The following is a 144,179-nucleotide window of genomic DNA, read 5'->3' as shown; positions in this document are numbered from 1 at the left end:
GGATTGAATCTATCAGATTGTTCTTTTTATAAAAATAAAAAAGTATGCACTTGAGAATTATGCTTCTTTTTATGAATTAACTTTGCTTCAAGAAGTCTATATTTATATTACTTGTACTACAAACCAGTCACAGTGAGGCGTTGTTGCTGGTGTGCATATCAGCTGTAGGATGGTGGTTTTGCTGATTGAGAGATGGTCATTGACCGGTTCCCAACATATACAGAGTTTAAGATTAGCATGTGTTTTAACTTACATTTTAACTTGCTGAATGACACTTTTTTTTTGTAGCCTGTTAAACCTACAAGTTGCTTAAATAATTTTACATGAGCAGGGTGAAATGTGTAATCTTGTTTCTTCACAGCGCACTTGAAAATCTCTGTAGTTCCCAATTACAGCAAAAGACCGCAAAGGTCTATTATATAATATAAAAGCAGCTTTTAGTTTTCTTCTTTTTTTTCTTTCCCAGTCCCTGAAAGGTTTCCAATATAGTACAGAAAATTACTCACATTCTTTATATAATTTCAATAAATTAAATCATTTTAATGTGTAAAAAATAGTAAGTCTCAAGACATTTCTGAGGGCTGCAAACAGTAATATTAGATTCCACCATATAATTATATTGTTCACTTTTCAAGTTAGTCATGTGAAACGTTCTCAAGAGGCTTACTTGCATATCAACAACTTTACCTTACTGCTTATTGATAAAAATACATTTGGTATCCTGAAAATGAATTAAGGTAACACATTCCTGTATTGATTACTGTAGTGGGTCTATATATTTCTCTGCTCAATAGACCAAAATATTACATAACATATCAAGGCCTCTCTATAACCCTACTGTAAAGTACCTCCTTGAACACATGCCAGTTAGAATTCCATTATATATTGGTCTAAACTAACATGGACAACTAATAATTAATGCAAAATGGTGTCTAAATGTGGGGACCTTGTTGCTCACCTCGTAAAACACTACTGTTGGTTTTCGGGTTTAATCAAATCCTTATTTTAATATTGCTGTCAATACAACTGTGAAGAAGATCCCTCAGATCTTACTTCTATACAGGACTGGGTCTAGTCTAGCCTATGTTACATATGACAGGCAATTTGAATGAAAGAACAGCTCTGGAACTTGGCTGAAAGCACTTTAACCCTTTAAGGACCGGGATGATGTTAACACGATCATACTGAAGTGGGTTTCTAGGACCGCGATCATGTAAATACGGTAAAAAAGCACTTTGGTTTTTAGACTTACAGGGCCACCGTACTTTGCAGTAGAGGCTTGAAACACACATCATTGGATAAGGGAGTGTGACAGGGTAGCCGGGTGGTGACGTCAAGCCAGAACGCAGGAAGAAACCCAGTCAAGGTACTGAGGTGAAAGGACGCGGCGTGCGCCTTTAATTTTCACACAAAAATAAAATAAAAGGTTTGAACAAAAACCACTGACAAAACAAAAGTTTTAACAAAACAAAATCACAAGTACAAAATAATATGACAGGCTGGGCAATAGGCTTCACTGATCCTATAAGGCTTATATGCAGATGGCAACCTTCTGTATGAGATTGTTTAATTACTCCTAGCAGAGGACGAGCTACCGATTAAAAAGTTAAGGCAATGGTAAAAAAAAATAATAATCATCATCATTTTAAAAAAATACTGCATTTTTAATAAAAACTGAATATAAAAATATAATTGGTTAATAAACAAAACCATCAGCAGCAGTTACCATAACCACCATGTTCCATTTACTATACAACCACGTATATTGCAGAAATTCCCCAAAGATTTTTTTTTCTTTAAATCATGTATTAATCTCCCAAGGGTTCGAGAGATTCTGTCTGTATTAGGAAAGCTCATGAGCATTGCTTACAGACTTTACTGAGAGAATGAAATTGGAGCTGACAGTGCCCATTTCTGGATCAGTGAAAGTGTCTGGACAATCGGCACACAATCAGCTGTGTCAGGTCTTTCCTTCCCCTATGAGACAACCACTTCAATGAGGAGGCTGACCTTTTTGGTGTCCAATCAGAAATCCATCTATAGATTTAGAATGAGTACATACTAGTTCACCTTGACTAGCAAAGAAAGCCATCACATTTTGGTATGACAGAGCTCTCAAGTGCTTTAAATCACCCAATGCTGGCCTAAGAACTGTTAATTCCAATGATTAATTCCCCCCCCCCCCCCCCCACACACACACACACACACACACACACACACACTGGATGTAGTATTTACCTGAGCATAGGTTAGGCTCAGCCAACAATAGCAAATGTCTGAGTTCAGTGAATAAAGGTCTGTTTCAACAGTCATTCAAAAGCCATACCTGAATTAAATAGCTGGGGGGGGGGTAATAGGCATAGCACAAATTCCATTCCATTACCAATTGAAGCACGTTAAAAGAATTAACTGCATAATAACATGATCATAAGATAATATTGTCAATGGGTTGTTTTGAAAAAGGCTTTGTTTTACTCAGGGACAAAGACTGTCACACTATGTACCATATATTATGCCTCAGGGGACATCTAAGTGACTGTAATAAAAATTAGAAAAACTTTCTTTTTTTTTTCTTTATTAGATTTTTTTTCTTTTTTTTTATTATTATTCTGCTGAAATATGTCAATCTTTTGAAGTTGCTCCTGACATACAGAACATTTCAAATGATTGTTCTACATAAAATGTGGTGTGTAGCTGTGATAAATAGAGAAAGAATCGAGGCTGTAAATCTCCCTCCCAATCATACAGGGCACTGTGTAAGGTTTGTAGTACACTTCCCCATAGATGGGTCAACTCGACAGTGGGCGGAAACAGGAAGTGGGCCATCTTGGAGGAAGAGCATAGCTCTGTGTACTCAAAACAATTCCTATTTGATAAGCTGCGGGCAGGCAGTGATTGGTTACACCGGGGTGCCGGGCTGATTGCAAGGAGGAGTTGGACAGTAGAAAGGGGATGCAGCTACATGAGTATAGTCCCTTTCGCTGAATGTCTAAACTAAGCAGCCGGAGTCTGCGTTTGTTGTTTTTTGTTTATTGCAGTACAGAGGAGTATGGAGGAGAGAGGAGCTGCAAGCCACTGAGCCAGCCTTCCAACACTCACTGTTCCATTGCACAGTACAGCACAGCAAACTACCTGCCATCCACAGAACCACACCAGAGCAGTTTTGTGAATGGAGGAATTGTGGCTATTGGAGTGTCTTTCTTGTTTAAATTGTTTTTGTTTGGGTCTGAAACCCACTGTGTTTTTGCTTCTCCTATACCATTGCTGGTATAGGGGCGACCTGCTTTGTTTTTTAAACATATTATTTTTTTCTGTACATTTAATAAGTTTAATCTGCTGAAAAGAAATGGAAGAAAACCAATATCCCTGCTGCCTTGGATCTCTATTGTTCACTCCTCTCTTCCTTCTCTTCTACACTCACCTCTTCCACTTTATCATTCAGACTTCTACTAACAATCCCCGTAAACTTTTCTCTACCTTCTGCCTTCCTTAGCCCTCCCCATCTCCACCTTTCTCTATCTCGGCTGATGACTTTGACTCCTTCTTCTCCTCCAAAATCACAGACATCTACAAACTCTTCACTACCTCGCCTCCTTCCCCACCCACCCCTGCCCTCTGCTCACTCATTCCCCATCACCCTGCTATTCTACCCTCTGCCTCCTCCTCTCCCCTCTTGGACTCCGATCTTTGCTCCCTGCTCCAGAGCCATAAACCAACCATGTGTGCTCTCAACCCCCTACTCACTGACCTCTTCCACGCCTATGCACCTGCTCTACTCCCTTTTATTTTCTCTCTTCTTAACACCTCTCTGCTCTCTGGCTGCTTCCTATCTGTCTTCAAAGAAGCCTGCATCACTCCCATCTTAAAACAACCCACCCTGGATCCCTCATCCCACCAGAACTACCGTCCTGTCTTCCTTCTCCCACTCTTCTCGAAATCCTTTGAGCCAGCTATACATTGCCACCTCTCTGCTCTCCTGTCAACACATTCTGTGCTCAACCCCCTCCAATCTGGTTTTTGCCCCGCAGACTACACTGAAACTGCTCTTGTCTCTGTCATTAACTCCCTGCTCCATGCCCGTACCGCCTCCCTCTCCTCTGTGCTAATTCTCCTCGACTTCTCTGCAGCCTTTGACACAGTCAACCATCTTATGCTCTTGTCCCCTCATCTCCTCCCATGGCTTCTCGTATCATCTCTATGCTGATGATGCTCAGATCTTCCTCTACTTTCCCCCCTCTGACCCCGACGTTTCCTTCCATATCTCTACTTGCTCTCGGCAATCTCCTCCTGGATGTCATTGTATCATCTCAACCTCTAGAAATCAGATCTCCTTTTCTTCCCCCTCTTTCTCCCAAACTGCTGATCTCTCTATCTCTATTTGTTTTGAATCCACAACCCTTTCTCCCTCCTCATCCATTAAGATCCTCGGTGACACCTTCGACCCCTGCCACTCTAATCATATCTCTGCTTCCTCAGCAACATAGAATTTGCCCCTTCCTCACCGACTACTCCACAAGCTCCTAGTTCAGGCCCTGACTACTGCAACTCCTTCCTGGCCGGCCTCCCTGCCTCTGCCATCCGTCCATGTCAGCTTATCCAAAACTCTGCTGCTTGCTTTGTCTTTTCCCTGCCTCGTTTCTCCCATGCTACACCGCTCTCTGCACTGGTTCTCTATAGATGTATATTTCCTGTCTGAAATTCAAAGAGAAAGCATGTTGTTAATTGCACCTCTAGTAATTTTAATCTATTTACTCTTTAACGATCTTCAATATATAAGTACACTGACAACCCAAGTGCGGCAACTGCTGGGTATAGGTATTTTCAGCAGCTGTGATTTAGGCTAAATATGCTTGCATTTTGGCAACGCAAAGCCAGTAAACCATTTCTACAAATGTGAGGGATTGTATTGCGTTATCTTTAAACTGCCATGAGTTTGCTAAGGGATGTCTTTACATTCTTCAAAGGGTTAAATAATAACTTTTTTTTTTTCAGTTTGCCAAGATGTATAAGACATGTTTTGCTGATGTATAGTAATGCACCTTGCAATGTTTATCATGATATGAGCTCCAGAAAATGTACATTTCTGTTTGTTACCATGCAATTTCAGTTTGTATGTGTTATCTACCTTCCGGCTTCCCACAGACACCCCAGATCTTTTTTTGTTTATTTCATTACAGTGTGGCCAGATTATTTTTATATATGTAATGGTAAGCTCTACAGTTAATGTTAGTCCTGATATTCGTTGTGTCATGTTGTACAGAGGGGGGTCCATTACCCTTTTCCAGACAGAATAAGGTATGTCAAATTCCAGCTTAAGGGACTCAGAATATAATAATTGTTAATCATTGATTTTCTAAATTAATAAAAACAGAAATATTATATTATATTTAAGTGATAATGTGTGTGGCACTTTAATTTATAGTTAAGCTAGTTTTTGAAAGAAGATTTACATTCATGTTACAAAACTGAAAGCATTAATTCCTTTTTTATAAATGGTATGTGAGATTATTCTAGGTTCAAAAGAGCTCTGTGTGCAGGCCTTCATTCAGACTTGCAGACATGCTGGCGTGAATGACCTTGGTATTGATAACAACCTGGATGTAAGCATTTATTAACCTTGAGTGGTGAAATAACATATGGTGTGTTTCTTTCAAAACTACACTTGTGAGACTAGAAGTGAAAGCATATATTGTTTTTATTGTTGTTGTCAAAAAGAATGTATTGCCATTATTTTTAAAAGCAGCCTCCAGTTTGTCTTAGTAACTTAGCATTAATACTGTAGATGCATTATTTGTGAATGATTTTTGAATAAGAAGTACACTTGACCCTAAACATACATCTTTGTGAATTCTAATATCTGCTAACACAAGACACAAACTGCAATAAAACAAGATTGAAGTAGACAAAAGACAGACATTGGAAATCCAGCCCTGTGTGGTTTCCTTGGCTACATATTGAGCCAAGCTCAGATTCTAAGAGAATAGACTTTCTGCGAGTCGCAGGTAGGAGGACATAAGACAAACTTTAATGCTCCATAAATCACGACATGACTACATTTTTTAAAGTGTTTCATCATCTTTAAAAATGACTATAATTACTATAAAAACCTGCAAGAAAAGAATGAAGTTTTTTTATTGTTTTGCTTGGCATTTGGTTTAGATATGAATGTAGGATTAAAAATGGTACATTCTAAGCTTTATGAACCTCAGTCGAACTAGGTACCAGCTGACTCTCCAGTCAATTAAAACAGTTATTCATAGAGCAGAAAGTTGGCACAAGTCACCACTTCAAAATATCCTACTTGCCAATGTAACAGACTTTGATTTTTTTTTTTCTGTTATTATAAGCCTTACAAAATTCACATTTATTTTAATCAGATTTTTACTGAGCATTTCTGAAATTCAAAGCCAATATAAATATATTCTTTTTGCAGCCATTAATATTCTCCAATATATTAAATCCTTTATTTGCAGTCTAAATGTTAAAAAACAAACAAAAAAAGTAGTTCAGAACAAACCACCACAACCTTGAAATTTGAAACAGAGTATCTATTGATCATGTGACATGACAGCTGCACAACAATTAACTCAAATCTACTTGCTTTTTAAGTTTCTTCTAATCTTTCACACAGCCTGTTCAAAGCAGAAGACTCATAATAAGATTGGAGGGGTTTGGGAACCTTAAATGCTATATAAGTTTTGCAGCATAATGAGTGAGTCCAAAATATTCAGTAAAGTTTCTTGATGGATAATTCATGTTTTAGGTTTTTTTTTTTTTAAACTAATTTGCAGGATAAAGCACCCTTTATATGAGACATCTAATTTACAAGTGTGTCCTGGAGGTTGAGAAAGCACACAAGTGGCCAATATAGCAGAGACAACAGAAACAGCACAACAGTTTCAGCCTAGTGAACACAGGCACGTTGGAAATTAAGTGCTTCCGACCCAACCGTGGTTTATAACATCACTATACTATTTGCATATGTTTAATAAAAAAAACATTTTAATTTTATAGGAATATAATATGTCAGCAAGTTTAAACCATGTTTCATTGATCAGTTAAACGGATCATATACTGTATTGTAACACTCTGAGGTGGGAACATGTTAGACCCAGGTTAAAACAAATATGCAAATATGCAAAAATGCATAATGAATGACACTCAAGGGACATTTTGCATGTTTTCACTGAAGTCAACGCAGCCATTTATCCTCCAAAAATGTTGTCTTAAAAGGTTACCGGTACACATACTATCCTATGGCTCTTACTTTTACAATACTTACTAGTTGAAAAAAAAAACATTTTACCCAGTTCTTATTTTGCTCGGAAAGACTTATTTTCTTTGTCTGTCATAAGACCAAGACTCGTCATAACATTTTCACAACTAATTGTAATTAGGGGAAGGGGCCTGGAGGTGGGTTACTTTCTAACGATGGCATCCTCCTGGCTTGACATGTGTCAAAAACTTCTATGGACGTTGGATAAAGAACTGAAAACTGGGCATTGCGGTACTGAAGTGATTCAAACTGATGCTAGCATGCAAGGTGACTTAGGGTTACACATATTACGCTTCAATAAGAGAATACTACTTGTATCAAGAAAGACGAATGTGTACCCTGGTTTGCTCCAGATTCCCCATTAGTCTTACCTTGGCTATATTCTTTCAGAGATATTTTTTCAATCGCAGCAAAGATTAATAGATCTTGTTTTGCAATAACAGCCTGGATGTCTGCTGGGACTGTAGTGAGTGAACTGATATTATGTAACAATATATACCTGCAATTTATTTTAGTAAGCTTCAAGTGTAACTGCTTAAGATTTACGAAATTTGTAAACAGAAAATTTGAATTTAAATGATAAACTTTATCGACATTTTGTAAATCTTTGTTCTGATGATGAAAACTTATGAATCAGTTAGATATTATTTAGAATTTGATTCTAAACTGTTGATGCAGCCACATGTTCATTGGCATAGTGTGCAATGTGCCACTCTTTGTCTGTTGCCAATTTTAGTATCATCACATACTCCTGAAGCAGTTGATAAGGCGATTTAAAGCCAACCAGTTGACAGGACAGTTTTCAGCCAGTTTTTGTTACCAACAAAATTAAGTCAAAGCTCTTTTAATTGCTCTGATGGTGTCAGTCTTTCCCAATTAATTATATGAAAAGTGTACTCTGACTAAGAACAGATGGTTGGTTACAAAAGTAAACAGATAGGACTCAGTCATTATTCATACAAAAATCACAGAACATGTAATTTCTTCCAGGACTTCAATCATAATGCGTTATTGTGGTTTTTCCTGTTCTTTTGTACATAATTATGGTTTATTTAACTCTGTAAAATGCATTCAAAGAAAAATATAATCAGAAATGTGTTTGTTTACTATATTGGGAAATATCATGTGACTACAGAGACATGGTGTAGTCTTCAAGGGATGCAAACAGAAATTCAGATTTACATCTGAATCCATACTTAAGGTATTTCAATGAAAAGGAAATTCAATTAAGCACACTGTCTAAAGCCATGTAAGATTTAATAAACCGTGAACTGTCCAGACCACCTAATTGAATGTCCACAACCCTGTTGATGCAATACAAATCCAGCTGAGTTAAGCTTCTTTTCATTTGTACTCTGCTATTTAAATGTTAATCAAACGTTAAATCACAAAAAACTCTTCTGAAACCCCAAAGCACTCAACTTCAAACATTTTATGGTAACTAAAAGTATATCACTTATTTAAAAAAAAAAAAAGATTACATTTTTATAATTTGACCTATTTATTACTAAACCAGAAGAGTTATTGTAGTAGAAACATAATAATTGTATCTATAATGAAATACATGTGTGCCCCAGATTTACAGGCTAGTGGCTTGTGATTACAGTTCTGATATAATGAATGTCTTAGCTGCTTATAAATAAATTATTATGTCATGAACCTTGGGTCATACACAGATTAATTAAAATGGGTGCTAAAATATGTTTGTGAGTGTGAGGTATGCAAAGAGAAGCTGAATTGTGGGCCCTTTTAAAAATAAAGCAAATAAAACCACCAGGCCGATACAATGCAACTCATGGAAGCTCTTGGTTTCTCCAGCTGGTAAAGCTTTAATACCACAATTAAAGGAATTTTTATAATACCAGTGATTCAATTAAACTTAAGTGTGTTTATTAGTATTAATAAATAGTAGTATTATAACTGTTTTTAAGGCAGTGTGTGCGATAACTTTAAAGTGACAGGTTTGTTTTTTCTTCTCTTGGAACCTGACAACCAAAAAACATCTTCATGTAAGCTCTCATTATCACATTTGTTTTCAAAACCACTTTTTGTTACAGGTAACAGTTAGATTTTTAACAAGCCCTCTTTAGATGTGGAGTGATAGTTTTCTTGTTGTGTGTGCACACTTTACAATGTGTATGTATGTAATGAAATGTAAAAACATTTAGAATCGTCTTACAACATAAGGATGGGCAGGAACAGCCCATCTACCTGGGCACTGGAACTTAACTAGTATTAACTCCTTCTGTATCTTTGCATAAGAATAATGGGACTTTCTAATACTGAACAAAAATAACAATGTTTGGGTTATGTATTATAGTAATGTTGATAAATGTCAGGGGAAATAGTCCCAGTTGGAAAATAGCTACGGCCAATCTGACCTTTACATTCAACTGTAAAAACCACAGGGATGTATTAAAATGTTCCAATATGATTTACTATCAAATACATACGAAGTAAACATCAACTCATGACTCATTCCACACTCATGTCAACCACATTGCATGAAACCATGCACTGAAGTTGCATCTTGACGATGTGTGGTTGCCTTTTTTTAACTGCAAAATTCCACCTCTAGCTATCATCACGTGATTATCACATAGTTTATAATATTTGTGTGCCAAGTGTTTTGTAATTGTCTGCTGTATGATGTACTTGCGTCATTGAATGTTTAATTAAAAAGTCAAGCCCTTGAGGCAAAAAATAAGACTAATAATACTGCGACTATGAATACTACGACTGACAATAATAGTAATAGTAATAAATAAATGTTATTTATACATAAATTAATAGCACACTGATATGTTTGTAACTATTTCCTGATAGACTTTATCTGACAGATCTAAAATAATATTTAAATCATATTTGGCATGCATTGAATTGCATTAACTGGTGCTAGGTTCAGTAGCTATACTGGCAATTAAACTGAAATTAATGATTGTTAACCAATGCATCTGGTGCTCTGACCCCAGTAAAGCAGTATATACAGTGCTGCTGCCAGGAACATCTGAAAGGCGAGGATAAACCAAAGGGGAGCCAAAGGCTCCAGTTGCAGACTCCCTTTGGTATTTTTTTTTTCTTTCATAAAATGAATGTTAACCATATGAATAAAACTGCAGTTGAACGAGAGTAAAACATGTTTTGTTTTTTTTCAGTATTAACTGCGTTGTGCACGTTGACTGCTATTTAAGGCTGGTATCCTGGAGTTAGCTTGGTGACTCATTTTCACACCCAAAGTAATCTGGTTTAATTGACAAGAACAAGTTTGGCTGGCTCATGAGTTTATTTAAAGAATTATAAAAAAAAGACAAGACCTTATACTAGCTATAACCAGAGGGTGCACCTGGTGTACCATACATGGATAAAACCGTCTCCCTTGCTACTCTACAACCAAGGACTGTCTTGGATTTTATTCACAAAGAAGACTAATTCTAAGCCATTCTTGTCCAACTGGATAATTTTTACCTATAAAACCACCACATGAGTAAAAACACGGAAGTACACATTTACTTAGAGGCTCCATATTTTGTGTTGGTTTGGAAAGAAATGGTTATTAGTGGAAAATGGCATACATATTGAACCCTCCCTTCACTCCTTGGCCAAGGTCTGCAGGTATTTATCATCCTGGAGATGGTATAATACATAATGTCACAGCCATTATGGGTTTTGGGGCCTGTTTATGGTATCTAAAAATATAAAGAGACTGGCAATGAAAACATATATGTGCCAGATCATGGCACAGATACGTTGACATTGCCATTCTAATAGGAGGGTGAATGGGTTACAGAAGGGATTACAAAGCTCCTAATATGCACTGGAGAATAAGAAACATGTTTGAGTTTTAGTCAAATAAGGGATGTTTTTTCACTGAGTCTTCTGTGAATAAAATCCAAGCAGGCCCCAATTAGTAGCAAGTATGTAAGCTCTTTGGAGGCCAACCTTAACAGAGCTGCAATAGTTCAGAGTGTCTGGATTTCACAGTTGCTTTATACCAAAGGATATTTTTCTGTTTATAACATCTTTGAGCCGTTAGCTTTAACATAGTTCTCAGGGATGAATTTTGATAAACAAACTTAAAGACCTAGTGAACTTTGTGGTGTTCTTCATGTGGGGGCTTAGATCTCAAAGTCTTTTAAGGTACAAGGCACCAAAAATAAAATATTTTACAGGTAACCCTTTGCATTAAATGTCTTAAACTATATTAGAATGATACAGTAATATTGTTACACTGTGTATTGTTCTGTTTGTTGCATTCAAGCAAAATGCTTTATTAGATATTTAAAACAAATGTTGATAGTTGCCATGGAACAGCATATGTAGTTGTATTGTAAATACTGTAAATAGTAATTTGTATGAGAAAGAGTTGCTGTTGCCTCCACACACAAGTAATTTATATGAGCAAGAAAGCAAAAAAAAAAAGTAATGCTTCTGTGTTAGTTCATTCAAGTTTCAAAGATTATTTGAGTATGGAAGAAAGTAGAAGAAATACCCAAATTAGACCCTAGGAGTCCAAACTGGCTGGTAGTCTAAAGCACTGGAGTTTGCTCTTTGGTGTTGAAGCTCTCAAAAGAGATCCTGCCAAGAAACAATCTGTCAGGAAAATATCCTGAACTAAATTAATACACTTTGGTGCTTTCTAAACCAGTGCCTCTGAATCTATAAGAAACGTTGAACATTATCTACATTGAAATACCAATATTCTACATTAAACACAATTAAATGCCTACAGTGTAGAGTGGATTATTGAAACAAATTTAATTTCATAATATAGAAATAATACTCAGCACTACTTGCTAGAAAATTGACTGCCTTTTTATGATTTAGCCATCACAGTCAGTTAACTGGCTAATTTTTACTGGCTGTGTCACGCCATTGCCTAATTATTTATAAAACAGACTATGACTGTTTGAATCAAACAGGGCACTTCTTAACATGAATTAAGAACATAAGAAATGTTGATAATTCTGCCAGGTTGTCATCTTGGCTGGAGACCCAACACTGAGGCATTGTATTGGCCCTGTTGATCCCACAGGTTTGAGAGGTAGAATTGACAGGAATTGCATCACCTCATCATGTTACTCACCTGGTGGACTTGAGCAGACACCTGCAGTGCTAGCCTTTGTCCCGCAAGGGATGGTAGCTCTCCAACATCTGCTGTGGAGCTCCTGGGTGTAAAAAGGCAATTAGTGGTGAGATCAGATGACACCCACCGATCTGTTGTGAAAAAAACATAATTGGACATCTAAATTGGGGAGAAAATAGTTGGACATTGGTAGCAAGAGGCAACTTGATCAAAAGAGAGTCCGTGCCTACACATCATTAGCATTATTGAATGGAATCCATAACTTTTTTACATTTACTTAAATGGTTTTTTTATTGAAACTTTACAGGCAAGTTAAACTTTCTAAATGATCTCTTTGTTAAAATCTATTGGCGGTAGCACTTCATGCCTCACTCTTAGCCATTGTAAAACAAGGTTTACTGGGAAACATAGGATAGAACGCCTAGGACGAGGAGAAACATTCCATCTACAGTATATAAACTTCCAAGTCTTTACTGACATGACTTATTTTGTTTTTCTTTTAATTTCTCAAGAGAAATAAAAAAAAGGTGGCTGACGAGGAGTAAAAAGATTTCTATTTGCATGTTTTTTGCTTGAAACTGGGCATGCCTTTAAAAGCATTTGTGTCTCTTTTGAAGGACATGTTTGATAAGAAAAGTCACTCTGAAATATTAGAAGAGGGGTTCTTAATAAAACTATTAAAAGGAAATGATTTTTGTTGTTTTTGCATCATATTATCTTTTTTTATTTATTTCTTTAGAATTCAGCTGTAGCTCCAAACAAAGCAGCTTGTCTTTTGATATCAATTCTGAACATATAACGGTTATAAAATCAGATTTGATCATAAAATCATATTTCTTACAACTTTTGATATCTGCATCTCTTCAAATAGAAGATCGAATCAAATCAGCAGCTATTCTGTCCTGTGACTTTACTTTTGTATGAAGATAACATTTATTATTCTACAGTTAATAAAAACTCCCAAAGTCAACATCTCATCCTTGTATTGCAGCATGCCACCCTCTGTAGTGAAGGTTTGATATAGAATTGGTCACTGACCCCACAGAGGTAGGCCAGACCGGAAGAAATGTCACCTTGGGATGTGTTTGGTACAGCTTGGGTGCGAGTATATGTGGCAGAGTGGCTGAGTGGAAACAGATACAGGAGTGATGCAGTGCGGTAATGAACAAACAGAGCCTTGTAAACCGGTTTAGAAAGTGAGTTTTATTCTGTATCCAGGTCTGGTGACCAGTAACAATAATCCCCAAAAATGCACAGCAATGCAAGATGATTATACACAGACAAACAAACAAACAAAAAACACTCACAATACTATTTTCACTGTTTACGGTCCTTCTCAGTTTACTGCACAAAACCGAGTGCGAAGAAACAGATCACGATTCTCTGTCCCCTTTTATGCTGTCACACATGACCCCTTGGTAAACAATTGCAACCGCTTCTTTAATCTGCGGCTGCCACGTCATTTCCCTTCCGGGTCAATGCATTATTGCAACGGAGTCTCGCCCCCTTCCTTTCTGGCCAACTTCCCTTGAACCCTGGGAAAGAACTGTCAGACCAGCCTGTCCAAGGAATTCTGTTCTTACTGCTTAGTGCCCTCACAGGTCAGGAGGGAGATTTACAACCAAGAATCATTGTATTTCTGTCACAGTCCACTTTGGGTGTTTTTGGGTTCATTTGGGGGACAGGGTATAGGCTACAAACAGTGTAAGGTAGGAGTAAGTGTTTGGAGTTAAGGGCTGTGTTTTGATAGTTTGGAGTGTAGACAAGGCAATAGCAATACGTTTTATTAAGTAATCACATGGTCCTGATCCATCTTTCCCTGGTTGATCTTTTTTGGAGTTTGAACAACCAAGCTACTTATTTTGTAGTCTAACTCTCTTGTTCAGTGCCTTAAAGAGTGACAACTAAGACTTCTAAACCAATTATCTTACCTCTTATTAGCTTTTGATGAATACTGATTTGTTTGAAAGCCCAAGGTTAAGTTAAAAACCTGGCGCAAAAGACAAAACCACACATCTATATATATCTGCAATAAAAATGGCACCCAGTAAGACCAATAGAGAAATTGGTGAAACGAATTTCAATATTGAATAACACAACTCAGAATGATTGTAAACATCTGCAAAAGGGTAATGAGGGATTATGTAAGCCTACTTTAATTCTCCTACATATATTGAACACCTCATTTTAGTCAAATAAGCTGCAGAATAATAGTCTGTTCAGCAATTAAGAAACAGACTATTAAAATGAATTCTTATTTGTTATGTAAAATAAAAGCTAATTAAATCATAGTTAAAAAATGTACTGAGGGTCATATATTTTATTTAAAAAAATGATTTAGTCTCTGCCTCAGATATAAATTAACAAAACAGCAGGTCAAACCAATTCATCCTATCTAAAACAAGATATTAATCCCCATAGTCAGTGAAGACAATTTGGAAAAGATTTTTCTTACAAGAGCACCCAGCATTGGAATAACCTTCCAAGCACTTTTACAGATAAGTTAACCTGCTCTGTTCCCTTTGGACCAATTCTAGAACAAGAAAATGCCATATCTCAAGAGTCTATATTCTCTATTGGCATGTATTTTATGAATAACAAAATAAATGGTCTTAAATTTATTTATATTTTTTTTCATGTATTGGGATATAAAATATATTCTCAGTCATCAAAAGCGAAATTATTTTGTTCATATTTCTCTCTCTCTCTCTCTCTCTCTCTCTCTCTCTCTCTCTCTCTCTCTCTCTCTCTCTCTCTCTCTCTCTCTGTCTGACCATTCTTCAACAGGTAAATGTACAGCTATTGTAAATTGATGCTTGTCATCTATGCATGGAAATATAATGAGCACCAGCATACCCTCTTTATACGCCATGCCTGGTCCAGAGGCCATTATCTTTTTTGGCTGAACATTATTTGATACATCTTTACCCTGTCCAAGTTAAATACATGTTAAAAATAAGGAAGAAAAAAAGCTACAAAATATAGTGTTGTGTTCAGAATTAAAACAGAAAATGTGTTAGCTTTCCTTTTTTCTGGGAGGGCTACTGTGCAGCAAAACCAGACCTGTACTGCTACATTTCTGACGTGAGCCCTGGTAACAACAGTTATTAATTTAGAAGAATAGCCAGCACACTGCTGTGCATTGCATATTATTATAGATAGAAACGGCTCAAAAAACTTACTTTTATGTGACTGCCTTGAAAAGAATGCATCTATCAATGCATTTATCAGGCAGATAGAAATGTATATGACTTTGTAGATTATTCTTGGTAAGGAAAAATAGATAATACAATGTGTTTACATTTCTTTAATCACTGTTCTGTTATTATTGTTAATTCTGTTTTGTATTTCCAGGGACATAGTCTAATTAGAATGTGATTAAAAAAAAAAAAAAAAAGTATTACTGCAGATGAAATAACAAGGAGACGATTAAATCTTTCAGCAAGGAAAATTATTGATACCAATTAGTAACCTTATTGCTACAAGAGGTTTCATTTATCATTTGGTGTTTAAAGTTGAATGTTTATAGGTATTAAATAAGTAAAAACACATTTGTATAACACCAAAAAATGAACCGAATAGGATTTCAGCACAGATACTGCTGAACTAAGAGATAATGCATTGAATCTGTTTAGGACTAAATCAAGCCACAGGTGGTCTAGTCTAGGAGGTGGATGCGATAAACTGTGACACAGAACTCACAAAAGCTAGCTATTGTTCTAATGTGTGAAAATAATTGAAAGTGTATTCACTTAGCGATGGTAAGAGCATGGTTTTGAGCAGGAATGATTAAAGGTTGGAAAACATTAAGTCTGTATTGTTTTTTCAAGGGGAAAGCAACAGAAAAACTGTGAAATGAGCTGGATACAAAATTATTGGATTATTCTCTGATTTAATTTCACATTTAATTGTTATATACACACACACACACACACACACACACACACAATATATTACAAATTATACAGTCAAATTGATATAGATTTAAATGTACATATAGTTGTTTTGTTGCTACTGAATTCTCCATTTTAAAACAGTCAGTATATCTGATGTAAGATATTCACCCTAAAAGAAAAATCCTTACGATATACCTTTACAATAGGATTGTGTATTTTTTCTTCTGTATGACTAATGCAGTACAGTAATCCATAAAACATTCAAATGTGATTGCTATAAATGATTATATACACCAGAATTTTAAGTTGTTTAATTTTTGTTTGTTTGTTTGTTTGTTTTTTGGTAAGGGCAGCTATATGTTAATGAAAACTAAGTTTGCAAATGTCGTAAATGTCAACTATGATATGTTACAACATTAGTTCATTAAGAACAAAATTCCTCTGAATGAAAACATTTTTTTGTTTTTGGTCATAGGCCAAATTAGAAATCTCATTTAATTAAGTTGAAATCCCTGGTTACAACCTACTTACCAAAGTAGACTATTTTAAGATAAGGATCTGCCACAGGGCCCACCTCAAACTGCGTTATCCGCAAAATGGGATATCCACTATACGTTCAATTAGGTGGGCTTTAATAAAACAAATATTGCGTGCCACACAAGCTTGCATTGATTATCAACGTTATGGTCCTAGGCAGATACAGATTGATAAACTATTTTGATGTACAGTATAAGACTGATTTGTGTATTGTTTTGTAGTTAGGTACATGGTGAGTGAAATCCTGCCTTTAAAAAGCAACACGGACCAATTATCTTTCATTGGAATATATTGTCAGATGATATACATTACTGGAGCAGATGAATGCTGGAGACCAAGAAGTATAACTTGCTTTCACATACTTTTTATTGTCTTTAACTTGCAGGGTTTATATATTTCGTCTTTTAAAAAAAAAGTTTCAGCTGTATTCCCGCAGAAAATGTCACACTTACTTGTAACGTGAGATTTCATACGCAGGTTCATAATTGTTAACCTACAACAGCAGTTCAAAGTTCAGTCCTAGCTCATCTGAAGCCCTTAGATGTTATTTTTTTTTCTGTAAAATTTCTCGAATTGGATTTATTTTTCATATCATAATGCTAAGGTATTGAATGTTGTCCTCTGATAGAAATATTATATTGACTTTTTTTTCTTCACATTTTAACCTTTATTATATAAAAAATGAACTGAAAAGCTTTAGTGCTAGATCATTAAATTATACTACATGCTCATTATAATGCTTCCTGGCTTCAAAAGATAAAATCTTAGTGAAATCACCTCCATTATAAGATGTTAAAATGCTTGCCACTCACAGGCCATGTTATAATGATACTGTAGGTTGCGCTCTATAACTACTTAAATACATTTTTCTTGATACACACTAAAGTACATATTTACCTTAAAACCAAATCTTTACTTATATTCCTGTTCATTTTGTTTTGCATTTATCTAAATCCCATTCAGCCTTTAAGTGCTAGTAATTAAATTCACTGACCACCTTACGCACTAAAGGCTGATTGTATGCAGGAAAACTCGTCTGACATTATTAAATATTAAAATGTAAGTCTTGTAACAAACCTTGTCTGATTTGTTTTCTAATTAAACTACCTATATGTCTAAATTAAATACAGTGCGAAACAAGTGGTCCCCAGGAGTACAAGAAGCCTCATCAAATTAAAGCTCTATATCCATGAGGTGGCCTCATTTAGTTTATTTATTAAATAATAATATCCAGTAATTAAGGCTTTATCAGGTTGCCCTTTGTTATTTTCCGCTTATAAGCCTCCAAATTAAAAAATATTAGATTAATTGTTAGATTTTGTACCACACCACCTCCCACAAAAAGAAAAGAAAACAAAGGATACAACTTCAGCTACCTCAGAAATATATATGGTGTATTCATTGTCTTTTTAACATTACTATATGATTCATTCATACACTGGTCACAGGCTACGTCAAAGTACCAAACCCCTATAAGCATGACATAACTGTTAGATGTTGCTGCTCCCTAGATGTTGGTGAGATGTTTGGACACAGCAGTACTTCAGGTAATTCAAATATGAACACTTCTCTTTTTACCCATAAAGAATGCAAGAACAATCTGGCCAAGTTGCTTCTGCCTCACTATAAAAATTAAGGGGGACAGACCAAGTCACTGAGGGAACAAGAATCAAGACCAAAAGACTCCTATCTGAACATTGTTTACCTTCTACCTGCTCTATCTATCAGGCAAGCCTAATTTATAAATCTGCTTTAATAAAAACATTAAACTCATTCTTTGTATACCGTTTCTGGTTCCAACTGCATCATTATTGTTCAAGTAGCTGATGGAAGTTTCTATAGGAAAAAGCAGAAAGACACTGCAATGTGTGTATACATTATGCAGCTTTGTCATACTGTAAAATCATGGCTTCTAAGCCTTGTAATTTATGTTTGGATTGAGGCTGGTCAGGAAGTGATCCCATTAAATTGGGATTAGTATACAAATGCAAACAGGGACACTTCTAAACACTTCTAAAGCACCATGAAAACACATCTTAAACAGTACACACAAGAACGACAGAAAATAAGAATCTTTCAAATTCTGTCTTAATTGAGATCAAGCCTGATGTCACCAATAAGCGTGGCCTCCTTTTGTCTAATATGTCCTAGTTTCAAAAAGGGGGTCAAAATGTTTTTTTTTTTTTTTAAATCTAAAATATACTTAACAGTGAAATACCTTTTAGAATGAGATGAAAAAAAAAAAATTAAATGTATAAACAATTCATGAATTATTCAGGTGGTTGTTATTTCTCATGTAGTCGACTGCAAAGCATGTTCCCAGCCTGGAGTTCTCCCTCTCATATTCTGTACATTTAATTTATCATAATGTTGATGGATAGCATTATAAACTAAAATAATTTAATATCAAAAGGAAAATAAATTGCTCCTATATTTCTTACCCCGGGATCACAATAAAATAACCTCTGGAGTTGTACAATTCTGCCATTGAAATATTAAATACATAAATCACAGAGAATACATTTTTCAACTAAAAGTTATTGTTTTTGCAGATTAACAATATCATTAGGTACCACATGTGTAACCTTAGAAAAATATCTTTATTGAGTTTTAAAAATCCTTTTGACAGATCATATTTAAAACACAATATTAGCTTCATTCACCATGGGCTTTGTGTCTCCCACCTCTGTTATGTTATTCTACCTGAAGGGTTTTGTAGACTTGTGGGTTAGCCTTCACACTCTTAATGCTGTTAAAGCTAGCTAGCCTATTCTTCATGTGTTTTCCTGCAGTTTACAATAACTTTATATTTAGGTTGTTAATTTATCTGGTGGAAAGGTGCTTGACCAATGTATACTTATATTACTGTATCAGAGGAATTAAATTTGTTTTATAGATTTTATTTTCATTTTATATAGGGTACTGGATTAGTGGTACTTGCATATGTAATTCAGCATAGTAGAACAAAATACAGCCGTATGAGTGAATATTTCTCAATATCAATTTCAAGGTTTGGTAAACTTGAAATAACTTCAGTCGTGATAGTATTGTACATTAAAGTAAACTATGGATAGAGATATTAAAACTGCAATTAGATGAAGTATGATATCGCTCTTCCTCTGAGAATAGTAAGTATATACCCATCCTTTGAATAAAGTTTTCCAATCAGCAGCGGTAATGTCTATATTAAACTGTTCTTGTTTTTATATATCTGCCATACATATTTTGTGAAAAACCTTCGCCGAACTTTGAAAATGAGTGGCATTAAATGGCTGGCATTGAACAACAGTAGGGTTATTAAACAATAATTCTGCACAGAAGAACATTGAGTAAACTGTACTCTATGGAGTGAAGATTAGATTTTAAAGCAAGACATGTATGGAGAACATATTAGTCTCATAAATGATTTGCGATTACGAGATGTCTTTAGCAGCCTACTGGGAAAAATACATTTGAAGTCAGCTTCAATTTTACAGTTTGACATTTTGGCAACAGTGAGCTATTCATTTCTCCAGCTACACTACAGACTTTTGTCATTCCACAAAACCAACAGTTGCTTCCTGTAAGTATAATGCTCAGTCATTTTAGGTAGTTTGGAACACACGTCAAGAGGTATTATTGTGAATAACAATGTATTACCTCCAAGGATATTCTCTCTGTTTTCTTTCTGAGAGTCAGTTTGGTTTGTAATGTATTGCTAAGTTTACAAAGACTCTTTAATATGCCCTTAAGCAATACAATGGAAGTTTAGATATACTTTTAAAGTTAGATTTGTTATTTAGCACGACCTTCTAGTACACTGACCGTTACTCTTATTATTGAATTGCACTGCTGTTATATGAAACAACCTTATAATGTAGGTGCAATAGATTAAATTCTAGATACACAAATAATTGCATACTAGCATTAACGGCTTGTATACATTTGCAAACAATAGCTTAATTATTTTATTTTTTTTTATCAATAATTCATCTTTAAAAAAAAAAAACCTATAGCATCTATAAATATTTGCACAAAGATGCACAAGTATTGTGAGTCCAAAAGAAAGGATGCTTGGCCTTTGATAGAAGTTTAGGCTTTGGACTTACTTGACTTAACAGCTTGTGCTTATAACAATGTTGTTCACTGCGGTTTTATTTTCTTGGAAATATTTTACTTGCAGTCGCACAGCAGGTAAAAATACTAAACAAAATGAAGTACATTTAAATGTAGAAGACATTCAAAATATACATCATTTAAAATATTTTTATCGAAGGGCTGTGTATGCTTCTTGAAAGGTTGTGGGTCTTATCATAAGTAAGGCTTTTAAATAACCCACTTCGTGTTTTAATAAAGCTCTCATTATCTGTTCTTGTTGAGATCATTATAATTCATTGCGACACAAATTCTGCCATTACATTATTATAAATATTCATACTGCATTTTAAACACAATTAGATGTATTCACTTTTATGGCAAACAAACCTGATGCTGGAACCGAAACAGAATGAGAGCTCAATTGCTAGTTCTATCGACTGATAATATTTGTATTTCATTTTAGAATATGCATTGCAAATCAGTTAATCTTAAATCTAATAAATACCTATGAATCTTAGCCATAGCAGATACAAGTCTACTTTATGAATAGTAATGAGGCAATTACCAGTGTTAGCTATTAGTCCCATATTGATGACTTTAATGTGGAAAATGAATCACTGCTTTATATATTCATATTGCAGTACATTACATAGCACACAGCAGACGACAAGGCTCCAAAGTATACGCCATTGAAAGTTCTTCTACTGCATGCTCCATGCAGCAGGCACGATAATGTCATGATCCAGGATACCTGGTAAAAATCTGGAGCAGAAGGTTGTAATTACAGGCAACTTGCACAGTCAGTACCTGAATATAAATGGTTTCTTATCTACAAAGGAATGGCTGTGGCCAACACTGATTTCTTCAAATCCAAAATAAATGATTCTGGATGACATTTTCAAACACTCTGTGTTTTGTTTCAGTATCCAGTGTAAGGGACTGAGGGGTAGATGCACTAAAGTGTTGTGCCTGCCGCAGTTGTCACAAACCAGTTGCAAATGAGTCAGAAGTCTAGGGTGAAATGTACTAAAGAAGTGCAATGCAGTTTTTCTTTGTGGTTCAACCATAGATGAATATGCAATTATGTCTTCAGCAAAAATGAGGGACTGTAGAATGAGAAGATAAAGGGTATTTCGTACCCGCATTACCCTCTTTTGATTTAAATAAAGACCAAATTAAGCACAGGTACAGGCTCGGCAGCCACATAATTCTTGAGCTGCTGTCTGAATTAAAAGATGACCTGGAGCCAGTCAACCAGAGAAGCCAGGCTATCCCTCAGTGGTCAAACTATTGTCCAGCCTGCATTATCTTGCCTCTGGGTCCTTTCAGGGGACTGTGGCAGCTGTTGCTGGCATTTCCCAGTCCGCTTCTTCTCGTGCGTTGCCAGTTGTGCTCAATGCATTTTTGAGACGAATACCCAAATACCTATTTTTCCCTAAAAGCAGCGTGTACTTGCAAGGCTTGAAAATATATTTCTGTGACATTTCTGGTTTCCCAAATGTGTTGGGAGCAATAGACTGCACACGTGCTGCTAACTCCTCCAGCTCATTCTGCACATCTGTATAAGAATAGGAAACACACCTATTCTATTAACGTGCAGGTGGTTTGTAATTGTGCAAAATTTAACACTGCACCACTGACTAAATAAAATAAAAACAGAGAGTACACATTTGGCTTATAGGCTACTCATGGTAATACGAATTAGTGGTATAATGTAAAATGTGTTGCTGGTCCTTTGAAATTTGTATTAACGAGAATTGACTGTCCTCCTGTAAATCAATGAGGCACCATAACCTATTTTGTGTTAATTGTCTAGGCTAATAATAATAATAATAATAATAATAATAATAATAACCTACTAAAATCATTTAGTTTCAATTTAAAATAATATTCTATTCGTATTATACACCAATGTGGGCAATGAGGCAGCATGGGTTATTTTGTGTTAAACCACATTTAGAGACAAAGGCATTTGATACAGGACTGTAGCTCTTTTAAGGAGACTGATATATTCTCCGCCTATCACTTCCCCACAAATCCCTCTCCCCAGCTCAAAACCGGAACCTAAATGGTTGGAGCACACCTATACTCACATCATACTGACCTTTTATATCAACCCCTGGGTGATGAGCTGGTTTTCCAGTTGGCCTCCGCTGCAGACGAAGGTTAGTTGTGGCAATCTCAGGTAGAAAAAAAAAACTGTTGACCAACATCTGTCAGCATCTTCCAGTTTCTAGCAGCTTCCAGTTGTCCTGGGTGAGGCTTGGTTTTAACACCTTTTCTTGGTGGTTGCACTGGACGGAGGATATTGTCTTTTGTGTGTAATGCTTTGATGGAACTGGTGGCAACTTATTGGTCAGCTCTTTTAAGGAGACTGATATATTCTCTGCCTATCAATTCCCACTATATATATATATATATATATATATATATATATGTGTGTGTGTGTGTGTGTTTTTGACTAAATTTGAAGATTTAGTACTGTAAGTGACATGCACTAAACACTGTGTTAAAGTAAGTTTTCATTCAAAATCTTAACAGAGGTAGAAATTCCGATGTTTATGGCTATGAAATAACATTTATTGGTTTAAATTAAAGATGTGTATATACATAACAGACGTATGCTATATATATAGATATAATATATATTATATATAATATATATATATATAATATATATATATAATACTATATATATATTACACATTGTCTGTTCTATCTAAGATTAGAAACCCTTAGACTTTACTGCATTATCAATACCTAAAATGTACACTATGCAATCTAACATACACACATTGCCAATACAACTGGATACTGTTAGCCATGGATGCCTACAGTATTTAGAAGGCTCTGTCACACTACAGGTACATTGAAGGTAACCTATTGGAGTTCAGCTACATTCTCTTAGGAATCATCAGAGCAGGTTTATTGGTATTTTGTGCAGTGGTCCATGGTCTGAAAAACTCTGGAAAGAGGCTGAGAGTTTGAAAAATTGACATTTAGTCAATGCCACTATACAGAGTGCAAGCAACATCTGTAAGTGAGATGCTAAACTTAACAGGGACATCAGCATCTTCTGTTTGGCATTGTTAGAGCTGCAGACATGTTAGAGGGAATGTGTTGCAACAGTTATTTTTTTATGCATATTTAATAATAAACATAATATTTGTCTTTGTATATTTAGAAACTGTCTTTTTTTCAGTAGAACTAAAGTTAATTTAAACAAAGCTGAGCGCTAAACTACCTCTTGATAGGTGTGAATGGTACTTAAAAAGCATTTTAGCTTGTTTGGGAATTAGTTAAGTGAAGTCAAATACATGCAACTATTTTTACCCAACGTTGTGATTTGCGGAAAACATATTTTTGGAATTTCAGAATTGTAAGTGAACTTGCATAATTATTAATAACTCCACCTCCAGATTTGAGGGGAAATGATGGGAAAAACCCCTAACTGCCTTTGCAAATCTTTACATACACAGTGGATTGTAGAAGTATTCACCCCCGACCAATAATGTCACATTTTGTTGAATTACAAATAATGTATGCACAGTTTTTCAAACAGTTTTTTTTAATTCAAAGCTATAGTGGTTAAACTGAACACTGTTATATGAGGAGGACGTTAAATGTCAGCAAAACTTGCAAAGAAAATTTACAAAATAAAATTTACTGGTTGCATAATTATTCAGCCCCTTAAGTCAGTACTTGGTAGAATCACTTTTTGCAGCAATTACTGCTATGAGTTTTTTTGAATAGGTCTTTATTAGCTTTGCACAGTAGGATGGTGACATTTTTGCCCATTCTTCATGGGAAAATTGCTCCAGTTCTGGTAAGTTTGTTGGGGATCATCGATGGACTGCAATCTTCATGTCTCGCAATAAATTTTCGATTGGATTCAAGTCAGGACTTTGCCTGGGCCATTCAAGAACATTAATTCTATTCTTGTTCAACCACTCCAATGTGGCTTTGGCTTTGTGCTTCGGGTCATTGAAATATGAATTTCCTCCTGGGTTTCACAGTCTTGGCTGACTCAAACAGGTTTTCATCAAGGATTCACCTGTACTTTGCGTCATCTATTCTCCCCTCTAGCCCGTCAAGCTTCCCAGTCCCTCCTGAAGAGAAGTATCCCCATAACATGATGCTGCCACAACCATGATTGACAGTTGGGCTTGCGCCAGACGTAACACTTGGAATTTAGACCGAAAAGTTACATTTTTCTCTCGTCTGATCACAAAACCTTTTTCCATGTGTCTGCAGTATCATCTACATGCTTTTTAGCAAACTCCCTAAATGCTTTAAGATGAGGCTTGTTGAGTAATGCCTTCTTTCTTGCAACCTGTCCATACAGGCCAGCTTTGTGAAGGGACCGGCTTATTGTGGATGTGTGAACATTGACCCATCTTAGACACAGAGCCAGTTTCCTGCTTGCCCAGCTGCTCAGTTTGGGAGGGTGACCTGATCTGGGTAGTGTCTGGGTGGTATGATGCATCTTCCACTTCTTAATGATGGAATTCACTGTGCTGAGACGGATATCATCGCCTTTGAAATTTTATTGTACCCTTCTCCTGCTCTGTGCCTCTCTACCACTTTATCCATAACTTGTTTCGAAAGCTCCTTGGTCTTCATAGTTGCTTTGTTGGATCACTATGTGAGTTGCAGCTTGAAAGTCTTTATGTACCTGAGGGAAATTATCTACAAGGTAAACCACATTGAGTACACACAGTCTGAAACCATTTCACTAATTTTGTGACAATACCCACTGACACAACCTTTAACGACATTTCTGGAATGTTGTAATTTACATATGTCATTTCTATAAGGTTGTGTGCAGGCAGCTTTTTCATGATTGCATTGTAAGTATTTGCAGATGTTGGTGATTTTATATTATGTAATATACACGGAATCTCAATTAGTCGCTGGTCTCCAATAGGCACCGGGGCTACTGGCAAATATTCTAAATAATATATATATATATATATCTTGGTGGTTGGCAGGGATATGGTTAATTTCTGTCCCAACCAGATCAATGTGTGTTGGTGTTGCTGTGTTTGCCCAGCTACAGGTATAATTAATTATTGGTTCTAATTTGTTTGATTTAATTAGTGTCACCTGCCTGGAATCAGCAAGCAGGTATATAAATGGTAACGAAATGTCAGTGAGAAGGAAAGATGCTGTCAGTGTGGAGAGACCAGTGTGGTTTAAAAATAAAAAGGTGGTAAACGGCTTCACCGTTCAATGATAGTTAGAACTGTAAGTAAACAGCTTAGTACTCCATGTGGGAGTTAGGGTTTTGTTTTGATTTCTTTTATTTCTGTAAGATTAATAAAAATGGCATGACAGTGCTAAAACAAACTTCAATTTCTGTATCCAGGTCTGCTTAAAAGGGGCTACGAACATTCAAATCAAGTGACATTTTTCACAATATACATCTGAAAAGCACAGACTTTAAACATTGAAAGTCACAATTCTGTAATATTTTAACTATATGGCTTGATTTACTAAGCTATTCCTCAAGTGCATATAGTTTACTTTACATTTTTATAACTGTTATAAAAAAAAACTATTTTAATGTGTCAAGACAGCCCTGTGTTTTAGATAGGTTTTACCTAAATATGTGTTGTTTATTTAAAAAATGTAATCTTTGCACTGGAGCAAAATCTTATATCTGACTGTGGCAATGTTGCCCAGCCCGTGTGTATTTCTGTGTTGTATGTTGCGTGTAGTATATTAATGTTGGTGTATTGTAGTTGGTACACGCGATATAATATGGATTATGCGCACAAGTGTTTAAAATATATATTGGTATTTAGGCACAAGGATTTTACAGCACTTCACGTGCAGGTAAAATGTAATAATATGTAAGCACAGGAAATTGCACTAGATTAATTCACGTGCAGGTGTACCGAGACTCCAAATGAATGATTGATTAGCAATATGTTTTCACTCACTAGGGGTTGTGTGTTCGGTGAGTGGAGAACGGGTGTGGAGAAGGAGAAAATAAAAAGTAAATTAAATTCAAGCTTTGCTATTTCGTGCTGGAAGGACCAGCATGATACTTGTGTGTTTGGTCGGACTCGCCATGTTTGTTTGTCTGTTCGTCCGCTGTTTGTTTAGTGTTAATCCGTTTTGTTTGTCTATTTATTTTGGCCTCAAGTGCCGTGTCCTGTGTTTTTGTTTCATTTTTAATTTGTGTCACTCAATAAACGCACTGAGCGCCACAGCGTCTCAGTTTCAATCTCAGTACTGCTTTTCTCTTTGTACTCCTTTCGGGCCTGACGTCATCCTGCCGCCAGTCTGTTCACACTGACTAGCTATGGCCAAAAGTTTTGCATCACTTTATAGAAATAACACATTTTATTTAATAAAGTCAAATAAAACCTGCTGAATAATGTTACATTAACATATTGAATCACATACCTCTTTGTAATTTTCCATATACTTCCATAAAAACTGACAAAAATTTAAAAATGTGACATTTAAAAACATTTATGAAATACAATACTACTATTATGGCATCCGGTAGACTTGCAGTATTGTTTTGTATTTTTTTTGATTACATGATGATATATATAATGTTAGAAGGTCTAAGTGATGCAAACCTTTGGGCATAGCTGTAGGTGTGACTCTACAAACTCTTTCAGGTTTGACACAATTCCATGTCAGAATTATCTGAATAGCAGGATAACGCTAGGTTACTTTTCGTAATCCTGGTTCCTTGAAAGAGAAGACGACCATCAACATTACATGGGATATGCCTGCCTATTGGTAGGTATTTTCTGAGCTCTCTATACCAGAGCTGCCGAGAGGCCCCTTCCTGGGAGGACATCCTCGGTCCCGCCTACCGAGTAGAGTCTGTGGTCTAAAGCTAAACATATAAACTTGTTAGCGACTGCCGTCTTACAAGGCCTAAGTGATTTAAAATGTTATTACTGAATTATATTGCTGTGTTGTTTTCCTTTCTATTGTTTTGTGCCTGTAAGAGGCTGCTATTTTCCAAGTTTCATTGAAAGTGATATGCAGGTCTCAGTGGGTTAATTTTCTTGTAAAGTAATGCATGGATGTTTTGGTAACTTTCAGTGCAGATATTGCAGTTGCTCCACTGGATCTTCGGCTTGGTTTTTCTTGCATGGGAACACCAGCTCTGCTATGGCAAGTGTGGCTTATAGGGCAGAACATAGACACTGAGATGTGATTCACAGTAGACTCAATCTGTCTTTTGCTAATATCTTCAAATTACCCTCGCTAAATTGAAGAGAAATATGGTTTATTGATGAAATGCAATATATTATACACATCGGAGATGCTGTTTTAAGCATACAGTATTTGCCCATTTTTTCTCAAATTGTCTTTTTTGATGTTGTCATGTAATGTGTTTCATACTTATCTTGCATGGGAACCTTTCATTAAAACTTGTGGACCATTGTTTATGACTGAACCAATGGCATAAAGCTAGGTATGCTCTTAAGCATGGTTGCTTAAGTGTTTTCCAGAATGGGAGACTGTCTAACCCGAGTAAACTTTGTTCACACATTCAACACATAAACATCAAAAGACACCTGTTAAAATGATGACCACCTTTAGTTTATTTATTTATAGTTGCTCAGACACGTGTATATACAAACACAGACCTTTAGATTGGATTTCTTTTTTTTTTTTTCTTTTACGCATATATTGTAAAGCAGGTCAAAACGGCACTCGTAAATAAGTGCAAAGTAACTGCTAAAGCAGGGTCGTACGAGCACAAGACCACACTGAGCCGGACTTCCATATCCAGATGCACATAAAATGAGTGGCTTCAATAAGGCTGTCAAGAGTAAGCATGGAAAGCAGATTTCGCAGACTCATGGGTAACTTCCAACATGCCAGTATCTATTAAACTGTACAGACAATGGCAGCAAGCCTATTGTATACTGATTTGTTTCACATTAGAGAAACTTGCAGACTAAGACATGGGAAAACCTCAGTGTTGCCAAAGAGAATCGATGTGCCCATTCACCGCTCAAGGAAAATAAAAACACACAAGAGGGCATGAATGGAAACAGTGGACAACTAAAGCTATGTGGTGAGAATAAAAGGACCAGTGGGTTAATTTCCGAGCTTCTGAAATCTGATAATTCGTTTTTTGTTACACAGAGAGGTTATGTACAGGTGTTTTCGTTTCTGAACAGGTACAATACAGCCTTCCCTTTTTGTTTCATTAAGATGCTGACACATAAAAGAGAAAAAAATCCACATTCAACAAAGTTTACAAAAACTATACCAACAAACTTATTTTTCTTTTTTCTGAATCAAGTCCATGCGCATGCCACACATGATACTGGCAAGATCCTTTGGGAGAAACTGTCCATGGAAAGAGATAGTAAAATACCTTTAAGCTTAAGGACCAACATGCTGAATAACAAGGCTTCAACGTTAGACCCATTAACATTTAAGACAAAACATTGATCCACTTCTTCTGATCTTCATGATTCCTTGAATAGGCATCGGAAATGCACTTCACAGGTGAGCCCACTTGTGCCTGTGTTTACAATGTGCACTTTAGTACACAGAGGACTACAGGATCGATGCCTCAGATCTTGTTTAGCATCTTGATCACACAACAGGTTTGTGTACTCCACATTACCCAGAGGTTCTACTATGATTCATTTTATAAAATACATAAGAATCAAATTAATACTTTAATATCAAACACTATTTACAACAGCGTTTTGCTAATAATACAGAATTTTAACAATGAAATGTCTTTTTTTATCTTTTGCCCTTCAGAAAGGTACAAAAAAAACCAAAACAATGTACTAATAAGCTAACACGAGATTTTATATTATTGACTACTTCTCAGGATACACGGTATCCACTTAACATACTGATCCTTATTTCCCTGTTTCTGGTTTGTGAAAAATATTGGCTGCCAGGAGTGTTGTGCCTTCAGTACAAAGGCCCCCAAAGCATAGAAAATGAAAATCCCATAATGTCAGCTCAGCGTGGTAAACGAACTTGCTGTGTGTGTTACTATCTATATTGAAGTCTACAGATAGTCACCCTTGGCAGTAAGCTCTCTTGTAGTAGGAAGGCATTGTTGTTACATTAATAGACTGACATTGTAGGTACTAGATAAAAGAAAACAGACATAATCAACACCTCTGGTAGCTCCAAAGAGGTTTCCACTCATCTAGTATTAGTTTTTTGTTTTTAATTGTCCAACTTGGAAAAGTGGATAACTGCATGTGTTTTTCTAGGATTTTACCAATAGATTGACCTGTTTTGACATATTTGAAAGATTCACATTGCTTACTGTATTATTATGTTTTCCACTTTGTAAGTTTTCTAACCTTCTCTCAATATAAATTCTTAATGTGGAAATAAAAAAAAAATGTATATCTCCCTAGTTTTAGGCCCAAATAACCAGCCCTTTAAAAAGGATATGTGTAGGTTACACAGATACTGTAGGTAGACACACACCAATCTCCACGCCTTTTTTTTCTGTAATAAAATAACTTATTTTTAGTTAGGGAAACTTTTGTAACTCCTCGACACCTTGATGACTAAAACAATTTCAATTTTACTTGCTCAATTCTCAACTACCTGTTGGCAACTAGACATATTCAGTTATCTGGTACAGGCATCATTGTAGACACTCCAGTTTAATCTATTTTAAATAACTGCGTAGCACATAAACTGCAATTATTTTATTTATTATTTTGCTTTTAGTAACAAAATCTGGAATTAACCCTGAAGCAAACTGTATAAAAAGTATGCTTGTATGTATGGTAATGGATTTGAAAATGCAAGTAAACAACAATTGGAATGTTGCAGCTTAAGGACCAACATGCTGAATATATAATTATTAAATAACTCCCCCCAAAAATATTCTAGTCTAGCTCTTAATTGGCCATATAATCATGTATTCTATATAAATCAGAGAGAGAGAGAGAGAGAGAGAGAGAGAGAGAGAGAGAGAGAAAAATATTGGTCCAAAGCTTGACTTTTTAACCGATTTAATTTCCCTATGTAATGCTTATTTTTTTCCTCTTGTTTTACCTTTTAGTCCTGAGCTATCAATTTGTAATCTCTCTCTTTATCAAACGTTTCACAAACAACTTTTTTGAATATGCTCCATCCCTCTAACAGAACCCACATTTTCAGCACACTTTTCAGAAGACATTTCCTCCCGGAGGAAATAGACTTGTATCTATTGTTAATATCACCCCTCCAGCCCTACAGTGATACGATGCCTTGCGTGATCATCTTCTGGTATTGAGTGAAACGGTATAAATATTGCATGGGGGATTAAAACCCTTTTGGGCACCTGTTCAATTTTCTTCCACCTCACTGACTGCATCTGCTGCTAATCTTTTTCATCCCAGTTCAGTCAACAGAGAGAGCCAACATGGTCTGTGTATGTGTGTGTATGTGTGTGTGTGTGTGTGTGTGTGTGTGGGGTGGGGGGGGGGGGGGGGTCTTACAAAAATTAATGCACAGGAAAATAAGAATCACTAAGTGTCAAACAGGTTTTGGCATCTTAGTTTACAGTTTGGGGGGGATTGGCTCTCCTTCTTGAATTTCAATTTCAATTCTTTATTTCAGACTGAAAGAGACAATTTTAATATCTGCAAAAGTGTCCCTTGAAAAGGTCACCTCGACAGGTCAGGCGGTTAAGGGGGAATCTCAGTGTATCCTGGACCCGGCTTTTTTCCATGGGCATGAAGAGCTATAATGCCAACAGCGTTGCCAGGAAAAAAAGTACACATGCCAATAGTAGGTGTGGTATCCTTGGCGTATCTGCTGCGCTGTTGTCTCTGCGGGATGGCTCAGCTGACTCATGTACGGTGTCATCTGTTTTGACAGAAAATATACATATTACACAGGAGTCGAGGGGTTAAAAAGCATTTTGTTGTTAAAATAGATCAAAAGCCTGCAGTAAGTAATACAGCAATCTAATTAGGCTAAACTAGATAATTTTGCGCAATACCTCATTTTCAACTTCACTGCGTGACATATGTGAGTTGTATTACTACGCAGGCTTGCAAAGATGAAAATATTAAACTCCAGGATATATTTCTTTAACAGTCAACACAAACAGTATCAATGCTTCTGTTCTCTTTGGCCCTTTTATTTTTAGCGAGGTGAAAAATAATTGAATGCAAGGTGAATACCTAAAGCCACTGTTAACGTGTGTGATTTGACCTATTGATTGATTTCTGTTTTGTACTGAAGCAGCTCCTGATTTGTCATATTAGCAATAACTGTGAAGCACTTGCAGAACACATGGCTCTCTGTGCCATGCACTCAGTAAAACAGACAAGTGTGAAAATACAAAGAGACACATAAATAAGCTCCAAAGACAGAGCAACCAGTTAATTAACCAGGGAGGAGCAGGCATGCAGGCATGCATGCATGCAACAGGGTTTTGCAAAGTCAACGGTACGTATTTTAACAGCTTGACATTTCTCACCCTTGCACTACAGTACTGAATCATGCCAATTTACTGAGCCTGCCAGGCTTTGAAAAGCAGTACCTAATTTTGAGTACACTAGTGCTACAATAAGGCAATACTTCATTGTGGATACTGAGATTGTCTTTGTATCTCAGTGTGTAATTATGGTACAAGTGGTAGTGGAATAGTTATTATTGTCAGGTTCCTTTATATACTTATAGAAGATTTGTAGAACTTGAAGACATGCTTTTTAAAATCTTTCACTAAGCATTACTTCACAATGGTCCTGTCCTTGAGCTGTATCTAACACACTATTCAGTATATTTACCAGAAATAAAATAAACAAAGGAAAACATAACCGAACACCTACCGGTCAAGCATTTGCAATAAGGATGAAATGCAAATAGGACAACTTAATAAAAGATGATTTATTCGGTAGCCTATTGTCAGGCTTTTATAAGGGTTCAGAGGAAACAATGGGTGGTATAAAAACATGTTCTGTCTCCTTTACTGTCTATTGGCAAGCAAAGTCTTAAAATGACACCATGGGGCATTCAAGCACAATCAGTTTGAACACTGTGTTAGTTACATGCAGCGATTGGGCTGTATTGGAAACGGGTTCAGCTTAATTGCAGTTTTTTTTTTCTTTTCTCTTTTTTTTAAATGAAAGGAAAAAACAAACATATTACTATTGCTAGTATCCTAACAGTTCACGAATTTCTAGGCAAATTGATTAGATTGTCATGCTTTTTTGCTTTCTTCTTCTGGTGTTCCAATACTGATATGAATGCACTGCTGGCAGTACACTGTGAAAGAGCATGACACACAGCTATCATTACCATCCCCTTACAGCAGTGCAAGCAAAGCGTTCTAACATGCAACGCATGCCAAGAAGGGAAAGAGCAGCCCTGAAGAACTAGAGGGAGCGAGGGAGAGAGACAGACAAGGGAAACATTTGTTAAAAAAGATTTTCTAAGCATACTAACCTGCTGGTTCTAATGAATTTTCTACTTTGTCGTTAACATCGAAAACACGATCATGAACACCTATAGTTTTCACACAGCTGTCTATAACAAAAATAGAGATAATAGCCAAATATGTTAGTGACACTTGTGATCCCCCCACCCCAACTGTTTAAAGCTAATGACACTACATTGAGTGCCACATTCTTCACATATGAAACAACAAGTTAGCAACCAGTATATTTTCACAGTGAAAAAGCGTTCATGAAGAATGATAAGAAAAATATGAAAGCCACAACATGTTTTATACAGAACAGATACCGCCCAGGATTTAACAGTAAAGATGAAATAACTCAATAAATCAAGAAATAAATAAAGTTTTACTGCTATGTGCCAAACTGCACAATCATGCATGCTCTAAAGCCACCCTCCCAAGCTTTACATAAAACAACTTACTTGTTGGTCGCACAAAAACTTTCAGTTTCAGGCAAGTTCTCCTTCCATTCTCTGCAATTGTAGATGCTGTAAAACAGGGAAAATAATTAAAATATTAGAAAACGGATTGAAGATCTCCTTTAACCCGTTCGGTCAATACGAGGGCCTTAATCTCTGGTACAGGACCTTGAATGTTATCTTTCAAACTATGTTTAATCACTGTTGCAAATCAATCCGCTGGAAAATATGTTGTATATCAATGTAGACTAAAGCCTTTTTCGCACTGGCATGCTCTACCTGGGTTGGATCCTACCCGGGTAAGGACCCGGTGTCATGTGGGTCGGCTACACGACTTCACACTGGGTGACAGATGCAGGTAAACCATATGCATATTAATGCCCCGGAAGCAGCTTCTTACGGGCGCTTCCATCCAAGCTTCTCTGGATTGAACCGTTGGCCCAAATGTTGATTAGAGCAAATGTTTCAACATCCCTGCTGCAATCTGGCTCACGGTGTGTCTCAAGCAACACAAATATGACTAAACAGAATAAACAAAAACATTTCTTACGGAAGTGAAACCTTCAAGCAGGCGTGGCTGTTTGTTAGTTCGTCAGCTTACGAATGGCAGTAATGCATTTTGTCAGGCTCAACCCAGGTCAAAGCGTGTCAACCCACATCCCGAAGTGGTTAAAGAAAAGGGCTTATAACCAGCAGATGCCTGGCTCAAATCCTGGCTCAAATCCTGGCTCAGCCACTGACTCATTGTGTGACCCCAAGCAAGTCACTTAACTTGGTTTAATGGTGGAATGAGCAGGAGACAAACCAGAAAATTAAGTGAAGGCTACCAGACCAGAGATGGAATTCTGAGCAACCTGCACTATTCAAGGAATAATGAGGAAAACATTTGTATTCATTAGTAACAGAAAACCTTTTTTAATGTATACATTTTCTAATAGCAGTATAACCCTCATAAGAGGGCTTTGCCTTCAATTGTCGAAGGCGAGGGCATTTAACATAAAGAGAAGGGCTTTACCAGATGGTAAATCCGTCTTATGAGGGTTCTATTGCTTAACTGAAAGTATTCTGGAGTGACAAACTGTTTTCCTAATGTGAAATTAATAGAGAAATATATTCAACATTACATGAAGACCACCTTTATGCCTGTTTATGTATTTACTCTAAAGAATAAACTGTCTGTCCATGTTAAGTCACCAGTAAAGATCACAAAGCATAAAAGAAAAAAAAAAACATTTAGAAACAGTTGTTACCAGCAGCTTGTTTGCATGAGAATTTAAAAAACACTTTTTTTCATAATTCAGATTAAAAAAAATGTGATCTACAAACGTAATCTTTTTGGAGGACATTTATTGCTATTATCAATTTTACACTTCAATGATGCAATCCTCTGTTTGTGATAATCTTTTCAGGGTGCTCAGTGTAGTAGACAGACTGAAGGCTTCTCTGGGTTTTGAGCCTGAGCTACAGTACAGTATGTAGAAATGCAGAACAGAGACAAATAATTTAAATTGGAACACAATGCACAATATTTCAGCAGTAATTGGGGGGGGGGGTTATCTTATTAAACCAATAACCAGTTAGGTATAACCAGTAGCTAGCCTAGGCTGTAAACTAAATCAGTGTCTGAAAGGCTCCCAGTGTTGACATGAACTGAAACTGGTGCGCTCGGGGCATATTGCTTATAGTTTGTGGGTAGAGTCAGGAAATTACCTCTTTCCTGTGGCCCTGCAGGCTGTGAGTTATGAATGGCGTATGGCATTCTTTCTAATTGGAACAACTTTTCACAACTTTGGACTATACTTCTTGATAGAGGCTCTTAGTGAAGCCTTAAATTAGACAGGGACAAATTTATGGATTTAAATTTAATGCCACTGCAGGAAAGTTTTAAATAAAACCGTGGGTTGTTGAAAAAAAAGTTTTATGCAAAACTCTTTGTAATTTAGTTTTGTAAGATTAGACATTTTCTTCCCTCTTTACTGCCTCACTTACTATCCCCACTTACAAAATTGTTTCAATATTTCTACTCCACACTATAGTTTGTTATAGACACTTGGAGTTTACATCTGTATATAAATACAGTTTTTTTTTTTTTTTTAATTACAGTGATTTGTATAAGAAAATCCCAAAAATGTATTTAGGAAAAAATGATGAATTGAGCAGGAGACAAACCAGAAAATTAAGGCTTTTAATATGCAACTTGGGTGCACCAGTATTGCAATAAACTATAACCATCTCACTTATTGTGGCATTTTATAAAGAAGTTGGATTGAGACATAGAGACAGACAATTATGGTATCATGTGCATTTTTTTATGGAAATGAGTAGTACACCAGTTCAGTATACATAATGATCCAATTCAGTCTTATATATACAAGTGGTATATTAAATATAACAAAGGGTAAATGCCGGACAACACCAAGGCCCATTCCAAGCTTGGTGCTTTATTTTGAAGACATGTTGTTTCTGTAATACTAAAAACCACTGTGACATTAGTATATACTGTTTCCAAATGAATAATGAACCCAACTGTATTTTGCAGCCCCAAGCATGGGCCGCAAATCACATACTCCATCACACTTGCTTCATTTTAATGCATCACTAGGTTATTGGAAAAAACACATCCCCATACTATTCCTCTGTAGTAACTGCTCCCCCTAGTCCCTGGTAATATGTCACTTGGACATCAATTCTTAAAATTCAGTTTGAGGATCCAAACATTAGAAGAGTTGAAAGTGCTCAGTTTCAGATTAAATATATCATTTTCTCACATATTCTCAGAGTCAGTGTCAGTTCTGAGCAAACCATAGCTGTAGCCTTGCTGTTTCTAGCTGCCAGTGTTTGTCATGCAAGCAATGACCTGCAGAGCTTTCCAAAGCTCAACAGGGACTTCCAATTATAGTAGCACTACTTCAATTGTCTTTTCAAATAAAAGCCAGGATGAGCTCTGATGTCAAGGAAAATGCATCAGCTCCATTCAATTCTACATTTAACAGTACAAATATGTTTAATATTCAAAACAGCAATCCACTGAGCACCCTATTAGCCAGGCAAAGCAAATGGGAACAGGGATTTTTCAGCACTCAAACTTTATCACTAAATTCAAAGTCACTTAGATAGCAAAATCACCACTATAAATTGTGACATATGTCACACAGAGAACCCTAGCATATCCCTTAATTTCTTCATAAGGGATGCTTGCAAATTAACAGAGACTGGCAGCATTTTTGGGGTGCTAAGTAGTATTTTATTATTCTACCTTGGTTACCATGGTGGGAGGCAAATACCAGACCCCACCCTTTAAATATATCCACTTTGTAACCACCAACGTAGCTATTAAAAATGCATTCTATTCAAAAGTAATTTGTATCCTAAATGAGCTACAATGTAATTCACTTCTGTTTTACTGAAAAGTAATATCGGCCACAACTAGTTCTATAGAGGTACCCTGAAATTGGCATTACATTTTAAAGAATTTTAAAGTTACTGCACATTTAGTACACACTCAGTACTGTATGTAGATATTACTGTACAAGATGCCAACCCCCCCCCCCCCCCCCCCCCCCCCCCCCCCCCCCCCCCCCCCCCCCCCCCCTAACAATGCTAGAATTTCTCGCTACCATGAATGATTATGAGGCTTGCTAGGTAGTATGTCTCTAGTTGTATTTGCCCCCCTGGAATTCAGCTGTATTTAAGAGTTGCTGCTGATTTGCATCCAAGGCATTGCATCATCTTCAATATAATCGAATGTAACATTTAGATATGGGCCCTGACAGCTATGTGTTTTAAATTTAAACACTCTTGTCAGTTCAGAGCTGTAGGGAATTTTAAAATCAGCATTTACTTCCTTTTGTAAAGAAAATGCACTAGTGTAGAAGCATTAAAAATGCAGTTTTTCATTATGTTGGCCACAGGCTACATTTCACAATTTGTGCTAGTCAAAAAGGATAGCTTAGATATTAGATGTAAAAGATGCTAAGCACTCCCTCCCTCCTACACTCTCTCGCTCACACACACTGTGTAGTTTATATTGTAATGTGTTACCTTGGATAAGAATTGTATGAAAATTAGCCAGGTAAAAGCAGTTGAAGTCAATGGTATTCTCCTTGGGGAAAAAAAGTACCTGATTTACATGAACTGCATGGCTGAAGAAGCCTGCAACACATTAATGAACTCAAAAGTGATTCATCCTTATTTAATTTTTTTCTGATATTCATAATATCAGGACAACACAGAACATTTGATTTCTGAATTCTCACTTGTTACAAATGGACCAATAGTTTCGGTTGCATCATACATCATATTCATTTTTTGGGATGCCTAGCTACATTACTGTTCTCCCTGTTTAGGGCAATAGTTTAAGATGGACATCCCTAACCTGAAGTGTTCATACTGTTGATACTGATACTGTACAACTAAATAAAAAATGAAAACAATTAATAATGGATGAATTAATTAATTAAGTGGGCAGTAGTAAGCATATGCAATAATGAACCTTGTGTAAATGTGGTCATTTATATAACTGGGCATACATTGTAACATAGCTTTTTTTTTTTTTTTTTTTTTTTTTTTACTGATTTCAGTATTTTAATAAAAAATGGCATCTTTAGCTCCATTACAGAGGATAAAGTCTGTTTTGACAATCAGATGGGATGTCATGTTTACAAAGAAATCACTTTATAAAATACAGACCTATACATCTATTGTATGGACCCCATTTTCGGGATAGAATTATGTTTTTCAACTCTAAAGTGTACGCATGCATCATGTTTCAAAGACATGCTAGATGAGGGAAACTTAACTCCAAATTCTTAAACTTTTTTGTACAGTATATTAGATTATATAAAAGTAATTGCAACAAGTGAAGTACAAACCGATAACAAATGGTTGTCATTTGAGAATATAGTTCCATTTACTTATTTATTTTAACTGGGGTTGGAGTAAATGTACATGTAATTTAAATTTAAGGTAACAGTGACGGTAAATGACTAAAAACTAAAGCAACTATTTATGTTTGCAATTCATTTGACAAAGAAATTACATTTCTAAAACCCAGTCATCATTGAACTGTTTCTACCTGTAGCAAAGTTGTTTCTTTCCAGTTTTATAATACTGGTGATTATATATATATATATATATATATATATATATATATATATATATATATATATATATATATATAATATTTTATATATATATATTAATTAATAGTAAAAAAATAATAATCTTTTTTTTTTACCCCTTCAGGACATTTTTTAAGAATTGGAACCATGGAAATACTGCATTACTTCTATGAGCAAATGACTCTCTAGAAGAATTCACTGAGCACATACCCCTTTTACTCCAGGGAAGTCTATCCTCTCAAAAGCAAGCTGATTTTTATGAATCTGTAACACAGGCAGCATGTTGGTCTTGTTAGTGGTAAGAACAACGCTTGCCACTCCAGTTCCCCTCCACTGCAGGTTTAAGTAATTCATTCTATAAAGTAAGTGACCCTACAAAGGGCAGTTACATGCAGGAACTACTGACCTAGAAACTCTGAAAGATGAGTTATTTGACCATGGATTGTCCCTAGACAATCAACACTGAGCTTTAAATAAATGGCATAACCCATTCACTGGCACGGATGAAGTATAATAAAGCTTAATCAGACATTTAGAAGCAATACAATCTTTAAAAAAAAAACCTTAAGAAAAGAACCATGTCTTAACTCCATGACTCCAGACATATACATTAGCTTTATCCAATTTAAAATATAAATGTCTAATATGAACATACACAGTGTCAACAACTGCCTTAATTGAAGACATTTTAAATGTGTCTGTAAGCATCCTAAGATGACTCTGGACAACCTATGACTCTTTCCATTGCTGTTATATGAAGACTGCTCTTTAAAGCAGAAATATGGCAGCTTGTGAAATCTCAATCCTGCTGTGAATTGTACATTACAGTCACAGCCGGCAGTGATAAAATCTTTTTTTTTTAGTTTAGTTTTATAATGCAGGATGGGTTAAATTGTGCTATTTTCAATAATTTCTGTTCTCAAATTTACTAAAGCATTTCATCCTGGCCTCCCAGCAAATCCACTGGCCTCCGATCTGCTCTTTCTGTTTTCAAAATAACTTTTATGTCAAAAAGTCAACCTGGCTTGCAGGCGAGATTATGCGTATGACTCTGATTTGAAACAGAACGGGACACAGTGCACATAGCCACACAGAACCTAATACCAGTGCCTTCTTTTCCATCGCAAGACAAAATCTTGACATGATATAACCTTTGTCAGGAGACGGGAAATGGCCTTGAAGGAGATCATTAAGCAGATGCTGTACACACATGAAGAGTCAAGGGATGCCACACTGTGGCAGATAAACTGCCTCTAGCTGTCTACGCCCTGCCTTCTATTCCCTCCAGTGTGAAATATGAACTAACCAACAAATGGCCAGTGTGTTCCTGTTGCTCAGCGGGGGAAGAGGGCCACCGCTGTGAGGAGTGCTGTAAAAAACCTGAATATCTACTATGAATTCATTATGTATGCATCACAATGTAAGATTGAATAGGAAAACACTGTATTATCTGGCTTGTATTATCTGTTAGGTTCCAAAGGCATGTTTTAGAGAAAAAGAGAAACTCTAAATTATTTGACAATTCCTATCCATGTTCTCTGACTTATTTTGAATGCTTAAGTTTATGTATCAATGAAATGTAAGACAGCGTTGATGTTAAACCATTAACCTTAAACCTAAGCAACTATTTCTTTTTGCAATTCACTTGAAGAGGCACCTAAAAATGAATGCTCAAGCTGCTATTGTGTTTTGCGGTCAAAGTTACAACTTTACTTTGCCTGGGTGATTGCTTCATATCTACAACCAGCAACTTTATGACCTTAACTCTAGCCAAAAGGTCAACAGGCATTTGCCCAATGTTCTGATTACATATCAATGCATAGCATACAGCTTGAGTAAGTGTCACAAAGTGGACTGAGAATGCCACTTAAAGACAGATAAGGGGAACATGGTCCACTGAATTACAGTCTTAAATTAAATCAAAACCATGTGTCACTGTTTTGAATGCGGTTCTACAGGAAATTGTGTATGTTTAATGCCAGCAATAACTTGCTATTACTTTTATTATCTGTTTAAATGTCTTCCTTTTTTTATTTCTCTCAAGCATTTATAGTAATGGAACATCTCTAATATATATAATGTAGAAAATGACCCATAAGCAGAAAACTAGCTAGTAATGCATTGGGTCTTAGTTTTAAGCCCTGTTTATCCTATCCAGCACAGTATGTATCAACTTCCATTTCTTGTTCTAGATAAAACACGACTGAGTTTTGTTTTATTGGGGGGGGGGGGGGGGGGGGGGGGGGGGATAAAAACCCTAACAATATTAGATTTCCAGTTTGTTTGATTAAAATCAGACCTCCGATTCACTATATTAGAAAAACATGCTGCCTTAAGCATATTGGAATCCAAGGTTCACTGTCTAATGCACACTACTCTTCAACCCAGAGGCCTGCTCCCTAACCTTTCTGACCCCTTCTTAATAATCCCTGTCAGCTCCACACACATTCTTTGCCATTATTCATAGACAGCTAATACAGTATTCCACTGAATTGCATGCAGATGTGCAGAATATTAAATGGCTCCCCGCATTTTTCTGGGGGCAGTCAATTTTACATCTGCACTCTTCCACAGAAAAAAAAAATGTTGGCCAGATAAGAAATCATGCTGCCTCATCAGCTAGATGGACAATTTTACTTTTCAAGCTGAACGCCTGGGCTGCCAAAAAATGAAGAAATATGGCCTCAATTTGATTTTATCCTGTGCTCCCTTTTGTTGATTAACTGGTTTCTGTTGTTTGAATGAATTACACCAGGCTTCTGTCTGCTCCATATAATTTTATCAAAAAGACAACAAATCACCCTTACAGTGACACCTCGCACAAAAAATGGGACACAATAGCAAGTCGGGTTTCTCTAAAATGCGCTGCTGGAACTGTTAATCTTTATCTAAGGGCCATAACATGTGTTTTGTTGTGTGTGCCAGTTTTAAACAATGCTTTATAAATAGAGGCTTGTTAATGTTAATTTCTCTTTCTCGTTACCCATGGCCCCATCATCCCTTTGTTCAAGCTCAGAATTGTACTCAGGCTACTTGAAAAACAATAAGGTGATTAATTTGTATGACAAGACCTATTGAAATGTGCTCAGCAGGTTTAATGTACAGTGATTATTTCTAACATCCAGGTATTCACAGAGTGTAAAAACCAAAGCATCACATGCAGAGTTGGGGGAACTTGTTACTTAAGTAACGCGTTACTGTAATAATATTACTTTTGTCAATAACGAGGTAATATAATGTGTTCAATTTTTAATGGGAGTAATAATATTAGTTACTTTCTGCAAAAAGATAAACAAGCCCCATCTCTCTGTACATTTCTTTAAAGCCAAAGTAAATTTTAGTTCAGTTGATGTAATGCAACAGACTATTTCGATTATAAACAAAATGTTTAAAATAGTTTGACAATGTATGCTTTGAAGAACTCAAACTCAAAAATACTTTATAATTGATGCATAGCATGTATCTACAAAATGCATGTGCATATCTTACGTTATTTGATCTAACACAATGTTTTATATATTATGTCAGTTTCTTTCAACTAACGCTCTCTATAAAAAGCGTTTATGTAACTTGTTTATTTTCTTTCACTCCTTATGACTTCTGGAAAGTCGCACATATTGTAATGATTACAATTCACTAATCGCTATAATTTGCTATAAATTATTAAGAGTGGTTTGTTTGTTATACTACACACATTTTAAAAACCTGTTTGACACATTTAATAAATGAATTACCAGACACACAGTTAAATAGTAAACAATAGTCAACAACTGTTTTTCAGGACAAGACAAGAGAAATGAATATAACGAGTGATATAACATGCTAATTTATTCTGTAATAAGTAAGGGCATTATATTAGTTTTTGTTCAGAAGAAACAACTAATAAGTTACTTGTTTTCAGTAAGTGCCCAACACTGATGATATGTAGTCTTAATCACAGCTGTGATTAATTAGCAAAGGCTGGACTCATTCATTTTGCACATAAATAGATAAATATAGCTTTCTGAACTCTTCAATACACAAATTATTAAGTGCCTAGTATAGCAACTGTGTACTATCACTTACCTATATCCATATTTCCACTTAAAATAAAGCTTGACATGGCATGTCATGAAACGGTTGGTAAAGTCAAGAACAGAATGTCAAACTGTCCTTGAATAAGAGATTAGGTAAAGCTAGAAGGCTTGTTGTATCTTCATTATCACCAAAACAACAACATCTGATGCATACTGTCTCAATTGTCTGTGAATAAGAAATGTCTGGGCCTATGTTTACCCATAAGGCCAAACTTTTCTGCCAGATGTACTGCTAAAGGTTGCTGGGTAAGACATCTTTCCCTTACCTAGCAGACATCCAGCTTATACTACACATTATACATAATCCACGTTTCCCTGTTTATGCCTCTTTGTTTTGTCACATGATGATGATCATACACAGCACCCTAATCTTCATAGCACAACTTACTAGAATTAAACCATTCTTTGTTTTCATCACTTTTATGTCACTTGATTTGAATACCCAGCTCAGCGAGGGGACTTTCAACTATCATCTATCAACTGACACTTCATAAAAAATTAAATAGAAAAAACTCTAACAGAGAACCAGATAAAATATCTAACTGATTTAATAACCAGATCATGCTTTATGCAGATGTATAATCATAGACAGGAAAACTGCTGAGAACCAAGAAACATGTCAATTTTTTATATAAAAGAGGATAACATCAGTCTCTGTGGAATCTATACTGTGGAGACATCGCAAACACATGGAATATCATTAGAACAGAAACATGATACCATATATTAAAAAACAATAAGAGATACAAACAAGAAAGTCTCTTGAGCTTGTGCTGCATTTACAACTGTCCAAGCTTATTTTTTTAATGACATCAGCACAAGAATCAGAGTGAATGGACAGTGTGGATAGTTTAACAAAATGATTAGTGTGCCTTGTTCAACTATTCTATTTGAAAAATGATCTATACTGGAATGGTTTACTTGTAGACCAGGCTTGTGTTCTGTTTCGAATACAAAAAGGAAAAATAATTAAGCTGACCAAACACTTTTTTGACTGTGTATCTTGGATTTTGATATATTTAACACACTTTTTTTACAATCTAAAACAAAAAGAGTAAAATATTTGAATTTTACGCAATGAAAAGGCCTAAGGTTATTTTCATATAACATGGAAATGTATATGAAATGTTTAAATGTTTCTTTGATACATGTAACACTAATACTGGAAACACTGTAGTTTCTTAGTTTGAAAAATAAAGGAAAGATTCCTTAATCCCTGGCTACATCACTTTCTTGAACCCCAACTACAACTATTGAGTCACTTGGAAATGTGTTTCTGGGATTGTTTTTGATCCATAACTTTAAAATGAAAATATAAAACTTGACTTGAGTGTCTTATAAATGTTATTTTATCTGTAATGATTGATGGCAACAATATTTAAGAGCATGGATAAGAAATGCACTCATCCCTCCCATACGTTGTCCTGACTCTAAATCCTCCCATGGACCTCGATCATAGGTGCTTCTCTGTACTCACTGCCGCCCTGTGATATCTTAAAGATCATCTTCCTTGTATGCCCAATGTTGGCTTCCATTTAGCTGCTTCCAAAGTCCTCAAGAGATATTTGTGAACTGGTTATCAGAAGACAGGTTTCTTACTGAAGTGCTTTAAAAAAAACACCAGCGTTTATGCTGATCAGATCTTGCAGGAAAGGTTAATAGAAAAGGTGTTCACAAACAACTCATTCCCCAAAAGGAAAAGGGAACAATTATAACATTAACAAAAGTTTCAAGTTCCTCAGCAACCCTCACTGACAAAGTTGTCTGGATAACCTTCATACCATATCTGGGTTAGTTTCTTCTTTAATGTATTTGTGCTGCAGGGCTTATGGGGTGGACGGGGAAGAACATGAATGTTCTAAATGGTCTCAGAATTTTGCACTCTTCTTTGCAGATGAGTTACGTAGATCTAACCAACACAGCTGAGGACTGAACAGAATAATTTCGTTAAGACTGTCCATACATCCAGGCTGCTCAGATAAGATTTAATTTCCCATGTGAAGCAGTTACTGCTTTATTCTTTAAAAAAAAAAAAACAATTTTTATTATGTGTGTCTGCTTATAAAATATACTCACAGATATAATAATATTCTCTGCCTGGTCGGAACTCAAATCCTAAAGAGAAGGGGGTAAAGAGCTGGAATTTTTCAGAGAACTTGAGTGGTCCATTGGGCGAGTGAGGCCTGTTGCACTCCCATCTCTTAAAGCCTTTGGAGGTGTGGTCACATGTGCTGTAGCCATCGTAGTTCACCATGTAAAGCACGTATCGTTCCGTCTTGTCTTCCGGTATGGAGTCGGCGTAATGAGGGCAGAACACATCCAGGTAGTCATTTATACACACGTCAATGTGATAGTCCCCTCTTTGGAACCTGAGGGAAAAAAAAAAACAAAGACATTTCCAGTAAGCTCAATTATTAAACCTGGATGTTACCCTAATCAACCTAATATTGTTGTACTGGTAAAATCTATCAAAACACAACTTTCCAATTCCACTTTTTTTAGTAAGTAATCATTCAAATTAAATTATGATTCGTCAAAGAAGTGGTGCCATGAAGCTGCACTTCCCACGACAGGATGAAAATAAAAGTTTGTTTTTGTTCAGATAATCATTTTCATGGAACCATGTGGTATGTTCTGACTGATTTTATTGCATTTTTGTGAAACAATTGCAACAAACAGAGGCATCCACTTATGAAATCCATGAAAATGACATAAGTACGTACTGTAGAAATGTGGTTTTCGTTAATGGAGGGGCGGCTATCTAAATCCATAAAATATAGCTATTTTTATGTTCAAAGCATGCCAGATGTTAACTTCTTACCACAGTCAAAATAATCCTTGACAGGCTGGTAAAACATGTGTCTTACTGGTGCCAGAATGGTACCCACATCCCATCTGCATATTGGCACTTTAGGTATAAGTGGTATAACATCACATCTAGGCATTTTCAAGTTAAAGCAGATATTCCATAAGATGCAGAGGGATTTTGCCTTGAGAAATTCTACTACCTTCAATTTTATTTCAGTTCAAGGAATTGGCTGGCACCAGCAGTAAAAGCCAGTGAGAACTAGTCAGCAATATTGCATTGCTTGCACCACGGGAAGATGATAAACTCACAATAATGGGGTTACGATAAACTTGGATAATGCATTGTATAAATTTGCGTAATCGCCCACCTTTGATTAAACAAACTGACGTTTGCACATTAAAATAAGTGTAAACGATTCAAACCAGAAGGGTAGAAGCAGCTTCAACTAATGCAGGCAGCACTTCATCAACGTGCATGTAAGCCACTAATGTCTCTTTTTAAAAAAAATAATTTTGGTTCTTCTGCTAAAGTACACACAGACATGAAACATGATAAAAAAAGGGCTCCATGCTATTAATTATCAGCACAGCCTAACCTGACAGCACTGTTAAGAGACAACTGAGAAAGCTGACTGTAGACACCGGCACAGCTGTTTTTAGTGACAAAAAAGATTCTTAGACATCAGTGGGAGGACACCTTTGATAAGACTCTCTCTTAAGAGTTATCAAATGCCTGGTATAACTCATTATGAGGACATTGGTTATTTGATACATGCTTCATCAGTGGCCAAGAAACAAAGGTCCTTCTCTTTTTTTCTCTTCTTGGTATAAAACAACAATTTCACAGTACAATTTGCTAAAAAGGACAATTACCTATAAACACTATCTCATTTAACTAGATGACTGCTATAATATCAATCAAATATTCTTTACACGAAAGAGCTGAAGGTCAGCAAAACTTACTCATTTAGGATACAATGTTGCACCCTGTTCTGTATTGCTTACTAAATAATTTGTCCTACCTGGTGTTGATTTTACTTCTCCAAATCAAAGCTACTCGTATGTATTCGAGTTCACTTAGACCCACAACGTCTACCTGTCTTGGTCTCCTAGTCTAGACTACAAATTAAACCTCAAGAGGAGGGCAGATGGGTCAGCACAACTGAGGAGAGCCACATTAGTCAGATTTTCATTATCAGTTCAAAAGGTGGTTTGGCAACAGAACAAGAGGGAGTCTTAAGAGCTGCTGATAGCCCTATGCACCGCCAACACAAAAAAACACAAACTGAGTGATCTGTGAACTGTTGTCTCTGCTCAGTACAAATGACTCCAAGCAGTAGGAAAGGCAGAAATCATGCCATGGTGGTTTAACCACAAGCCTATACTAGTTCATTTAAAGCACTTTGTGATGGTGGTCCACTATGGTGTTCCACTATGAAAGGAGCTATATAAAATAAATATTGATTGATTGATTTTGCACTGATAAATTCAGTCTAGTTTTCCCTTACAGCACTATACAATCCTTATGGCTTAATGTCACACAATGTCAACTGATATCTCTTCTGTTTCACACCTCTTAAGAACTGCCTACAGTCTGATTATTATTCAATACAATTAAAGATAGTGATACTAATAACTGAGCACTTATTGTAACTAGATGTAATGTGAACTAACAACAGACACAATGAGAATGTGTGTTATGACGTAAAACTGGAAAACTTCTTCTTTAACCTTAGCAGAAATTAACATTCAGTGTTGAGAAATAAAACAGGATTATTTCTGCTTAATTTTTTGCCAAGAGACCTTTTGCATGGTTCCAAACACAACCTCTCTGTAAGCCACATCACACTAACTCCTGCTATTTCCCTGGAGTCCTTGTGGCAGCTGTGAGAGCTGTTATTCCTCAATACACCTCAGTACCTGTGGCACTGAAAGTTTTCAGCTGAGAGAGGCAGTCCTTCATTCACTTATAATTTATAAGGGTTCATTCAAAACTGGAACTAGATGGCAGGCTAATTGTCAAATTATGATAATTGCATGTCTTTATTATGCAACAGCTGTTCAGAATGAGCTTGAGGTCACAACTTACAGATAGCTAGAAGTTGTTCTGTAATAAACTGGCTTGGCTCTCCGAGTTTAGATATTTATTACCAGTTGATTATAACCCCAAGCAGAGGCAGAATGAGGAACCCATTATTTGTAACTCTCCTCTTTTTTGCCCAGTCTGCTGGAACAAGACTCCTGAAAGGCTGCCTGCACAGCTGCCTTCTGATTGGCCAATTTCCATTACAATTACACAGCTGAGTAGGATAGGTCCCTGTGCTGAATGAAGTTCATCAGCCTCCACTTTTTTTTTTATAGCAGTTAGTGCTACCCTATCTCGCTTGCAGGAGAAAGAGCTGTGATTTGTACATCTACCTCTTGTCCCGTGCACCTGCAAAGCTGGCTTTCCTCCTGGCTCGCACGGTGGAACTTGCAGTTCAGATATCATTTAGGTGCACGTGTCTTTTGATAAAATCACGTGTTTATGCACTCAGCAGCTGTACAGTTCTTGGAACTTCTGCCACACAGTTTCTATACGTATTGAGCTTTAAAATCAGTAAATCCATAGTGCTCCAAAAGTAACTGATTAACCATCTGGCTTACTGGGTCTTTTTTCATATAAGTTGTAAGGTATATTTATCCCAATGGTTAAGTTCTAATGTGAGTATGCATATTTTAGCCCTGGTTCTGTTTAAACACTAAAATACATAAATAACCTTTGTTTTAATATAAACTGTGATTTTTACTTTTCCTGAGTGCAACAACAACTGGATAAAAATACCTATTGTTCAAGAGTTAAAAATGCTTTACAAATAAAACAAATAGAACTATTAGTATTTAATGCAGGACTATTACACTGTACTGTAGGTTCTGTAAAGAGTTACTGAAAGTCTTTGTTTGAACAAAGCCCTAATCATTTAGCCGTAGTTTGTTATGTTATTTTTTAAAGCATGTTTGTAGTTGTATTTGTGTGTAACCACAAATTGCAGTTTCAAGTAAACCTAGATATCCAGGCCTGATCTTTCATGACTTTTCTCTCCCTCAGCCCCTGTGGTAAAGGCTTTAAGAAGTCTGCAGAGCTGAAGTGGCACAATTGTGCCAAGATGTGCAGATGATAAAGTGAGTAGGTGAGCAGGGGGCACCTCTGTGCTGTGTGACATGTCAGCATACTGTAGGCTAAGCAAGAAGGTTTGTACTTGGTTCGTTCACCTGTTTCAACACATCTCTATTAAGTATTTTTTCTCTTTCTCACTCTCACAGAGTCTGTAGTGCTGTCTGAATGGATTTTGCACAGGTTTAGGCATTTAAAAACTATGACAAATTTGCGAGAAAGTAGTTTCCAGTCACCTATGAAATGGCTGCAGACACTCTGAGGCATTGTAATGTATATCCAGCAGTAAGAATGTTCATGTTCAATATAATTAGAAAGGACAGTCAGACCTGCTTAACCCATACTGTGAGCATGGAAAATATGAAATGAACACTACTATGGACGTGACTGTTAAATAACACACAACTGTAGATAAGACTGGAAAAAAAAGAAAAACAAATTCTACAGCCTGTTTCTATTACGATTACTTATGGTGCTTCTGATAGGCAGTCTTGGGAATTAGAAATTATTTTGTAAAAGCTATTGAATATCAAAAGAATTGCTATCTGGACATATAAATGAGTAAGAAATGATATTCATTAACTATCCACCTAATTAGAACTTGAGCATATAGCTAATAGCTTTGTATAGATAGGTAGACTGAAACATGATAAACATTTCAAAGACAGGCAGACATTAAACCCTACTCCCGATACAGAATGTACTAGTGAGCCTTCAGAGATCTCCAAAAATATTAGCAACAGTATTTATAATCATTAAGCATCTGTACTTCAAAGAGTCGCACACTTCGCTCCCCCCAGAGCTCTAAGTATTAAAAACAGATGAATTGGTGGTTTCTCTGTACCGTCACAGCTGTAGCTAATATCCAATGAACCTATACAACTAAACCAGTAGACAACACTGACCTGTGCTTACTCATCCCCTCCAAATTAGTCTGCATCTGCTTCGCACATGAAAAGTAAGTTACCATCAAACTCTAGTGTAGAAAGTAGTCCCAAGATTTAGATAGTCCCTCTCCTTCAAAGAAAACAGAGGACCCCTCCATCAAGGCGGTTCAGCTTTCTGACCTTCTGCCACAAGTCTTGTTTTCCACATTTGTGGCCTGTGAACGGGTCAGAAAGTCCCCAAACAGGCTGACAAGACAGGTGACTGATGAGTAAAAAATCTAGACCCTTTTTCCATTTGGGGTCAACAGCAGTTTAAGTTCAGACTGGGCAACTAATACTGGGAAGGTTGTATTTCCTATCCATTTGTCAGTGTATCTGTTAATAATTAAAAGGATGAATTGCCCCATCTATTTTGTCTGTTAAGACAGGCTAATGAATCAAAACGAGATCAGCATCACAAGGTTTATCAACTGAAAAAGCTTTTGTCTTTAAAAAAAGAAAATGCTTCCCTTGAAATGTGATGGAACTATAGGAAATTGTGGGATTCAGATTTTTTTTTTTTTTAGAAAATCATCTTGCCGAACTGGCTAAAACCTAAATGTGTATTTTCAACCTAAAAGGACATTAACAGACTATAAGCACTTTATAATCTATTATTGTTTTTAAACTTGTCTAATATATTCTGCAAGGAATAAATAAAAACAGAAAAAGAAAAAAAGAAACAACTTAGTTGTGGGTAGGACCAGTGCATTGTTTTAAATTTGGCTTGCACAATCCTGCATAATTACTTGAGTTTCTTCTCTTTCCCACTACACTGGCCAGGTTGGGAAACACAATTTCATCAGGTTTTCAGCTCCCTGCACACCTGTTTGGGGAGTTTTATCCAGCAGCATATATAATCAAACCTGTACTACACCTGCTCTCGAACACAAAAAACTCTACAGCACTGAACATCTGTGGCCCCTGCTTTGCATGAGAAATCTCCCTCCATTCTGAGGACTTTTTGGAGATAATTATGCCTCTCTGTTTCCCTTGAGCAAAGGTAATTTAAGGCTTTGGCCTTCAAAAACATTCTCAACAATATGGTGAGCAGATGGAGGTCATTTTCTTCATTTTTTATCATCTTCTGGGCAGCTCCAGAAGACATGGACCTCAGCTTACCAGCTCGATACTGTACCATGCATGGCTGGTTAAAGCTAAACTACATCTACTCCCTCTCAAATGTATTTATTCTTCTGCTTGTGTGGTGGCTGACCACAAAGACTAAAAACACAGATGTGGCCCTTAACCTAGCAGTCCAGTTTAATTTCTGACAGTGTTTGGCAGTTGCAAGGTTTTTCAAAGATGAGCCAAAAAAAAAAAAAAAAGAGTAAACCAGGTGTACTGTCAATTGGATTCACAAACGTGTATCTCAAAGGGCTGTTGCCATGCAAAAGACATAATGTTATGAAGTAAACATTAAAATCAGAAGTTTATTCAGACTGAATGCATCAGCCAAGAGTGAAGCAGCAGAATAGCAATCAGAGAGCTTTAAACTCTCAAGAGACAGATGACAGGTATTTATGCTGCAGTAAGTTCAGTGTTCTTGAAGAAGCTCAAACTGTGCTGCACCTTTTGTTTCCCTGTAAATTATACATTCACGAAAATGAATTGTTGAGCTCATCTCATTATACAACAAAACACCCACAAAAATGACTGTAGGTCATCAACGGCATCTGGCAGTGTATGTGGACTGACAGAAAGATAAACAAAATAGACACAGATAATGAAGTTTGCTGTGAACTAGACTGTTAGTTAGAGGCAGCATACATTTTAGTTCTGCCATCAATCTCTGACTTTAAACCTTGGGGCCATCCTCCCTTTTTAATGAGCAGAGGGTTGGGACAGCGTTAAAGTGAAACTTAGACAGAAGGTCTGAGCATGAGCCGAATTTTAAGCACTACTGCAATTTGCCCTATTTAGGAGTTCATGACATCACTGTCTCACTGTTTGTAGGGTAAGACAAGTGGAAGTGGCCATGGATGGGGGCTCCATCAGTACTTGCCAATTGATCTCCTCAGTGTTCAGGTGGCTGAGACACATACATGATGATACATGCTTGAACAGGACAGAAATAAAATAGTTACAAAAGACCTAATTTGTCTCAAATGTATTGTTTAGCACTGTTAATACTGTGAAAGGAGGAAAAAAATTAGATATGTCCAGATGGCTCACTGTAGCCAAATGTAACAGATTAATAAATTTCCTGCAGCAACAGTATGCCACGCTATCAGTATATATGTATTACATCATTATAAACATAAGTTCATTCCCCCACTTTCAAGCACACTCAGCTGTACTCATTCCCCCAGTGGTAATATCTATAACTAAAAGCTTATAAAATAAAATCTCAGAACCAGCTGACCTTGTTACTATGGTTCCGTGCTGTTGATGATGTCGCTGTTTTAATGAAAATGGAACCCCTTGACAGTAAGGTTCAGACCAGGAACCACAGAAAAGATTAAATACCAAATAATAATAATAATAATACATTAGGGGAAATACTCAATAACACCAATGACCAGAAATAGACCAAAAAAAAAAAAAAATACTAATTATTTTTTTAAAAAATAGGCCAATAGCTGTGATTTAAACTTGGAACAGATAATATTAATTCAGCCAGTTCTGTATAATCAGTTTGTTTAAAGATGATAAAGTACCTTTCATCCACAGCTCATTAAAACCAGGAGTAAGATGAAAAAGACAAAGCAATGACATTACATCTTACTTGTTAAGATGTCACACAAAGCTGTTGTCAGTACCAAGACCGCAGTCAAACCGGCTCCCTCAAAAGCTACCAATCACTTCAAGTCGCCTCACATCCCGGCTACATTGCCAGACACAGTCAAGGTTTGTATGGGTTTTTTGTTCTTTACAGCAACTATTGTGCTACTTTTATTCTTACATTTCCTCATCTGGCTCTATGTTGGACTAACAAACAGAAACACAACATCCCCTGTACAGCGTGTGCGAACAAGCGCACAGACAGCCATTAACATGAGAATTGGTACACAGAAAGGGTAGCTGAAGTGGTTTGTAAATGCAGTGAGGCCTCCTGATGCTGACAGCCACATGAGAAATTAGACAAGGCCTTACCCAGCTAATTGCCTCCCCTAATTGTGATGGTACTGATTAAAAGGGAAAAAAAAAAACTCCCAACAGCTCACATGCAGAGATGCCAACTGGTTTTTATAATGCAAAGTGGAAATTGGCTTTGAAGGAACTATTACATAATTAACCTTCCATTAAAAAAAATAAGGGGATAAAGACTACCAACATAAAAAAATGGCAATAATTATACAGCAGTATTTTTTTTACTAATCATATCTGGCATAAATGGTCTTGTTCTGTTACATTTAATGATCAGGAAGACTGAACTGCATTATTAGTATTATTATCATTAAGAAAGCATATAAATCTATTTTCAGAAAAGCAAAATGTTTAGACAAGATATGTGTCAAGTCTGCGTTTCACGTTCCCAGTTTGCTACATGGTTTCTAAATGTGAACCAAAATAAAAAAGGGGGAAAACACAATTTTAAGTAACAATATAAAAAAATATAATCTCATGGCTCACGGATTGCCATCTTGAAAACAATATACAGCAGTGCATGGACCTAAATTCTGTTTCGTGGCTTTGAAATCCTGAGTAGCAACAAAGTTTGACAGACAATTATATATGATTCAATTGTGTTGCAGTTCATCTTTTTTTCTCTCTCAATAAGCAAATTCTATAACCGGTTCCTAGATTATATTTTGCCTGCCGTTTTGTAACAACTGGGATTACCTAGATGTTGTTGTTGTTTTTTTTTTTTGTTTTGTTTTGTTTTGTTTAATAACAATGGTTGTGTTTAAGAACAATATTTCTATATTTTCAGGAGACAAACATTTATTGAAAAAAATAAGGCATGCGTTTAATAATGAATAAATGACAAAACCTAGTAGTTCTATCCCATAAAGGTTTGTATAAAAAAATATTTTAAGACAATCCCAAGCGGTAAATTGTTCACATCCTAATTTTACCCTTTATTGCTGGTGGCAATGCTCTTTAGACAACAGGGTCCAATGTTAGCATTATGACCCAGCAGCCAAAGGTCAACCTCTATTAATTCTCAGTGCATGGGCCGGTAAAGAGGCTATTCATAAATGCCTGAATTAGGTCATTTCAGCCTTCAGTAGCACATCAATTACATAGAAATGGGTATAACAAAGACGGGAATATCAATAAGAGAATAAAAGCAAAAGTCAGCAACGTAAGGATTAAATAAATGAATGACCAAATGTGCATGGATATTTAGATAGGTAAATGAATAGAAACTATGCAACACACTTCAACACACGATGCCTAACAAACTCAAGTCACGGACTGCTTTGAAAGAGAGGAAATATATGAACCCATATGGCTTCTTCTACCTTTACTTGAATTTCATTAGATCAGTCTTTTAATGTTCTTCCTTCCTGATTCTTACATTGATTTTACCAATTCTTTGAATGTCTTTATCTCTGCTGTCTTTTTTAGTGAGCTGGGAACCCTTGTTACCTTTAATTAGGCAACCAAGTAAACAGACTTGGCAAATCCATACTTGCATTAATTCAAGATCCAGTTAGGTGTAGGTTGATGATTAATAGAAAACACCAACAATACTGATGAATATGAATTAAAAAATTAACTCAATACCAATTCGGAGCTGGTAGGCACACAATTCATATTTTCTTGCCACTGTGCACTAGCTATCTGTGCAAATCTGTTTGTTAAAAAAATAAGAAAGGAGACCTTTCCTGTAAACATACCACCCACATAAGAAACCCATGTGTACCTAATTTATTACGAGATGTCAGCTGGTTATGTGTACTAGAAATTCACTGATTGACTACCATAAGTAATGAACTAGTTAGTCTTTTAAAAACAAAAAAAAGTTTGGACAAAATGAGGTCGTCAGGTCAAGTCAGACTACAACTAATCATGTCATTTCTGGTTTGCCCTTTTTCCAATGACAGCACCAAAAAAGAAGATGCATGTGTGCTAAAACCTCTTAACTCAGCCCCCCTAAGAAAAAAGAAAAAAGAAAAAAAAAACTGTTGCATCCTGCCAGAAGATTCATGCAGCATTATACATAGCGGCAATGTCAGAATGCTGAGTATCTCCCACTACCACTGAACCCAGCTGTTCTCTCAATCTCAGTCAAGTGTAGCTGGATAAAGCCTGTCTGAACATGCAATTAAAGTTGGACTGTACTTGCTGTTTTTTGTATTTAGAGCAAAGTGGAAAAATACCAGAATTCAAACCAGAGTTCTCTGCAGGAAAGGTGGCCTTATAAATATGGCTGTAGTTTATCACACTGGCCTTTAATAACACAAGGCTGCTGTTTGGACTTCATTCATTACATATCTTTATCTACAGTATGTACTGAATGATTGCCAACATTTCAAATATAAAAACAGGGAGAGCTAAGAGTGGCAAATATGCCACAAGCTATTTTAAGGAGTGCTTTAGCAGGCACACAGTCTCTCCCCAGAAAGGTATTTGTGGAATAAAATTAATGGATGTTTAATTTTCACTATGGCCTTCTATGGAGTTTTGTTGTATAAAATGTGTGAATACTTTTCTAGATGTAAAATGGGGGAAATGAAGAACGGAATGGGTATTTTTCTGTAATAGCAACACATAGACATGTGCCTTTTCTTACTCAATATAATACTCCATTTACAAAAAAAAAAAAACTCTACAAAGATTTTCACATTGTTGCCACTGACTACCGCCAACTACATTCTCTATACTGGTGCTCATTAAGTCCATTAGCAAAGCCCCCATACTACCTGACAAACAACTGACAGGGTAAAAGCTCCAGGGTCTTTCCTACTGACCTGCTAGCTGTCAAGAAACTAAAAGACCTCCATCTGTAGCCTTCTTATCAGAGCACTAAAAGCACTTTGTAATTCATGGCTAGAAGAATTTACAGCTACTTATCTTCTGACTAAGCACATCACACAGATGGGGCTCTTATAAACTGTGTAAGTTATTTGGTGATGGCATTTAGTGGTACCAAGCACAGTTAGAGGAGATAGTTTCTGTCCTGTACTGGGAACTTTATATAATTTCCTGTAAAAATGAATAATGTGTTCAAAGCACTGGCACGACTACAGTTCCCACTGAAACTTTTACATAAGCCAGGGGGCATACATCATTCTTCATGTGCATACTTGGGGGCAGGTCAGCATTTGGCAGAAAAAAGTAATATTAACAGTTATACTCTGGGGGTGAGGGTATAACGTTTTGGCAATTCCCTGTCTTACTGTTGTGCCCAACTAACTGAAGCCAAACAATGGTCTTCAGACTTAGTGTGTCCATGTCCGTAGAGATATAAACCCAAAATTGGAAAGTGCAGGTAACAGTGATCCATGAGGGGAAGAAGTGTTTCCTGCACTACAAAATAATTTAAAAAAAAAACAACTAAATCTACAACCTTTAACAACCTTGGCATCAGTAGCTGGAATTGGAATCAATCTAACACGAATCACTGTCCCATAATCTTGCCATCTAGATGCAACCACAACTGGGTCTTGAAAAAGGCCAGCGTCGAGAGTGAGTTTGTTTCATGAATAGAATTACATCCACTAAGTGATTACATTGAGCCCCTGCCCACTCTGTCTATCAGATAATGCTTGGCCCTTTCTCAGCTCTCATTTAACTCTCTGTCCATTACAATTTAAAAAGAATACATTTGTGTACAACTGGAGTGTTGCTACTTTATGCCTTGACTGAAGTATTGCATGTATTAATGAGTTGTGCATAAAAAAGGAGCGAGATTGAAAGTAGATCAATGAAAGACCTACTGCCACCAAGCAAAGTCTACGGGCACTGACAGTTTCTGCTTCATGTCTCCCATTATTGCCTGCTGTTGCTTTCTGTTCAGAAGGGAGCATGAACTACCCATGAGTGCAAAATGGATACTGCATAAATTTAATCAGTTACATTGCATAGATGTGGATGATTAATGAGGTTCGTTGCTGGTCTGTCATATATCAGATACAGCACTGTACTTGACCCATTGAAAACTCAACTGTGTGAAATGATATTCATAAAGGTATAAGAAAGAACAAATCTACCCTACAAGCACTGTTTCACCAGCTTGTGTTCAAGTTATCATGGTTCAATCAATCTTGTAGTAAATAATTTCCAGTTCTATAGAAAAGTGCACTTGTTCTCTTTATTATTATAGTAAGACCAGCACAGCAGAAATTCCAAAACCTTCCAGAAATTCCAAACTTTCCAGAACCAAATAATTATGCATTTATAAAAAGACAAAAGTTATAGGCTAGGCTTAATATTTCTATTTTGCTTCAAATCTGATAAGAGATTGCAAATAATAGCTAAGAAGGAGGTTTCCGGCTGGAGCTGACGCTGTCTTGAGAATGTTCCTGTCGGCTCCCAAAAATTATAGCTTGAAGAAAATCTTCGGGTTCATTCCAAATTCTTCTGAGCACATTGTACATTTGAGTACAGCTATTCTGCAGCCCTCTGTTTTAATCAGTCCTTTGTTTAAATTTAGCTTAGTAGAAACTACTTTGAAGGATGCTAGATAAGTGTAATTGATGTGTAGTATGGCGTGCTTTTGATGCATACATTTTTTAATTTATCCAAGAAAATTTTAACAATTATGTATTGTCAAAATCACCGTATAGAGAACAACAGACCTCTTTAGAAACTCCTAAGCTGCATTAAAACATCTTAACCAGCCACTTGCGCAACCCAATGAAAATAGCTTGGTTTACTTATTAAGCTATTCCAGACCATAAGCAGTCAATCACATTCATTGCCATCATTAAATAAAAAAAAGGAGAAATGCTAAGGTCTTAGTTATTCATGCTCTGGCCCTCGGGACAAATTAGAATCAAAGCCAGCTTGGCCGATTTGAGAATTTCTCACAAAAGTATTGTACACTCTCAGCAAAGAACTGAAAGCTGTTTTTCAAAGTTCTGCTGTGGGCCTCACATTAACAAAACTCAAACCTGCCCTGCAGTAGACCACTTCCTTATCAATGAGCTCCTGTTAACTCTAACAATCTTTCAAAACGAGGTCAAAGTAAAAAAAAAAACACACACAAAACGCTTATCTTAATGGTAGTGTACAGTACATAACTATAAACCGTACATCCATCCTTTATCATTAAAACACTTCCACAAACATTTAGCATGGGTATAAATTATACACACATACATACTGTACACATAGACATACACACAGCACAGTTATTTAACTAGAACACTTTGTTCATATTTCCAGGAACTAGATTTCAGATACAGTAAATGTATTTTAGTCTTTTGTAACAGTAAAATTAGATCTAGTTTTTATTTAATTAACTGTAAAACTGTATTTCTGGATGGATGGCAAGAAACAGTAAATTGTATCAGATAGAATATATAGTGTGTTTTGAGCCAACCCCTGGACAAATATCACTGTCTGATTTGCAAACAGCTGAACAATCACTTAGCAGAGTGGCAGCCAACAGCTGTATGGTGTTCAATGAACTGTCCTATTCAAATCAAACTCTAGGTTTACGCATTTTCTTTGTATTTCTTATATCTTTAATCATCTAACCATGTTCTGGGTGCAGTTTCTTCTGCCTTCTGACATGTACTGACATAATTATAGGTCCTATCTAGCCATTGAATTAAAAAAATCTATTCTCTCTCTCTCTCTCTCTCTCTCTCTCTCTCTCTCTCTCTCCATGTACCATATGCACTGTATGTAACTTTGAAAATATGACTTAAGATTCAGGTGCAACAAATCAAGATATGTAATTTTCAAGAATCAGTTTTTATACTGTGTCAGTATTTTTTCTGTCCTCGTCGTAAGTTTCCTTAGTAGACAGCAATGTCTTTGTCTGACACCCAAATTACAGAAACAGCTCTCCAAGGTCCACACAGCTTTGTTAAAACTAGTGTTGGATGCTACAAAGGGGCTGGCTTCCGCTCAAAGAATCCCATCAAGAGTGAGTCACCTTCAGGCTGTAGTAAATGGCTGGTCCCAAAGTCCCTGGCCTTCATGTATCTTGCAGCAGCTGGTTACAGTGGTGTATTTAGTCAGGCAGACTTCACAGGAAGGAATGAAGAACAATGAATCCCAGCAAGAGACCTCGCAAGAATTTTGTTCTCTATCGTCAATATTTGTAATATAGTAAACTCTGGCCCCCACATTGTCTGCCATTAAAGGCGTTCTTGTAACTACGTGCTTTGATGTGTAAATAAAACTATAATTGTTACTTGTTGGACAACTATGATGAGGATTTTAATGATCATCTGTAGACCTCTTGACACACAAAGTTGCTGATCGCATAATAAAGAGAGTAGCTCAGAGCAGAGTTGTGTACAACCAAGCCAACCATTTGAGGCACTTTTATTTTATTACAGTTTGGCACTAAACCATAGGAAATGCTTTAAAACACAAAAACTTAAAAAAATATGAGTGGTTTAATAAGCTCTCCCAATACCATCTGGAAATGCACTGGACTAAATTCACTTACTGATTTCTGAAAACACTGATTGTCAGTATGCTGGATTGTCACTGGATATTCTATCCATTAGGTCAAAAATTCACACCCCTACTCTTAACATCTGGATGGGGGCCTAAAATACACATTGGCTAGACCCATATCACTAAAAGTGTGCACTGGGTTAGCGCATGGTCACTTTTTTTAGTGATCAGAGGACAAAGAAATAAATCAAATAAATACAACAGATGTGAAAGAAAGTTTTTTTCTGTACCCTTCCACCCCCCCCTCAACCCCCACCAAAAGAGCCTTTCTTTATTGTTTCCCAGATGATATTACAGCAATTCGTACTAAAACACAACTACCGATTAATTTTCCAAAGTAATTCAAAAGAAACTAAACACAATGGGGGCTTGCTCTGCATCAGAATTATATAAATCAACAGGAAGACTGGACTTTTCTACAAATCGCAAAGTTAGAGCTGGTGCTTTATGGAAAGCAGATTCATATGTAAATGAAAGGTAAATAATGACTGACTATAACTGTAAGTGGCTGCATTTGAAAAACAGAACAAACATTTAACAATACTGAAGGAAACAGAACTACTCCAGTTGCCTATACAGCCTGTTTTCCATCATTCATTCCATCGTTTCTGTTGCAGGCAGGGATACATGTAGTTAGATATACAGACTGCCCTCTTCAACAAATATCATTTTACACCATCATGTATCAGATGTCTAGGTCTCACCTTCATTTATTTCCCCAATGTCAGGTCAATGTTTTGATTGTGCGCTTATGCTGTGCATGAATGTAGCGATGTCAGTGTCTCCTGGATTCTTAGAGGTAGATGTCATTGGTGCAAGCATGATCTGCACACATGTCATGTGCTAAGGTTTGCATTTCCCACAGCTCTTGTTTTTGTACTACATATATATAGTAACAGGACTGGCCTTATTTCGGGTTTGTGCCCCTATAAAAACGTGACCCAGGGACTTAAACTTAATTAACAGCACTTTATGCATATTTTTATTGCATAAACCAAAAAATAACAAACAACAACCTTGCTCTTATGAGCACTTGTTAAACATACAGGTCCCTGACTAAATTGCAGGACAGCTAAGCTGTTTACCTGACATACACAACATATAAACACTTTCACAGAAACGTATATAAACCAAACATAGGTTTAAGCTACACACAGTACCTTTTCTTTTTTGCAGTATACGACATCCAGTCTGGCTCTTCACACAGCAGCCCCCAGCAGACTGACTGCTCTACTAAAATACTGGCAGTTGGCTCTAATTTACAATGACAAGGCAACTGCCAAAACAATAAAACAATTAACAAATAATAACACAATTTAACAATGAAATTGAACAAAAACAATTACACTTGCAGGGTCCCTGCCCTGCTAATATGTGTATTGTCTGTAGTCAATGGTTTATGAATTAGAATACTAGGGACACTATTAACATTCATAAGAATCATCTTTTCTTTTTTTTTTAATTCTGTTCAACAGGGAGGCATGGAAACTGACATCCAACGCCATAAGCCACTAGTTGTGGACAAGCTGGTTATTATGTCTCTGATGTCACAAATGACATAGTTTCTGTGTTCTACAGGAGGCTGTCATGTGTTTCATTTACGATGAAAACAGCTTTAGTAAAACAAACAGAAAACTCGGCATCAGTAAATCTGGTGTATCTCACTATTTACAACAAGAAACATACAAACAGATTTTTATTTTGTAATTCTGCCCCAAAAGGAGATCTGTGGCTGCCTTTGTCTGTACACTAACTATAACCACTCCATGAGGTTGATTTTCCAGACCCCTTTTTCATTATTCTTTTGAGGATAATGCCTCCCTTCGCTCTCTCTATACTATATACACATTTGTTCACTCCCAGTAGCCCTTGGAGATTCCACTTTCCATGGTTTTTGTTCTGCTGCCATTGGGCAACCAGATGAGACACGGCATCTCCCAGTGTTAATACACCAGAAGTGCAGCTGAGGAGGTGACCTCTTCTGGGTCAACTAGGGAGCTTTTTTAAAATAAATACTTTAAATGGTTGTAAAGACAGCAATATAATTTGAAAGCAAGGTTACAGCAGTTTGAGGCCACACAATATGGTCGACCTTGCCACTGCAATGTCTTTCTAGTCACGTAAATGTGCCTTTCACCAGACAGATAGCATATCAGCAATAAGAGAATTACTACGACCAGCATAGTTTTAATGCCACACAAGAATCCTTGTGACTGCAATAAACGATGGCTCATTTTAGTGAGCTGATGCACATTAACAAATAGTTGAAAGACGAAAAAAATCTAATGGGAATGTAAAAGTTTTATTCCAATGACAAGGAGGATATGGTAGACACTGTCATTTAGAAGACTTAGACATGGATTGTGAATCTTCCATTTGAATAATAGAAGACTAGTCAAGTGAATCATAGCTAATAGGCCTGGATTGTCAAGCAGTGAAGTTAAACTGTAAGCAGCAGTCCCAATGTAGCAAATAGTACCAATAGACCAGGAGCGCAAATATAGTTTTCTTTTCATAACTAATCAGAGAAGTGTGACATCAGTTTGATAAATGTTTGTGTCACGTTGGCTAAATTGTCGTTTTTCACCTAAAATGGATAATTCAACTTGAATTTCATGACTCTCATTACAAGCTGTAGGTAATGACTCAGTAATCAGAAACCCTACCCCTATAGTAACATGGAACAGCAGATTACAGTGGTGTACAACAAGTGAAACTTGTCCTGAACCTCTTTAAGGTACAGTGAACAAAGCAAGGATCTAAACCTTTTGCCCATGCATTCCTTTACGCTTGCTAGTTCTCATCACTCTGCACTCTTCATATTAAAATGCAGGTACTTGAAGGATTTAGTCATTAGTGGAGACTCTTACAAGTCTGTTAGCACGAGGAATGTGTCAGGTGACAGGCTTTGGTCCATAGAGACACAAGGGCATGCCAGCTTCTGTTCTGGTATCTTGTTGTCCTGTCACAGTAAAGCTAATTGGAGTCATCTGCAGCTTTCACATCAGGAAAGGGATGTATTGACAATTAACTGTGCCTCTGATTGCCAGTGTATCCTCAACATCTTACATAATTACTGAATGCTAACAAAGCAGGAATATAAAGATTAGTGTTATCAATTCCCAATTGAAACTTCAAAGATTAAACCACCTGTTTTAGTAACACTCATTTGTTTTAAAGCTGGCCAAGGAAACTGGCATCTGTTTATTTATTAAAATGTTTGTATTAATGCTACAACACATTTTTATAGCACACATGTGGCTATAACTCAGTAGCTAGTTGGAATAACTCGCTATGGCAGTAGTTATCCAACTTTTTCTTTGCTGTGGCACACCTTGATATATCTTTTTTTTGTTTTGTGTTAAACTGATTTACAGTATGCTGCAGTTTTGATAGAGCAAGGCTGACTAAGAAATATGTCCGGATTTGGTCTGTGGAAACGGTGGCAACCCTAAATCAGAGCAATAGTCAAAAAATAGTCACTCCCAATGCTCTGACTTGGGTTGCCATGGGCGACCACGCAAAGCATAATATGGTTGGTCCTGCATTGCTCCTGCATTGCATTGATGAGTTTACAGTTCTTTGCTGGAAACAGATATATGGTACAGTAATTTTTTTTTTTTTTTTTTTTTGATTTGAACAGGAAAAAATATATATATATATATATATATATATATATATATATATATATATATATATATATTGGGGGAACCTCTGCGCTATGGAATAACTTTGTACTCACAAGCAGTGATGGCTCGTCACTGGCAGAGAGTGACCGTAACATGTAACATAGCGTTTCACTTTGAATTGAAATAAGTGTCAACAGAAATGAAAAACAAGCTGCTACTGCATTTATCTGAAGATTAAATACTTTCCTAAGAAATGAAAGGATGTTTGCTATCCAAAACGATAAGTTTTGTTTTTTTACTATCAGAAAGCATTAAATAATATGACCTAAATCATGAACAGTATTTGACACACACACACACACACACACACACACACACACACACACACACACACACACACACACACACACACAGTGTATACTCATTACATTCTCTATTAGAATTACAACTGATTCAGCAGCTTCATCACAGCTGCAGTGTTGTGGTCTCAATTACTTTACAAACACAGGAACAAACTGACAGTTGACAGTGAGACATTTTATGGAGAAACCTCAAAGAGACATCACTGCTTAACACTGTGTTTCCTTGGAGCAGCAAACTTGTCTCCATTTCCTAGCATGGTAATGTGTACTTAAATACAATTGTTACAGAAAGTAAACTATAAAATACATATGTGGTATAAACAGACCACTCCAAGAACATTCACTGAGTACTGTAGTTTGCACTCATGAGGATGGGCATAAATTATGTCTCAGGTGTATTTCGGCCACCCCCAATGGAATCCTCCAGATTATAATGGCACCTCTAAAGACAAATATTATATACTGTACAGTTACTGTATCCCCCACAGTCTGTGTCGTGTATAACTGCTTGAATAACAATGTCTTCTGGAAATGACAACCAGATGTGTAACAGCAAATCAGCATGAACACACACAATGAAAGATTTTTTCTTTTTTATCTTTCCTGGAGATAAACATTGAAGATCTATGGAGTAGTTCTGGTGAACCAAATGGGCTGATTATAAGGGGACAAATGAATGCAGTGCTCAGTGTTCGGCACACTCCACTGAAGGCTGTTTTGATCCACTGAGGGAATAATGCAAACAAGCAAAACAAAAGCAAACCATAAATCACTAGGCTCTCTATACCAGGGTTCCCAGAGCTAAAGGAATGCCTTTATTTTGATAGACAATGAAGCAGGAAAAGGATTAATGTACATTTCAATTGACCATATAGAAAAAGTGGCCTATTTGAAGTATACTGTAGGTAATACAGAGTTACAGCAAGAACCCCTTACCCTCCACCCCTACCCCCTACTCCCTACCCTGCCCATAAACACCCCAAAAAACATCCTCCACTGCTCACCATTTTATAAAATTTGGCAGAAGCTTGCTAGCTATTATTCTTATGAGGGTCACAAGTAAAAATATTTTTTATTATAATGGTTGCAATGCACTTGCCTGTCAACTGTCACAGTTTCCAAACACTAATGAGCATTGTTCAAGGGTTATAGCAATTTACAATTGGGAAAACCTGGGCCCATTTTATATCACTTGAAAGATTCTAGGTTAAGTCAAAAGACAGATCACTACCCCTCAATGTGCATTCACAGCTGCTGGGGTGACTTATAATGACAAATAAAATGTTCATGTTTTTTCCCCCTATTATGTTGTATGTATTTTTGCTAACACAGTGGCAAGTCAGAAGGGAAAATACAATGGGTTACAAAGCATTGCTGTGTTCTCTGTTTAAATCGACCTCTTAGAATATCTACTAAAACCCAAATAGGTTGCATTATCCAATACACAAGGGTTGTCTTTTAGAAGAAATTATTTTCTCACTACTGTGTACCTGCCTATTTTATTTCTACTTACTGGAATAACAATAAGCTTGTGAAAAGCCCAGGACTCACAAATTAGTATGATGCAGGAATTATTTTGTTCCGCTAAACTAATTTAGATGGTGCTTGATTCCCACAGAAGAAACCATAGCTTAGATTACAAGGCAGCAGACTCCTGGCATTAGTTACAAAGGCTTACATTTTTCAAAAGAAATCTAAATAAATGTTGTTCGGAGGGGTGTTGGAAACTCAGCATCTCCATGCAAGCCAGACTTAATGGCAAAAAAAAACCCATAAAGCTAAAGGTTTTTACAACCCGGAGACCTACTAATATTTACAAAATCAGGCTCATGGATAAATAAAAACCCTAATAATACATGTGGTGAAGGGCCAAAATAGAATAAAGCCAGCAACGTAAAAGTGATCATAAAGAAAATTGTAGCTTACTAATGTGTTTATCAGTCTTAATAAATGAGAGAAACAATAGACTACAATGATGGCTCTTCCCTTTCCCCAGGGGCCTAATTACATTAGACAAAGAATCAAAGTTATTCCCAGGTTCACACTTGTTGCAGCCTTTTGTATTTAATTTACAATACCAGTTTTACCATTTTAAAAAAATACAAAAAAAACACAAAACACCACATTTGCAGCTTGCAGCTGTAAAATGCACTAGTTGTGGTTTAACATGCACAGTGCATCTAGCGTTAGTCTCATAACAGGTGTCCCATAAGAGGTGTTTAGCATTAAGCACTCTTTTTCCAGTTTCAATCTGCTGATATTACCATGTATTCAGATAATCGTGCAGTTGCATGCTTGATCCAGTAGGATTTTGTTTTTGTGTATCTAAGGACATTTGAGCATCAGATCATTTAGCTGACTGCTGAGTAAAACCTGTAGCATGTGTCTAGTAAATGTATGCTCTGTGCCAGTCTCCCGACTCTCAGCCAAATGATTATACTGAGCAACTCATCAAGTGCCTCACCCTACAGTATGTGGTAGTGCTTTACAGTATACAGCTTACACAATTTTGAATGCAGTTACAGGTAAATGATTCAAAGTACAAACATGTTTTAACAGAGTTGTCTCACACTTAAAAATACCCCACTTTGACTTATAAAAATGATGAATTGCCTCTCTGCCACCTCAGGGAGCCTTAGTAAGCAAATGTATTGTAATAAGCAATAAAAACAGGACTCTGTTCAAATAGCATTAAATCCTGTGATGCCAATTAGAATCTGATCTGAATCTGAAAAAAAAGGAGCCTGAAGTATCCAGGCTCCAGGATTTCCTGGATTCGATTATATTTATGTATAAATTCTCTGACCTCAGGATACAGCATCTAAATTGAACACTGCTGTGCTTTTATTTTCAGTCTAAAATATGATTAGTGCTCATTAAAAGGCCTGAACATCAGGGCTTGCTTAAAAGAACCCCATCAACTGAATGGCAAAGAAACAGCAACTCTTGTACATTCTGGATCCTAACACTGCAAACACTTGCATTTCAACACAGTCATGTAGGAGAAAACAACAAGTTTTACTGTCACTCTTTACCAATCATGAAACTGTGTATTAGAATGTGAAAGAGAATTTTTGAGGTACCATTTTATCAACAAAGAGGTTTTCACAAGCTGTCTGAGCAATGCAATTTCTGTTTAACCCTAAACACTGCCTTTATTCTTAGGGTTTCAGTCTGTCAGACTGTAGGCCAATCAGTGCCAACTGTAACAGTGGTTCTGTAACCTGAAACTTTTTCCAAACTGTGTTAATGCTAAAGCTATGAATTGCAAGTAGATATAAATGGTCTCACTTAACCACCTAACATTTCATAGAAGATTTTATTTTCAGTCACAATGTTAACCCATATATGTTTGCATCACTTAGTCTTGTATTTATTGCTTGTATCTCACAGCTGTCTTAAAACATAACTACATTGAACTGTATAACTAACTTTAATAAAGACCAGGGGTAAAACTAAACATTTCAACAGACCATAACATATACATGTATATTTATACACAGCACTCAACAGGTGGCCTCTGTTTATAAATGGCCCCATAAGTTAGCCAATTAAATGAAATTTCCCCTCTGCCCTAATGCTTTAAGCATGGACTCACTGCATATGTTTCAAAGGGGTGTAGGTTTGGCAACTGGTGAATTAATGAAACATTGTTTCTAGAAAATGAAGCTAAGAGGGGACACAATTTGGAAAGCCCAGCATGCACCTTTCCAGCCCAACCACCTTTGATTTTGCCGGGCAAACTAAATAACATGTCATCTTGTGTAGTGTTCGGACTTCGAGGCTACCAATGTGTACGAGAGCAACAAAAGGAATCCCTACGAGCCTTGTCATCACATTGTTTGTGCAATGTAGCCTGCAATGGTGGAAAATTAAGCTTGTATTTATACAAAGGGTTTGAGTGTGGGCTCTCGTGCCAGGCCCAAAGATGACAAAGTGTCAAATTCGATCATTTGACAGGCTTTTGGTCTCCCCATCACCCAAAAACCTTTCTTTTTTGGAACAGCTTTTCATGACAGTGACAGAAGAATAAATTGAAAAGAGCAGTGAGGCAGAGAGTATTTCACGCACTGGTGGCGATGCTTCATATCTTATGATCCCCAGGAAAACAAAGCGTTGAGCTAATTAGTTTACAGTGTTTAAGCAGCTTGTTCCTGCACTTTAATCTTCTGTGGGTAATACTGTGAACAAAGACATATTATTGTTAGATTTAGTTTTATACAATTTAATAAATTGAATCCCTCTTTTTTCCATCTTGATTGCTTTATTTAGTCACTGTATCTTATACAAAGTCTTGCATCTGGCTGTCACAGCTGCAAACAACAAATAACGGCATGAACTTGTAACACCGTGAAAGGCCTAACGATTGTACTGAAATACTTCAAGTCCCAGGGAGGACGCTTTACACTAGGCTTATTCAGAAACATTTATGAATTAAAACTTATTTGATACTTTATGGAACAATAAATGATTTCCTACAAAAAAACAACATCTATACCAATTAATGAAAAAAAAATCATTGTATCATTACATAAAAAATAGATGAAATGAAAGCTTTAAGCTGTGTTTGCAATTATGCAGTGATTGAAACATGTGCCTTACACAATTAACATTATAGGACTGCTTCACTTTACTGCTTGCCACACTTATCAACTAGAAAAGTTTTGGTTAGATATGTTCACATATGATAAGCCAGCCCTACTCTGGGTTATCTTGGAGTACCTGACACCCAGTTATTTCATTCCCTGTTTTCCTCAAAAGCAACACAGACTGTTGATTGATAATATGAGATGTAATGACTAAAGAACACTAGAAGCATAGCTTACATGTGGATATGTTCCATGTGTGTACAGCCAGACACATGGGACACAAGATCAATTCACATTTTTTTCATACTGTAATACCCTCACAGAAGCCAGACTGTGATGCTACTATTTTTGTATGCAAAAAAAAAAAATCTAACTGATAATTTAGGTATTGCAATTTTTCTAAATATTTATATTGCAATATTAAATTTCCTAAAAATCAGAGCATCTGGCTTTCCACATGACACCCTTGTAAAAAAACATTAATGGTTTTACTGTTACAGTACATACATACATACATACATGTTTTGCCAGGCCAGGAAGGACAAGTCTAATAGTATTACTTAAAAGAATCTTCAGAAGCATACAACTCTCTGTTATCCTTATCTACATACATGTAACATTTGAAAATAGTTCATAGTCTGGAATGACAGGCTTGGCATGACTGGAATGACGGTTATGTTTTTGTATTTATTTATTTATTTATTTATTTAAATTAACAAATATGTTCAATGACAATAAATTAGTAAATGCAGCCACAGAAACATATTCCATCCCTGTCTGTCAAAGTAAATGTGTGTTTTAACCTGCTATATAAATAACCTCTTATCACACTCTATTTGTTTATTTAAGTACTAGTAATCTTTTTATCAGCGATTTGCCAGATTGTCTATTTGATGATAAAGCACTGGAGTGACACTTCAGGTTTATGTGGAAGCCACAGTGCTGGTAGTATATGGCATTATCTTCAAACTGAAAACTGTGCATTGTCCTACACAAGGCTGCTTTGTATTAGTTTTCCAGAAAATAACAATTTAAACAGCAAGCCATTTTCCAAGGGTGTCCAGGTTAAAAAAATTAATCCAGTCACCTCAAAATGACCTGATTAAAAGGACAGGTTAGATATGGACATTTTATCTCAAACCAAGCGTGCAAAACCACTGTAATTAATAAACCAGTCAGGCAATAGGCAAAAAATAACAATACTAAAATGTGAAACAGGATGTTTTCAAAACCATCAAGGTTTAATTAAATGTATTCTCTTTATTTATGCCATGTAAGGTGATTTACAACAAAGCAAATAAGCAGGTCTGTGCTTGAAGTCTTATTTTCCCTACCCCTTGCCTTCATTATCTGGTTCAGCTGTGGCAATGTGTAACAGTGATAAGAGTAATTAAATACCCAGGAGCAGGACATGTGAATTTTGTAAGGCCAGGTTCTCAGCCCAAACCCTTTTTTTTGATAAACAGTTTATACATCCCTATCAGCCACAGTACACACAAGGTATCTGGGTTATCTGTAGTTTATTTTCAATAGCAGCTCAGCATAAAGTAGTGTATGAGGCTGCCTGAATTAACACCTGTACCAGAAACGTGTCCCCAAATGACCAAGATTATTTTTTTTAAACACTAAAGAGATTCTCAGGAAATAGACAATCTAAACGTATCATATATTATTTTCTTATCGTTTGAAATATCATTCAGAATTCTGAAGGAAACGCATCAAGTAACCTCAGTCTACTGTATATTCATCCTTTTCATATCTTTCTTGTTGACTCCAGATAAGGAATATCAAATCCTGTTTCTAAAACACATTACCACACAGGAAGCAAACACACGTTTGTAAATGTTAAATACAAAAAGCTTTTCCCATCAGCCAATCTACTTCACACAGAATTCAATTTGACACTGGAACTGAAATGTTTAAAGATACCAATGAGCACTGTCTAAACACGGACTAGCCGAGCACTTTTACCATGTGAAATGGATGCCCAGTCAGTGAATGTCATTCTAAAGACTGTAGTATATTTAAGAACACCATTTTTTCAGCTTGTCAAAACATGTCTTGAAGTACATGTCTTTTGAACTCTGTCATGAACTCTGTTTAATCATACAGCACTTTTTATTTTGAAAACAGGGTCGATGTCCCAAGAGTTCCATCCTTTGTGCCTGTTCCAATTCTAACAGCTTGCTTGGGGATACTTCCCAATCAATAGTCTGAATGCAGCTGTGATTTGGTCTATTGACTGAGTTTTTTTTTTATTTTATTTTTTTATCCCAAATTCTCAGTAATATGGCCTGACCCAAATTCCAATGCTGGTGAGCAGATGCTCTTCTTATTTTTGTGTTGTATCAGTAAAACAGAATACAACCATTAAACAATGGTTTAATCATAACAGGCATGTTATGAAATTCTGCACAGTGACGTGGATACAGTTCTTGTATGAGCCTTTGAAGGTGCCCCCCTAATGTTATAATAGGTGTCCGTCCTACTCCAAAGAGACTTAATAATATAGATATGAATCCATATTAATAGTTGTTAATTAGTGCTGTCAATTCATTTTCTAAACTTAATAAAATAAAACAATAAAAAACATGAATAAACTGCATCTCTATTCTGCCATATTCTACATGCATTTTGAGGACAAAGGACCCTACCCTTTCACTGTAATTTCTTATTAGAAGAGACCTATATTGGTGTGATTGGTATTTTAACAGCTTTTAACTTTTTAAAGACATAAACCCAAAGAAAAACAATCAGTGATGACAGACTAGTGCTTCGGGAGAACACCTTTCCTGTGAAAACACAAACCCAACCCACTCAGGAATGCCTGACATTTACTTTGCTCTGTCATCGTCAATCAACACTTCCTGCTTTCAGTCAGAAACATCCAGAAACTAACTTTACTTCCATGCCATTACTTGAATATTAGATTACAGGTCTTTCATTGTACTACAGTTTCTTGACCCATTTCATTACAGGATACACATAATACAACTGAACGGACTTCGGGTATCATACAGCACAGGCTGTTGCCAATAGCTACCCTCTCATCCTCAGCAGGAATGAAGTTTTTTTTTTTTTTTTAATCTGATACCTCATTTACAAATGCATTTGAAAGAATGACGAGATACAGAACATTACAATCATAATTCTCAACAATCCCTTACTAAAGATTGCTTCTTATCGGAAAGTTGGAACTCCCACTTCCCTTTTGAGACGTTTCTACTTAAACAAGTAAACACAAGTTATCTGGTCTCTTCAGCAGTCTCCATCTATGGCCATTAGTAATATCCTTAAGAATGTATTATTGGCACATATGAACGCCAAGTGATACAATGACATAGCACACCCCCAGATCAAGATTGACACATTTATATGTACACCCCTATGTGAAACTTCATTTTTGACAGCAAACTCAGCTGGAAATTAAAATATGTCATTTGAAATGCGTTATTCATTACAGGATTTTTGTGTAGTTCTGATAGGAAGTCAACTTTTGAGTAAAAATGTGATAAACATCAAAGCAACCCAATATAAAAGAGCTGCTCTTATCCAAACAATAGATGACTACATTAAGTTGCTAGTATAAGTTGGAAAATCTGTGTATGATTGTCTGTATGGTCTTATCTCTCCCGAATTTCCATTTTTCTTCACTTAATCCTTTACAAAATACAGATGTGTCCTACTGTTTACATTGCAAGTCTTTTTTGGCAGTGGTCCCTGCTTATGATTGGGATTGGAAACAAAGAAAAAAGGAAATGCTCTGCATGTTTCTGTAATAGTGTTTTTTTTCCCCTGTAAACTCTATTATAAACCTCTGCTGAATGGGCCCTGGAAGATTAGTTTAGATTTTCTAAGGACTGCATAGCTTGCAGACACACGACACTCAATCAACATAAAAGGATGGCAGATTGAAAGGTAGGGGAAAGACAGGCTGATCGCATACATCTGCTTACTAATAGTCACTCTGGACCAATCCAGCCCCCCACACACAGCCTACAGGAGCAGCTTCATTGACAGGCAGCTTCTCCAACAGATGGTACTGGCAAAAAGTGTTATTGGGAGCAGCCTGTAAAATCTGTCCATAAAAAAATGAGGTATGGCCTTTCTGCCCAAGCCTGAAATTGAATTGAGCTAGGGTACCAGAAAAATAGGCTCTTTAGAAAATATGACTTTACTTCCAAGAATGCTTCCTATCAAAATAATACTCAGTTAAATAGGAAGCCATGATCAACTGCAATGTGCTCTGGAGAACTGTAGTTTTGACAAGACCTCCTTTATTAAACGGGCAAATTGCCCCAAAATGACACACATATCTAACCTGAAACAATCCATCTGAAGGGGGTGACTTACTGTTTAGTCATCAACTCAACCCAAATTCAGAAATCACCCATTGTTGATTTACACTTGTCTGAAAGAAGCTCTCAGATTACTAATAACATGCCTATTTTAGTAGCTTCAGTAACTAGACTTTCAGAGTGTACAGTTGAAAAACAGCTCTGTTTAAATTTTTGGCAGCTTGTATAATACAAGCATTTTCAAACTATGTATTCCTGGAATAAACAATAAAGTGAGAAAATTAAAAATGTACAATTATTTTTGCTGCACACTGGAAAGAATGTTATTTGCTGACGATCTGCTTCCCCTGTTGTTCTTCTGTCCCTTTAGCACTTCCTGTGAATCTTATTTCACATTGCATCAAATCGGAAGAGAAGAGAGAGATTTTACCGCACAGGGACAAACTCTGTACTTTCCTAGCAGGCTATCCTGCGCTACCACTGTTAAACTCCAGATGATACACAATGAAGTGCATCCTGAGATGCTTACAGTGCTTTTTCACCCACTGTTTGTATTCACTTATTTGCAATTAGCAAAACCGCAATCCAGAAAGCCCATTTCAGCACAGTGTTTACAATATGTGTTCACTGCTGTCAAAGCACTCAGGGTTCAGGAAGATTGACAGACTGGGTGGAATGCGAACTGTGATTGATAATGGCTGCTGTTCGCAAAGGGAAAATGCATAGTGTGCCTGTCACCAGCAGCCTGAAAAGCAGAAGGGGATATCACATTTCTTATTTTAGGCTAGGCACAGGAACCAGTTTCTAACTGGAATGGCTTGGTTACACAGAGTAAACAAAACAAACAAAACAAAAAAAAACAGATGGTGAATATTATGTAAACAATAGCCAAAACAACACAGGACACCTGTGTTCCAACTGACACTCTAGAGACCCTCGCCTGTTAATTGTCTATTACATTCTAGGTGCTTTAACCTCTGTTGTTACTAGTGCTTTTATCCTTTGTTTGGGGAATGTGAGGAATTAGAATGCCATTGTCTTTCTGAAGAGATTAGAAATAGAGGTTAAGAGTTTGGGCACATGTTCTAGAAAAAATGCTTCTGGCTCATGTTAGAAATACAGAAATATATAAAAGCAAGCTCAGTATGGCAAGAGGGAAGGCTGCCCTTTCTATTTAGGCTATAGGTAATGTTAGGTGTGATAAAGTGAGTGTAATTGTGACAAAGTACAGTGACCCAGATTAGCATTCTCTTCTGATTTCCCATTCAGAGCTCAAAACTCCACCATCAATTGCAGCCTAGCTAACGCAAACTGTTTCTGGAGACTACGGAAAAGCATGTGTCACTAGGACAACAGCCATAAGCAGAAAAGACAGATGTTGAGGCTTGAATTCTTCAAAACACAGTTATTCTGACACTTCATAAATTACAGTGTCACCCTCATACACCAAAACCACATTCAGTCCCTGTACTGAATTAGTCCAGTGTGTAACTGCAGCTGTGTTATACCTTTTCATAAAACAAAACAATTACAAAAATATCAGAACAGAAACGTAATAAAAAACGCAGTTGATACGATATACACCCCCACTGTGAGTCAGCAATTCCGGATGACAAAAAACAAATCTTCCTAGATTTGTATGTATACAGAACTCTTGCTTTATAGGACATTGGATTAAAAAAATGTAAACTGTAAGACGGCACTGATACAAAAAAAAAGGATGTTTGTTGGTCCATCTGACTATCTTGCTTTCCCTTAATTTACAAAATTAAAATGTCACAGGTCATAAACAGCAGTAACAAATAGGCTATTCAAAGTAGCGAAGGTTTTATTGTATTGGTTACATCAGTTTAGCTAATTAAACATGTTTAGAGATTTTCATTTCAAGGCACTTGGTTCAGCTCAGTCAGAATTATTTTAAGTCCGACAAACGGCTGGTGTTTGCAATATGATAGTTCTGCTGACAGCTTGGAATTACTTCATCCGTTTAACGGATTTCCAGCTCATCAGCATGAAAAGGAGAAGGGTGGGGGAACGTTAACTGAGTAAAGGTGAAAAAGACCAAGAACAGATATCAGACACAAGTTAACATTTGATTTACAACACAAATAAAAATGATGGTGAAAACTGGTCTGTCATCAGCGACAACGAGTGGAAGTGACAGCATGGCGTCATGTACAGGCATGGAAAAGTACAGATTGGTTAGAAGCAGTTTGAAAGCAGGTTGACAGCTGCAGAAGCTAAACTTACAAAAAAAATGAATAAATAAAATAAAATAAAAATTAACATGGTCTTCAAGCCAGTAATCTGTGACACATGCATGATGTGGGAAATTCGAGAAAACCCAGCAGAGCTGAACCAAGTGTGTGTAAAGTGCCACACGATCCAGGACTTGCATAAACTAGTAAGCGTGCTAGAAATGGAGCTGGAAGAAATGAGACAGCAACAGGATCCTGAGGAGCTGGTACACCCCCAATTCATAGAAGTCTACACCACCCCTAACAGACTGAAAGCCACTAGGGAGACAGAAGGTGGTGGTCAAAACAGCTGGGTTCAGGTAGGCAGAAGCAGGGAAAAAAAGAAACTTCGTCAAACACAACCACCAGAAATCAAAACATCCAACAAATTTGAGCCACTTCAAATTCAGATGATCAAAAACAGAAAGGAACAACATCCAGGACCCTATTAACAGTGGTGACCAGACAGCAAAAAGAAGGGAGGTCATGATTGTTGGGGACTCCATATTGAGAAACACAGCAAGTTCAGTAGGCAGTTTGGACCCCTTACTACAAAGGTGTGCTGCCTTCCAGGAGCCTCTGTCAAGCACATCACTGAGAACGTGGACAGGCTCCTAAAACGAACAGGAGATGACCCGGTAGTAGTTGTCCACATTGGTACAAACAACATTGGAAGAGACAGACCAAAATCCAGGCACAACAAATTCAGAGAGCTAGGAAGAAAATTAAAAGACAAGACAAAAACTGTGGTATTTTCTGGGATACTGCCGGCATCTTGCAAAGGAGCATATGGACAGCTGGAAATAATTAATCTAAACGCATAGCTGAAAACGTGGTGCACACAGGAAGGCTTCACCAATCTTGATCATTGGACCACATCCTACAATAAGGACTATCTGTATAGACAGGATGGACTGAACTAAGGGAACCAATCTACTTGGAGAAAAGATCCTCAAGCAGGTTCAGAAGCATTTCAACTGGACAGGAAGGGGGGAGAAATCAACAAAAAAGCAGAAGGGAGACCACATCAAAACAAGGGCAACAACTCAGGAAAGACAGCCATTAAATGTATTTATCTAAATGCTAGAAGTATCAGAAACAAAATGTTAGAACTTGAAGCTACTACAGTAACAAGTAACTATGATGTGATAGGTGTTACAAAAACTTGGTTGTAGGACAGTGATGGAGACGAATATAATAGGAAAGACAGGCAAGAGGTGGAGGGGTAGCGCTATACATAAGAAAGTCTTGAAACCCAGGTGTTAAGTCTGGATGAAGAAAACAACGCCGAATCAATATGGGTTAGAATAATGGACAAAAATTCAAAGAGCATAATAATAGGAGAATGCTAAAGACCACTAAATTCAGACGGCAAGCAAAATAATCTGTTATACAATGACATTAGAAATGTGTGTAGCAAAGGAGAAGCCATACTAATGGGGGATTTCAACTTCCCCCATATAAAATGGGAAAACACGGTGGGGAGCATGACAGATAAAATTGAAATGGTGGAAATGACAAATAACTGCTTCCTAACGCAATTTGTCAAGGCACCGACTAGAGGGGAGGCACGCTTTCATTTAGTGTTTTCAAATAACGAAGACAGAATAACTAAAACAGCGGGCAGAGAACCACTGGCAAACACTTTAATTTCTTTGGTACTCAAAAAAATGAAAGAAGTTATTTACAGACGCTAACCAAGATCATGACACAGGGGTTGTACCGACGACTGGAAAATTGCAACTGTAATATCGATCCACAAAAAGGGAAACAAAACCGAACCAGGTAGCTACAGACTAATAAACCAGACTTCTGTTATATGTAAACTTATGGAAACTATAATAAGATCCAAAATGGAAAATTACCTATATGGCAACAGTATCCTGGAAGACAGTCAACATGATTTTAGGAAAGGGAGACCATGTCTAAGTAACCTTCTAATTTTTTTTGAGATGCAACATCGACAATGGATAATTGCAGAGAATATGAATAGATTTCCAGAAAGCTCTGACAAAGTCCCGCATAAAAGATGAATTCCCATACTGAATGCAGGAGGGATTCAAGGAAATGCATGTACATGGATTAGGGAGTGGTTAACATGTAGAAAACAGAAAGTACTAATTAGAGGAGAAACCTCAAAATGGAGCAAGGTAACCAGTGGAGTACCACAGGGATCAGTATAAGGTCCGCTGCTATTCCTAATCTACATTAATGACTTAGATTCTGGTACAGAAAGCAAACTTGTTAAATTTGCAGATGACACAAAAATAGGAGGAGTGGCAAACACTGTTGCAGCAGCAAAGGTCATTTAAAATGATCTAGACAAGATTCAGAGCTTGGCAAACACATGGCAAATGACATTCAATAGAGAAAAGTGTAAGGTAGTGCACATAGGCAATAAAAATGTGCATTATAAATATCATATGGGAGATACTGAAATTGAAAAAAGAATCTATGAAAAAGACCTAGGTGTTTTTGTTGACTCAGAAATATCTTCATCTAGACAATGTGGGGAAGCTATAAAAAAGGCCAACAAGATGCTCAGATATATTGTGAAAAGTGTTGAATTTATATCAAGGGAAGTAATGTTAAAACTGTACAATGCATTAGTAAGACCTCATCTTGAATACTGTGTTCAGTTCTGGTCACCTCGCTACAAAAAGGATATTGCTGCTCTAGAAAGAGTGCAAAGAAGAGCAACCAGAATTATTCTGGGTTTAAAAGGCATGTCATATGCAGACAGGATAAAATAATTGAATCTGTTTAGTCTTGAACAAAGAAGGCCTCCTCTCATTTGTAAACTTTCTTATGTTCTTATGTGTAATTAGATGTTATATTACAGATTTCAATGTAACACTGAGGTAAGGAAGACCTCTCAGACCTCTGTCAATTCTTTTCTCTAATAGGGATTTATGATGTGATGCCCATTACCCAAATGGACAATACTCTCTGTTATTGATCAGATCGCCTTTATACATCTCATTTTTAGACAATTCATTATCCCCTTGTTGATCTGCATAAGATAAAAACGGTACAGAAATCTGGTTCCAGGACAGTAAATTATATTGAGGGCATGAATTTAGCAATTATCAGTGGACACTAAACTAATGAAAAGCATGAAATATCTTCTGAAGCTTGGACACCAGTATTCATTTGCCCATATGATTATTAAATGATGGCTGAATAGATACTTCTTAAACCATTTTTTTCTTTCTTTCTTCATTTATTAATTTATTGTCTTTTACAAAAGCTCTTTAAATTACTGATTACTACTAAAGTAGTGGCACAGAATTGAAGTTACCCCATTTCATGTCCTATACTGTATGTGTTCACTCTCTAGGGACAGTATGACCATAATCCAATACTTCCTTTAGATTCCAAAGGTTAGATGAAATATATTTGTGTCTATTTCTTTTTCAGACAGCATTAAGAGGAGACTCTTCTTTTAAATCTGCTTGCTCTACACATTATATTTATTGTAAGCGCTTAAATCACAATTTTAACCACTGTGGGCCGTAGCTGGCTTCTTCTTCGGAGCTATGGAACCGAGCTGCTACCTCTAGTCTCTGTGATTATATTTCTAGCTAGTATTATTTGTTGTACCTACCCAATAAAGTAGCACTAACTATATATTCCTTAAAATGTACCCCTATTAATAAGACACCTAACAAAACTATATGTATAAGCATAATTTTTTAAAAAAATCATCATCTTGGCCAAAAAATTAAATACTGCCTATTCATTTCTGAACCAATGACTAACAGAAAATGGAACAACAATTAAGAGTATACATTCTTATTAACAACCCTGCAATGACTCAAACTATAATAAAACTTAATTAAAATGTTAACATTTTCAAATAAATTAGAGTCATAAGTACTGTCTTCATTTCCTGATTGTATTAAAAAAAAATCCTCTGACTGCAGAAATATGAGAACGGACACTGACAGAATACCAAGTGAATTAGCGGAGATGAAACACACATTCGTTATATGCCATTTAATGATATTAGCTACCATTACAGCATGTACTGTCGTTTACCCAGACAAACTGCAATGTTTTTCCGATAGCTGGGTTTCCCTTGAGAATGATTTTTATGATGCTGTAAAGATCATCTAACTAGAATCAGGTTCTCTTGGGTTCAGAGCCACAGACAGAGTAATCAAATAACATTTAATTGTGTGATGACACTGTGGTGTTGCTTGAATTCTGATTTCAAAATTATTATCTGCACAACTGTCCATGGAGATATAGATGTTGTGATAGCAGTGCTCAGAACCAATTAAACCAGGGAAATGTAAGTGCTTTGAGCTATTGATATTTCATGTAAATAAGACTGATATGTGTGTATACTGGAAGAAGTCTGGTTATATCTCTACACTCTGTATTAGCCTTGTGTGGGAAGTTACTGTAAACCATTTAGAAAATAATACTGTACACACTGCAAGCACAACCACATCGTATTATTTTTGTGACTGGGCAAAATAACAGTTATTGATAGAGCCTTTAGCTACTGTTGATAAATATAAGGAATATATGCCAGGTAGCAGTGCCCTTTTTATTTTAATTGTATGATAAAAAAGTGAATTGTAGCCAAACTAATTATAGGAAAAATTCCAATTTCAAGTACCACTCAAGTTTAAGTATAATATTACAATGGAAGGTTGGTCCACTAATAAAATTGAGGCCTTTCAGATGATGTCATAATAATCCACAAAAGTAAAGCAAAACATTTAGATTTTAATACAGGCTTATAACCTTACACATATGGATAAGTAATTGAACCAGTGCCTATGGTGATTTGATCATTTAATATTGTAGCCAATAGGATTACGGCAACCAAACCAATAAAGTTAATGTCAATAACATAAATCATGTTAATAGCAAATAAAATGCCATTTGTAGTGTTTTTAAAAGGGTTCTTGTGAATTTCGATGTGTTTTTACTGCTCAAGATATAAAACAAATTCTAATTGTCTTTACATTAATCTTTGATATATTATTGATTCATGCAGTGGAGGCAATGTCAATCCAAGATGCAAACCATTTTATGTAATTAATATATGTCTATTATTACCTTCCTGTTCACAATGAGAACATGAAGCAGACGGAAGAGATGAAAGGGATTGAGAAGTCATGAACTGAGCCTTACATACACTGTTTAGACCCATACAGATTTTAATTAAACTCAAACTCAACCTTCACCCCAACCCCATAAAGCAAATCTTGATCTGAAGTGCAAGTCATGTATTATTAAAAATGTCTGGCATCCTTATAAAGTCAATATTCACATAAGTCATACAAACTGCTCAATTTTCTACTTTTTTACATTTATCAACTACAAATCTCAGTGGACAACTGCAATGTGTGCATTTACACTGACATGTACAAACATTAACACTCACGAGAAAAAAATATATATTGCTGGCTTTTATTACTGTAAAACCACTTTGCTCAGAATCTTTTGGCAAAGAAAACTGGCTGAGAAAAAACACAGGTTTCAGATAAATTTAGTAATGGCAGCTTATTATGTACCATGCTCATGTATTTTTTGCAATTACCTTGCAAGTTCAAAATCACTAAAATGCCAAGACACATTACACATTTCCTTTATAGTTACAAAGATACAAAAGGATAGAAGAATATATTTCTGCACTACAGCATTGGTAGTCTTGGTTGAAAAGTAAATTCCCATTATATGCATGTGAAACAAAGTATAAAATAATACCTTGCTTTGCAAAGTGGTCACTTTGAAGGATTCAGACCCTATTCACCATTCAATTTTCCGTTGTTTTGATAAGGTTCACACATTTTTTGCTATATTACAATTAGCAATGCACGCACAGAACAATTCACGCTGTCACAACATTCACAGCTTCAAAGCTAGTCCTGGCCCACAAGGCACAATACACATTGAGGCTGCTAATAAAAAGGCTGAGTCTAAAATCCTATTAATCCTCCAAAGGTCACGCCACATCGAGATGTCCTTGGGAGATTGCTGCGAGACACTGGCCTCTTTCAATGTTGTCACGATAATTTTCACTGCATGAAAACTAAGCTTTACATGCTCTGACTATTTAAAGGGGCAACACGTGCAAATTTAATTTATGAAAATAAATGTTTGAAACAGGCAGTTAATGGCCATTTTAGCACTTCGTTTTCCAATGATGTGTGCCACCCTGGTTTTAGGAACTGTTTTCGAGAGAACAGCAGAGAATATTGACTCCACTGTCCTGGTATGACCTGAAAGCAACTTTATAGAAAACATAACACGGTGTTTGTGTGAGACCACTGTGTAAACTCTAATCTTTACTCGAACGACACTTGTTTTAGACTACAGTGCATAAAGTGTAATTGTCCATTGTCAAAAGTCAAAATAAGGCAGTTCCCATCATACAACTACAAGCAATTGAAGGACCATACCTTTACAGGAATACCCTTTATTGTCTGACTGAGATTGCAGTGTACAATACAACACTATTAAAAGAAAAAAAAGCTACTGTGTTATAACCTAGTACATTATCAGACCATAGTAATGCCTAGTAGTAAAACTTAGTGTATTGTGTGTGTGATTCAATATTAACTATACATATTTACTGTTATACCACAATCTTAACCCAGAACTCTATTCAATTTTAATCCAAGCTTTGAAAACCTAAATAATGTTTGTTCATTCTGAATGCTGAAGATAAGCAGAGATAAAGTACTTTGTTGGAAAAAAAAAAAAACAACTCCAGTGCTTGTTCTCACAAGAGGCTCTTTCATCTTCCTTGTGAGCACGCCGAGTCTGAGCAGCACACAGCTCCTTCACCCCACGTTCCACGGCAACACAGAGCACCTGACAACCAGCCAGACTCAGAACAAGCTGGAGATGTTCCTTTTGTAACCTCCTCTCCAGAATTTCACCTCAACCGTGCTGTACACTAATGCAATGTTCATTACCTGGAGGGTGCCCCCTCCCCACCCAAAGGAATAATGCCTTAAACGCACACATGAAAACAGCTTGTTTATGTGGGAAAATAAGGCAGCAGGTATTATGAAAATTAATTTAATTTAATAGACTGAAGGAAAGTACATTCAAACATTGCATTCTGCTCATTCTTATTTTGTCCCATTTATTGTACTATCTTAGCCATCATGACGCAGAAACATTTGTTAAATGTCATTTGGTCTGGTCCTTGCAGTACCAAAGCTTTAAGTTTAAGTTTTATTAGGAAACAAACTACAAAAACGACCTGATAGTGGCTTGTTATTAGAGCCTATTTACTTATTCCTGTCTTATAGCTTACCTGTCTCAACTAACAAATGAGCCCATTTATTGCCTGTCAGTATAAGACTGTATTTTGTTCATCCTTTTACAGTGCATTCCACAGACAATGTTTCTTTACATTTAGCTAAGTTCATATCTTGAATGCTAACGGCTACACTCATTTTGTCCTTTTTATGTATAGCTTTGATATACATAGAGAGCATTTACATTTTTTGCCACAGTCTCTTAAACAGATTCAACAAGCTTAGATTTGTGTTGTTTGTTTTAACACACAACACTAGCTCGTTAAAGTATTTTCTTCCCAGTTCGTATTTATCATTTTTCCCGTCTCCTACCAAACTGCTCAACAGCTGACAAATGATGACTCTTCCTGCAGAATATACAAGTAGAAACTGTCCACTATATAACTACCTCAAGAAAATACAAGCTTCCTTCAGTGGGGCATATTACTCCTTTTAACTACACCATTTACTTCAAATACATTTCTTATTTGTAATGCATACTGTGAGCCTCAAGGAATGCATGTTACAAAGTTATTACAATCTGTTTGGAAAAGGGTTACCCATAAAATCCCTAGTGATGTATGAATAATGGAAAAGACGCTGCTTACTTAAGATTCTGTCTGGGTAAACAGTCAGTGGCATTCAGCTATGTTTTCCACCATATTGAATTGTTCCTTATTTTTATACACCAGTGAACCTAATTTATATTACCTCCAGTTACCATCACCCTCCATGACAGCCACTAGACTGAAACAGTGTGAACAAGTACAATCTGAGTCAATATGAGCAAACTTCTGATAATGTCGCAAAACACTGTAGTTTAACATTGTTTAGAGGTATTTACCGCATTTGCTTGAGTATAAGTTGAGAAATTAAAACCCAAAACATAATCCTGAAGTTGGGAGGTCGACTAACACATAAGCAAACATATGAACCGATCTATTCATTTATAGTAAAAGTACTTACTATTTACTGACTGTGATGACCGGTGGCAGCACGAACACTATGGAGGGGCATAATAATAATAATAATAATAATAATAATAATAATAATAATAATAATAATAATAATAATGTTACTTTTTCTATTGCGTGACCCTGCAGCAGGGTGCTTCTGTGGGAAACAGCAGCACCTCCATTGTTGTGGATAAATCGTTGTTGCCCTCGTTGCCAGAGCAAATTATTCTAATTTTTCTCAAATCAAAATGCAAACATCTCAAAATTTGGTGAAAATGATTAATCCCAGATTTGTTTACATCCAGGAGCTGTCATGTAAAACACAGACGCAGTTTCACTGAATTACAACCAGACCACACCACCCCCCACATTTCATTGAAATACATACTTCCATGTGGGCTAGGAAGGAAGTAGGGGTTGTATACTAAAATAATTCTATTGTAGGCTATACAAAAAAAACAAAACAATAAACATGTACTGTATTGTAATATCAGGATATCTAATACATATATTTAGGGAAAAAAAATTATACCAGAATCTCACCCTCACAATGAGATGGGGGTCAACTTTTACACACGGTCTACTTTTACCGAGAAAATACGGTAACTGCACAAAGAAAATTAAGTTGTAAAGTTTGACTTAAAAATAAATATATAAGTTGGTACTTGCCATCAAAAGCAAATAAAAAAATAAAAAAATATTCATGCTAGCACTGCATGAGTAATAATAAACAGAAATCCCCATAAAGGTTTGAAGTACAAAAGGTAATAACCTGTATTCGATAACTGACTTAATGTGTCACTTGTAGTTCCTGCAAATAGTTAAGTCTCAGTGAAATGAAACCACCTTGACTTTTTTTTTTTTTTTAATTGAAACTGATTTTCAACAAGATAAGAAAGCATGAAAACATAACTATAAACCACGTTGCATATTCACAGGAGACTGAACACACAAGTAATACAAAACAAAAAAAAACCTGGATTTTTCCATGTGAAGGTTTATGGCTAATTTCCTCTACTCTGCTTCCTACAGGCTTGTGGATTTAAAAGTTGTTGGGTTTTTTTTTTTTGTTGTTTTTTTAATAGAAAATCTGTGTTTCCATTTTGACTTGGCCTTGATTCTTATCAATACCACACTATGAACTGAAACAAAAGAGACAAAACCACAAATTGTTGTATGGGTTGAGCTGTTGAAACCAAACATGTTAATGTTCTTTCAACTCGTTATGGGCTAAGAAATATTCATTATTATCAAACACTACTCAAAAGTTTCTCATAACACAAAGACTGTGTTATAGTGGTGTTTTCACTATGGTAAACAGACATTTTTTGGAAAAATCAGATCATCAATCTGGTTTATATTTGTGGGAGCCCATGAGGTTATTTGTGATGAAGGAAGTTTACCAGACTTTAAAAAACAGCAGAGTTTCAGTATTACATCTAAGGTTTTCTTTTCCCTTTTATTAATAACATGTAACTCAGTATCACGGCATGAACCCTGCTTGTTTCTCATTGCCCTCCTGTGTGGCAGGGTTCCAGTATCTGGTAATAAATCTGATAGGTGCTGAGGGTAACTTAAGCCAGCCATTTGTTTAACATGGCTAACCCCAAGTAGTTAGCTCTTTACAAGCTGTTCCTATTACATTACACTAGAGCTGCATTGTACATCTCCTTCACCATGCCTCCCTGTCATTGTAAACCTTTCACAGCTTCTTAAAAGCGTGTTACTGGTGACCCTGTCACGTTTGGAGATTTGGAACTGGTTTAACTTTTTGTCACACTGCTGTATTCATAGACAAAAGGCTTGCTTGTACTGGATGCACTGGGAAGCCACAGGAACTGAACACTGGCAGTAATTCTCTTTGTAGAGGAAGAAGAGGACAATAGGCTTTGTTTACTCACTTTGTTATGTGGTTGTGGCATACAGAAAACAGTCAAGAAAAAGTAGGCTATACTAGAAGCAAAAAATGAATAAAAGTACAGTTTAAGAACATATATGTTCTTTAATTTTCTTTTTTTATTATTCTACTTTTATGGATAATTATGATATATGGGGGGGGGGGGGATTTTCTCTGTTCATTACACAACAGGCTGCTGTTATTGTGCCAGGGCAGACTGTGCAGCTGGCACTACACCCTGACAGTTCACCCTGCTTTAGTGAGTAGTTCATTCACAACCTATGAACTGTCTATCAGGGCAACAATCTACAGACTTATTCTCTCATTCAATTGTGCCAGGCTGGCCTGTTCAAAGCACACTGCCTATAAACTTGCCATTTTTCATGTACGTTTGGTGGGTCTTTCCCCATAATCCTGTCGCTGGAAAGCTAACGGGTAAGGGTTGTGTATTCCTGCTTGAAATGTGATTAATTTGAGGCATTCCTGTCCCTATGCTTCCTGACACAATGGGAATGGACTGGCTTGTATTCTATTTACAAGAAGTATATGCCAAAAAGACTAAAATGACAGCCAAACGGCTTTCACCACGGCAACCTGACCCATGTCATAATAGCAAAGTTTACTTTAATGAAGTAACAACTATTTTCTAAAGTCTAAACTTAGAAACCTACAGGTCTTTTCTTGCTTATTATTATTTTTTTTATTTTTTTTAACATTTCTGTTTTAAATATTAGAAGGGGAAAATAATTAAGAAATGTTTCGGCTGGCTCTAGAAAGAAAATGACTTATTTTTTATGTGGCTCTCTGCTGGAACACTATCACTGGCATCAGAGCCTATTAAACTTTTGCTTCCTACAACATTAAATCCTGTTAAAATCACCTTAATTACAAAGGGCAAATTACACTTTTGTGGATGATTAAGAAATACTGAAATGTTGCTTAATCTTTTATGTAAATTAATTAACCACCCACTGATAAGCAGTGTCCCACATTAAAGTAAAAAAAATAAATCATTATGTTCATCTAAGTATTTCTCTCCTGGCCTAATTATTACAATTCTAAATGCTTGACCCCCCAAGGATGCTGTTATACAGAGTAGATTGTGCTTCACTAAAGAGGCACAAAATGGACATGATTAGCTATTCTCTAGACAGGCTAACAGGTATTTGTTTTTTTTTTTAATTGATGTGTACCGACCACTTTTTTGCTTTCAATCGGATTTCCCCAACTAAAACTTAGTAATGACATACATAAGTCAGCGTAGAATGGACTATGTCACATAATTAGCCTTGATTAAATTTCCCATTTTAAACATCAAACTATTATACTGTTCTCTATGACCTGCCATTCTGATACATTTGTAAACACTTTTGGCTTGACTCAGGGCCTTGTCCAAACATTACTTGATGGAACCATTTTGGCACACACAACAAATCAATTAGTACTTGAAACACTGCAGTGTCTTCTGGGTAATTATTTCATTCTGTTGGTTTCCCTAATTAAAGTGTAGGGAAGGCCTTCCTTTGTATGAGGGCAATTGGAACAAAGACTTGGGAGCTGTCCAAGCAGTTTGCTGTCATTAAATTTGTAAACAATACAACTCTTTGTGTTTTAGTTGTTGCTGTGATGAATGACTTGTGAATGCGAACAATTCTAATGTATATGTGAGAACACTCCGCTGCAAAAAAACAAGGGAGTGGAAAGTCACATGCCAATGCAATGCAGAGCTTTTGTAAACATCTTCATGTTCTAACACTGTATGTGTTTGTAACAGCATTAATGAAGAAAAACAATGGGCAGGGGCGAGCATCAGACTGATACACCCACTGACACTGCAGCTAATTCTGAAAGGTTCAGAGCTGGAATGTTCATTATGCCCAATATGTTCTTGACCCAACAACAACCCTGTATGTAACCGCAATAGCCGCTGTACTTCTAAACTCTCACTATGAAGGCCTGATTTACAAAGCGCTGAGAAGCCTCAGCAAGTGCACTACACGGGGTATCAGTAGCCAGTCGGACTTTTCATCAGACTTTAAGCTTGGTTAAAACACAAGAGAATTTGAATTCCTTTTTTCATTCTGAAAACAGCAACCATTTATCCTTTTTAAAAGAAACTGTGTCTTACACCCAACTACCCAATGTTCTCTTAAAAGCCCTTCTTTGAACATGTATGTCAAGGTAAGAGACTGCAGTTCACACATTTGCTTCCCAGTGGTACAGCTGCTGGCAGCAATGAATGGGGTTTCAGAGAAAGAACAGGCTTACCATCTCAGCAAGGTGATGGATATTGCATTCTTTGAATGTCACATCATGTAACGGGGGGGCAATAACTGCTCCCTGAAAAAATATCCTGACTAACCACAGGTGCCGCTCGCATTCGCCTTTGTGTGGAATATTGATGGAATAATCCCATGCTGTTGCATTTTTTTGAAAGAAATAAGTACCCCAGTGGAAAATAAAAACACAGGCCACCACAAATGGTTGCAGAGAGAAAAAATTGAATTGTAACTGTTAACCATATCAGGGAAAGATGAGAAATACAGTTTTCTAAGACAGGAACATTTACCAGCATTAGCCATTTCCACAGACTTGAACAATAACGTCTAGACATGTAGTGCCGATTCTTGCAGGAGTATCTATTATATTAATACCCCTTTTTTTGCAGCAACTCTCTTTCTGGTTAAACAGTATACAAAATCTTGCTATGTTGTTCATGTGGAGAAGCAATTTTGCAAATGAAGTAAATCAGCTCAAAATAGTTTTAATAAGACCTTCACCCACAATTAAGCCTTTTTTTTCTTTTCTAATGGTTAGAGGCATTACTGCCGATGGCATTTAAATAAATTGCAATGTGTAAAAGCTTTCTATAATTAAGCTTACAATTAATTTCTATTGGATTTGTTAATGAAAGTGACAGGAATTGAAGTTTTCCACAAAAAATGAACAATGGTTAGAATTCATGGAAATTGTTTGAAAGAGCCAACCTTTCTTTTGTTAAATAAGCCCATATAGCTCTTTCATATAGCTCTTTGTGACTTCAGAGAGCCGACAGAAAATCCCCATGTAATACAGACAATGAGCATGTCTACACACACATTCCCACCATTATCAATTAGAAACACTTATGTAAGAAAAGCTAGCAATATGTTCCAGTTGAGTCCATCCGCTTGGATGACAAACTGTCCAGTGTATAAGAACACCTGCACATTCACTAACCTGCTTGCAGGGGCTCCGATGATCCTGTTTGGGGACTATTGGAATTGTGTGTGTGTGTCTGCCTCTGTCATTGTCTCTCCTAACTCGTGAGGCAGACCAGATGCTATTCACGGCTTTACAAGCTAATTTCTTCAATTTTGCTTCCTCTTGGGAAAGCTAGCTGTCCGCTAAAAAGCTGAACGGACTTTGCTAGAGAGTTCAGTCCTCTGACTTCTCCCATCTGACCACATCAAAGACCAGCCAAAAATAATCAGTGGAGAAACACAATAGCTTAAACAAACACTGGTAACCACATTTTAACACACTTGTTCAGATAGAATAGAAAAAAAAAACTCTCAGAAGCTGGTGAGTTTAAAGTTCCATTACAACTGAAACACTGATTTCTGAGTAAGTTTCCTACTGAAATCTGAAGGCTGTAAAACCTCTGCAATTTATAACAGCAAGTCATCAAGAAACAATTTTAGACACGTAAATAAATGTGTATTCATATTATACTTGAAGCAGAACGGCGAGCACTGTATCGTCAACAAAGAAATTACTTTCATCATGAAAACACATGAAAGTAACAAATACACCTTAACAATGGGCAACTAAATGTTTACCTCTATATAAAAAAAGTATACTAATAAACTGTTTCTGAAACTAGAGAGAGAATGGATCTACAGTCCAATAAATCGCTGCATTTAATAAAAGACACTTGCATCATGGTATGTCCACTTAATAAACTCTTTAAGAAGTCCACTTTTTACTGCAATAAGCACCACAGGAAATATAGTGGGGTCGTCTTTTACAAGGTGGACCTTCTGCTTCACATGGCCCTGCTGAATACCCTTTCTTGTTCTGAAAGCTGTTTATAGAATCTGCTGTCCAGACAGATGTAGACACATTCTGAAGTACAATAGCACCACCACAATTGTATTAGGAAGATCTACGATTAGTTTTGGCTGGTACCAGTGTGAACTGGGTATTAATATGATCTGCCATTAGTGTGAAAAGAATTTGACAGTTGACAAAGGGATGTGACCTCATGCTAGCAACCTCTGGCTTCTTGATTTTTCCAGTTGGCAGGAGATTAGGCTGAAGCTTTTTTTTTTTTTTATCTTTATATAAAGTATTTTTTTTTCATTTTTTTTTCATTTTTTCTTCCCCGTCAGGAAGTATTACCTTATTCCCTGCTTTAGTTGTATTACCTTGGTAACTTGTCTACAGGAAAAGTACTCTCTTTGCAAACTGTTTCACTTATCTTCCTCTCTCACACACAGGCCTCAAAGACTTCACGTTACTGTCGCTGTTTACTTTCCACACAAGAACCCTATTAAAGCGATTATTATTTTAAGCCCTGCTAAAGTTACTGATAGTACTTTACCATGGTAATGACTATTCTTGAGGCATGTCATTCCCAGGATTTAACCTCCACTAAAAAAATTTAAAAAAGAAAAAGGTTTTTAAAAAATGCCAAAAACACAGCCTTGTCCGATCGGGTTGGTGACGTCCTCTTCAGGTTGGCCACTAATGAATGTCTTAATCCAAGAAAGAGCTGTTAAAACATTCAAGGAGAGATCCTTAGGCATCTAAAACTTTACATTGTAGATGCATTCATCATTTTTCCTTCCAGGTTTTCACATGCCTGGGCCTCACAGAAGTAATCTCTAAAATGCTGAAATAACATTTTCAATGTTTACAGGGTTATTCAGAAAAAAAAATAAAACAAATACACCCTTAGGGGCCTGTGTGAAGTCTTTCTTTTACTCCTTATCCATACTCGAATGCGGTATTGACCTGTTCTGTCAATAATAGCACCCCTAGTTTATTTTACTCGGGTGGAAACTGGAATAACAGCCTAACTGAGCCTATAACTGTAACCTAATTTATGACAGCAATTTTACAGTATTATTATGAATCTAGGATCTCATTATATTATGTACCTCTCAGAAGTCAAATAGAAATTTTTATATAAAGTAATGTGACATAGCTGGAGAACCTGGCCACCATTTCCATAAACAGGACTGGCAAACAAGTATCTAGAAAGTTGCTAGGCATACTGGTTCCAGTTCAAAATTCACAGTTTTTTTAATAATGAAATTAAATTTCCTATGTAAAATGGGGGCATTGCCTTCTGGTTCAAAGCACAGTCAAGATGAATGATATGACATGTTTAAAAAGATTGTTGCTTGCTAGTTAAAAGAAAGCTTAAAATAAGCAAAGACAGTAGTAATGGAAGCCTTATGACATACATGGTTTAATTAGACCTGCATCTACTGTCTGCAGTCTCTTAAGCCCAAATGCACAAGTATGAAAACACCTTTTTGTAATTACAAGCAATCTGTATGTTTTGTTTAGATGGGATTTTTGTAAGGATAAACATTCACATTATCAGATCAGCCATGAAAGGTAAAAGAGATTTTTTTGTTTCTTTAGTCTTTTGCAATAATAAATATTGTGCATTTGTTAACCTTTTTTTTTTTCGTCCCAGCTGCATATTATGAAAAGAATTAAAGTCATGCCACATTAAATATGATACTCAAAAGGCTCCAACAAAAGCATATAAAGCTGCAGACAAATGAACAGCAGGTATGTGATTGTGAAATAAATGAGTTAGATTTTTTTTATTTTAGTGTGCCTTAAATCAAATTAGCTGTATCGTTCCAGGATACTGGGCTTGGAAGGTGAACACAGTGGAGTGCTAATCTAGCACAGTTTACATACTGGAGGCAAAATGACATTGTTCTTCCTGTTAAGAAAGCTGCCACCAACTGGGAGGGGTCTTCTCACATTTAAAAAGGTAATGTACTACTGTACTGTCAGTAGCAGAAAGGGGTTGAAAAGACACAGTCCAGGTGGAAAGATCTCATGAGAGGAGCCAGCAGATTTAAATGATCATCTTACATGCCAACATGGAAGATCACGGTGCAGGATTATGATAATCAAGATTGGGGACTATGTTCATCAAACTACTTCCTAAGGCAGTCATTTAATGTCGTCCTGTTTCTGCTTTGCTTAGTTGATAGTGATCTCTCCGGCGTGTCAGAAGACATTACTGTCTGGTTCATCGTGTATCAGGTGTTTTTATATTCTTTACTCTTCGAAATCTGACCACAATATGAATTTTGTAGGGGCCCGTTTAACAGTAATGATCAGCAAATGTGAATCTACTCCATCTTTCTTGATTAGAGAAACCCTATTGCAGAGATTTAAAAGCAGCAATCTGACATTATGTATGTTTTGTAAAGCCATTGCAAGGATTTATCGAATTCATATTTGATTCCCAACACAGTATGATTTTTAATTTGTTTAACCTAAGCTTGGCTTACCAACCAGATTTCCTGCCCTCTGATTTATGAAATCACTTAACTGTCATGAATGAACCCTTGTCCTGGTCTTACTTCACGGGAGAACCCGATTTAAAGCACCAAAGGACAGTCAACCTGACAGTTCCATTAGCCGAGCACCTGGACACTAACCAAAGGCTCTTCTTTGATCTCCCAATTAGGTCACATATTTCCCCCTTACGTAAATACAATCTGACTTCATGAGAAGGAAAAACAGAGAGAGACAGACACTGTATGCTTGGAGTAATTTAAAAACCTCCAATAGAGAATGGTAAGGGCACAAATTAGTGGAGCTGAATGAAAGCAATTTCGATTCTCCACTGAGCAGGAAAAGGGAGAATTGCTAACCCAGCATCAGCAGGAGGCAGTGCTAATGATCAGCAGGGAAATACTGAGCACAAGAAAACTTAATGAAAGTCAGACAGTCCTTGCACATAGACAATACAGCATGTGTGACAAAAAGCTGAACACTTGTGTGGTGACCTTCTTTTTTTTCTTTCTAAGCACCAGCTTAGAGGTGCACTAGTTAAAAAAAAGCAAGAACATAAAAGGTATTTTAGTTACAGCTTGTGTCCTTGAACGCAAATACCATCCCATATGCCAAAGGCTACTGACAAGTGCACTATAAGAAAAACAGCATAGAAAATCATAACAAATGTAATAGGAATATGTTATTTTTAGTTGATATTCTGTTTTAATTAAAAAGATTTATGGCCAAGAAATGGTAGGGTGTATTTAATCCAGACTGGCAAATCATAAAGGAGTCAGACATGGCTTTTAGCCTAACACCTTTCTTGAAATGAGTGAAAGAATTCAATGTGGAACTTTTTTTTCTCCTGACCAAATAACACTTCAGTTATCTCATGGTGATTAAATATAGTGTAGTTTGCAGACCACAATCTGTATTTGAAGTCATGTGTGCAACATGTTACTACATAGCAGTGACTTCAAGAAACACTTCACAGTCTGTGTTTTTTCATAATATTTTTTTTCATATTTTTTCTTCCATGATGTGTTATTAATAATGAATTATTTATATTTATGCACTCAATGATATTTGTCATGTTTATCAAAGGCACCAGAACATTTTACCTTCATGGAAGTCTTGAGCCACAATGTCTGTAATGAGGCCAGTTTGAAATGACCACTAGGTGTGCACACCAGTAACTTGTTTCCTTATAAAACAGTGAAGTGGTCAAAGATTTACAATGGAAAATATATAACAAACCCTTATTTCAGTTTAGAAGAAATTACTGGCGTATACCCCTAATGGTTATTTTTTTTACTGACCTCTGACACTGCTCAAAAATATGCTGGTGACTTTAACATGAGAAATATCAGTGAAGAAACCTTTTTTTTTTTTTTTTTTTTTTTATTATTATTTTTTTATTTATTTATTTTTAAGTTTGACGATTGTGCACTAGATGGTGTGGCAATTTATTGCTAAACATGGTCAGGAAACTCTCTGTTATTTTTAATATTATATGCCATTTTTAACATGATTCTGACAACGGTTTATCTGTTTTTATTCTAGTATTTCAAACTACCACTAGAACCCCAAATACCATCCACACATGCTTTCGTTGCAGGAAGTATAATATGCATATCATTTCAAATGTAGTATAAGCAACCCTGTTTTAGTGTTCTAACTAATCTGTGACTGCACACGTTTAGGTTTAATTCATATAAGATTATAAGATTTTATAATTTATAAGATTTATGACATATTGACAAGTGACATAATTTGGACAAACCCTAATGCAAATATATAACATATGGAAAAACACATCTGGCACACTGAAGAATGAGAGGAAACAATATCAGAAACAAATGCCAGTTTCAATAAAGGTATCACAGTTCTCACAAAGGAAAACACAGTTCTTTGTTGAATTCTGAGATGAAATGCCTTGAGTTCTTTGCCTGTTAAACAGACCTTTGGCTGAACATCAGCGAGCAGTCCACAGCCCACAGGCCAGGCAGGCTGACTGCATGAAGGTGAAGGTGATGGGGCTGTGTGGTTCACAGCCTGCTCCTTGTCCTCTTTTGTGTAGAGTGTTTGTTTATTTTCACTCTGAAGCTGGAGGAGGGAGGCCCTTAAGCTTTTGTTTATTGTATGTGTTATGAGTGAATGTGATTAATCCTGGAAGAGGGGGAGAAGGATTTAGTCCCGAATTTTTCGGCAAAGCCACTGAAGCATTTGTTTGCAGTTTTTTGTCAATCGATTCTAACTGTTTCTTTTTTTGTTGTTGCTTTTTTCTCAGTGATGAATATAAAAGCCCAATTTCACTGGTGAATGACAGATGTTTATTTTAAATACCCTAGGCATGTGAACAAAACTTATATGGGTTTATTTTCCATAGGCCTTATGAATAAGGAACTTAACTACAGAAAATGTAGTTAGATTAAAATTAATTCACTTAGATCAGTGTTACAGTATGTGAAGTCACAGTACAATTAATTACAAGAAGGCCAGAAAATTACTTGGGTGTTAGTCATCTAAACTGCTTCTGCAGCAACAGCAACGGTATAGAGATATTCTGAGATAGTTAAAGGTCAGAGAAGACTTTTTTTTAAAGCTGTGTCACTTGTCAGTCTGTCGTGTACACTACTGGAAGAGTCTATTGCTTTCTCCAGTCAACCGGTAGTCTTTTACAGCATAGGAACAAAGGTAATGACAAAAGAGCCAGAAGAACTCCTGGTATGTTGCAAACCTGGGACACGATTTAATAAAGCAGCAACAATAATTAAAATGTCACACAAGTCTATAGAAAAGGTGTTTTGTGGCTCAGACGGGGTCGTCCTACAGACATGATAGCAGTAACCTTTAGAAAGCAAGACAATAATAGCATAAGAATGCTTATTAGAGAGAAGAACTATTAATTTGCATCTCCCTGCAGAGTGAATAGGAAAACATCTAGACTCCTATTCAGTCTCATGATGAACAGAAAACAATTATGCCTGCTGGATAGATCCACTATAATAAAACACAGACAAGAAATATTCAGTTAGCCAGACAAACTGCATCACTTACATATTAGAACATTTTCTAACCATCATGTAATTGTCTACAGAAATCCCTGTACACCAAAAAGTGGAAAGCTCCTCATCTGTATAAGTAGATCAAGATATGCTCATGGATTTACTGCCTCTGATAAAACTAGACCTCTGTCAACGACACAGAAAATGGGTGTTGGCTTCCCTATTTTCCTGCCAATCAACCAAAATGTACCAAAACATAACCTTGTCTGTGTTTCTGAAACACTTGGATTGCATGAGTATGTTTTGCCGAGTATGCCTGGAACCACTGTATATTAAAAGAAAACGATTTCTAGAAGCCTGACAAAGAAGGCCAGTTTTATGGATAATGCCGACAGAGGCACTTTTCATAATTTAGAAAAAGTAGGGCTTCTAATGGTGGCTAATTAATGTGGACATATAATCACAGGGTACCCTACATTACATTGCTACCTCCCTTAAAATAGTGTCTCTGTGAAGCAGCGGCATTACTGCAAGTCAGGATCGGAAAATGAGAACTGGGAATACCGAAGACAAAACAGATTAAGAAAAAATGTAGTTAACGGAGGCAATTAAGATATAGATAAATCTTTACAAAACAAGAAAGGTGATTTGCTCATTTTAACAACTGTATTTTGTGTGTGTGTGTGTGTGTGTGTGTGTGTGTGTGTGTGTGTGTGTGTGTGTGTATATATATATAAAAAACAATCCCTTAACACTAGAACCGCCACGGCAGTCATTTTGATGGTAAAATTTAAATTACTTTGCGTGTGTAAAAGATACATGGTTGTCCATTCTTGACTTTTCCTAAATCCATGTGTTAAATACCCTGACGCCGTTTGAAATACAGGATCGCAAAAATAAAAGTTATAATCCCCTCTACATTGAACCGCCAGAGCAGTCATTTTGACTGCCTTTTACAATACTTTTTTTTTTTTTATTTTGAATATAACCTACAATACTCTATTTTTTTTATATATATATACAAGCCTGTTGTAATCTCTACTGGACCTGGCAGCCATCAGTTCCTTAATTTTGTACAAGAAATGCACGGGGAAAAATATCAGTAGGAGAGATTTTATCTTGAAGCTAGACACAGAGCTTCAGCAAAAACATTTAGATCAGAAAAGTGCAAAGCAGCAGGCTGCTGCAGCTCAACCTGGATTCAGTGCTGCAACAAGTGACACACGCAAGAGATAACATATGTTACTATCATTTTAAATTAAAAGCTACTTTTGTTTTTATACATATACCTGTTTACACCCTAGTTTCTTTTGAAAGGTTTACTTTAATGTAGCTTTTCATTTTTTGAAGTAGTGCTTTATATGTGGTAAGTTAGAAAATAAACCGTTTTATGTTTAATTGTTCATTTAAATACAGTGTTTCGGCTGTGCAGATGTTTGATGTGATGTGTGATGTGATGAGTTGTGTCCGATAGTTTGTCTTTCATGTTAATGTTGATGTTATTTAAAATGTAACTGTCATTATGACAGCCGGCAGTGGTTTTAAGTAGGAATATAACTGCGGCGGTTCGAGTGTTAATATATGGTACTACTGTACTTTACATTTACAAAACAGAGATAGTTCTGTTAAAGGCACTCCCTATGTTTGTTGTAATTTAACTATAACATAAGATGTAGCTATTCTGAAGTAAAACAACAATCCTTCTGTATAATATCTATTTTAATGAGCCCATAAAATCAGCAAAAATGTCACCAGCACGGTCTGACAACTCAATATATTGATAGTATATCTGCCCTGACCCTTTCATTTGTATGTATTAGACAAAATTGTTGACAAAAGTCCCAGTACTTGATTTGCACTTAAATTACTGCAGAACAGATCCTGACATCAAGTGCAATGTTAACAGTTTTGGGGTTATCTTTCTTTCCCCTATACACAGACAGTGCATCAGATTTCAACCCTCCAATCATTTTTTAATACCAAAGTGTGCTCCTAGCCTCCTGTCTCTGACACCTCAACACTGATGCCCTGGTGACAGCTGTCAGAATCAGCTCGATTCTTCATTAACTGTTTGGTTTGGATCAAATGAATGCAGGGAGGAAATGGCAAACAGCTCCACTGGGAAGAGAGGTCATGTGGGATACATTAGGAACTGCTGTTTAAAAGGAAATGTTTAAGGTCTGATGAAAGCCCTAATGCCAACAAAGGGACCAGTTGTGGCCTATTGGTTTTTTTTTTTTTTTTTTTTTTTTTGTTTTTTTTTTTAGCATAAATTGAATCCAATCTTAATTCAGCTATATGGGGAGAGATTGTTAAATTTAAAAAAAAAGTATAAAATGTGTTCCAAAGGTCTATCGACTCAAAACTGCAGTGTTTTCATGTTCAAAGAAATACGGTAACCACTTTAGCTGTCTTTTATCCGAAATCAACAGCGCTGTCTTGTAAAGGAAGAGAGAAAACGTGGAGAAACAAAAAGGTCCTCCCTAGAAGACAGAATTAAAGTTAATAAACTTGTAAAGACAGTAAGTGCCAGAAACACTGCTGAAAAATGTGGCACTAGAAAGATGCAGATACAGCATTTTGAAAAGGAAAGAACTAAGGCTTGAAGTTTTAGGTTTTTATATTTGTTCACGTGAGAGTGTTTTGAGCCAATTCAATATCTTAATTAAACTGTTAATTACTAAACAAAGTCACTACTTTTTACCTTGATGTCCTGATTGACTTGTTGATTCTGTTTCACCTTCTTCATTATTCGAACACAAGAGCAAGCAACGACATTAATCACTTCCCCCAGATGCTACTTTAACTTGTATTTCTTTCTCGCACTTGCCTGGGAACTAGGTAGCTTCCAATGTGTCCGTGTCCGTGTACTCTTTCCTACTAATTTAGCAGAATGTTCTCATAATTTGGATGTAGCGGCTTAAGACTTAAAGGCAAACCGTTAAAAGAAAAATAAACACCGAAAATTTCAAGCCATACTTACAAGAGTATGAAAACAAAGATCTTATGCTTATGCTGGCCTTGGTTTCAGGATGCAATGAATCAACACGTACCTGAAAGGCAGACACAGGCATTGAAATTTGCAAAGGATTTAAAACATTTTGTGTGACCTGAGACAGGCAAGCATTCATTACTTTCACAAAAGAATTTATATTTATATATACCCACACCACCCCCACCCCTCTGTTTCAATCATTATCCTTGGATGCCTGAACTCCACAGGATAATTCCACATGGTACTCCTTGATGTGATACAGTATATGTGCAGGTCACTAAAGGGTGGCGTGATATCAAAGGGATACGATAATAAAAGATGAGACGATATGGATGAATACCAGACTGTGAAGTCTGCCAGTTTCATCTCAGTGCAAATCTGATAACCTTCATTCTGAGTCAGCAAGTATAGCAGACTGGTGAACCTGGAAACAAGGAAACATCGGAGTGTCCTCCTACTTTGGTCACGTAACACAAAACATCAAATAAAAGCTTTTAAAACTCCAGTCCCTGAATGTCTAAAACTGCATTTTTAAATGTGTGTCTTTGTCCACTTAACCCAAGTGCAGTTCATACATTATAACTGGTTTTGGAAGGGGTTCCTAGCTGGCAACCACTCCAGAATTTGCTTTTATCACAATGCAGATGCATTATTGATTTTCCACTAAGGAGCAGGTAATGGTTCAAGAAATAAAAAGAGAAAAGAAAAATCAATTCTCTCTACTTAATGGTGTACACCGCTTTCCAAGAACACCAGCATTGCTCTTTAGTTTCCAGCCCAAAGTATGGATGGTCACTTGAGTCTCCTGCTATTATTATTACTTTTTCTTGTCTTGCAGTCTGATCAACCTTTCCTTTGTCTGCGACAACCTTCTTCTCAGCTACTCCTAACAGCCAACATTATTAACATTAGCGACATGACTAAAACCGAGAGGAAGGAAATGAGACCAAAAGAAAGCCAGAGACAGCAAGTGGCTGCATAACTGGAGTGCATTGGACTGAATAGCTACCATAACTTTCAGGCTCATTTTGAAGTAGAAACACATTCATGTTTTTCGTTTTAAAAAACAGTAAATCCTTCAATATACTTACTGCTGTGCAAAATGAGTGATTTATGTTACATCTTAAAATTATCATCGCCCCAAAACCAAAAATAAAAAATAAAACGCTTAATATAAAAATGTACTCAGTGCCGCTCCCAGTAACTCCTATGCAAAAATAAGTTGTTTCATTCTACAGATCTCATTATAGTTCTTTATCCAATTAGACTTCAATTTGAAGTCAACTTTAAAGGAATCTTAATATGTTTAAAACAGGGTAAATGAGTTACCAACAATTGTCATAAATATTAGGGTTGGTGCAAAATGCACAAATCATGATTTCTTGGCAATATTTAACCACAAATATAAAAGAAAACATATTTTACTTCAATAATTTTACACTACAATGTAGCAGATTAACATTAATAATGCTTTTCTTTTTTCGACAAAGGCAATGCCTCGAAGAGAATCTTGTAGATATTTCATGGCGTGCTTCCTTTTCCTCTGTGTATTGCATGTCAGAAAGAAACCAGAAGAGTTCTGCAGAGACACACGTGATGATGCAGTGCTTGGTCACAACACACTGGCACTTATCTACTCGCCCCCTCCAAACGTTTTTCTGTCTCAAATAATTTCGCATACTCATACAAGCATGAAAGTGGGGCAGTGACAGACATGAGATCTGGCACGAAACGCTGAAGACCACGCTTAACCCTTTCCGCGCCTTAACTAGTTCTTCATTGTCACCCTCACATTTGTTTACACATTTCATTTTTTTTTACATTTTGGTCTTCATTTGCAAATTATAATACTGGGCATATTACTTACTGTTAATATATCCAAGTCTATTTAGCTTCTTGTGTGTGTGTGTGTGTGTGTGTGTGTGTGTGTGTGTGTGTGTATATATATATATATATATATATATAATATATATATAGAGAGAGAGAGAGAGAGAGAGAGAGAGAGAGAGAGAGAGAGAGAGAGAGAGTAAAAAAAATAAAAAATAAATACATGCCTCTTTTTCTGCGTCAAGACGAGAAAAACCTCTTTTGAACCACGTAGTGCAAAATTAGGTTGTTTGTTTTTTTTTGTTTTTTTTTTTTTTTTTTTATAAAAACGAAATCAACATACTTTTAAATGCAGGAATACAAATAATTAAAACAAAGAATTTCCTTTACCATGTAGATTATAACAGATAGGTATTGTCAATGCGCAATTACTTCATTCTTTAGAACTTGTAGTAGAAATAATAGGCCTAGAAACAACTAGAAATGACAAGACAATCACTCCGCAGTGATGTTAAACAGCGCTACAAATGGATGAAAGACATAAAACATTTCTGTGAGAAAGCCTGGTCAGATTATCCAAATCTTGTCATTCAAATGAAATACCTTACAGCATCCCATAATTCTTGCTAAAAGCCAAACTTAAAGGTCAGTATTTTTCAAAACAAACTGAAATGTATTTTTACCTACAAAGATCTTTTTAAAAAGTCTTCAAGATTATCATAACACTTGAATGAATGGCCACATAAAACATGACGACAATGAAAGTAATATGGAGCAAATGTCTTTTTTGAATTCCAAGGGTTAGTTTATCTGAGGGTCTGATCCCAACTGCCCGTCTGTAGCCACTCTGGGATAAAACAACGTATTCTACTGTGCACAGAATAACTTCTTTACTCACAGCAATCCATCTGAAAGGGCTGGTGAGCAATAAAAAAATTAACTAAAGCAATAGTAATAACCTGGTATCCCGTCAATTCATCACGCACTTTTCATCACCAACAATTCATCTCCAGAGACAATTCATCATGGACAATAACTCACCGATTAAGGCCACAATATGTCATAAAAGCTGTGCTAAAAACAAATAGAGCTATAATAAATCATAAATAACACACAGTATGTATTCACTTACAAATTACTTAAATAAGACCCATAATGTATTAACTTTTACTAGTTTGTGACCACCCAACTAATAAACAAACAAGCAAAAAAACAACAAGTTTGCTTTTCAAACCTTTTATTTTAACGCTAGAAGAGCCGAAATTTTGAACTACCTACAAGCATCGCAACGATCATTTTCACCTGTAGCGTTTTAAACAGCTGTGATATGATAATGTACCCTCCGTGATGAATTGTACCTGGTGATGAACTGTACCTGGTGATGAATTGTTGGTGATGAATTGTTGTTGATAAATTGTCAGAGACCCTAATAACCTCTAGTATGTAACCCAATTACTAAAATGCAAATTCAATATTTCTGTAGAAAAAAGTTTGTACCCAGAAGAATATATTTTGAAAATTTAGTGCATTGCAGCAAACCCTGTTCATTGAGAAGTAAAGAATACTGTCTGAAATCCACATTCTTAGCATTTTAATTTCATATATAAGAAATAATATGAAGAAAACAAAAAGTTAATTAACACGAATCCATAACTTGCTAACGAGATTGTTGTAATTTTTTTTAATCACATGTGTAGGTAGCTTAGGGCTTTTAAAAACAAAGACAGCTCATAAGCTATCCCTTTTAAACAAATACGGCTAAATCCTAGATCCTAATACCTACTCAAATATCGTAGGTCCCATAGGTTAATTAATTTAAATAATGGTCAAGCCAGTAAAGCATGATGATTGGTGGATGTTATTTATAACCCCAGAGCAAATTTATCTAACTATATAACAGCACCAGTATCTAAATACACAGAACACGCCTGTGAAAGTATTTGTTAACTGAAACGTGTAATTATTATTTGTTCACATTAACCCAAAGGGTAATGTCTTGTTTCAGTTTATTATGTTAATAAATATTTAACTTATTTCAAGTTTTTAACATTCAAGCGATTAAAGATAACACTATTTTTTTTGGTTTTTTTTCTACTTTACACATTTTGATGGGCACTGATGGATCCTGTCAGGACTACAGGATACAAATTCATTCATGTGTCCTAATGTGAAGGTCAAATTACACTTGGTCACTTTCACAAGCCTGCAGTAAAGTCGAATTATGGAAATGTTTTAATGACAGACAGGAAGTGTGAAGGACCTTCCTGTTTTACATCTGGTAAAATAAATCATGTGGAGTACACTGCAGCAAGTTCTTTCTTTCTGCTTTTTGTACTAATCGTTAATGCTAATTTATAACTGGAGGACATTTGTAAATTTAACAACCCATCAAGCCATTGAAGAGCTCAGTCGTACTTTCAGTGACATAAAACATAACTTTTCGTACAGCATATGATGAATGAACCGATGAGTGGCTCTCAATCTACACAAGTACTGGTATGCAGTAACTGATAAATTCTTTGGCAGTTTTTTGTACAGAGAAAAAAACAATTTCAGCAAATAAAAAGTGTGCAGCTGTAAATTACAAGACTGGAATGTAATTGCTATTTTGTCAACTTCCATTTCCCTTTTTAAATTAAAGATAAGACTCACTTAATTACAACCTGCAATGGGATAACAATTCTTACCATACTAAAACATTTGTTTTTACCAATCAAAGCCTTTTTTAATTACTAAATATAGAAAAAAATAACTTATGTAAATATTAAATATAAAATATAAATATATATATATATATATATATATATATATATATATATATATATATATATATGCATATATATATATATGCAGTAGCAATTAAAAAATAAATGTATTCAATAAAAAAAGATATAAATCATAATTTTTCCGAAACTAATATATATAATACCAGTGCAAAATAAAACATTACCATTATTTCTTTTAAAACACAGTTGGTTTAATTCAGAAACTTTTGCAGATTCTTCACTGGAAATCAGCCTGTACATTATTTGTTGCATTTCATCTGTTCATGTGTAGTGATACACCCCTTTAATGTTGTGTTAACAATAAGTGTACTTATAATTGCAATTCACAAACTAATTTGCCGATAGGTTTAATTCTGAATGCAGACTGACTAAGGATAGGATTGATATTCTTGCTGTCTTACTACAAACTCAGCCCTAAATATATCAATGAGTTTCTGTCCTTTGTTACTCATTGTTTCTGCATTATTTAAGGTATGCTTTCCATTCATATACTCAAATTGGAATTTATCAGTGCACTGTACTCCGGTAAGCACATTTCTCAACCATATACCTAGAATCCACAGCACAAATTTAAGGGGGAAAAAAAATCAATATGGAATGTTTTTTTTTTATGCCACCATTCACCACTGGCGTGCGGAGAGCAAGCTTGGAGATCACAAAAAGATTTGAGGCTTGAATAAGTTGGAACAGTCAAGATGGAATGTTGCATACAGATACAGGTGTCACAGACATGTACTTTAAAGGCTTCTAATTCTTTGTGATTGATAAATGAGACAGAACGGCCGAGCTGAGGCGTCCCAGAACAGGATGATGGCACAGATGCAGACAGGTGCTTGTGGGTTGAAAAGCGCTGGTGCATGTTTTTATTCAAATAAAAAAGTAAATCAAAAGGTAATTAAAAAAAAAAAAAAAAAAAAAACGCAAAGGTCACGAGCACCACCTAATCGGTTTGTCATCAACCACTGAATGGACTTTATCAGTCCGATTTTAATGAGGCAGTAGGCACCTACTGAGCCTAACAGCAGGTTTAGCAGGTCATTATCAGCCATTGGTTGCAACCTGATCTCCCAACAAAAACGTAATTGTGATCTTTTCAAAACAAATATTCCAATTGCATTTATACTTATTATTTATTTTTGACGAAACCTCACTCAATATAATTTTAAGGTTTTTAAGAAAAAAAAAATACACTGCCTTTTTTCTTTATATATTTACATGAGACCTTGCTTAATATAATTTCAGGAGTGTCAGCACTGTACTTGCATCCAGAGCACATCTGCCGATAAAAATAAAAATACAGCTAAAAAACTAAAATCAGAGCACTTAGCTCAAATGTGTTAAAGCTACTGTCTCTGTTGAACCGAATACTGTTTTGTTGTTAGCTGTATTTTTATTTTCATCGGCAGACACGCTCTGGATGCAAGTACAGTACTGACACTCCTAAAATTATATTAAGCAAGGTCTCATGTAAATATATAAAGAAAAAAGGCAGTGTATTTTTTTTTTCTTAAAAACCTTTTGAGCATGTTTGTAAGATATTTGGTGCTTGAGTCTCTAAATACATACAAAGCCCTTCTTTGCACTTCTTTTCAGACACATTACGGATAAGGATTCTAAGATTTATAAATCTTTGTAACTGGCCTGTGAATAAGCACAGGACATTTTCCTTAAATCAGACGTTTCATTTAAAAAAAAAAAAAACACATATGAGGTGGATAATTCTTGGACAGTCATTTTGTATGTATTTTAAGCTACCCTTTAATGAAATGTAAATCAAGGTGCATGCAAATATTACCTTGACCTTTTAGAAAACTCACCCAACATTTCAGCCGTTATCTCCAAATGCTTTCATTAATTAAATAACTTTCTTCTATATTTCATTTTTATTGGTCACGACAGAAACAGCAGAGACCAATATCATTTTAAACCGACTCTTTTTACAGCCTGTTAGAGTTTAATATTATTATCTTCTGAAGATTTATGTTAAATGGATTCTGTGTTGCTTCACTTAAAATGATGCAGTTGGCTCCAAATACAAAGCATTTTATATCTTTTATATACTTTTTATTGTAATGATAATATTTGTGTGATCTCAGATTTGACGTGTTAATATAAAACATGTAAATGAGATGGGGTATTAAAAACAGAAGGATCAATGGAGATGAGATCTCAGAACTTCTAATCTGATGGTATAGGATGAAACATTTATTTTCAGCATGCTGAAATAATAAAAGTTGTTAGCCACTTTATCACCACAAGAACCATCATGGAGGGAGCTATTAGCATACAGATAGATGCATAAACATTGCTGCTGCATGAGGTATCCAGGGTAAGCTTTGTAAAATATAACAACTGAAATATGTAATGACTGTATCATAATGAATGCAATACTTTAAGGAATGACACAATTAGCTTTGTTTTCAATGTGAATGTTTGTTTAATGTTTAACCCTTACATACACATTAGTTTTTGTTGTTTGTTTCACAAAAGCAATCCTCCTACGAGAACCAGGAATAACTGGCTAATACCGTGCTCATTTTGGATTGAGATTTATTGTAGGCATAAAGGGCTTGTTGTGAATTTTCCTGTGACTTTTACATTTGAGACTATGTTTTGTAAAAAAAGTGCAAAAATTGCAGTCATCCCGATTTCAAATTTACATCGCATGCAGATTGAAATACTCTTTTATTCAAAATCTTACCCCCTGTTCCTTCACTGTAGAAAACAAGTGTGGCTTTTCCATACTCAATTTCTTAGAATAAATCTTAAATATCCTGGAAGCTGGTCACTTCTGGGTATTAGGTGAAACAGCTATTGTTGTGAGGAGGACAAAGAGTGTCTATATATTCACCATTTAGCACTTCACTGTTACAGATTAGCAAGGTGTGAAATACACCCTAGAACACATTTAAACCTTACACTGCAATTCAACTCAACTGCCAGTTACTAATGCTAACCTACCTACAAAAAAAGGATTTTCTACAGAAAGGAAATCATTTTTTAAAATCTTTTTACAAAAGAAAAGGAAGCATTTTTATACACATACAGTACATAAATTAATGAAACACAGATAGACAAATGTATTAAGTCTATACTTGTTTTTTTTTTTCTTCACTGAAAGATACAATACTGTACTGTGACAAATTATATTAAAAAGATGATCTCCTGAAGTCAAGGGGCATGGTTTGCTTGCAATGAACATACTTAGCATTTAAACAGCAGGTTACTTTATCTGGAAATGAGCTTCAGTGTAAGCCTGTCATCTGTTCTGTACATTTGCCTGAACAGAATTTCAAACAGACAGTTTTAAAACAAATAAGCTATGCTAATTTGTTCCTCTCCACTTCTCTATTTGGGCAGCTATATAAAATAACTCATCTTTATACTATTTAATCATATTAAAGTAATACATCTATTGGTAATCCTGCTAATAATCTGACCCACATGTTGCCCTTTAACTGCTTGATTTGGCATTTGGTGACACTAAAAGTAAAATGTATTAAGTAACAAATGATAATGCATCTAAACCTGTACGATCCAATAATGTCTGCAACAGTGCAACGATGACAGTTTTTTTCTTCACATTTTCTTATCTACAAGTATTAAATAGGAAAGTGGAAGGGGCTCCCGAGTGGTGTATCCAGAAATGCGCTCTACGTGGAGTGCAGAATGCGACCTGTAACCTGGTGATCGCAGGTTCAAATCCAGGCAATGCCACTGCTGTGACCTAGGGGTTCCTAGGGGGCGGCACACAATTGGCTGAGCACTGCCCGGGTAGGGAGGGCTTAGTTCGGCAGGGCAATCACCGCGCACCAGCGCCCCCTGTGGCTGATGGGGTGCCTGCGGGTCTGCAGGGGAGCCATTCAGATCTGTGTTGTCCTCCGGCACGGTGGATCTGGTGGTTTCGCATTGCGAAAATGACAAGTTGGCAGGAAGATGTTTCAGAGGACACGTGTTTCAGCCTCCGTTTCCCGAGTTGCAGCTGTGATAAATCCAAACTGGGGAGAAAGCTGCAGTAAAAAACCATTGGTGAGGACTAAATTAAAAAAAAAAAAAAAAGGGGAACTGAGCAGAGAAATCACTCTGAATGCATCTGCTGGTTTTCAGCTGTGACCTCGGGATTCCAAATACTCAAACTGATACATTCTCCAGTCTTCCATACAAGTATAAAGTACATTAACATACCAGTACGTTTTCTATACCAGTAATTGCATTATACCAGTAAGTCAAATTGAAGTAAAACAACCAGCCCTCTCAATCTGTCTTGTTGCCACACAGCAATGCACCAACGACATTGGTATTAGAAGATTAATGAGAAGAAAAAAAAACTGAAAAAAGACCAGTCTATATTAAAAAAGCAAGATTCTGACTAATCCATTTATAACAGCATGAATAGTTTTAAAAGCTGTCATTTTAGGGTAATCAGAGGTAGAAGCGTCTGGGACTAACATTGCAATGGTGCTTGACTTACGATATTGATTTGTTATTTAATATAATTTATTTCCTTATAAATATGTCATTCCATTATAAACAACCTACAACAACAAAGCACATTACTTTTTAGCGGGTCTCTGTAAATGTATCTTAATAAAAATGTGATCATTTCTATTGCATCCACATAAACAGAGCAAGTAAATTCTCGAAGCTCTTTTGTGCTTCTATTCTAGCCTAGTTATTGCTATGCCACGCACGTTTGTCCTATATATGGCAGTTTGGGAGATTCTTAAGAGACTAATATACGATACCTACTTGTACCATTAAAATCAGCTCATAATGCTGCCGTTGTTGAGCTCTCTTATATTTCATTGCTAAACCATTCAGAGCTAATCAGCTCATCTTGCATATAATGCACTGACAACCGTCTCAGACAAGGGGTGGGGACCTTTTTCAGAAAGCATTGCAAGGAAGTCAAATATAAGCATGTCTATTGTATAATAATCCATATGAGGTGAGATGCTCTCCTTTCAGATTTGTATTGTCAAACCAGTAAGGAAAGACTAAAAAGCAGTGCATTTCCTCAGATTACAGTTTCCTGCTCAGTCACAAACCACTGATCCTTTTATCCATCTAAGTGTTAGATTTTTATTAGATAGTTTTTAGTTTTCACTATTCCTTGAAAAACAATGTAAATTAAAATGAACCACTTTTAGTTTCGATGTTTATATGTGTAATATTAGTTAATCAATAAAATGAGTGCTGTAGCCTAGAGGGTCCATATTTGATTAACAACCTACTTCTACTGAAGCACCGAGAAAAAAACATCTGGAATGGAAAAGAACAGGGACTGTGCCCAACTCAACCTCGTTGGGAATGTCTTCCACTGGGGCGACAGCTATGCAGTACCCCCTTTTTCTGTCCCTTTTTAGTTTTTTCTTAGGAATATGGCTACAGAGACAACAAAGCGACTTTGCCATCTTCCCTGTGACAGGCTGAATCAACGTCAAGACCAGTTACACTTGATGTCCTCTTCTCCCACTGATGTGGCGGGTCTACACACGCAATCCTGTGCCGGCGGTACCACAAACAGGCTGACAAGCCGTGCCAGCTGGCTGCTCCAACCGCCTCACTGCACTTTCGCATTGCATTACTTCTGCTTTTCTAACTTTTCCACTTCTCAGCACCATCAATTATGCACTAGAATAACAGAGCCCTGGATAGGAGATGTAACATAAAGGCCGATTATGAGTGTAAATAATTTAAGCATCTGCGTGCCATGTTCCTTTTACCAGTGATATGAGCCCAGTGTAAGTAATGTACAGTCAGGGCAGGCTCAGCTTCCTAATGTACTGACAGTGCCCTGTTTGCTAAGGAAGAGCTCCTGCATTATTCAGCCTGTGGGCTCTTGTCATTGCAAGATTGCTGAAAGTAAGGGGTGGGAGTGAATCAAGTCTGGCTCAAAAAAAAAAAAATCTTTCAAAACCACAATGCTAATTGACACAAATAAGGGTCTTTAATGGGAAGAATAATAGACAAGGAGTCTAAAACGCCATTAACAATTTGATATTTTAAATTTTCCTTTCAACAAAATCATGATGAATGTAAGTATGTTCTGTGTTTTTTTTTTTTTTTACTTAATTTAAATTATGTTAATGTATTCATTTTTTAAACATATGTGTATTGACTGAAAATAAAATTGGTATAATTCTATCTGAAGATATTTTTATTAAATCATTTTAAAATTAGTGGTTGTTTTCTGGGAAACCAAGACGAAAGTAACAAAACAAAAAGGATTTTAAAAATACATTCAATTTGGGTTTTCAAGAAGAATATGAAAATACCTGTAAAGGGATAAATTATATTTTGTAAGCATCAACCTCATTTTCCCTATGTTCGTGCAAAGTTTGCATGCCCAGCTTGACTGTGAGATCACAAACAGCTTTTAATATTTCATTGGGCCCAAAGCACAGAGCATGCTCAAATTCAATACAAGGAAATGCTTTATCTCTTCCTTCACAGACTAATAATTTGACACAACAAAAACTACCATGAAGTCACATCAAGTTCGGAAGAAGAAACACATGGGACTACACAGTTCTACCAACTGCAAACACAACAATTTATTTTATAATGAAGCTTAGCTGTGAGAAAATTGAGCCTTTCTGATCTGTAAAGTTTCCCAGTGCCTAGAAAAATCAGATCCTACTTATACAACCTCTCACACGTGCTTGGAACCCATGGGTACCTTGCATTAAGGACTGACTTCCCTCACTTCTTATTTACTGTGGTACAGCTCTGTGCAATATTTAATGTGGAGAAAACATTAAAACACTTGGAAAACAGAACGCATTAAAACACTTTATTACAGTAACCCTTCTCATGGGTCTGATTATCTTTACACAACCAGGTGACTACGTGATGTCATTACAAAATACTGGTATAGGATTTGTTTCATGGGTTCTGCATCCACATCTACTTTTGATTCTATATGTGCAGAAGTATATGTTGCTAAAATGAGTTAAACGGTATTAAAACCTTCTAGACCAAAAACACCATAATATAAATATAAAATAAATAATTACATTTCTAAGCCCCCAATGGCAACCAAACTAACCAGCACTCTCTTTTCTCTATCAGGGTTCAAAATGCACTGTAAAGCTGTACACAACAAACAGGACAAAACCTTTGGAGATAAGAGAAAAGCATACTCCTTAGCCTAAACTACAACCCTGGCATTATCATACAAACAGAAAAATACCACGTTGTGTTGTTGTGTCTTTAATGTAAGCAGTTGTAATGGTAAACTTTACCTTTGTATTGTGCCCATGCCCACAAAACCATGACAATCATAAACAGCCTAACCATTAGCCATGCTTATTCCAGAAACACTGGCAGCAAAACAAAAGAAAGCTAAATGTTTTTTTTTTGTGTTTCTGGGCCACAAAAGGTAGCCGACTTAGTGTTCATGTATGAGTATAATTTTTATCCTTTTTTTGCTCACTGAAAAAATATTTACTGTGCCTATCCATTTTAAGGTCAGAACACGCTTTTGATAAATGTATGCAGATGATGGGTATTGTGAATAATGCTAGAAGTCTTAGAATAGAATGCTGAAACGTAATTCTGTTATTGTTAAATAAGTAATTTGGACTTCATGAACTTCACCTATTGAACCTGCCACATCACAGCTCTTAAATGGAAATTGTATCAGGTATGTATCTGGTTTAAACTGCTGTCTTGTCTCCCAATACTTTCCTATCTGCACTGGCTACATGTATTAAAGTGAATGCACTATTTACAGTGGTTTAAAAAAAAAAAAAAAACATCAAAATGATTACAATACTAAAACACCAGTACACACTGTCCTTCTTTGCAAAACACAATAAAAAAAACTATGACAATACCCAGCACAGTACTTTTTCAGCCTTTTTTTTTCCCCACACAGTACTGGTGGAAAAGGATAAACCACCCAGCTCCAGAACATACAAATTATTGATTACAAATAATGTATATGGAAGGGGAAAAAAATAGGTTATTTTTATAATTAGCATAACTACACATTTAAAGCAAGTACTGAGAACTTCACATAACTGTATTTCCGTTATATTTAAACTTAGTATATGTTGGTGACTTAACTTTAATACCTTTGTTGTACTAAATGTGACTTTTCATTTCATGTTTGCGGTGGACTGCACACAAATCCTTCCATTCTTGTTTCAAGCTCAATCCCAGCTGACAGCAGTAAAATAACTGAGGCAAGGTAGGTACACAAATCTAACATGAACAGGTTTGGTTTTATTTATTGGTATACTGGAATTGGTATGTGGCATTCACCTTATAATAACATATTTTCTAAGATTGCAACATACTACACAAGTTGTCCCATACCTGCTCAGCCAAGCCCATAACCAGGTCAGAATAACAAGTGTTGGATGCCCAGGAGCAGTATAATTAGCAGTTGCAGCTGAAGAAATTTAAAAGTCGGCAGGTGAGCAACCAATTGTAGAAAAATGTGTGTTAAAGCAGAAATCTAATTTAATGATACCTGACAGTTAATTCAAAATGTATTTCCAATAAAGGAAGACTGCTGCAAAGCGTTAACTGTAAAAATGAATGTGTTTTTATTCACCTGATCAGAAACTGAAGAAAAAAACACAGCTGCTGCTAATTACAATGTTGTACTGATTCATTCAATATTTTCTGTTCAGTTGAAATTTTTTTTTGCCAGAAGTCTGTATTATTTTTTCTTCTTGGGCAGTCAAAATAACAGCACACATTTATTTGGAACGGATGTATGTATTTAATGAATTAATCTTTTGCTTTGCAAATTTACAAACCTGATTAAAACGGAAATCAAAAGGGAGCTGCAGAGAATCAAGAAATAAGAAAATATGCCACTGTATCTGGCTCTTTTTTATTATTATTATGAATTGCATTTCAAAATGTCTGCCCTGCTGTGTTTTAGAGCACAGGCTGCAGCCTCCTCTGACGCCGCCATATTGTTTCGTTCAGACAGTTTCGCTTCTGACATGGCTGAAGCTGCTGTACACGCCTTGGTTGCTGATGTTGAATGTACCTTAACCATCTGGTGCAATGTGGGGCTGCCAGAGTCAGGCAGCCAACATGGAGCTGCAATAACAAAGAATGCTAAAGCATACAGAGAAACTCAGTAGGCATTCTAAATTCGAGGACTTACTTAAAAAAAAAAAATTTAAAAGCGGCAGTAATCCGTGATTACCAAGAAGAGACCTCCAGCTGCTAGCGTTTATGAAGTGGGCTTGAGAGCGGACAGAGGGAGAGTTGGGGAAAGGGACGGTTATCCAAACAGAGCCCCTTCTGACAGTAAGCCCGCTGCTAAGTCGTATTTTACCATCTTAGCCTTTCCTGCCTCAATTGCCAATAACTGCCCATATGGATTGACCATTGTCAGTGGCAACCACTAGCCCTTGTGTTTGTCTGAGGGGCTTAATGCAGTTTAGGGTTCTTTTTAAGTCTTATCTCATTAACTTTTAAACTGGTTAACATGAATGCACAGTTGTGCCCATGGATTCTTGAGCAATGAAGGGGGAGGTTGAAAGATCCCAACGGAAGGGTTTTGTGAACAAAAGACAATGAGGTGATGACTTCTTAAGCCATTTAGTGGCTCACTGCTTTGCAGTTGTATGGGTTTTCCGTAAGCTGATCTCCCCTAAACACAATATACACTTTACAAAAGTCCCCATAAAACTACCAATGTTATCTTATGTGCTTTTAAATTTAATGGAAACAAAGAACATGTGTTTCAAACAGAAACAATTCTTGAGTTCTCAAGTTATTGCCCATATTAATCTTTTAACAGTGTTTAGCTCAGTTTAACTGATCAATCTTAAGGTATGCTGGCTACAGTATCTATGGCAACTCCTCCCTCCCCCCACTGTAACAACCATCACAACAAATGTGTTGAACCAGTTGCAGCCTGAGCAGCAAACTACTGTATTAATTCAAATGTAAAAAACACATTTTAAACCACTTTTTTCTTCTCAAAAATTTGTCTTAAACTCGAATACAGTATAGAAATGTGTGTACTAAAATCACCAGCAAAAGAAGTCACTGCACGGATACGCAAGCAGCAGCATGACTGCCTGCCGCGAAAATGACCAAGCAATCCAGTTAAAAAGAAGCTAACTCAAACAGATATGTTTTAAAATTTGATTTAAAAGTTTCCTGAGGAATTTGAAGTTAAGCTTTTTTTTTTACAAATTCAGCGTTTCGTTATTAAGTTCAGTTCTAACAAACAGTACCAGCTTGGAAATGTTGATCAGTCCCCAGTATTTTTCGACATGCCAAGAAATACTACAGTTAACAAAAAAGGAGAAAAATAAGTGCAAGTAATCACAACTAGAAATGAGAAGCCGTACACAACTGTAATGCTCTGTGTGACAGCAGACGGCCGCAAACTGTCTCCATATGTTGTTTTCTTATATGCGTAATTGAGGTTGTATCTTTATGCATTTTTATTCAATGTTTTATTTTTTCCTCAAATTGTGGGTGGGAAATTTGGGCTGCTCCTTAAATTCAACGGACTATGGTTATTTTGATAAATCTCAATTGATATTAACAGCAATAATAAGGTAGGCTTTTTTTGCCCACGTTTGACACTTACGGACCCGTTCACAAGAATCTCAAAACATAAGTCTAGAGCTGGTGTTTTCATAGGTAAATTGGTTCTGAACGCATTTTCATGGTCATTTTCTTACAGTATTTTACTTTAACATCATTCTCTGCAGATGAACTGTTTTTCTATTCCAAATGCTTTTTCTGCTGATACTGTATTGCACAGTTATGAAAATTACTCTTTTTAATAACATTATAGCTATGTTTTAAAGGATGTCACAATTCGTTTATCCCCAAACGAAGGCTACTTATATTAAAATGCTGATAAATTTAAATATCAAGGCCAACTTGGTTAAGCTACAAGTTTAAGACATAGAGCGAAAAACCGACACCTTTACAGTTGCGTACTGTAGAGTGGTGTACAGTTGTAATAGAATTCAAACGTGTATGGGGCAATCCTATCTCTGATACACTTGCAGAACACCAGTCTTTTAAAATTACACCTTTAATGCCAAATGTTGACAGAGACAAGTGCAGCTACACGCATTATTTACTCCAGTGTTTTTCACTGCACTCTACAAAGGTTCTGTTACGTGGCATAAGCCTTTACCCTTTTTTGTAGTCTTCCTTTTCCTTCACATTGAACATTTATAAGTTCAACTGTGCTCCCTGTTTAATTTCCCCTCTCTCTTTATTCTCCTTTAACACATGCATACTTTCAGCCCCTGCTATAGAGTGCTGACTAAGAGAGGAACAATAGGAGCCTTTCAAGTTGGCAGCGCTGGCTTTGAGAAGGGTTGAGCTCAGAGACCCAGTCAATATTTACTGCAGTTTGATGCGACTGTTTTGTGGCTACTACAAAGCGGAACTTACCAGCAGGGAGCCACGAAGGTTCCCGACTTTTCTTGGGGAGGAAAAAATGAGGGTAAACAGAATACAACAAAAAAAAAACCTTGATAATAAAGGGACAAAAAAAAAAGCTAAATCAATTAAACAAAGTTTGAAAAAAAAGTAAGTTCCCCTTAAATGAAATCCAGTTTACGGTTATTTGGAAAAAGGTTAAAATAATGTTTGAATGTTTAGTTACTCTCATCGTGTATTGGTTATTTCATATTGTGTATGGAAGCTATATCTTTCTACATTCAGAAGTTTGAAAAAAAGGATCAGTAAGACGAGGCATTTTACAGTCCAACACACTCCTGTACTACAAGAGGGTTAAATGTCTGCTTTGTTTTCCCTTATCAGACAACGTTTATCAAACTTAGGTTATATTATCTAAATACAGTATGTACAAATAAAAGGCAAATTAAAACATTCTAACCTTCTCTAAAACTATGCAGTGGCTACCGCAGAGCAAAATTACATTCTGATGGCCTACTGACAAAATTCAAAGCTTGGCTACAATATCAAAATATTTTCTTATAAACTTCAAATTGAATGGCTGAGTGCCAACTTAAAGTGGCTTTTTGCTTTACCCTTCCAGGTATTTTTTTTGTTTTTTTTATTTATTTATTTTTTTACTCCTGTCTCCAGCAATTTCCATCATGTTATTTTTTAAAATGGCTTCAGCTTTAAACCTTTTTTTTTTTTTTTTTCACAACCCTACACGTGTGTTTACACTGTCATTCTGGAACCCTTCCAATATGATTCTGGTACAAAATATTCCAAAACAGTGTGGTTTCACGTGAGCATGTGTACTTTGTAAGCCGAAGAGGCACCGCTGACGTTGTGCCGTAATGACGACATCATCGAGCGCCATATTTTGAATATCTTCAATGCTGAGGGTTTTCTCCAATCCTACTGGAATATGTCCTCAGCGCGTTTACACAAGCAAAATGTTCTGGAATCGTAACATTTGTCCTCTCGTTGCGGAATACGAACTCAGCGTTTGAGAGGTTAAGAGTTACGAGATGTGCTCGGTAGCGTTTACATAAGTGAAAATAAGCGGAATCGTAACTCTTGTCCTCTTGTTGCGGAATATATGTGCTAGTGTAAACACATCTATTAATCACAATTAGGACCACATTCATGTTTAGTCCAGAGTATCTACTTAACCCAACTTCTGCGTCACAAAATCTCTCGAAAGAGCTGCCTTCGCTGGAACTCCAATTTTACACCCCAAGGGCTGCCATGAATGGCTTTGTAAGAACAAGTTCCTTTAAGCCACTTAAAACTCTTCAAAATCAGTTGCATATGTGTCCTTCTAAGCAAGGAACCACTTAAAAAAAATCTATTTTTTCACTGTGCGCTGAAGATTTCAATTTGATTCTACTGTCTTTTAATATGCAGTTCTGAGAATTTGCTTTGACATTGAAGGTATATCCTGTAGTCCAATGCAAATGAAGTTAGGTTTGAGTACAAAAAGTAAAATATTTGAACTTTAAGCTGCTACACTGCCCAGATTGCATTTCTGTAGGTTTAATGTCCATGAACTGACATCAGAGTGATCTACGTCCCTCCCCAAGCACAGTCTTCATCTCTCGGTTTCAGAAGATGCTGAAATACAAGATACTGTAAAAACAAGTGTTAAAATTGTCTTACTTAAACTGGAAGCATTTTCAATTTGTTTATTTTCATTACAACATTGGGGGGAAAAAAAAAACAACTTAAAGGAATTTCGTGCGTGCTGTGTATTGCTAAAACCTTGCTCCGAACCAAATATATGCTACTTACTATACAATGTTTAATGGCAGCGAATTACATTTAATTAATGTAACCTGGATAATATTACATACATGATGTGGGTTTGACAGAAATGTATGGCTAATGCCAGTGGAAAGTTTGAGAGCACTTGTATGTTTAAGAAAGAACAGCAAACAGTTTTTGACCAACCACTTACCGTAAAAGCTTGGCATGGAAAGGAGAAAGGGGGAGATGTGTCTGATTGAGATGATTTGATTGCTATTACAATAAACACAGCTATTTGTTGGACTTAAAAAATGAATGAATTGATTGTGTGACCGCATTCAACGTATGTATATTTACTGTACATTTAACGTCTACTAAAAATGTGGTCATCTGGTGAATCAAAGCACATCACTTTTATGTTTGCAAACACTAGCACTTCTTACCCAGCCACAGACTGATCTCCACCTAGCCACCTTCTCCTCTTACAAGGAGACAGAGTAATCCATGAGATCACCTGGCCATCAGTGGAGAATGCTGTGCTCTAATTACATAAAAAACAGGCATCAGAAAAAAAAAATTAAAGTCTACAAATGTTACCAGTCAGAGACTCTGGATCAAGCAGGCTTTTGCCATTTTCTAATAAAACTCTTCCAGATGGCTGCAGGTATAAAAAAAATGTCCCCACTCAGATCTGCACCTAAAAGGTCAAGTATGGGTATTGCTGCTTTATTTGAACGGGCCTGTGCAGCAGTGACTGAACCTGTGAAGGACTGCTCTTACTTCTCTAATACTTACTCATGAAAAACTAATCCCAAAACACGTCCTCCCACAAATGGAAATGGATGCTTCCCCACATCTGCACTTTTTATACAATGGGTTATTTCCATTTGCTAACAATATGATAGACACAAGTCTAATAAGAGCTCATTCATTGTGGTTAAGAATCCTTTTTCACAATGAGGAATCCTTTTTCTTCAGTGAAATACCTCAACTATTTTTCAGTTGACTTTATTAACATGCTATTATTTGAAAGCATTAAATGGAACTTTATATTACAGAACTATTATTATTATTATTTATTATTATTATTATTATTATTATTATTATTATTATTATTATTATTATTATTATTATTATTATTGGTTTCTGATTACTTTAAGTATTAATCATATTGTATCTTTTATTCTTACATGGTGAAATGGCGTTTTTGCCATTTATAAAGGCTCTAAAAGTCATCTTAACTGTCACAATGCGCTTATTAAATACAATCAATTAACTACTGTCTATTTCATGTGCAATTTCAGGTTCAATTCTTAATTAGATTTTTTTTGTTTTTGTTTTGTGGGACTTCTCTACCCCGTTTACCATTCAAGCACAGGGTTATCCCTGAGTCTGGTTTATTAGTTCTCACTAATGAACTCTTGCTCCCACTCTCTTTGATCCCAGCAGTTTGAGTGAAGGGCTCAGCACATTAACCTTAAAAACAGAGGAAACCCGGCTGAGTACATAAAAAACAAAACTTGGGAACAGGAAAATTAAAGACCGGGAAAACATGGGGGAGGGCTAATTAAGGGAGAGGGGAGAGGCTAATGAAGGGGGGGGGGGGGGGGGGGGTTGCTAAGGAAGGGGTGCTTGGCATGGAAGAAACAACCCAAGCAACTCTTTTCTCAAAAACAAAGTTGTGTGTCATAAACAGCACTCAAAAACAAAACACACATAGTCTGTCATGTTCATTCCTCCAATGACAAGCCCAGCAACAATAGTGACAGCAGAGTGTGTAATTAGTTTTCAAACTCAGTACTAGAACTCATCTGCCTTCTCCTCTCTCAGTATATGAGAAACAAATACAGTTATTATGAGGGTTTAATTACTGGAACAGCTACCATGGCCTCTTTATGATTGGAGCTGCACTAGACACTGGGTGTCTCTTAAAGCCAGGTGACATTTACTTTAATTGATATGCACCTAGAGGATTTGAGTTTCTGCTTTTCCTTGGCAGGTATAAAGCAACTTAACACTATTTTTTTTTTTTTTAAATAGCAAAAAATAAATAAATAAAAAATGGTACATTATATAAAATTAGAATTATTTTACAGCATTTACTGTTACAATTTCAGTTGTGGAAACATGTCACGTAACTAATTCTATACACAAAGCAAGCAAGTCAAACCTACAAATAGAAGTGTATTGTTGTTTTAACTGTACTGTACAGTGCTTCTGGAAGGAACCGCGACTGTCAAACAATGACCCGCTACATTCAACTGAAGCTATCTATTTAAAAAAAAAAAAAAAAAAAAGCGCTTTACTTAAAAACATTAAAGTTAACATTCTTGTAAAGACACTGTCAATTCTTGTACAGATTTTTTCCAAAGAATTCCTCTTCAAAAGGCGTGTCTTTCTCACAAGCATACCCAGCTTGGGCCAGGGCTCCTGGAGTACTAATTGTATTCATTCATTTTCTCAGCCCAGCATGGAGCTGTGTGATTGCTGGGTCCATAGCAACAGGGGGAGAGAGAGAAAGCTCATCTTTATCTGAACCTCGCCAACAGGAAACAGGGCTGATGGGCGGCTGCTATGCAATCCCTTCATTAAAGGCATTTGCATGTTTCAAATGACAGAAGTCCAGGTCAGTAATTAACCCCTTAACTAGGTGTCCTCTCTCATGAGGCCTAGGCCTGTAAAACTATTGCTCCATTGTGCCCAAACCCAGAGTATCTTTGTGGTTAAAGTACAAAGAATCGGCAGAGCTGGAAATAATCAACTCTTGAAATACTTTATGACATTCTTGTTTTATCACTACTGATAAATACAACAGCGGGTAATTAATTGTGACTAAACTGGATAGAGAAGTAACACATATTGGTATAAAGTTGATACAGTATATTTAACCAGTTTAACCAGAAACAAGATGCACATTACACAATAAACAATAAGCACATGTAAACCTCATCAATGTGAACAGTACAGGCAGTTTACTATGGTAAATCAAATGCACACAGTTTAATATATATCAAACCCTTCAATTGTAAAAATGTTTAAAATTCTTTAAACAGAAAAATCTATCTACACATAGGTAAAAGCACTCTTCTGCAAAGTGGGAAATAGTGATGCCCTAAGGCTGACAAATCAAATAAGCTCTCGACAATGCTATTGAAAGTGAGAAAAACAGCAACATAAGGCACTGAAAAGTTGTGAAAATAAAAAAATAAAAAACTCTCTGTTTTACTGTCAATTTGATGCATATTAACATTCAGAAATTCAATAACACTGGGAAATAAATGTCTATATGCAGGGGTAAAATATCAATTTACCCCTGTCTGTCCTACAATTTAAAGTAAGGAATGCTGATTCTTTTAAGTTTTTTTTTTACTTCTGATTGGTGGACTCGAATGTCAGCACATGTTCTTTTTTTTCCAGAACAGTGATTTAAAGATGTTTGCCAATCAATTTTAAAACCTGAATGTCATAATGACATTATGTTTATCACTAATGAAGATTTGTTGAAGAGTTGGTTTGTGTTTTTGCATGAGAACAAACCGCTTTATAGTTAAAGACTAAGGCGACATTAGCAGACCAACACTGAGAGCAGCCAAAAATTCCCATGAGTGAATCCAGGAGAAGCACACACTTGCTTAATCTACTGTACAATCTAAAGTGACTACAGTAATGAATATATTATTTGAGGAAACAGGTTTTCATTTTTGACTCCTAAAGATAGTTGCACTGGACAATACTGCCAGTCAGTCTAGTACATATTCAACAATTATTTTTAAAAAATGATTTAAATGTTCATTTGTTTATATGGGATTTATATGATGTACCACATTCCCTATAGAATTTTGGAAACCATATCAATATTTGGTGTAGTTTCAAAATCTGGAAAATGTGACAGGAAATACAGGCGGTTACTTTAGAAAGCATCAAAAGAAACACAATTTTGATACTTTGAAAATAAATATACATCATAAAGACTTGTAGTTTGTTTAGTAATTCAGAGTGGATAAACTCATCACAGGCCTTTTTATTTACAAATATAAGTGCTAATACAATACAGCTGAATGAGTGGCTTGTTGCTAGTTTTCAGACCTTTACATCTACCTTTCACATGAAACTATGGAAACTGCACTGGCACACAGTACTTATTTGAAAAGGAACACAGAAACCGAAGCAAAACTATGCAACAAAAAAGCGATATAGCCTACTTAACAAGTCCATAATAAATCTATATTCAATCCCTTTCTGTTGTTACAGTAGCTCTCTGATAATCTCCAAAAAATATAACACAGTCCAAGTTCTACACTTTTAATCATTAGTTCAGTCAAATACAAGTGTAATGCTTTGAGGATAGTGCGAAACAATCTCGTTCTATTGGTATGTGTGAAGGATGTGGTATCTGTGAAGGATATTGGTATATGTGAGAGATTCTTATAAATTGGTAACTTGCTTGTATGGTTTAGAATAGTTTAGTCTTCCTGTTGTTAACTTAAAGGCATTTAACTTTGCTCACTGTAAAAGTTGCACAGTGCCTTCCAATACTAATATTTTGTCCTTAGTGTTTACACCCAAGTATATTTTAGACTCAGATTTGCTGTTGAATTTACGTCAGGAACGTTTGCCTAGGAATCAAAGCCTGTGTATATTTCAAACGTTTTCACATTCATTCTAATAATATACTAATATTCTAATAATATATTGACATAGTAATGTTTGTAATATATTAGTCTTTAATTTTGATTGTATATTAGATACATCTGACTGCTGCAAATTTAAACAGGAGTTATCATCTCCATATTTGAAAAAAGAAAATAGATATATTCTTCGTTTACAAGAGATTAGCAGATTTACATGAATAATTACTGCGTAAATAACAGATACTCAAAGGTTATTCTAGCTAATACAATCCAAATTAAACTTTAGATCTGTTCTGTCTACCACTGCAAGGTTAAAAAAAGTTTATCTCCAAGCAGTGTGATCCTGTCAATGAAAACTAAAATGACTCTGCTTTGAAGGTTTCGAACCAGACGATGCTACGATTATAAGAGATGGACTTATCGGGCATGAAAAAATCACATTAGCAAAAATCCTCAATATAAGTTTTTTTTTTTTTTTTTTTTCTTTTTCTATAAAACCATGACTTGTAACAAAAATCAATGTTCGAATCCCCAGCTAAACAGTAGTATTTTGGCTCGTGGTCCGGAGATAACCCAGAAAATGTCTCGCGACCTTTAAGACTCAGGAAACTAAAATAGTGCTTGGAAACACTGTTTAAGATAAAGATGACAATATTCAGGTAACTACCTTAAATGGAAAACATATGTTTTGCAGTCACCTGATCCAGACGTTCGTTATTTCAACTGTATTAACAGCGTGAACACCTGTTTCTATCAGCAATATAAACTCTCGTATACTTCACTTTTCAGCTGTTTACCCTAATGAACAGTTGACATTTTATTGAGTGTTCAGATAAACTATTCTATGCTTACAGTAGCATTACGTGCAACAGCGTATACCTTACTTGTGGGTATTAAAGTGAATTTTAGATTTTGTTTTGCTTTTTTTTTTTTTTTTTTTTTTTTTGGAAAGTAGTGCAAATGGGCATGTCTTAAATTGTACATTCTTAAATCGACTGATATGTTACGTTTTTACCTGTGCATGTGTTCCATATACACTTTTTGCATTACCTTAGATTCAATGTTACAAGTTGTATTCACTTAAATACTAGAATGTGATACATTAACCTATGTATATATAAATATAATCATGTATTAAACGTGGTAACTCATTTAAACTTGACATCTGGTTCCATGAAGTTCTTGAATTGTATTTTTCTAAACTATTATTGAAACATATGGCACCATCTAGATAAAATGGTTACAAAGTTATATTTTGTTTGCTTTTAATTGACCAAATAAATACCGTCATAGCGCAAGTATTTGAAAAACGATTTGCCAATTTAACGTTTACCTTCTTAAAATGAAACCGGCACTATTCATATCTAATTTGTGTGTGAATATGTTGTGGGTATAATAAAGCATAACATAAAAGGTACCCTTCATCAGTAACCTAAAGATATAGTGCCTTCCAATACGCCTGAATTTAAAGTCTAAACAAGCATCGTTAAAAGCTTACTGACATTCTCACGCATATACCAAATTCTACACGCACAACCTGACTGTCTTGACACGGACTTCTTCCTCCCGTCCCTTGGTAAATTTCTGAGCCTCGGCCCTCGAAAGCCTTCTCCCTGATTTGAGTGTTACTTACCTGGGGTTAGTGCTGTTCCAGAAGACGGCATAGCGATCAGCCACTACCTTGGAGCCGGGATCCTGGCTAAATACACACATCCACAGGACCAGAAAAACGAACATCAGCATCTCCACATGCAACATCACTACTAAAGTCCGGCACGCAATCCTCTTCGAAAATGTTTTTTATAAAGCTGTGTTCGTCTCAGGAACAACTTTTTATCGGAGAAATAAATCTAATTTACATCAGTGGGCCTGACGTTTTAGAAAATGCAGCAATGTTTGTTATGTGTCAGTATCTGGAAATATACAGTTAAAATACGAGCGTACTGACGCTGAGTGAATACCCTTTATTGCAGCCGTGCCGATCACATGCAATGCAACTGGATTGACTAACTGCAAGAGTCACAGATCCGACAGTAAAAGTTAGATTAAATCGAAGAAAAAGCAAGTGTTTATCGGCTCACGTAGTTTATAACGTTAATTAAGTCAATATGGTGCTTCCAGCAGAGGATCCTTTTTTATGATGTTCGCGTTGAGTTTGTGTGTTATTGTCAGCAGCTGCATCAGTTTTGGACAGTGCCAGTTTGTATGCAATGCTTATCAGTCAGGACCGCTCCAAACAAACTGAAAATGTACCGTGCAGGCTGATCCAGGCAAAGCAAGCCAAACGTGAATATGTATTTATAATATCCACAGTGTTACAAAACTCCTTGTGTTTCCAGGTCTTCATACAGATAGGACAAAGCCAGTCATTGTAAAACGCAAACCACCAGTAACCAGGGCAAATAAGTAAAAAAATCTCGAAATAGATTAGAAGTAGATTTTTTTCAGATCATATTTTGCATTTTAAGTCCACTGTTTCTGAAGTATTTTTTTCAACTTTAAGATGAACCCCCAAGCGCTGATTCAAAATGTTTTTTTTTTTTTTTGTTTTTTTTTTTTTTTTTGTTGTTTTGTTTTTAATGCCTTTTTCGTGAGGAATAAAGGAGCTGGGTGCTCAGTCAGGGGTTGCCTTCAAACTGTCACGGATGAGGGAAAAAAAATCCTTTCCTGACATGAAAAGCAAATAAGCATTTTCAAATACTTCAACATAGCACACCCGGTTGTAGATCCTGGATCTGAAAGCGAGTACTCCCAATGCAACATCCAATATACTGAAATAAGTCGCTGATCATTTGCTGCTTTGTGCAGTTCAGTTAGGCGGAATGAGAAGGTTAGAGCAAAGGCAGCCACTCACCCAGTGTGTGAGTGGGTTCGGCTCCTGCCCCACACAGCGCAACCTCATTGGTTTTCAACTGTGAAAATGGGCGATTCACGAAAAAAAAAAAAACACACACACAAACTCCTCCCACTGCTTCAACTAATTCAATTACTGAAAGAGATCTGAGTGCCTCGTTCAAAAATTGCAGTCCGACGGTTGGTATAAGGATAAATTAATTTTGAAACAGATTAATCTGAAAAATGTAAAATAATTGCCTTGTCAACTAACAGTTCACTTAACCATACACAGATGCTACCGAGACATCGCTAAGATGTTACCACTGTACAGTCGAATGATTATTTATTTCACTCCAAGCTCCCCTTCTTCGAGTGGTTCATTCATGACGCAGGATGGCTATGCAACGTATACTATGACTCGCTCAAAGTATTTAGCTTCAACTGTTGCTAATACGTGTGAAGGGCAGGGATTATATGATCCAACTCTAGTAATTGTTGACAAATACTGCGATCGCTTGGTAGTAAAAAAAAGAAAATAAATGCACAGTGGGAAATTCAACTGAAGTTGGGTAATAGCTGCTGTATGAGTTTCTGAGTAGACTATAAAAAGAACAATGCATACAGGACTAGCTCCAGTCCTGCATCTGGGTTCATCTCAAGAAAGACGAATTCAGATGTTAGTTTAGAGAAAACATACCCATCTGTTTGTTCTATATATAAAAAAAAAACCTAACAAAAAAAAAAAAAAAAAAAAAAAAAAACAGGTATTCATTTAATAAACTGATTCATTTATTTTCATGTTGGATTTATTATTATAATAATATTATAATAATATTAATAATATTAATATTATAATAATATTAATAATTAATAATATTATTATTATTATTTTGTTCTCCTATTTCTTTTCAGGTTGGGACTAATTGACTGGCACTCATTCCCGCATTAAGCCACACAAGCGTTCAATGGATTTAAGGTTAACATAAATAAAACAGCCTTGTTTTCTGGACTTTAAAATAAGTCTTTTAAATCTTTTATGTCACAACTACTTTTATGTCACGACTAAGTAATGAAGAACTGTGCTAACTTGGTTTGGAAATGTAACAGCTACTAAATTAAACTATGTTTTTTTTTTTTTTTTTTTTAATTACGGTATTTAAATTTATCTGTACAGTAATTGTAAAGTACGATGTCTTCATTTGTCTTAGAATTAGATTTTTTTTTTTTAAGGATAAGTCATAAAGTTATAAATAATAAAATTTTACGATCAATAGATTATTATAATATTATATCCGAGGCTAATTTATATATTTATAAACGATAAATATATTATAATATATTATATATATATATATATATATATTATATATATATATATATATATATATATATATATATATATATATATATATATTTTTCGCTTCTAAGATTGTAAATATTAAAGTGTATTTAATAAATTACGCTATATTTGGGGAAAGTGTATTTTTTTTCATGACGATACATTTTGTTCTGACCAGACCAGAAATAACATTCAAATTGAGTTTCTGACACTTTGCTGAGAGCACTTTTGAAATAATCATCCCCCCTTGTATAGAATTGACATTTAGCATTGGCTTGAGAGCATGTATTCATATAAAGTGCTAATGAAACTTAAAAATGTCTGTTGGAACTAATTAAATACAATTGAAAATTACACTGACTGTAGTGTTACCGATGAGAGCGTTGTTGTGCTAAAACTGAAGCTTATAGTAATACCTGCTCCGTTCCAATAATGATCAAATGTAGATACGAAGGTGGCCAGACGCCTTTTACTCGTATAAGGCCACCTTTAAAGCGTTTTATATAAAAGTTGACAGCTTGTCTCAACATTAGGCTAACTTTGTATTTCCCATAATTAAATATAGACTACTAATATAAAAACTAGGCTGTTTAACATTCCAACTGAAATATTGGAGTGATTTAGCTCTCTCACCCAATCTAATTGTTCGTCAGGAAAACTGAAATATATTTGAATCACGAGGTAACACTATCTTCTACTTATTGAGTCTTCAGGCTGAGTCGAGATATAAATGTTTAGCGTTTGAAAGCGCCCAGACCCCCTCTAGTGGACTCTGTCTGATTTAAATGCATTGGCCCCTTTTTTATATTAAAGTGGGTTTTTATTCCTTTTTTAACAACCTGCAGATTAAGCCAGAAAGCCACAGGATTATTTGAAAAAGAGAAGAGGCCACATCCATTCCCTTATACAAGAAAACTGAGCTCCAACCGAGTAAGTACCGTAATATGAGATAGGTTTCAACATGACCTAAATATAAAATGGATAGTAAAATATGTTTGTCAGTATACATTGCCTTTATTTATAGGTTTGTTTTAAATATATCCATTTTTGTATTTTTTTTAAATAGTGTTCAGTGTATTGTTGGTGAATATAAAATAAACATGAAATTAATATATCAATCCAATGCCCTGTATAAAAAAAAAACAAAACATGTATTAATGTACATGTTATTCCAAACCAGACATTCGTTTTCTTAACGCAGAGCCTCTTTTTTCAAATTTCCAGTTCATGGTTAGGTGATATTTTTTAAACAAAACAGCAGACTTCAGACTGTTGTATAATTGGCTGCCAGCATGTAACTTGGCGCGGTGAGAAGCAGCAGGGACCAGAAATAACTTGTTGCTCTCTACAATATCGACCACCCGTTCTCTTTTCAGTCTATCACTTTACAAAACTTGTGTAGGGGGATTTAAAAAAAAAATGCACTGAACAAAGCTGTCACAGAGTTGCAAAACAAGAGCATCCCTATGAGTTGAAACGTGTATTTTGTTTTATTGTTTACAGGCTGGAAAATCAAACAATATGCTCATTCTAGTCAAAGTGACTGTTATAGGGGTGATATAATCTCTGAATGTTAGAACACAGAAAAAAATAAACAGCAAAGAGGAAAGCCATGCCTACCCTCATGACTGACATCAGAGCAATACTAATTCTTTAATATGGGCAGTGGGCTTGTATTAGCTTGCTATAAACTGGAATACGTTTGTCTCTCACCTTTAAAATGTTGACATTTAGTTTACTTAATTGGGGTAGATGTATGTAACTGACAAACTACAGCTTGAAAGGGCTTTGTAATGTCAGAGGCTGAATTCTAAATATGTGCAGAGTCATTTTTCTCATTCCGATTAACTTGGTGTCTATAGAAAGTATACACCCCCTTGAACTTTTTTCACATTTTGTTGTGTCAGTGCCTCAGTTTCATTTATTTAAATGATGATTTTTTTTCCAATTATCTAGACGCCATACTGCACACTATTAATGGGAAAACAGTTTTTATTGAGAAAAAATATATATATTAAAAATACAAAACTAAAAGATCATGATTGGATAAGTCTCCACCCCCTGAGTCAATACTTGGTGGAAACACCTTTGGCAGCAATTACAGCTGCGAGTCTGTTGGGATAGGTCTCTACCAACTTTGCACACCTAGATTTAACAATATTTGATCTTTCTTCTGTTCAAGCTCTGTCAAGTTCCTTGGGGAGCGTTGATGGACAGCAATCTTCAAGTCATGACACAAATTTTCAATTGGATTTAGGTTGGGGCTCTGACTAGGCCACTCAAGGACATTTACCTTTTTGTTCCTTAACCACTCCAGTGTAGCTTTGGCTGTGTGCTTTGGGTCATTGTCATGCTGAAAGGTGAACTTCCATCCCAGTTTCAGCTTTCTTGCAGAGGGCAGCAGGTTTTCCTCAAGGTCTTCTCTGTACTTTGCTCCATTCATTTTCCCTTCTATCCTGGCAAGTGCCCCAGTCCCTGCCGATGAGAAACATCCCCATAACATGATGCTGCCACCACCATGCTTCACAGTAGGGATGGTGTTCTTTGGGTGATGCGCTGTGTTGAGTTTGTGCCAAACATAACGCATTGCATTTAGGCCAAAAATTTCCATTTTAGTTTCATCAGACCACAAAACTTTTTGCCACATGGCTACAGAATCTCCTGAGTGTTTCTTTGCATACTTCAAACAGAATTCAAGGTGGGCTTTCTTGAGTAATGGCTTCCTTCTTGCCACCCTACCATACAGGCCAGATTTGCGGAGTGCTTGGGATATTGTTATCACATGCACACTTTGACCAGTCTTGGCCATAAAAGCCTGTAGCTCTTGCAAAGTTGCTATTGGCCTCTTGATAGCCTCTCTGATCAGTCTCCTTCTTGCTCGGTCATCCACTTTGGAGGGACAGCCTGATCTAGGCAGGGTTTGGTGGTGCCATACACCTTCAACTTCTTAATAATCATCTTGACCATAATCCAATGGATAGGCAAGGCCTTTGATAATTTTTTATATCCATCCCCTGATCTGTGCCTTTCAACAACTTTGTCCCGGAGTTCTTTTGAAAGCGCCTTGATGCTCATGGTTGAGTCTTTTCTTTGAAACGCACTCCCCAGAAAAGAACCTACAGGAACTGCTGAATTTATCTTGAAAGCATGTGAATCACTACAATTTAACACAGGTAGAGGCCACTTAACTGGGTGTGTGATTTTGAAGGCGATTGGTTACACCGGAACTAATTTAGGATTGTTATTACAAGGGGGTGGACACTTATCCAACCAAGCTATTTCAGTTTTTATTTTTAATTCATTTTCTACAAATTTCTAGAATATTTTTTTCACTTGGAAGTTGTGAGGTAGGATGTGTTGATAAAAGAAAAAAAATATTATATAATAATATAATTCCAGGCTATAAGGCAACAAAAGGTGAAAATTTTGAAAGGAGATGTAGACTTTCTATAGGTACTTGTGAAGAAGTGCCCGCCCCTGTGTGTATTTTCTGTTCCCCTACCGTCACCACCTGGAGAAGAGGAGCAGGTGCTTCCTCTGCCTCCATCACCTTCCCCTGCAAGTGAGGGAGAGCTGCACCATTCCCCTGCAAGTGAGAGAGAGCCGCACCAGTCCCCTGCAAGTGAGGGAGAGCCGCACCAGTGGTTGCAGTCAGCTCTGCTTGGCCGCAGGGGTCATAGGGGTATATGTGACGAAGTGCCTGCCCCTGTGTGTATTTTCTGTTATATGTTGCGTGTGGCGTGTTAAATGTTGGTGTATAGTCATTGGTACACGGGATATAAATGGGTCTGTGTAACACGAGTGTTTAAAATGTATATTTGTATTTAGGCACGAGGACTGCACAGCACTTCACGTGCAAGTAAAATGTAATATGTGAGCACAGGGAATTGCACTTTATTAATTCACATGCAGTTGTATCGCGACTCCAATTGAATGATTGATTAGCAGTCAAGTTTCGGTACAGCTGCATAAAAGCAGCATGTTTTCACATACTCTGGGTTTGTGTGTTCGGTGAGTGGAGAACGGGATAGGAGACAGAGGCAATCATTGTGATCATAAATAATAGAAGTAAAATATCTGCTCACCATGTTTTGTTTAGTGTTAGTCCGTTTTTTTGCCTGTTTATTTTGATGAATGTGCCGTGTCCTGTTTTTGTTTGTTGCAACCGTTTATTTTCTGTGTCTGTTCATTCATTAAATGCTGATCGAGACCATTCGCTCAGCTCCACCAAACTCCACCTCTCTGTCGTTTTATCTCCTGCTTCTGGTCTGATGTCACGCACTCTGGCCATCTTTGTGACAGTACTGTATATGATGAATTAGCAACCATCAGAGCTCTATATAAATATCAGTATCTGTATTAAATTTTCCATTTACTGGAACTAGCCAGTTTATATATCATAAATTTATATATATATAAAACTTTTGGGGATCATTGCCGATGCGAGTGCATGTGGGTGAAAAAAAAAAAACACATTTAGCTGGTGTCTTAAATTTATTAACCAAAAGGCAGTATTTCAAGACTATTAGATATGTGTTTATCAGCCTTATGTAGCATAATCAATGGAAAAAAAACTGGACCTGGAAACATGCATTACAGTACAGCTGCTCCATTAAAATATTTCAATTTAAAATTCATTTTGTATTAAAATCTGACATACAGCACTTAACATACGGCTGGAGTCACATCTGTGTGATTAATGACAGTTATTATGCTTCTGCTGGCAGTTCAGTGCATTTGAAGCATTTACATAATTTTCACCCTTCAATATGAGGATCATTTCTGCAGAAAAAGAACACTGAATTGAATAGTAGGACTCCGGCGGTTGTCTCGGATGGCAGCGCCCGAACCGCACAGATCAGTCTTCAGGATGCAGGCAGTGTTGCCTCACTTTCAGCCTTTCATGGTGTTCCCTGACTTTCTAGAAGAGGTGTGTTCCTCTTGGAGTCTTGGAAAGTGGTGAAGCGGGTAGCCCCGCTGGCTTCCTTAGGAGACACAGGGGTGCCGGGCTTGGCGGAATTCCCAGCAGTGGACTTGACCATCGCAGACCTGGTGTGAGCCCCTCCAGTAAGGGGTTTACCTAAGGACCTTGCATGCCCTAACAGCCAATACAGAGTAACAGAGACCCATTTAAAAAAGGCTTATACAGTAGAAGCACAGGTCACACGCCTGGTCAACACGGCAAGCCTCCTCACGACTTATCTAGATGACATACTGCAATCAGCGCCCCTCCCTGAACCAATGGCTTCAGAGCTGTGCCTAGTATCAAGTACGCTGTTCCAGATATTCTCACTGCCAAGGACAGGCCCTGGGCCAGAACCTGGCAAGCCTTGTAGTAGCTTGCAAGCTTTGGCTGTCCAAAATGAGGGTCACTAACGCAGACAAAACGGTTTTGCTGGACACGCCGATATCTCCTGGCCATACCTTCGGGCCAGCGGTGGAGGAGATACTTCAATGCTCCCACCGAAAACACAAGGCATCTCGGCTAGTATAACTTCTAACTATCATCCTCAAACAGATGGGTTAGTCGAGAGGTTTCAAAAAGTTGTCTGTGGTTGTTACCAATGGAGCAACTGCTATGCATTGATCAAAGACGGGGTTTGCAGGTTTCTTGAAGCAGAGTCGAATGGACTGTCCAACACTGCACTGCATTATACATCAAGTGGAAAATCACTAAACTTCAGTCACGTCATGAATGTCGTTACGAAAGTAACAAATATGATTCGAGGGGGCAACAGGTCACTGAGTCATCTCAAGTTTGTGGCTTTCCTAGAGGAAGTGGAGGCCAAGTACGGCGACTTGTAGCTGGACACAAGTGGAAGAGATTCTTTGCACTTTGAAAGGAGATTGTCGCCTTTCTAAAAAACAATACAGGTTCTGAAACTAGGGAGTTTCAAGAAAAAACTGGAGGACTCTTTGTGATTTGGTATTTTTGACTTACATTTCCTGACATCTGAATCGTCTGAATCTGCAATTGTAAGGCAGGGACCAAACTGTATCGGACCTCGTTGCTCACCTGGATGTTTCAGAAGCAAGCTCCAGCTTTTCAAAAGTCAACTGTTGCATTTGGTTCTCGCCCACTTCACAACTTGTGCCGAACTGGTATTGGAACTGCCAAAGTGCGAGTCAGGGTTCAGCAGGTACGCTACTGACATTGAAACACTGCTGGTTAATTTCAGTGAACCATTTCAAGATTTTCAAAGTTTACAACTTCACCTGATGCTCTTTATCGACCCACTCGCTGCTGTTGTAAATGACCAGCCTTCCAAACTGCATATGGAACTGTGCGAACTACAGGATGACCCTTTTTTTGTTACAACGAAGAATGAAAGAGGCATTCCATTTTGGAAACTGATTGCAGAGTCCCGTTTCCCAAATCTCAGAGAGTGGGCACTAAAATTGTGCTCTATGTTTGGGACTACTTACATTTGTGAAAACAACTTCTCAATCCTGAATCATCTGAAGACAAAGGAAAGAAACCGACTGACAGATGAAACACTTTTCCATCTCATGTAGGTTGGATGCACTAAAATTGATACATATATGTGCAGTTGCTAGTGCGCAAACAGGATCACCTTCAAGTGTCACACAATAAGCAACGAGAAAAAAAATAACTTAAGAAAAATATGTTTTTTTTTTTATTATTATTTTAATAATGCCTTGTTTTTCAACAAAGAAAGGATTCTTTACAATGAGATGTTTGATATTATATATATATATATATATATATATATATATATATATATATATATATATATATATATAACGATGTTAAAGTTGCCCATCCCTGGTGTATAGTAAACAAAGGTGTGTGTAAAAGAGTGTTTTAAACTGCACAGGGCTATGAGTACTGGAGCACTAACTGAGCTGGCAGGTTGCCAGACAAGAGACTGTATAAAAGTGCAGAGCTTGGGTAAAAACATACCCGATACTTACCCTTGGTTAGGGACGGTCTAAAAACGACCTGGACTGGGCATGAACTCCCAGCTGGTGGAAAAGACGCTGTGCAGTTCCACTGAGAGCCAAACTGTAGTGAGCTTTGAATAACCGCACAGTCCCTTTTGTATTTGGTGTGTTTTCCCTGGAGGAGCTTAACCGAGGGCTGGATTATCAGGTTCACAGCAGGAAGTAAAACACCTTGGAACCTCGATCTTGTCTTCTTACCACTGTTCTCTGGAGTCAGCCCGGAGATGGTAAATTGAGCCTAGGTCCTTGTAAGTGTAAATACTACACAGAACCTGGTGGAAAAACAAGCGACTAGCAACCAACTTACCTGGAACCAACCATCCAACAGGAAGGGGTCAGCGTATCGGGAGCCAAGCAAGACTGCTGAAAAATCCTGGAACGGAGTTTCAGGGACTTCATGGGAGTGTAGTAAATTTACCACATGGTACTGCAAACTGTAGTAGTGGTTGTGTTTTGCTTACCTGGAGTTTAACTCAGGTAAGGCTGAGTCAGGGTAACTGAAGAAGTGAAAGTTAGCACCCAGTGTGGCAGGTTTTGTTTTGTTTTGTTTTATTTTGAGTATGCACTCCGTTGAAGTTTTTGATTTAATAAACCTTTGCTCTTTAACTTTACATTCTGTTGTCCTGAGTGCTTGCTCCATCCATCATTTATGTATAATTAGTTATAGTTACTGATAAAACAGCAGGAAATATGTATTTTAAAAATAATAGATAGATGGTTATGGAAAGAGTAAAGATTGTAAAGAAAAGACAAACCATAATAAAAAGCATAGTAATTATATTCAGTTTTATTTTATTTAACTACAGCAGTTGCTGACATGGAGGGTTTCTTGGGACATATTTTATTAAACTATTTCACCATGACTGTAAGGTGATTATGAGACAGATAATTCAATTTTCACCATTTTATATGGCAACCAGCACCAAGTTAAAAAAAAAAGAATGCCTGTTTTGATTGAATTTGAAACTCTATCACTGCATGATCATCCCCTTCAGCTTCACCTTTTGACCCTGACAGGAAAATGTGTTTGCAGTTTAATAGTCCTGCAGTTGGTTGTTCAGCTTGTCCTGGCCCATGAAGGAAAATCCACAATCTTTCAGAGCTGTTGCAATATACAGTTGCTGCCATTTTAAGAACATCACGCATTAATTGTTTTCCCCTGAGGGAGTTTTGTTTTGGAGCACATTCTTGTCTGTTCATGTCTTTAACGACTCATCTTCAGGATCAATGACAGTTACAGCCCAGATGAGGTAATATACATGTTATTAAAATCATTGTATTTAACATCCTTAGACCATTGTTTGATGGCAGTACTGGGACCAAACATGGGTTTTGAATGTTTGAATATATGTTTTTAATTGGCTGGAAAACAAAAATATGTTTCATAAACATTTTTAAATGACCTATTAAAGAAAGGCGAGAAACTCTTTTTTTGTATAGTATGTGTGTTATTTATTTAATTCTCATGTAACATGGGAGGTTAGGTGGAATCTTCGGACCAAAAGCATTCTGAGCTAAGAATTTATTTAAAACAAAGCCCTCAATACTGTGACTCTCTAATAATGGAACTCTCTGTTCCATTATTAAATTCCACCCAGAACCACAGGTAAACAATACTGCAATCACAATCACCACCCACTGAGTACAGAATGAACAAACAGATCCTAAAACACAGGGGACCACATTGCCAAAGTAGGATACTATTACACTCAAATTTACTCACAGCCCAAAGAACACCCAAACTGTGGAACACATCCCACTGTCATTACTGCACCAAAAAATAAATCCTGTTTTGAAAAAAAAATAGAAACAAACAATAGTCCTTTACAAAGAAAGGAAACAGATGAACAGATAAAAATAGTAATCGTTTCATAGAATATTTCAAATCATCTGGGATGTTCTCATTGTTAAGAGTGTAATGTAGGCATGTCTGCATAGAGGATCAATGAAGGAACAGGAGGAAACACATGGAAACAGGAATCTCTGACTTAATTCTGAGACATCTGAAAGCTGTTGAAACATATGAATGCTGCTGTGAAACTAAAAAGAAAAAAGCCAGCATGTCAAACATTACCCAGAACAAAAAATAAAAACTGCCTATCTGTTTCCGCTATAAAAACCTAATAACATAATAACTGGTGACTGATTGTGGTGTTTAACAAGAGTCAAACCCAACGAGGAAGTGGTAAAGGTCAAATTACTGTTAGGCGCATTTTTATACAGAAGGTAAAATATTTATTAGCCTGTTTTGTCTTTCAGCAACTTCCCAGGACATGGAAAATATTTATAAAGTTATAATTTGATTCTAATTTGGTGTGAGAAAACAGTATTTAATTTGATATTCACAGTTTTTACACAAATGCTGTTTTTATTAAACTAGGGTACAAAAAAGGGCTATATTCATAAAATGTAGCAGGGAGTTTTAGCAATACTGTTTAGCAACTTTGACCTTTTTTAGAAACTCAGTGAAAGTTTTTTTTTTTTTTTTAACAAATTGCTCTTTAAACATATTTATAGATTTTACATTCTTGTAATTACTTGCTGTGCAATCCATGAAAACATCTGAGTAGAATGAAAATTAAGCGCATCTAAAGGAGAGAATGTGAATCAGCAGCAACCAGTTAAGAGTTAGTATCAGGAGACCCACATGTTATTGGTATGTCAGGACCATTGCACACCAAATCTGTTTCTTTATCTAACATATGGAGTTATCATACCAACATTTATTAAAAAATACATTTCTAATTGTCCCTTCACACTAAGTCTGTAACTGTTGTACGAAGATATTCATTCTGTTTATATAGACATAATGATAGATGACAGATCTATACTATAGTGAGACACATGACCTTCATGCAATAGCGAGTTGTTTAAAGCACTCATCTTTGTGTTGAATGCACAAGCACATGGAGGCATCTGATGTGCAATCAATTTGCACACTACATTTATAGATTATGGATGGTACATGATGGAACAGATCCAGTGTGCAATGGCCTTTAGACTGCAAACACACAGCAATTTGTTTCCTATTCGTATTAATGGGAAATGGTTGTAACACAGATTTGATTCCTATATATGTCTTTGTGTAAGAGGGCTCCTGTGCAAACTTGCGGCAGTATCCCAGTGAGCTGCTAGCAGGCCCTAGCTTAGGGACGATATCATTGATGGTAGGATCAAGTATCGCACAAGTTGGCTGAGGTCCTACAATACTGTACACAGGGTGGAGAAGAATAAGTCATTTACAGTTGGCCTAAGGCAGATCCCATTCATTAGACAGAGGGAGAAATGTCCTCTAACTGGTAACACAGCATGATGTCTGCAGACAGTGTCTGACTTGTGCAAGCAGAACACAGTTTGTTTTTCAAACCCATTTCATAGACTATGGGTGGGTGAATTCCTGGGTTCATAGCAGTTCAAATGCTCTCAGGTGAGAAGTCAACTGCATCACGGAATGAGGTCAAAGAAAAAGGCATTTGGATGAAAGCCTGTGAATGATTTTGGACCATAAGCTGCTGATTCAGGGTTAGCAGTAGAGATTGATTTAAAAGGCCCATTAGGGCTGTGTCCCACACCATGTTAGTATTGCTGCCATCAGTATATGTCATGAACTAATTACTTCCTAGACTAATGGTTTGGGCCAAACCTACAGTGGTATTGTAGCCGTTTATAGGGTTAAATGCTGTTTTTCTTAGAGAAAAAAATGCAAAACATTTCAGAATACAATTCCATATGTAAATAACATGCAAATGATTATACACTCTGTTGAAAATGAGAATGTTAATTCTGTTGTTTGTGAAGGTTTTGTTTTCCAGCAGCACAGTAATTAAGCATAGCAAATCTTTAAAGCATATATTATTTAAAAGCACGAAAGACAATGAAAGCATTATGAGTTGCCCAATCTCAATGTACATATGCAATATCAAAATTATAATTTTATATATATATGAACTAGGCAAAATATATGAGTTCTTTTGGAGATTCCAAACCTAGAAAGACAGTATTTAAGGCCTGTTCTGAGCAAAAGTTGGTGTAAAAAATAAATAAATGTCTAAACATTTAATCAATTTATAGTTGACTGAGGCAAACCATCACAGAAAACAGTAATCTGGTGCTTGTCTACAGCTAACATTGTGCTTGAAACCTTTAGCACTGGTAATGTGTGAAAAAAGATATTTCAGCTGAGATTTGTCCACAGTGAAGATTCAAGATGGTTTGGATTCGGACTATCTATATGCAGTCTAATATAGTATATACAGGTACCTTTGTGTGTGTATATTGTTATCTTACCTCACACTGTTTCACAGCCCCTTCCCCCACAAAATAACAGCTGCCAGAAAATCATGAGTTTCTAACCACATTCAACTCTGTGACACAAAAGTCTGTTTGCATACTAACAGTTTTACCCTTGGGAAATGCTTATTAATCTCACTGCTATTGCAACTAATGTGCCATTTAAAAGAAAATACATCTAATCAGTGTTTATTTTTGTTTTTCGTCTGCTGATTGACCTTACAAAATGAGGTTCTGTCATTCATTGCAAGGTTTAATGTTTTCCTGCAAACTAATTATTCGGTTTTTGCAGTTTGTTGTGGAGAATTAGCTTTTTTTTTATTACGCAGGAATATTCAGGGAAAAATAAGGTGTCTAGTAGTATATTGTAGCTAAGGTTACACATATAAACTTACCTCACATTTAAACCTGTGTAAAATATAAACTAATAGGAGCTTTTGAACACGTACAAGTAACAGAATCAACACAAGAGTTAGTGAGATGGTGTTTCCTTGAGGGAAAATGTTTGTAGCTATGCAGTTTCATCCTCAGCGCAAAGCCCAGTGGCTTGTCTGTACTGATGTTTATGCAGCGAACAACTGGCCAGTGAATTAGTGTTAAACATCTGTATTATTGGACCTGGTTTAAGTCACCTTGTCCAGGACACTATCTGGAATGGTCTTGAGTGTTTAAACCCACATGAAGTCTGAAAACTTAAACAGGGATAACATGCAGTACATATTGTGCAATCCCTGTGCCCCCATACAAATACACACTTTACTCTGCACATGAAGAGATTGTGCAATCCCGTGCCTAAATACAAATATACATTTGAAATCACCTGTGCTACATAACCCACACTCCGTGCACGACTACATACATACATATAAACAATAACAAACTACATAAAACACAAAACACGCACGGGCGGGGTGGAGTGTCCCGCTGACTATTGTCTTGAGTGTTTTTGTATGTTACATCTAACACAGCATTAGGTCACTTCAAACACAAACATTATTTAAATTAGTTACAAACAAGTTATTGAATTTACTTTTTATAACATGCAATCTGTATCGCAAAAGTATGACGTAATTACTCTGAAATGTAAAGAGACTACATTGAGTAATAGAGAAGCTAACATTATAGGCTAGTGGGCTAGCTTCAACACAGTTCTTGAAGAAAAAAAGGTATCGTTGTGGAACACAGATGTTCAAATAGCTAAAGCAATCCTTACTGGCATTCATACAGAGTAACCCATAGTATATAATGTTGATTAAACATTTTCTGATGGCATGTCATGCTATTTCACTTTTACTATCTGTGGGTATGGTATATTTATCAAAGTCAAGCACCTTACTAGCATCGACCGTCACTGGTGTGCTGATCAGCCCCAAGACTGACAATGCTGGATACAAAGATTAAACATAATAAGGGGCATTTGCATGTCCTTGTTGACCTGTTTACAGGGCCTGTCAAATGGCGCCAGCGTGTAACTTTTGCTTTCACCTGGGATTCTGGTCTTGAGATTGTCTGTGGAACATCCCCACACTGTCCACATACTTTATTTGTAGGTGTACAGCTCCTCCTGTAATATCCCTTATAAAATAGCATAGCAAAGTGTAATAACGCATAGTGAAAGCATGCTAAAGCATAGGATAGCACTGTAAAGAAAAGCAAGGTATGGTAAAGCATATTAATAAACATGGCAAGCCAGAACAAACTATGGTTAATGGTTAAAAAATAATAAGAGATATTACCCACCATGAGGAAGAACTGAACAGAATTGCCTTGAGTTGCAACTGGACAACTTACTCAGTGTAGGTACACTTTCTATAAACAAGGACCTTCACAAATGTGCATGCTTTAAAAATGATTAGCTATTGCCATTCCCACATACTTGTCATTAGATCCTCCTGAGCTATTTTGTTCCTATTTCATTTTTCAGCACTGATATTTTTTTCTTACAGAAAAGGGTACTCTGTGTACGTCATGCTTCCACTATGACATTATCTAACAGTTAGTTTTCTTCTTCTTCTTCTTCTTCTTCTTCTTCTTCTTCTTCTTCTTCTTCTTCTTCTTCTTCTTATTATTATTATTATTATTATTATTATTATTATGATGATGATGATGATGATGATGATTATTATGGACTGAATGGAACACATTGCAGACTACTAACTTTTTCCCACTTATACAGCCAACCACTCATGCTTATGAAAGTAGGTAGTATGCCAGTGTAACTCTCTGTGACTGGTTGATTTAAGAAACATTCCACAGGAGCACATTATTTCAATTAAAAGTGTATTAATTAAGTTCTGGATAAAAAAAAAAACAACAACATCATACATCTGGAATGTGTGGACACTTGTATTATTGTGTATTGAACTTTTCATTAATTGGAAATGTATAAATAGTATGTAGAGTTATCGTTATTATTCATAATTGAACATTACCTATTTAAATAAATTCTGCTTAGCAGATGCACACTAATGGTGTTGAGGGGCTTTGCAAATTAACTTGTCTGTGAAAGATGTTAATCAGTTTTTATTCATATGTATACATTAACATGAAATAAAAGTACACAACATAAATTTTACTTATATTAGCTTCCCGCAAACATGAATTTATATTAAAATTGATTCAGGGAAGACCAGAACGACATCAGAATAAGTAACGTCAAAACGGCTATCACTGTAATTTGTAGAAATTAAATAAAAATAATAATAATAATAATAATAATAATAATAATAATAATAATAATAATAATAGACATGTATTAGCTTGAATTTGCTGGTTTGGTGGCAAACAGGATATTTATTTTTGACATCAGTCCGTGCACAGATTGATCCTTTTAATTGTCTTAATGTGTTGTATTCACAAAGCTTTAACTTATTAGTTATTTAAATAATGTCTTTGATGTATTAAATCAAGTTTGATAGCGTGACTATCATTAGAGTATCCTAGAAATCTTTCCTGAATACAGCTATGGGCAAAAGCTTTGAATCACCTAGAATTTTAGGATTTAGACATAATTTCAAGAAAAATAATTTATATCTTTTATTTACCATCATGTAATCAAATAAACAAAAAAATGAAGCACAAAAGTCTACCGGAAGCCATAATATTATAGCATATAATGTTAGATTTCAAAACGTCACATTGTTCAATTTGTCAGTTTTGTGTTAAGTATATGGAAAAGCACAAACGGAATGTAATTCAATATTAATAACGTAACATTGTTAAGCAGGTTGCATTTGAATTTATGAACCAAACTTAGTTAATTCTACAGGCCCGTGGTTCCCAGCCTTTGTCAATGGTGTTTGGATTTTTCCCACTGACCACTTGTCACGCATTTTTTCACAGCAGCATTTTGAAACTAATATGTATGTGTATATGTATAAGTACATGTAGATAGTAAAGTGTTTGCTGTGATGTGTACGAATTAGGAATATTCAATTTTGCAGGAACAGCATAACCAAATTTTTAGGAGTTGTTTGCGGACCACCTGGAGTTTATTCGCGGACCACAAGTTACGAAACACTGCTCCAGGGTGATGCAACACTTTTGCCCATAGCTGTACTCACATTATTTACTCATAATGGGTCCTGACTAGGACCCATTACGTCAATGAAACAGGTCAAGCTCTGCATGTGCTGATGTCAAACATACTGTAAACATCCTTTAGAAGAATATCATGAACAGCTAGCATGTCAGTTTTAGGTGCAATGTATTAACTGCAGCTGGTACATGTAAAGAGGATTTTTAAAGCCTTTTTTTTTTGTTCAGTTAATAAAATAAAATACTTTTACTTTAGTCATGTATTGTGACAGACATGTGGCACCAGCTACCATGAACGGGAAGCTTAGGGAGTAATTCAGTTTTCCTAATAGATCAAAAATGGTTCACAGTTTAGTAGACTTAGTAAAATCATTCCACAGAAGGACTAAGAGATGAGGTCATTAAGGAACAGTCAATAACAATTAAGTAAGATTGTACTGCTCTTAGAAAGCATACCAGAAACTGCCTGAATGACAAATGAAGGATAAGTGCAATTTAAGGTATGTTTCTCCTCATATTGTGGCATTAATTAAGATAAAGGTTCTTTTCAGCTCTAGCAGCTGTAAAATAATTAGAGCATTGAATTGAATGCCAATACCTTGTACCCCTCACACTGTTTTACATTAGTTTGGTGTTTTTAAAACCTCCTGGCAGAATTCCAAATATATGTTACCACACCATTTCTACCTAGAAGAATGCCATATGTAAAAACTGCAATGTCTTATGTAAGTCACTCCTAAAGAAATAACATAAGGAATCTTATTAATGTATTATATCCTGATTACTATATGGAATCATTACTTGTATGGCAATATTTCAGGGGCATATTCAGCAGAATTGAGATGGGGAGGGGGTCTTGTTCAAAAGCTTAAGCCATTTACAGCTAAATACAACACTTCAAATGCATTTTTGCGCAATTTCTAGTAATTTACAAATGCTTTCACTCAGCAGAGATTTCATATATAATACATATACTGTATGATCAAGACTGTGTTGTACATGCTATAAGGACTTAATTATCATTATTGGTAATGACAATGGAGATAAAACTATTCAATCGCATTTAACACGTTCACATATTTTTCAACATAGAATAAAATAAAAATGTTTGTGTGTTTAAAGCGTCCTCCTCCTGTTGTGTGAAAAGCTTTTCTGTTCAAGTGCAGGGAAACCACACATGACAGTTGGGAGCCAGTGAAATGGAAAAGGTCTTCTTTGAGGATTACGTCTAAAATGATTGTGTTCAAAATGATTGTGTTCAAAATGAATGCATATCTGCATTGTATTATTAAAAGTTATGCTTTAACCTTCAAGGTTGTCAAGAATCAAGCCTCCTCATATGTTTTCAATCTACTAGCACCCTACCAGTCTTTCTTATCTCTTTGGTCCTAAAAGCTGGTTCTTCTCCCTGAGCATAGGATCATTATGTAATTTCTTTGTTAAAAATGTTACACAAATACTGTAAATCGTTTTAGGATGGCCTTGGTTGTGAAAGGCGCTATAACGTGACAATTTGTTGTTGTTGTCAAACTCCCTTAAGTCAGACGTGCATTGCGAGATGCTGCAAACCTTTGTTTCCTTATATCCTTGTGTGCACTTGTTACAAAGGTTAATTTTAACAAATAGTATCTCTTTCTGCCATCCTCTGAGGATCACTGATTGTCTGTGATGAGGATAACCATGTTTCTCACTGGGTGTATTAGGTCTTCTCATGCTGAAAACAAATTGAGAAACCAGTGGTAAAATAACCACACACAAAAAAAAAAAAAAAAGCCACACAAACACACACACACATTTTATTCTGGTTCCACATTTTCAAAAGGTACAGTTAACTGAATCCCTGATACATCTGCAGAAAAACTAAAATGAACCGTACAGAAATCAGAAAAGATCAGCAAAGTGTTGTCATGAGTGATCCCCCCCTGCCCCATATATTATTTATCACATAACAGGTTTTTATTTTATTTTATTGTAATTTGTAAATTTACATTATTGCTGTAACTTACTCTAGAGTTGTAACACAACCATATTCATTATCATCAACATATTGCTGAAAAATAATATGTTGATGATAATATATAAGAAAAAAACCCTTGTAGCAAGTCCTGAGGTAGCCATGAATAGAAGCATAGAAATTAAACCATCTGCTTTTGCCATCTGTACAATTTTTGTAAGATATTCTTCAGCCTGTTCAGCACTTCAGTGTTGAATCCCAGAGCACCTAGTTTTCATATAGATACTTTGTGATCAGCAATGTACAAAGCTTTCAACACAGACCACACCACTAATGAAGCCATTACCGCTTACTGTTGTCAAATCATGCATGGTAGCAGTACTGTATTTTTAAAAATGGGATGCTGATGAATTCCTGTAAATTAATATGCTGTATGTTATTATAGGAGATGTCATCTCATGCAGTTTGGGCGAGAGGCTGCTCAAAATGTGCAAAATTATTTCTGTTATATTAAGAGACTCCTCACACACCAAGTATTAATATAGTGTATACATGACAAAAAAATATTGCACTCAGGAACTACTAAAAGTACTTATTTTTTTAAAAGGTTGTTGCTTTTTTTAACTTGTTATTTATCTTTATGGACTGGATGACCTGTAAATATGATAAGATGTACTGGACACATTCTTAACAGCGACTGGTTGCTTTGTAATAAGTGTGTAAAATCTTATAAAATTACATATTATACCATCAGTGGGCTGTGGGCAAATCGTGGGTTTGAAGAAGGTCCATGTCCACCTATTGCTTCGTTCCAAGCTTCCAATCCTGCAAGCAAATATCACTGCAGTTATATGACTTTGTGGTAGGTTCTATCATGCCATGCTGATTTAATTTCCCAAGATAGCTGGCTGTCTGCTCCCACTGTGGTCATTATACCCAGTTATTTACCACTTTTATATTAAAAAAAGTGATTGAATTTGACCAGATTGCACAGTATAAAGGGTACCATCTCAGAAGACTATTATGAAAATGGTTGTTCTCTGAGAAAAAAATAATGGATCGCTGTGACCTACAGTATTACTGGCAACCTATCGTCCTTTTTAATAAATGAGAGAACCTGCTGGCAAAATGTATCTCTTCTATTCTATCTGATCCATACAGGAGCTGAAGACTGAATGTATCATTTTGTATTTTATTTATAATATTTTTTTATATATTGGAGTATATTACCACTGTTTTCTAATTGTAATTGTTATAGCTTAATATTTTTTTGCTTGATGCATCTCTTCTAGTGCAGATTTTCATTTAAATAATTAAAGCAGCAAGAGATTGTTATCCTTGACTTTAACAGAAAATTAACATAACAAGACAAAGAAAATGTTGAGAGCGAGAAAAAGCCATTTTGCCCATCAAAGCTCATCCTTTGTTAGCACAACAATTTAGCCTGAACTAGCAAAAACAGTAATAGTGTGTGATTCCCAGTAGTATGGGTCTTTCTGTTGAAATTACAAAAAAATAATAATTCAGGTTCTACTGATATAAGTGCAGCTTATATTTATTTAATAGAAATGGAAAACCTCATCAAACAGATGGCTAGATTAATTTGAATGAAACAAAGCTTGAAAATTGTTGTGCAGATTGAAGTGCTATCAGGGATTTGAATAGTTGGTGCGCTATTTCTGCAGTTAAAACTGATTCAGGAATACGTTTGAATTTGTTAATTCCTCTGGCGTACATGGGAATTTCCATGTTCATTTTTTTTTTTTTGTTTGTTTGTTTTTTTTTTTGTGGCAATGTATAATTATACAGTACTTTGATTACACCTGATCTTAATAGGAACCATGGTAAACAGAGCTAATTAATCTCTCATGCAAGCAACCCAAAACTAAGTTTGCTACATTCTACACACGGTTTCACACACATCAGGATTTTTGATTGTAGAGGTAACATGACAGCAAGAAAGAAAGTGACGGCCAAAATACTCCTTCATAATCGGAGATCTCTCATACTAGGAATACAATCCCGTTTAATAGTTTATCTTGTCACTGAAAATTGTATTCATTTACGATCTCAGGGCTTGTGTAGAGTTCACAAGCCAGGTTAAGTGCTCCAGCCGTGCTCTTTGGAGTCTTACGAATGAAGAAAGGTGTTATTTTAATGCTGTTCTTCAAAGGCAGTAGAGGCAATCTGTTCGGTCGCATTGTAAAATCACATTAATGGGAGCAGCTTGGTGAAGGGTCAAGTCTGAGTCCATGGCTAAAACAGCTTTATCACAAGTGAAGAGACAAAACAATGCATGATTATTTCAGAAATTATAATACTGTACTATCAATAAGATTTTGAAAATAATTCCTTTTAAAACAAGAGATATTTCCAGTACAAACCCTTTCATTTAAACTCCTTCCAGAACATAGAAAACAAGTTCAGATGGCATGCTGAGTACGTGGTTTGGGCTTTGTTGAAAATGCTATGTTGAACTGAATACGCTTAACTTTATCATTGTAGCACAGTTGGAAATAGGGTCCTAACATCAAGAGTGAACAAGGTAACATTTTGAAGGTCAGTCTTCAAGCCTTATGCTACATTTGCACAATCATTTTGTTCACATACTTTTGACTTGCTTCTAAAGGGTGTCCCATAAGTAGGACAACGTAGGAAATATCATGCATGTTGTTATCTGTTAACAGCCACACCCTGACTATCTGTACTACACACAATCTGAATTAGCTGCTCTTTGCTTATAGACTTTTCACACCTGAAAGACATGGAGAAACTAAAAATATGAACAATTATGCCTCTGATGCCTAACTTATGGGATACTGTGTACTATGCATTTACTGAATATTACCTCAGAATTTCCCAAACTGTGTTCAGTGAGTTAATCCCATATATATTCCTTCTATCTTGCTGCATACATAATCATTCCTTTTATACTATATGTAGCACAGAATATCAACAAGCTTGACGACTTCCAATAACATCCTAAATTATATTTTCCCCTCAGAAGATGATGATGTAATCAAATACTGCAGAAATGCATTCATGTACTGGCCTACCATTATTTCGCTATGCTTTACTAAGCTTTGCTAGCCATGGTATACATTCCATAAAGGGATAAGAGGTGGATTCAGGGGGTGTTGTGCTGTGCCACACATTACACTCAAGGGAAATCTCTGCAATGTGGAGCTTCTTAGTTTGTCAATCTGGAGTCTCATGACTGGGTTTGAATGAAAGCAAGTCATTATAATGTTATGTAACAGGAGACTTAACATGAACCCAGAGTCATTAATAATGTCTTTAGTGGCCTGGGTTAAGCCTAAACGTGTGAACTCAGCCTTGCACCATCCTTATTATTAACCTTTAGACTGCTGGCATCTTTTTAAAACAAACCTCATCCCTGTCATTCAAAGCTATGAAAGTAAGACAAGCAAACAAGGAAAGAGGACATTCTTCCAAAACTGCTCATATGAGATCTTGTCATGGGGTGCCAGCCCACCTCTATAATTTGTGTTAGTATTATAATTTTTACTGTTGTTTTCATTATGATTTTCACTATAATTTTTGTTTGTTTTGGATAGGCAGGGAGCTGCAAAATACACGTGAGAATGTGGCTTAATTAGTTAATTCTTCATTATTGGTTAATTGGGCTCCAACCACATACCATAAAAGCCAGGTGAAATCTTTGTCTGGTGGAGTGGTTTGGTTTGGAGAGACACCGACCGACCAACCGACCGACCGACCTTTGCCAGTGTGTGTGTGTGT

The 144,179-nt window shown here is 36.2% G+C and overlaps 1 protein-coding gene and 1 long non-coding RNA gene across 3 annotated transcripts; one reads left to right on the top strand and one right to left on the bottom strand.

Annotated features, from left to right (window-relative positions):
* Nucleotides 1-31,308: 31,308 nt before the first annotated feature.
* LOC121315029 (ephrin-A5) lies at nucleotides 31,309-122,696 on the bottom strand. 2 transcript variants are annotated; one of them, XM_041248898.1, is made up of 5 exons: nucleotides 121,130-122,692; nucleotides 44,988-45,280; nucleotides 33,719-33,784; nucleotides 33,287-33,367; nucleotides 31,309-31,699 (listed from the first exon to the last, which is right to left on the bottom strand). In XM_041248898.1, exons 1-5 carry the CDS (start codon nucleotides 121,252-121,254, stop codon nucleotides 31,575-31,577), a joined length of 690 nt encoding a protein of 229 aa, XP_041104832.1. In that variant the 5' UTR covers nucleotides 121,255-122,692; the 3' UTR covers nucleotides 31,309-31,574. The 2 variants fall into 2 exon arrangements, with proteins under 2 accessions (XP_041104832.1, XP_041104842.1); XM_041248908.1 differs by lacking the exon at nucleotides 33,287-33,367 and having other exon boundaries at nucleotides 121,130-122,696.
* LOC121315038 lies at nucleotides 117,076-125,724 on the top strand. Its single transcript, XR_005950191.1, has 4 exons — nucleotides 117,076-117,491; nucleotides 123,244-123,307; nucleotides 124,516-124,600; nucleotides 125,174-125,724. It is a non-coding gene; the product is annotated as an uncharacterized LOC121315038 (long non-coding RNA).
* Nucleotides 125,725-144,179: the final 18,455 nt, after the last annotated feature.

Source organism: Polyodon spathula, chromosome 1, assembly GCF_017654505.1.
Source record: "Polyodon spathula isolate WHYD16114869_AA chromosome 1, ASM1765450v1, whole genome shotgun sequence".
Taxonomy (NCBI): domain Eukaryota; kingdom Metazoa; phylum Chordata; class Actinopteri; order Acipenseriformes; family Polyodontidae; genus Polyodon; species Polyodon spathula.
This window is presented reverse-complemented; position numbering and strand designations above follow the sequence as displayed.

What these genes read in the sequence shown, in the direction of transcription:
- LOC121315029 (XM_041248898.1), bottom strand. Translation starts at nt 121,254, where the DNA reads ATGTTGCATGTGGAGATGCTGATGTTCGTTTTTCTGGTCCTGTGGATG. An exon ending in CAGAGAATATTATTATATCT is followed by an intron (nt 33,785 to 44,987) that starts GTGAGTATATTT and finishes CCTGTTTTACAG; the next exon opens with CATCTACAATTGCAGAGAAT. An exon ending in AGTTTTTGTGCGACCAACAA is followed by an intron (nt 33,368 to 33,718) that starts GTAAGTTGTTTT and finishes TTTTTGTTATAG; the next exon opens with ACAGCTGTGTGAAAACTATA.